General features: G+C 46.4%; 1 long non-coding RNA gene and 1 pseudogene across 1 annotated transcript; one reads left to right on the forward strand and one right to left on the reverse strand.

The window, feature by feature from the left end:
- Positions 1 to 22,603: 22,603 nt before the first annotated feature.
- Positions 22,604 to 100,815, reverse strand: LOC135057550 (uncharacterized). Its single transcript, XR_010244196.1, has 3 exons — positions 100,637 to 100,815; positions 99,523 to 99,976; positions 22,604 to 22,902 (listed from the first exon to the last, which is right to left on the reverse strand). It is a non-coding gene; the product is annotated as an uncharacterized LOC135057550 (long non-coding RNA).
- Positions 52,367 to 52,485, forward strand: LOC134896996 (5S ribosomal RNA; annotated as a pseudogene).
- Positions 100,816 to 144,179: the final 43,364 nt, after the last annotated feature.

Raw genomic sequence — 144,179 nt, forward strand, 5'->3', positions numbered from 1 at the left:
TCATCAAAACCCATTCTACTCTGTCTGTTGGACCTTCTTGGGCGGCCTGCCGTGGTGCGACCCTGGTGCTACGTGGTCCTCGGTGAACACGTTCATAAAGTTCTATGCCTTCGATACTTCCGCCTCCCAGTATGCTTCCTTTGGACGCCGAGTTCTTGTGCCCGCTACAGTGCGTCCCCTCCCATGAGGAACTGCTTTAGGACATCCCTGATGTTGTTCCCTGTGGAACCCCAGTGTACCCCGCTGCAGAAAAGGAGATTTATGGTAAGAACTTACCTTTGTTAAATCTTTCTCTAGCATCCATAACGGATACTGGGGAGACTTAGTACGATGGGGTCCAAAGGAGCTGGTGCAATGTTTGCAAATTTCTTCACTGGGTGTGCTGGCTCCTCCCCTCTATGCCCACTCCCACAGGCAGCTTAGAAAAAAAGCGCCCTCAGGAGAGGATGCACATCTCTACAACTCCAGAGTTTTCTTCAGTTTCTTGTAAACTTTTATTATTTTCGGTATGCTGATTGGGCAACAGCATACCTGCATTGTGGGAGTTGGGGGGTGTTATCGACCTTGCGAGTTGTCAGAACCGCTTCCCTGCTACAGGAGGTCCTGAGAGGTTGTTTGTTCAGCGGGGCACTGTGCCTTAGCTGTCGCAATCGCAGCACACCCCTAACAGGTGCTTGAAGGGGGTGAGTACAGACCGGGGGAACTGGTTCATGGTGTGGCTGAACATGGGTGCAGCACACGGAACCCTCCTGGGGGGGACCCGCTAGAGACCCCTGTGTAAATTTGCTAACGGTGGCTTAAACTAGCACTTGTGTGATGGTTTTTAAGCACTTTAGGAGACATTGCCAGTATAAAAAAAAAAAACTCTAGCTCCGATGCCATTGACAGGGGAGGTTGCGCGGCGCTACCTCAGAGTGGGATCAGTGGCATTTTGGCACCTTCCTCTGCTTACTGCAGCAGCAGGCACACACAGCTCCTCTTGATACTCAGAAAATGCTGGTAAACTGGTACAGGGTGTAACAAAGGGTGAAAGCCACTGTTGTACACAATCTGTGTCTTATACAGGACAAATCATTAGTCTTTCACTGTGATATAATAAGCTGACAGTCTCACTGAGGCTGTGTAGCTGGGGCATGCTGGTCTTCTCTCTCTGTATGACTCCTCTCACATACAGTAAGGGCAGGCTTGATAAGTTGTTTTTTTTTACTGTCTGTGTGTGTCATTTACTGTGAACATGGTTAAACACAAACTGTGTTATAATGGTAGGAAGCACCTGTATTCTGGAAGCAGACACCAGGTGGTTGGCGCGACCCAGAGCAGAGGTGCGGAGTCTAACACACCGGTGGGTGTTCACCAGGGAACCCCGCAAGTGGATTTGGGCTTCGCTGCCCCTGATGTGCAGGTCGCCGCCCTCTGCCTGGGTCACCTGGTATCTGCACAGGAGTCCACAAGGTATAAACAGGATAATTTACCTGGCGAAATGCAGCTGGTAAAGCAGGGGTTAATTGCAGAGTGACTGACACAGCAAGGCTAATGGCAGAGGTTTGATGAGTGCTGAACTGGGACACAGAGGGAAACTTAAAACTTGCAGGCTGAAAGTTCTGGATAGCAGAGCTGGAATTTGGCAGGATTCACAGGAGTTTGTTTGGAGTCTGGATACAGAATTGCAGGTACTGAATGGAGATGAACATGCAGAAAGGTCTGAGTGATTAGACTGTGGTTTGCAAAACTGGACGGGTGCAGGATTACTGAGGCAAGGTGCAAGACTGTCTGGAATGGTGCACAGATATCTTGAAGCAGGGATTCCAAAGCAAAAGGACACACTGGATATATAATTGCAGTAGATACAGGTCCAAGATGAACTGGGTGCAGGAATACTTGGACCAGTTACCAGGACACAGGAGACTGGGAACTTACTAAGGAGTCCAGACTAGAACCTGACTCTCTGATACTGAACTCTATCGCTGGCACAGTGGTATGTGGATACTCCCTTGTTAAAGGGAGACAGACCAATCACATGATAGTCAGGCTGAAGTTGCAGGTAAGGAGGTCCAGGTGATCAGTTGCTAGGAAACGAGAACACCAGAAGGGAGCAGACGGATCCAGGTGCTAATCAATGCAGAAAGCAGAACTGACAGATTTGCAGCCGCTGCACACATAACACTATGCAGTGTGTGCCACACCAGATTCTCTCCATTATCATCTGATTTTGGGGGTCATTCTGAGTTGATTACTCGCTAGCTAGTTTTAGCAGCCGTGCAAACGCTATGCTGTCGCCCACTGGGGAGTGTATTATAGTGTAGCAGAAGTACGAATGCATGTGCAGCCGAGCTCTGCAAAAACAGTTTGTACAGTTTCTGAGTAGCTTTCAGCGCTTGCGATCACTTCAGCATATTCGTGTCTGGCTTTGACGTCATACACCCGCCCTGCCACGCCTGCGTTTTTGCAAACACTCCCTGAAAACGGTCAGTTGACACCCAGTAACACCCCCTTTCTGTCAATCTTCTAGCGCCCGCCAGTGCAAAGAAAATCTTCGCTAGAACCTGAGCACAACCACAACGGGCTTTGTACCTGTACGTCGCGCGTGCGCATTGCGGGGCATACTCCATGCGCAGAAATGCAGTTTTCTCTGACGTCCTAGTGGATGCTGGGAACTCCGTAAGGACCATGGGGAATAGCGGCTCCGCAGGAGACTGGGCACAACTAAAGAAAGCTTTAGGACTACCTGGTGTGCACTGGCTCCTCCCTCTATGACCCTCCTCCAGACCTCTGTTAGAATCTTGTGCCCGGCTGAGCTGGATGCACACTAGGGGCTCTCCTGAGCTCCTAGAAAAAGAAAGTATATTTTAGGTTTTTTATTTTCAGTGAGATCTGCTGGCAACAGACTCACTGCTACGAGGGACTAAGGGGAGAAGAAGCGAACCTACCTGCTTGCAGCTAGCTTGGGCTTCTTAGGCTACTGGACACCATTAGCTCCAGAGGGATCGAACACAGGGCCCGACCTCGATCGTCCGGTCCCGGAGCCGCGCCGCCGTCCCCCTTACAGAGCCAGAAGCAAGAAGATGGTCCTGGAAATCGGCGGCAGAAGACTTCGGTCTTCAACAAGGTAGCGCACAGCACTGCAGCTGTGCGCCATTGCTCCTCATGCACACCTCACACTCCGGTCACTGATGGGTGCAGGGCGCTGGGGGGGGGGGGGGGGGGGCGCCCTGAGCAGCAATATTAAACACCTTGGCTGGCAAATCTACACAATATATAGTCATAGAGGCTATATATGTGTAAAATACCCCTGCCAGAGATCCATATAAAAGCGGGTTTTATGTTTGGGGAGAATAAGCAGCCAGTGTTTTGTTCCCCCATCAGATGAGTGAATGAAGTGTGTGAAGAAGCGTGGGTTCCCCCGATAAGAAACTGGTAATTTCTAAAAAGTTACTGTTGGCGTACCCTTTCCCGCCAGAGGATAGGTCACGTTGGGAGATATCTCCTAGGGTGGATAAGGCGCTCACACGTTTGTCAAAAAAGGTGGCACTGCCGTCTTAGGATACGGCCACTTTGAAGGAGCCTGCTGATAAAAAAGCAGGAGGCTATCCTGAAGTCTGTATATACACACTCAGGTACTATACTGAGACCTGCAATTGCCTCAGCATGGATAGTGCTGCTGCGGCGTGGTCTGTTACCCTGTCAGGACAGGGATACTATTTGGCTAACCATAGAGCATATTAAAGACGTCATCTTATATATGAGGGATGCACAGAGGGATATTTGCCGGCTGGCATCCAGAATTAATGCAATGTCCATTCTGCCAGGAGGGTATTAGGAACCCGGCAGTGGACAGGTGATGCTGACTTTAAAAGGCACATGGAGGTTCTGCTTTATAAGGGTGAGGAATTGTTTGGGGATGGTCTCTGGGACCTCGTATCCACAGCAACAGCTGGGAAGAAATTTTTTTACCTCAGGTTTCCTCACAGCCTAAGAAAGCACCGTATTATCAGGTACAGTCCTTTCGGCTTCAGAAAAGCAAGCGGGTCAAAGGCGCTTCCTTTCTGCACAGAGACAAGGGAAGAGGGAAAAAGCTGCACCAGACAGCCAGTTCCCAGGATCAAAAATCTTCCCCCGCTTCCTCTGAGTCCACTGCATGACGCTGGGGCTCCACAGGTGGAGCCAGGTGCGGTGGGGGGCGCGTCTCGGGAACTTCAGCGACCAGTGGGCTCGGTCACAGGTGGATCCCTGGGTTCTGCAAGTAGTATCACAGGGATACAAGCTGGAGTTCGAGGCGACTCCCCCTCGCCGTTACCTCAAATCAGCCTTGCCTGCTGCCCTCGGAGAAAGGGGAGGTAGTACTGGCGGCAATTCACAAGCTGTACTTCCAGAAGGTGATAATCAAGGTACCCCTCCTTCAACAAGGCCGGGGTTACTATTCCACAATGTTTGTGGTTCCGAAACCAGACTGTTCGGTGAGACCCATTCTAAAATTGAAGTACTTGAACACTTATATACGAAGGTTCAAGTTCAAAATGGAATCGCTCAGGGCGGTTATTGCAAGCCTGGACGAAGGGGATTACATGGTATCACTGGACATCAAGGATGCTTACCTACATGTCCCCATTTACCCTTCTCACCAGGAGTACCTCAAAATTGTGGTACAGGACTGTCATTACCAATTCCAGACGTTGCCGTTGGTCTGTCCCCGGCACCGAGGGTTTTTACCAAGGTAATGGCCGAAATGATGATACTCCTTTGGAAAAAAGGAGTTCTAATTATCCCGTACTGGACGATCTCCTTATAAAGGCGAGGTCCAGGGAGTAGTTGTTGATCGGAGTAGCACTATCTCGGGAAGTGCTACAACAGCACGGCTGGATTCTGAATATTCCAAAGTCGCAGCTGGTTCCTACGACGCGTCTACTGTTCCTGGGTATGGTTCTGGACACAGAACAGAAAAAAGTGTTTCTCCCGGAGGAGAAGGCCAAGGAGTTGTCATCTCTAGTCAGAGACCTCCTAAAACAAATACAGGTGTCGGTGCATCAATGCACGCGAGTCCTGGAAAAGATGGTAGCTTCTTACGAAGAAATTCCATTCGGCACGTTCCATGCGAGGATCTTCCAGTGGGATCTGTTGGACAAGTGGTCCGGGTCGCATCTTCAGATGCATCGGCTGATAACCCTGTCTCCAAGGGCCAGGGTGTCGCTGTTGTGGTGGCTGCAGAGTGCTCATCTTCTAGAGGGCCGCAGATTCGGCATACAGGACTGGGTCCTGGTGACCACGGATGCCAGCCTTCGAGGCTGGGGGGCAGTCACACAGGGAAGAAACTTCCAAGGACTATGGTCGAGTCAGGAGACTTCCCTACACATAAATATTCTGGAACTAAGGGCCATTTACAATGCCCTAAGCCAGGCTAGACCCTGCTTCAACCCCAGCCGGTGCTGATCCAGTCAGACAACATCACGGCGGTCGCCCATGTAAACCAACAGGGCGGCACAAGAAGCAGGATGGCGAGGGTAGAAGCCACAAGGATTTTCCGATGGGCGGAAAATCATGTGTTAGCGCTATCAGCAGTGTTCATTCCCGGAGTGGACAACTGGGAAGCAGACTTTCTCAGCAGGCACGACCTCCACCCGGGAGAGTGGGGACTTCATCCAGAAGTCTTCCAAATGATTGTACACCATTGGAAAAGGCCACAGGTGGACATGATGGCGTCCCGCCTCAACAAAAAGCTAAAAAGATATTGCGCCAGGTCAAGGGACCCTCAGGCGATAGCTGTGGACGCTCTGGTAACACCGTGGGTGTACCAGTCGGTATATGTGTTCCCTCCTCTGCCTCTCATACCCAAGGTACTGAGAATAATAAGAAGGAGAGGAGTAAGAACTATACTCGTGGTTCCGGATTGGCCGAGAAGAGCTTGGTACCCAGAACTTCAAGAAATGATCTCAGCGGACCCATGGCCTCTGCCGCTCAGACAGGACCTGCTGCAGCAGGGGCCCTGTCTGTTCCAAGACTTACCGCGGCTGCGTTTGACGGCATGGCGGTTGAACACCGGATCCTAAAGGAAAAAGGCATTCCGGAGGAAGTCATTCCTACGCTGATTAAGGCTAGGAAAGATGTGATCGCAAAACATTATAACCGCATATGACAAAAATATGTTGCTTGGTGTGAGGCCAGGAAGGCCCCAACGGAGGAATTTCAACTGGGTCGATTTCTGCACTTCCTACAGTCAGGAGTGACTATGGGCCTAAAATTGGGTTCCATTAAGGTCCAGATTTTGGCTCTGTACATTTTCTTCCGAAAAGAACTGGCTTCACTGCCTGAAGTTCAGACTTGTGTTAAGGGAGTGCTGCATATTCAGCCCCCGTTTGTGCCTCCAGTGGCACCGTTGGATCTCAACGTGGTGTTGGATTTCCTGAAGTCGCATTGGGTTGAGCCACTTAAATCCGTAGAGCTAAAATACCTCACGTGGAAAGTGGTCATGCTGTTGGCCTTGGCGTCGGCCAGGCGTGTATCAGAATTGGCGCCTTTGTCATGCAAAAGCCCTTATCTGATTTTTCATATGGATAGGGCGGAATTGAGGACTCGTTCCCAATTCCTTCCTAAGGTGGTATCAGCTTTTCATGTGAACCAACCTATTGTGGTGCCTGCGGCTACTTGGGACTTGGAGGACTCCAAGTTACTGGACGTAGTCAGGGCCCTGAAAATATATGTTTCCAGGACGGCTGGAGTCAGGAAAACTGACTCGCTATTTATCCTGTATGCACCCAACAAGCTGGGTGCTCCTGCTTCTGAACAGACTATTGCTCGCTGGATCTGTAGCACGATTCAACTTGCACATTCTGCGGCTGGACTGCCGCACCCTAAATCTATAAAAGCCCATTCCACGAGGAAAGTGGGCTCTTCTTGGGCGGCTGCCCGAGGGGTCTCGGCTTTACAACTTTGCCGAGCTGTTACTTGGTCGGGTTCAAACACTTTTGCAAGAGTCTACAAGTTTGATACCCTGGCTGAGGAGGACCTTGAGTTGCTCATTCGGTGCTGCAGAGTCATCCGCACTCTCCCGCCCGTTTGGGAGCTTTGGTATAATCCCCATGGTCCTTACGGAGTTCCCAGCATCCACTAGGACGTCAGCGAAAATAAGATTTTACTCACCGGTAAATCTATTTCTCGTAGTCCGTAGTGGATGCTGGGCGCCCATCCCAAGTGCGGATTGTCTGCAATACTTGTATATAGTTATTGCCTAACTAAAGGGTTATTGTTATGAGCCATCTGTTAGTGAGGCTCAGTTATATTTCATACTGTTAACTGGGTATAATATCACGAGTTATACGGTGTGATTGGTGTGGCTGGTATGAGTCTTACCCGGGATTCCAAATCCTTTCCTTATTGTGTCAGCTCTTCCGGGCACAGTATCCTAACTGAGGTCTGGAGGAGGGTCATAGAGGGAGGAGCCAGTGCATACCAGGTAGTCCTAAAGCTTTCTTTAGTTGTGCCCAGTCTCCTGCGGAGCCGCTATTCCCCATGGTCCTTACGGAGTTCCCAGCATCCACTACGGACTACGAGAAATAGATTTACCGGTGAGTAAAATCTTATTTTTTCACCTGATCGATGCGCTGTGAAAATCGGCAGTGAGTGATCAACTCGGAATGACCCCCTTTTATTTCATGTGAACAATGCAGCCAATCTTCACAACTCAGTGAGGGGGCTGTGGGAGAGGGTCAAGAGCCCTCCTGGCTAGGGGCTCTTAAGAATATGATGTCTAATATGTCATCACAACTCACTGCTAATGTTCAGAAAACTCAGCTACTACAACAAGCTGTCGCAGACTTAGCTGCTAGGGCAGATGTTACACAACCACCAGCCCCACCCCCTCTCTAACTCTGGACCACAAAAGTGTGGTTTACCTGCTCTAATCTGATTCAGATGAGGATCTACAGGAGGATGTGGATGACTGGGATTCCGCTTCTGCTCAGGGTACTGAACCCCTCATTCTGGCTATATGGGACATGATAAAGTTCTCTCTAAAGGACGCTGCGTCACAGCAGTCGATTTGCTTTAGAAAAAACAGGCCTAAGTTCACTTTCCCTGATTCTGCAGCGTTAGATGACCTACTCAAGTTAACCTGGAAAAATCCAGACAAAAAATACAAAGTGTCCGACAGATTTTTGCACACTTTCCCATTTGCTCCTGAAGTTAGGAAATTCTGGGAAGAATCCCCAGGAGTTAACGTATCAGTCTCTCTGCTGTCAAAAAAGGCGGTGCTGCCTGCCCCGGGCTCTTTTACCATAAAGGACCCTGGGGACAAAAAAATAGACTACACTAAAGTCTAGCTAAACAGCAGCAGGTGTATTGCAAAGGCCGATCATAGGGGGTTGCTGTATGACCCATGCCATTCACACGTGGGATTCTCAAATTCAGGATGGCCTCTCCGGGGATATGCCTCTGGTCACTATGGTGACTCTCCTGAAGCACATTCAGGACATTACACGCGTCCTGCGTGACTCCCTCAAGGAGATGGGCAATATTAATGCTAGGACTTCTGCCATGGCAATGTCGGCGCGCAGGGCCTTGTGGTTGCGTCAGTGGATAGCGGACACAGATTCCAAGCGCAGTGTGGAATACCTCCCCTTTTCTGTGGAATGGCTCTTTGGGGTTGAGTTGGATACGTGGATTTCCAAAGTCACTGCAGGGAAATCTACATTTCTCCCCTCTGGGGCCCTGCCAGCTTGGTGTTTCTCCCCAGGGCAGTCTATTCAGTCCTTTTGGGTCTAACGGATTTCAATCTAGGGCCAGAGGTGCCTCCAATGCGTCTAGAGGCACCAGAGGTAAGACGAGAAGACCTGCAAACACTGGTTCTCAGGAACAGAGCACCAGTTCTGCTTCCACTAAGTCCTCAGCATGACTGTGCCCACCCACCCCGAGAGGATCTTGAGGTGGGAGCTCGACTGCGTCACTTCAGCCACCTCTGGGAGGTTCCTACCAGGATACCTGGGTCAGGGACCTCATTTCTTAAGGCTACAAGCTGGCGTTCGACTGTGCTCCTCCCCAGTGATTTTTCAAATCAAGCTTAAAAGCTTTGGAGGATACGCAAGTTACGTTACAACAGGCCATCCAAAAGTTGGTCCAGTCCCACGTCATTGTTCCAGTACCAATACCACAAGGAAAGCGTTATTACTCCAACCTGTTTGTGGTACTGAAACCGGACGGTTCGGTAAGGCCCATTTTGAATCTAAAGTCCTTGAACCCTTACCCAAAGGTTTTTAAGTTCAAAATGGAATCCTGGAGAGCAGTGATTGCAGGCCTGGAGGATCAGGAATTCATGGTTTCCTTGGATATAAAGGACGCCTACCTTCGTATTCCAATTTGGCCACCTCATCAGGCTTATCTGAGGTTTGCCCTACTGGACGATCACTACCAGTTCCAGGCACTGCCCTTCGGCCTGTCCACAGCTCCAACGGTATTCACAAAGGTAATGGTGGAGATGATGTTCCGGGTCCAGGGGGTCAATGTTGTCCCTTACCTGGACGATCTCCTGATAAAAGCAAGATCCAGGGAGCTTTTATTGCTCCATATCGACTGCACTATCCAACTTCTGTCACACCATGGATGGAGTCTCAATTTACAGAAGTCCCACCTGGAACTAACTCAGGGTATCCGTTTGATAGATAGACAGTGTCTAGTTAGACAGTCAATAGATAGACACCATATGTTAGACAGACATTAGGTCGACAGGGTCAAAAGGTTGACATGAAAAAGGTAGACAGTACAAAAGGTCGACAGGTCAAATGGTCGACAGGGTCAAAAGGTCGACATGAAAATGGTTGACATAAAAATATAGACAAATGTTGTTTTTTTAATGTAACATGTTTTTGGACTATTTCATACTTTCTCTATCCATGTCGGCATAAAGTTGGTTATAAACCTTGTGGCGAGCGCAGCGAGCCACCGTGCTCGAAGCGTGGCGAGCACATGCCTTTCTACAAAAACTATCCACACAAACTACCGTTTTCATGTCGACCATTTTCATGTCGACCTTTTGACCTGTCGACCTTTTCCATGTCAACCTTTTGACCCTGTCGACCTTTTGACCCTGTCGACCTAATGTCTGTCTAACATATGGTGTCTATCTATTGACTGTCTAACTAGACACTATCTTTCATACCGGAACCCTAACTCTGCGGCTCCTGTTCCTGGGAATCTTACAGGATACTGTGGACCAGAAGGTGTTCCTCCCAGAGGACAAAGCGAGAGCACTTCAAGAGATGGTCCGCATGGTACTCCGACCTGCTTGAGTAGCCATCCATCTTTGCATAAGATTGTTGGGGAAGATGGTTGCCTCATATGAGGCGATCCAATATGGGAGGTTCCATGCCAGAACATTTCAATTTGTTCTCCTGAGCAAGTGGTCCAGATCACATCTACAGATGCACCGGATGATACGGCTGTCTCAGGCCAGGGTTGAAATACAAAGGAGAAAGAAATGCTCTGCGCACCAAAAATCACTTTGAATTGATTGATTAATTAAGTGCAGTCTAGCAAGGAGAATGATTGACTCAATGAAACTTGACCTTTTTTATAGTGAAAAATATTTTATAAAACAGTTAATGACACAAAACAAAGTAAATAAGACAAACAATATATATATATATATATATATATATATATATATATAGCAGTATAAAAACCGGAGGTATTTCACCTCTTGCAAGTGTAAATAGAAACACTGTATCTAACTTTTATAAACGTGTTGTTTAAACAGCATACACTGTATCTAAAATGCAGATCGGATATCTTAAGTGAAAGAGGCTCTATACAAAGAGCAACAATCGATTCTAACACTGGCGTCCCAGTGTGGAATCAAATAAAATGTCCACAGATGGCTCCACAATAAAATTATTAGAAGCAAAGCAAGTAATAATAGTTACCCTCGTGCTGATTCCTGAGATGTAATGCAGAGTCCTGTATGCATTTGCACGGGGAGAATGTAAAGATTTGTAGTTGCTGCCACAATGGTAATTAAAGGACAGACTTGTTGGAATATTTATTCTCCGTAATAATAGCCGTCAGTTGACCGTCAGATGATGACATGTAGGGAGTTTCCCAGCAAGGGACCTGATCCGTATGGCTATCGGTAACAGCATGGAACGGAAAAACCGCTGATGGCTGGCACCGCACTGGTCTCACAGCGGAGATCCGTCTATATCCAGCTTGTCGCAGCGGGATTCTGATGTAGAAGTGCTGTTAGCAGCTGGACTCCCTTTAACCTCACTGCGGAGGTATAATTACTGTAGGTCACTTGGCTTAGATGTAGACGGAACCGGAATAGCAAGACCGAGATGGTAGGAGCCCGTCTGTGGAGTAACTGATATCCACTGCACTGCACTCGTAGAAAGGGGCGTCAACGCGTTTCGTCTCCTAGCAACGGAGACTTCCTCAAGACGAGTCGTCTTGAGGAAGTCTCCGTTGCTAGGAGACGAAACGCGTTGACGCCCCTTTCTACGAGTGCAGTGCAGTGGATATCAGTTACTCCACAGACGGGCTCCTACCATCTCGGTCCTGCTATTCCGGTTCCGTCTACATCTAAGCCAAGTGACCTACAGTAATTATACCTCCGCAGTGAGGTTAAAGGGAGTCCAGCTGCTAACAGCACTTCTACATCAGAATCCCGCTGCGACAAGCTGGATATAGACGGATCTCCGCTGTGAGACCAGTGCGGTGCCAGCCATCAGCGGTTTTTCCGTTCCATGCTGTTACCGATAGCCATACGGATCAGGTCCCTTGCTGGGAAACTCCCTACATGTCATCATCTGACGGTCAACTGACGGCTATTATTACGGAGAATAAATATTCCAACAAGTCTGTCCTTTAATTACCATTGTGGCAGCAACTACAAATCTTTACATTCTCCCCGTGCAAATGCATACAGGACTCTGCATTACATCTCAGGAATCAGCACGAGGGTAACTATTATTACTTGCTTTGCTTCTAATAATTTTATTGTGGAGCCATCTGTGGACATTTTATTTGATTCCACACTGGGACGCCAGTGTTAGAATCGATTGTTGCTCTTTGTATAGAGCCTCTTTCACTTAAGATATCCGATCTGCATTTTAGATACAGTGTATGCTGTTTAAACAGCACGTTTATAAAAGTTAGATACAGTGTTTCTATTTACACTTGCAAGAGGTGAAATACCTCCGGTTTTTATACTGCTATATATATATATATGTATTGTTTGTCTTATTTACTTTGTTTTGTGCCATTAACTGTTTTATAAAATATTTTTCACTATAAAAAAGGTCAAGTTTCATTGAGTCAATCATTCTCCTTGCTAGACTGCACTTAATTAATCAATCAATCAATTCAAAGTGATTTTTGGTGCGCAGAGCATTTCTTTCTCCTTTGTATTTCAATTAGTTGTTCAGCCTAACCAGCTGTTTTTGCTCAGCAGCCCTAGAGATCACAATTTTCACTGATTACCATCTGGTAAATTACTACCATACATTATTTTAGCGCCAGATATATATACAGTTTGAGATTTATCTCTAGCTGTAGGTATATATAAGTTTTCAGGCCAGGGTTTACCTCCTGTGGTGGCTGCAGTTCTAAAATCTACTGGAAGGCCGTAGTTTTGGGTGTCGGGATTGGACCCTTCTCACGACGGATGTGAGTCTGAGAGGATGGGGAGCAGTCGCCCAACGGGCTCAGTTCCTGGGCAGGTGGTCAGCCCGCAAAGCCCTCCTTCCGATCAACATTCTGGAACTTCAGGCGATCTACAATGCTCTGCTTAAGGCTTCTCCTCTGCTAAAGGATCACGCCGCAGCAGTGGCGCACATCAATCGGCTAGGAGGGACAAAAAGCAGGGCCTGCATGCAGGAGTTTTCAAAGATACTCACTCCTCTGGGCGGAAAAAAATGCAAGAGCAATGTCGGCAATCTTCATTCTGGGAGTGGACAACTGGGAAGTGGGCTTCCTGAGTCATCACGATCTCCACCTGGGGGAGTGGGGACTCCACCATCAGGTGTTTCAGCAGATCATCATCCGGTGGGACTACCCACAAATAGACATGATGGCTTCTCGACTCAACAAAAAGCTTCATTGGTATTGCTCATGAACCAGGGACCCTCAGACGAGGGCAGTAGATGCACTGACATCGCCTTGGCCTTACCGGCTGGTCTCCCTTTTTCCTCTGATTCTGTTGCTCCCAAGGGTGCTCAAGCGAATCAGAAATCAGGGAGTCCAGGCAATTCTGATTGCTCCGGTTTGGCCTCGGAGGGCGTGGTATGCTGATCTTCTGGACATGTTCGTCGAAGACCCTTGGCCTCTACCACTAAGAAGAGATTTTCTTCAACAAGGGCCGTTCGTCTACCCGGATTTACGGCGACTTCGTTTGACAGCATGGAGGTTGGACGGAATATCCTAGCTCACAAGGGCCTTTCCAAGAAATGTATTGCTACCATGGTTCAGGCCCAGAAACCTGTGACGTCAAAACACTATCATATCTGGAGGAGATATGTCTCACACGTATCCGCTTGCAGAGTTCCACTTGGGACGTTTCTTATGTTCCCTGCAGGCTTGTGTGGATAAGGGCTCATGTCTGGGTTCCATTAAGGTCCAGATTTCAGCTCTCTTAATTTTCTTTTAGAAGAAGTTGGCAGTGTTGCCAGAAGATCAGACCTTCTTGCAAGGGGTGATCCCCATACAACCTCCTTTTGTGCCACCTATGGCACCATGGAATTTGAATGTGGTGTTGGAATTTCTTCAGTCCTCCTGGTTTGAATCTCTGACTGTAGAAAACTGTGATGTTACTGGCCCTGCCTTCTCCTAGACCTGTCTCAGAATTGGGGGCCTTATCATGTAAAAGTCCCTACTTGGTCTTTTATGAAGACAGAGCGGAGCTCAGGACTAGGCAGCAGTTCCTGCCGAAGGTTGTCTCTGTGTTCCACTTGAATCAGCCTATTGTGGTTCCATCCAGTTCTGGCACTTCAGCTCCTCCGGAGGCATTGGATGCTATGCGAGCCTTGAAGATCTATGTCAAGAGTACGGCTCGGATCAGAAAGATGGATTCCTTGTTCGTGCTCTATGATGCACAGAAAAAGGGTTGTCCTGCTTCAAAGCAGTCCATTGCTCGTTGGATTAGACTTACTATCCAACAGGCCTATGTGTCGGCAGCCTTACCTGTTCTTAAGTCTCTGAAGGCCCACTCTACAAGATTGGTGGGCTCTTCCTGGGAGCCTGCCCGTGGAGTCTCAGCCTTGCAACTAGGCCGAGTTGCTACCTTGTTTGGATAAGAACACCTTTGTGAAGTTCTAAAAGTTTGATACCCTGGCCAAAGAGAATACCCAGTTTGAACAGGCGCTGCTGCAGCAGTCTCCGCACATTCCCGCCCTTTCTGGAAGCTTTGAGACGTCCCCATCGTACTAAGTCTCCCCAATATCCCTTATGGAGGCTAGAGAAAATAGGATTTTAATTACCTATCGGTAAATCCTTTTTTTGTAGTCCATAAGGGATATTGGGCACCTGCCTCAGTGTGTTGACTTTTCGGCAGATTCTCTTTTATATGGTTACCTGTTCAGCTGTTACCAGCCGTTGCTGGTTATGGTGTGCTGGTGTATAAATCTCACCACTCGTTATGTTCCTTCTCTCATATATGTCCTTTCTACTTCGGGCACTGTTTAACTTATAACTGCCTGTGGGAGGGGGCATAGAGGGGATGAGCCAGCACACCCAGTAAAGAAATTTACAGTGCATTGGCTTCTTTGAACCCTGTCTATACACCATCGTCTTCTGTCTCCACAATATCCGTTATGGACTATGAGAAAAGGATTTACTGGTAGGTAATTAAAATCCTATTCTTTGTTATATCTTTGCAAATTCGATAAACCATTTGCCACTTAATACTGCTTCTGTGAAATGTTACCAACTACTGCACTCAATTAACACTATAAAGTTATGTACCAAGGCGTTCTGTATGGGGAAGCAGGTGCGATAACTACTGATCCAACAAAAGCTTAACTCGCTTGTGCATGATTAAGAAAACCTGACATGTTTCTGGGTACCTGTTGGTTATGGCTGAAAACTTCTGGTATAAATTAGTCTTAATTCAGCCAATGTAACTTTTTAATTGAGGATAACTTAAATCATATTGCACCAAAGAACATATCTTGACAGGTCTTATAGTCATCTATCCAGGGTACATGGTTCTATGTCATGGATAGATAATTTATTGCTAGCCAATCATCTATTGGATCAGACGAAGAGTGCTGCACTAGATGATATTGTTATTTCGGACTATGCTACAGTGCGTTAGAGCTATATGTTGACTCCCGAGTGGCCGGGGACCGCCTTTTGCGTTTTCCGGTTCACCTTTCCAACTCGGAGGACTTTAAGAAATTCCTAATGCAGTCTTGGCATAACTTTGTAGATGATAACATTGGCCCTCATTCCGAGTTGTTCGCTCGCAAGCGGATTTTAGCAGATTTGCTCATGCTAAGCCGCCGCCTACTGGGAGTGAATCTTAGCATCTTAAAATTGCGAACGATGTATTCGCAATATTGCGATTACACACCTCGTAGCAGTTTCTGAGTAGCTTCAGACTTACTCGGCATCTGCGATCAGTTCAGTGCTTGTCGTTCCTGGTTTGACGTCACAAACACACCCAGCGTTCGCCCAGACACTCCCCCGTTTCTCCGGCCACTCCTGCGTTTTTTCCGGAAACGGTAGCGTTTTTTCCCACACGCCCATAAAACGGCCTGTTTCCGCCCAGTAACACCCATTTCCTGTCAATCACATTACGATCGCCAGAACGATGAAAAAGCCGTGAGTAAAATTCCTAACTGCATAGCAAATTTACTTGGTGCAGTCGCACTGCGAACATTGCGCATGCGCATTAAGCGGAAAATCGCTGCGATGCGAAGATTTTTACTGAGCGAACAACTCGGAATGAGGGCCATTGATCACTGGGATGATGCGGTGCTATTCTGGGAGACGTCAAAGGCAGTGTTGTGAGGTCATATAATTGGTTATATAGCAAAATTGAGGAAGGAAAGTTCGAGACAGTACCATACTTTACACAATGCAATGTCCCGGAGCTTCACCATTTACAAAACCAACCCCTCTGAAGAACATTTTGAGGTGTATGTCAGGGATAAAAGTTACTTGATGCCTTTTTAACGGCTCAAGCACAACAGCGCTTGGACTATACTAAATTCATTACTATAGGTGGGGTAACAAAACTGGTAGACTCTTGGCCACACTGTCCAGACCGAGGAGACAACGCTCCTTTATAGCAGCTTTAAGAGACGACTCCCAGAACAAAACCTATACTGTGACGGACGACATATTGACGCATTTGAGTAGGTATTACACCGAACTTTATAGCCCTATATCCCCACATGAAGAGCTGCAGAGGTAGTTCTTGACTATGGTGAATTTGCCTAAGCTTAGCACTGACCAGCAAGAGGTGCTAGATGGGGATATTAGTTTACCTTTTACCTTTTGGCACAAATAGCACATAATACAGTATATAAAACTGTATATGTGCAAAAACCCCCGCCATTAACATTATAAAAAGTGGGAGAAGCCCGCCGCTGAGGGGGCGGGGCTATCTTCCTCAGCACACCAGCGCCATTTTTCTGCAGTATCCAGTACAACAAGGGTAAAAAAGAGAGGGGGGGGCACATAAATTTAGGCGCAAATTGTGTTAATAAGCAACTATTGGGAAAAATCATTCAGTATAGTGTAAATCCCTGTGTTATATAGCGCTGTGGTGTGTGCTGGCATACTCTCTCTCTGTCTCCCCAAAGGACTTTGTGGGGTCCTGTCCTCAGTCAGAGCATTCCCTGTGTGTGTGCGGTGTGTCGGTACGGCTCTGTCGACATGTTTGATGAGGAGGGCTAGGTGGAGGCGGAGCAGGAGCCGATAAGTGTGATGTCGCCCCCTACGGGGCCGACACCGGAGTGCATGGATATGTGGAAGGTATTAACCGACCGTGTCAACTCCTTACATAAAAGGTTCGATGACGTAACAGCCTTGGGACAGCCGGCATCTCAGCCCGCGCCTGCCCAGGCGTCTCAGAGGCCATCAGGGGCTCAAAAACGCCCGTTACCTCAGATGGCAGACACACATGTCGACACGGAGTCTGACTCCAGTGTAGACGAGGATGAGACAAATGTACAGTCCACAAGGGCCATTCGATGCATGATTACGGCAATGAAAAATGTGTTGCACATTTCTGACATTAACCCGGTTACCACTAAAAAGGGTATTATGTTTGGGGAGAAAAAGCAGCCAGTGACTTTTCCCCCATCTGATGAGTTAAATGAATTGTGTGAAGAAGCGTGGTGTTTCCCTGATAAGAAACTAGTGATTTCTAAGAGGTTACTGATGGCGTACCCTTTCCCGCCAACGGATAGGTTACGTTGGGAGACATCCCCTAGGGTGGACAAGGCGCTCACACGCTTATCTAAAAGGGTGGCACTGCCGTCTCAGGATACGGCCGCCCTAAAGGAGCCTGCAGATAGAAAGCAGGAGGCTATCCTGAAGTCTGTGTATACACACTCAGGTACTATACTGAGACCTGCTATTGCTTCAGCCTGGATGTGAAGTGCTGCAGATACCCTGTCAGACAACATTGATACCCTCGACAGGGATACTATTTTGCTAACCATAGAGCATATAAAGGACGTCGTCTTATATATGAGGGATGCACAGAGGGACATTTGCCGGCTGGCATCTAGAATTAATGCAATGTCCATTTCTGCCAGGAGAGTATTATGGACTCGGCAGTGGACAGGTGATGCTGATTCTAAAAGGCACATGGAGGTTTTGCCTTATAAGGGTGAGGAATTGTTTGGGGACGGTCTCTCGGACCTCGTATCCACAGCAACAGCTGGGAAGTCGACTTTTTTTACCTCAGATTCCCTCACAGCCTAAGAAAGCACCATATTATCAAGTACAGTCCTTTCGGCCTCAGAAAGGCAAGCGGGTCAGAGGCGCATCCTTTCTGCCCAGAGGCAGGGGTAGAGGGAAAAAGCTGCACCAGACAGCCAGTTCCCAGAAACAAAAATCCTCCCCTGCTTCCACTAAGTCCACCGCATGACGCTGGGGCTCCACAGGTGGAGCCAGGTGCGGTGGGGGCTTGTCTCCGGAACTTCAGCGACCAGTGGGTTCGCTCACAGCTGGATCTCTGGGTTCTACAAGTGGTATCTCAGGGATACAGGCTGGAGTTCGAGGCGACTCCCCCTCGCCGTTACCTCAAATCAGCCTTGCCAGCTGCTCCCAGGGAAAGGGAGATAGTACTGGCGGCTATTCACAAGCTGTACCTTCAGTAGGTGATAATCAAGGTTCCCCTCCTTCAACAGGGACGGGGTTACTATTCCACAATGTTTGTGGTACCGAAACCAGACGGTTCGGTGACACCCATTTTAAATTTAAAATCTTTGAACACTTATGTAAGGAAGTTCAAGTTCAAAATGGAATCGCTCAGGGCGGTTATTGCAAGCCTGGAAGAGGGGGATTTTATGGTGTCGCTGGACATCAAGGATGCTTACCTGCATGTCCCCATTTACCCACCTCACCAGGAGTACCTCAGGTTTGTGGTACAGGACTGTCATTACCAATTCCAGACGTTGCCATTTGGTCTGTCCACGGCACCGAGGGTATTTACCAAGGTAATGGCCGAAATGATGATGCTCCTTCGGAAGAAGGGAGTTATAATTATCCCGTACTTGGACGATCTCCTTATAAAGGCGAGGTCCAAGGAGCAGTTGTTAGTCAGCGTAGCACTATCTCGGGAAGTGCTGCAACAGCACGGCTGGATTCTGAATATCCCAAAGTCGCAGCTGATTCCTGCGACGCGTCTGCTGTTCTTGGGCATGATTCTGGACACAGAACAGAAGAAGGTGTTTCTCCCGGTGGAGAAGGCCCAGGAATTGTCATCTCTGGTCAGGGACCTCCTGAAACCAAAACAGGTGTCGGTGCATCACTGCACGCGAGTCCTGGGAAAGATGGTGGCTTCTTACGAAGCAATTCCCTTCGGCAGGTTCCATGCAAGGATCTTTCAGTGGGATCTGTTAGACAAGTGGTCCGGATCGCATCTTCAGATGCATCGGTTGATCACCCTGTCCCCGCGGGCCAGGGTGTCTCTGTGGTGGCTGCAGAGTGCTCATCTTCCTGAGGGCCGCAGATTCGGCATACAGGACTGGGTCCTGGTGACCACGGATGCAAGCCTCCGAGGTTGGGGGGCAGTCACTCAGGGAAGGAACTTCCGAGGACAGTGGTCAAGTCAGGAGACTTCCCTACACATAAATATTCTGGAACTAAGGGCCATTTACAACGCCCTGAGTCAAGCAGAACCCCTGCTTCAAAACCAACCGGTGCTGATTCAGTCAGACAACATCACGGCGGTCGCCCATGTAAACCGCCAGGGCGGCACAAGAAGCAGGATGGCAATGGCAGAAGCCACAAGGATTCTTCGATGGGCGGAGAATCACGTGCTAGCACTGTCAGCAGTGTTCATTCCGGGAGTGGACAACTGGGAAGCAGACTTCCTCAGCAGGCACGACCTCCACCTGGGAGAGTGGGGACTTCATCCAGAAGTCTTCACGCTGATTGTAAATCGTTGAGAACGGCCACAGGTGGACATGATGGCGTCCCGCCTCAACAAAAAGCTAAAAAGACATTGCGCCAGGTCAAGGGACCCTCAGGCGATAGCTGTGGACGCCCTAATGACACCGTGGATGTACCAGTCGGTTTATGTGTTCCCTCCTATTCCTCTCATACCCAAGGTACTGAGGATAATAAGAAAGAGAGGAGTAAGAACTATACTCATCGTTCCGGATTGGCCAAGAAGAACTTGGTACCCAGAACTACAAGAAATGATCTCAGAGGACCCATGGCCTCTGCCGCTCCGACAGGACCTGCTACAGCAGGGGCCCTGTCTGTTCCAAGACTTACCGCGGCTGCGTTTGACGGCATGGCGGTTGAATGCCGGATCCTAACGGAAAAGGGCATTCCAGATGAAGTGATTCCTACGCTGATAAAAGCTAGGAAGGATGTGACAGCAAAACATTATTACCGCATATGGCGAAAATATGTTGCTTGGTGTGAGGCCAGGAAGGCCCCAACAGAGGAATTCCAGCTGGGTCGATTTCTGCACTTCCTACAGTCAGGAGTGACTATGGGCCTAAAATTGGGATCCATAAAAGTCCAGATTTGGGCCCTGTCTATTTCCTTTCAAAAAGAACTGGCTTCACTGCCTGAAGTTCAGACGTTTGTTAAGGGAGTGCTGCATATTCAACCCCCTTTTGTGCCTCCAGTGGCACCGTGGGATCTCAACGTTGTGTTGGATTTCCTGAAATCACATTGGTTTGAGCCACTTAAGACCGTGGAGTTGAAGTATCTCACGTGGAAGGTAGTCATGCTGTTGGCCTTGGCCTCAGCTAGGCGCGTGTCACAATTGGCTGCTCTGTCATGTAAAAGCCATATCTGATTTTCCATATGGACAGGGCAGAATTGAGGACTCGTCCCCAATTTCTCCCAAAGGTGGTATCAGCATTTCATTTGAACCAACCTATTATGGTGCCTGCGGCTACTCGGGACTTGGAGGATTCCAAGTTGCTGGACGTAGTCCGGGCCCTGAAAATCTATGTTTCCAGGGCGGCTAGAGTCAGAAAAACTGACTCGCTATTTATCCTGCATGCACCCAACAAGCTGGGTGCTCCTGCTTCAAAGCAGACTATTGCTCGCTGGATCTGTAGCACGATTCAGCTTGCACATTCTGCGGCTGGACTGCCGCATCCTAAATCATTAAAAGCCCATTCCAGGAGGAAGGTGGGCTCTTCTTGGGCGGCTGCCCGAGGGGTCTCGGCTTTACAACTTTGCCGAGCTGCTACTTGGTCGGGTTCAAACACTTTTGCTAAATTCTACAAGTTTGATACCCTGGCTGAGGAGGACCTTGAGTTTGCTCATTCGGTGCTGCAGAGTCATCCGCACTCTCCCGCCCGTTTGGGAGCTTTGGTATAATCCCCATGGTCCTTACGGAGTACCCAGCATCCACTAGGACGTCAGAGAAAATAAGAATTTACTCACCGGTAATTCTATTTCTCGTAGTCCGTAGTGGATGCTGGGAGCCCATCCCAAGTGCGGATTTTCTGCAATACGTGTATATAGTTATTGCTTAACTAAAGGGTTATAGTTCTGAGCCATCTGTTACATGAGGCTCAGTTGTTATTCATACTGTTAACTGGGTATAGTTATCACAAGTTGTATGGTGTGATTGGTGTGGCTGGTATGAGTCTTACCCTGGATTCCAAATCCTTTCCTAGTAATGTCAGCTCTTCTGGGCACAGTTTCCTTAACTGAGGTCTGGAGGAGGGGCATAGAGGGAGGAGCCAGTGCACACCAGATATAGTACCTAATCTTTCTTTTAAGAGTGCCCAGTCTCCTGCGGAGCCCGTCTATTCCCCATGGTCCTTACGGAGTACCCAGCATCCACTACGGACTACGAGAAATAGAATTACCGGTGAGTAAATTCTTATTTTTTTTCATTCTCTCAAGCATTTACAACCCTGATCCCTAAACCGGACAGAGATTTATTGTCAGCAGACTCGTATAGACCCATTGCTCTCTTAAACTCTGTTTTTAAGATTTTTACGAAAATAATGGCCAATAGACTGCAGCTGATTCTCCCTGACTTACTAACGGATCATCAGTATGGTTTTGTTCGGGATCGTCAATCGGTTAAGGCCATTTGTACGGCCATAGCGGCTACAGTTGCGTCTAGGAATTCACCTCCCTCGGAAGATATGCTCTTAAGCCTTGACACACACAAGGCCTTCGACACTGTAGCATGGCAACATTTACTTACTGTGTTGGAATATAGGGGCTTCAACAACAGGTTTGTGAGCCTCATTAGGTATTTATACACTACCCCGACAACTTCTTTATTGGTTAATGGCAAACAGGGCTCCCAGATAACTATGCAGAGGGGCATGAGACAAGGCTGCCCCTTGTCGCCCCTTCTCTTTAATTTGTCCATAGACCCCCTTTTCCGCATACTTCAAGACTCAACAATTTATCAGGGTATTCCCATTGTAAAAACGGAGATAAAATTATCAGCATTCGCTGATGATGTCCTATTATATATAGGGAATCCTCGGGAGTCTCTACGGGATATTTTGGGATTGTTGGATGATTGCTTTCAGGTTGACCTTTCCAAATCCGTAGATGTATATTTAAAGACCGGGAAAAGGAGTCCAGGATGGGGAAGACAATTACCTATAAAATGGGCTAACACATATATTACATACTTGGGCATCAGACTCCCCAAATATCCCCCGGACTTATATACAGTAGACTGAATGTTAAGGTGGCGTTTGACTCCATAGCGAAAGAGCTGGAGGCTTGGAAGGGCTAATTTGATTAAAATGTGCACGTTCCCAAAACTGTTGTACAGCTTGCAGTCCCTACCTATACTACTAAGTAGATCTGACTTGTCACACATAACCAAACTGTTCAGACAATTTATATGGAAGGGCAAAAGACCACGTATTGCTATGCATAAATTACAACAACCTAAAGCTAACAGGGGAATTAACTTTCCGAACGTCCAACTTTATAACCATGCTTCTTTATTGAGATTTCTAAGAGACTGGTTAAATAATAGTGACATTTATGCTAATACACAACCGGTGGCACAATTCGTCCAGAAACCTGATATCTTTCCTTCACGGTGTAGAGGTGGAATTAGACCAAGAATTAAAAGACAACCCTCTTCTGTGGACAGTCTATCGTCTATGGCATATTCTTAGGCGAGCTAGGAATTTAGGAGGACATAAATCCTTGTTTCTAACATTCCTGGATAATGCGGAGTTCGAACATGGGGAGGCGATCTTTCCATTCACCTTGTTCAATAAAGAGGGCCTGAAAAACATACGACACATGATTGATGGGACTACTGGGAAACCATTGACGTTTGCACAGGCACGGGAGATTTACACGTTTGTTTGTGGTCTCCTGCTAGCATTTTTTCAGATGCAACACTATGCCAGCTCGGTGCTTAAAGCTCTATCGGAGGCTGATTTCATTAATGATCTAGATCAGGCATGTCCAAACTGCGGCCCTCCAGCTGTTGTGAAACTACATATCCCAGCATGCCTTGACACAGTTTTGCTGTCAGTGAATGCTAAAGCTGTGTCAGGGTATGCTGGGATGTGTAGTTTCTCAACAGCTGGAGGGCCGCAGTTTGGACATGCCTGATCTATATGCTAGTCTAATGACCCCGCCTGCCACGAAACGGGCTCTGTCCATGCATTATAGAAAACGTACCATTCTACTGGATCATTCTCAATCACAATCTGGGATGCACAAGTGGGCATTTGATTTCCCTTGGCTTACATGTGAAGTATATTGAAACAGTTTACTTCAATCTTGTTAATTTCTGCCCTCGGCACAATACCAGGAAATGTTTTACAATATAGTCCATAGGGCCTATTTTTCCCCGTATAAACAATACATGGCGGGCATGACGGATTCGGATAGATGTCTGAAATGCCATACGCCCAAATCTGATCTCCTGCATTGTTTTTGGCTATGCCTTTTGATCCGCCACTTTTGGCTCCAAGTACGGCGATATGTCATGGAACACCTGATTAATTTAATTCCTTTCACAGCAGAATGGGCAGTTTTTTGGGATAATCCAGACGGGACAGAGTTACAAAGGGATGCAAAAGGTTGCTTTTGGCAATAAGTGCGGCTGCATAAAAGGCGATTTTGCAGTCCTGGATCCTTAAATCTCCTTAACCCTACTCCTAATGAAGGGGAAATTACATCACCTATTTCAAATGCACTGGATAGAAACTACTATACAGAAAGACAAATTGGTGGGGTGATTTTTCGAGTCCTGGGAAAGTTATATTGCCACTTTCCCCATTGACTTTCAAATGGGACTAGACTGGCAATTGGTGACCCTCCCATAGTGTTTGCAAATTGTGTTGGTGGTGTCATTTGGGCCCGGCCTCCTCATAACCCCGTAACATGGAGACTAGCAGGTTTTTTTCTTTGTACTATAATTTCTAATTTATTTACAATAATATGTTATCAGCAGAACTACAATATGGAACCTTATCATACATTGTGGACCTCTCTACTTGGCACGGACGATTTTTCTGTTCAATGTACTATGTTGATTGCATGTACTTATACCTTTTCATTGCTGATACTGCTGTTATTGTATTATGAAGTGATACATTAATGAAAAAATTGTTACACTAACAAAAAAAAAAAGTTCTTGCCTAAATCAGGGGGCTCCAGAAGTCCAGGCATTGCCAAAATCGGAGGAGGAGGAGGAGGAGGATGAGGATGATGTTTGGGTGGGTGTGGCTCAAAAGATTGACAGGCAGTAGGTCCAGATTAATTTGCCTTTTGAGGAATAGTTACACATCTTGAAATGAGTTAAGGCTCTTCAAGTGTGATCAGCAGTGGGGCAGTACCTACCTGGACTCAGGAGTGTCTGGTTAATCACTGAGGGTATTCTGAATTTCCCCAATGCAAAATAATGCTGGACACTTTCCTACTTCCAGGTGAGAGGGTGCTACAAAGTCACAGCTTGATACTGCTTGTTTCATCTAGAGATGGAGCTAGTTATCACATAGTGGGCAGTACAAGGGAAAATTACAATATTGACACATGCATTGAGTTTGGCTGGAGGGATCTGCCCACACCTAACTGTTGCAGTGAAGAATCAGACTGGAAGACTGCTGTCAGGACAGGCTATGCCTTTTTCAGACAGAGCTCAATGAGCCATTGAGGAACAGAAGGCTATGTAGCTCTGTGTCCGGACTACAGATCTACATTAAAAAGGACTACAGTCAATAGGTCTACCACTAATGGTCAACAGGCAGTGTTAATGACATGATAATGGTAAACAAGTTTTTCTTTTTAAAGAGGTGTGTCCCCCCCTCCCCCCTGCACTTTACCATCCACGTGGACTACGATTGGGAATAGTAACCTCTGCCAAGTGCAGCGAGGCACCTAGCCCGAATAATGGCTAGTAAACGGGGCTTGTGACAAAACACCCATAGAACAAAAAATTTGTCTACCTCTTCTGTGTTGACCTTTTTGACCAGGTCTACTGTCTACCTATACTATGTCGACCTCCTGACCCTGTCTACCTAATGCATGTCTACCATTTGTGGTAGACCTATTGACTGTAGACCTAATCCACGTCAATGAAAGTCTGGGACTGAGCTACACTCGATTAGGAAGAAGCCAGATAGGGAGCCTTGAGTGAGTACGCTTAAGCCTGTTATGCCTTCAGGAAGCAGGACTGAGACTGCATGGTACCTGTGAGACAGAACTGGAACTTTTCATTTAAGAAACTGTTTGCAGATTAGCTTTCCAAAGCTAGTCAGAGGTGAAAACGCTAGTCAATGTTGCGTCCTAGAGGATACTGGGGTCCATTTAGTACCATGGGGTATAGATGGGTCCTTTGGGAGCCACTGGCACTTTAAGAGTTTAATAGTGTGGGCTGGCTCCTCCCTCTATGCACCTCCTACCAGACTCAGTTTAGAAAATGTGCCCAGAGGAGCCAGTCTTAGGAGTTTTTCTAGTTTTTTTTTTAAAGAGTGTTAGGTACAGGGAGGCTGCTGGCAACAGCCTCCCTGCTTCGTGGGACTTGGGAGGGGGGGGGGGGAAGGGGAGGAGTAGGAACCAACTCTAGAAGTTAATGGTTCTCAAACTCCGCTGACAGGACTCTGAGCTCCTGAGGGTGCTGGTCGCAAGCCCATGAGGCGACCGCTCACTCCCGCAGCATGGTCGCCACCCCCTAACAGAGCCAGAAGAAAGAAAAGAGTGGTGAGTACAGCGCCGGTGGCCCGGTTAGTGGGTTGCCGGCGGGAATGGCGGCACAAGGGTGGGAGCGCAGCTCTGGCAGACTGCGCTCCATACAGGCTCAGCAACATGTGTATGTAGACGCTGCTGAGGGGCATCCTGGGCCAGCAAGATAAACAACACTGGTGTATATAGCTAATGCAGAGGTTCCCAAACGCGGTCCTCAAGGCACCCCAACGGTCCTGGTTTTAAATGTATCCATGCTTGGCCACAGGTGACTTAATTAGCACCTTAGTCAATTTGATTTGACCATCTGTGCTGAGCCATGAATATACCTAAAACCTGGACTGTTGGGGTGCCTTGAGGACCGCATTTGGGAACCTCTGAGCTAATGGGCTAATCCCGCTGTTAGCACCATGAGACCTCAGACCAGTATAATCATTGTGCGGGAAGCCGTGCGGCATTACAGGGGACGGGGCTTCTCCGAGCGGATCCAGCACTCACCAGTGCCATTTTCTCCCTGCAGAACGCTGAACAGGATGCTGACAGGGAGCGCTCAACCCCACATAACTCCAGTTACTGCGGTACCAGGGTGTTATAGACGGGGGGGGGGGGGGGGGTCGGGGGGGGGAGTGTAGTTAGTACTATTTAACCTATTAAGGTTGATTAGTCAGCGCTGGGCTTTTATCATAATAACTGTCCACAGGGGCGCTGTGTGGCTGGCTCCTTATACTCTGTGACTCTCCGAAGGTACTCTGGGGGAAACTGTGTCTGACATTTTCCTGTATGTGTGTGTAAGTGTATGGCTCTGTATCATGTGCTGCAGAGTGTGTATCTTCTCCAGAGGAGTCTATTCCATGTAACTGTAGTACTGGTCGCACAGGTTTAATTTTTATTATGAGAATGACCCCAATTCATATTATTCAAAACACATTTGCGTTATTCATAACCATTTAGGGGGTGCTACCACAGGCAAAGTAAATCTGCATGAAAAAGAGAGAGAAAGGGTTCGAAATGCCCTAGAGTGGTGCACACAAAGTTTAATTAAAATATAACTTTTAATGTAATATATGGTAAAACCAGCGAATATTAAAAGGAAAAGTAAAGTAGTGTAAATAAGAAAGAAATCGTGATTAAAATTGAGAGAGCTGCGCACTAGATGTCACCCAAATGACTTCTATATTGTTCATACGGTTACAGATTAATGAAGAGTGTATCAGGAGTATGTAATTCCTGTATAGCTGTGTTTCTACTAGCTATAGAGGAACTCCTTCAATAAGTGTCTCAAAATTTTCTAATCCCTCCCAGGATTCATGAGATGAGACTATTGTGAAAACAGGACTCCAATTTTCATAGTGTGTGCTATAATAGAATGATGGTAATACTCTAATAGTTTACTGTGTTTCAGTAATAGCAGTAGTAAACTTAATCTCCCAAAGCTGTGAGCTATGTTTTCAATGTATCACAAAAGTGGTAACAGAAATCTGGTTAGACTTTAAATATATCTCAAAAGCATCTGAGTGCCCTCCTGCACTTCATAAATGTTGTTACATCCTCTAGAGAAGAACCAATAAACATATGATACATTTGTATCGCATAAAAGAGAAACAGCTGCTGTCAGTTCACAAATTGAGCTCTGGCAGCCTGATGTCTTTTGACGGTTGATACGTGATAATCTTATCTTGTTAAGTTGTAACAAAGTGAAGGGTTTGTTTATAGCTAACGTCACCGCTGACAGAAATGAATCAGCAGTCCCTAGTCACAAAGTTATTTTCTTAGCACTTTATCCCTTTATGTGGCTATATTGTTTATATTATATTTATGTGGCTTTATGTTTATAGTCACCAGACATTTACTATGTTAGATTAGATAGTATTGATTAAATGAAGAGTGTCTAGCCCATGCAAGCTGCGGGGATATGTAGAGAAAACAGTTAGAAATTCATGTTAGACTCTTTTGTGCATATTGAATTATACTGTGTGCAGCAAATGTGAAAGGTGTTCACGTAGATTGTAGTATTCAGTCCTGATATAAGCAACATCAAACACTTGATATACACGTGCATATATTGAAAATTACTGAATAAAGGACTAAATATACGTTATAACAGTGACACGGTTCACATTTATAATAATCTCTCAGCTATTATAGACCTATTGAAAGCACATGTTAATGAAACTCTTTCCTTGAACATCACAACATATGTTCAAAAACTGTGACATTATGGGCGTATAGTATATCAAGGTATCAGAATATTATTATGAAGGTTTTACTACTAGTGCACTTCTTTGAATTATTTAAATAATAAGATTTTACTCACCGGTAAATCTATTTCTCGTAGTCCGTAGTGGATGCTGGGGACTCCGTAAGGACCATGGGGATTAGCGGCTCTGCAGGAGACTGGGCACAACTAAAGAAAGCTTTGGGACTACCTGGTGTGCACTAGCTCCTCCCACTAAGACCCTCCTCCAGACCTCAGTTAGGATACTGTGCCCGGAAGAGCTGACACAATAAGGAAGGATTTTGAATCCCGGGTAAGATTCATACCAGCCACACCAATCACACCGTATAACTTGTGATACTATACCCAGTTAACAGTATGATAACAACTGAGCCTCTCAACAGATGGCTCAACAATAACCCTTTAGTTAGGCAATAACTATATACAAGTATTGCAGACAATCCGCACTTGGGATGGGCGCCCAGCATCCACTACGGACTACGAGAAATAGATTTACCGGTGAGTAAAATCTTATTTTCTCTAACGTCCTAAGTGGATGCTGGGGACTCCGTAAGGACCATGGGGATTATACCAAAGCTCCCAAACGGGCGGGAGAGTGCGGATGACTCTGCAGCACCGAATGAGCAAACTCTAGGTCCTCCTCAGCCAGGGTATCAAACTTGTAGACTCTTGCAAGAGTGTTTGAACCCGACCAAGTAACAGCTCGGCAAATTTGTAAAGCCGAGACCCCTCGGGCAGCCGCCCAAGAAGAGCCCACTTTCCTCGTGGAATGGGCTTTCACAGATTTAGGGTGCAGCAGTCCAGCCACAGAATGTGCAAGTTGAATCGTGCTACAGATCCAGCGAGCAATAGTCTGCTTAGAAGCAGGAGCACCCAGCTTGTTGGGTGCATACAGGATAAATAGCGAGTCAGTTTTCCTGACTCCAGCCGTCCTGGAAACATATACTTTTCAGGGCCCTGACTACGTCCAGAAACTTGGAATCCTCCAAGTCCCAAGTAGCCGCAGGCACCACAATAGGTTGGTTCACATGAAAAACTGCTACCACCTTAGGAAGGAATTGGGAACGAGTCCTCAATTCCGCCTTATCCATATAAAATACAGATAAGAGCTTTAGACAAAGCCGCCAATTCTGATACACGCCTGGCCGACGCCAAGGCCCACAGAATGACCACTTTCCACCTGAGGTATTGTAGCTCCACGGATTTAAGTGGCTCAACTCAATGCGACTTCAGGAAATCCAACACTACGTTGAGATCCCACGGTGCCACTGAAGGCACAAACGGGGGCTGACTATGCAGCACTCCCTTAACAAAAGTCTGAACTTCAGGCAGTGAAGCCAGTTCTATTTTGGAAGAAAATCGATAGAGCCGAAATCTGGACCTTAATGGAACCCAATTTTAGGCCCATAGTCACCTCTGACTGTAGGAAGTGCAGAAATCGACCTAGCTGAAATTCCTCCTTTGGGGCCTTACTGGCCTCACAGCATGCAACATATTTCCGCCATATGCGGTGATAATGGTGTGCGTTCACTTCTTTCCTAGCTTTAAATAGCATAGGGATAACTTCCTCCGGAATGCCTTTTTCCTTCAGGATCCGGCGTTCAACCGCCATGCCGTCAAACGCAGCCGTGGTACGTCTTGGAACAGACAGGCCCCCTGCTGCAGCAGGTCCTGTCTGAGCGGCAGACGCCATGGGTCCTCTGAGATCATTTCTTGGAGTTCTGGGTGCCAAGCTCTTCTTGGCCACCCGGAACAATGAGTATAGTTCTTACTCCTCTCCTTCTTATTATTCTCATTACCCTGGGTATGAGAGGCAGAGAAGGGAACACATACACCGACTGGTACACCCACGGTGTTACCAGAGCGTCCACAGCTATCGCCTGAGGGTCCCTTGACCTGGCGCAATATCTTTGTAGCTTTTTGTTGAGGCGGGACGCCATCCTGTCCACCTGTGGCCTTTCCCCACGGTGTACAATCATTTGGAAGACTTCTGGATGAAGTCCCCACTCTCCCGGGTGGAGGTCGTGTCTGCTGAGAAAGTCTGCTTCTCAGATGTCCACTCCGGGAATGAACACTGCTGACAGTGCTAACACATGATTTTCCGCCCATCGGAGAATCCTTGTGGCTTCTGCCATCGCCATCCTGCTTCTTGTGCCGCCCTGTCGGTTTACATGAGCGACCGCCGTGATGTTGTCTGACTGGATCAGCACCGGCCGGTGTTGAAGCAGGGTCTAGCCTGACTTAGGGCATTGTAAATGGCCCACAGTTCCAGAACATTTATGTGTAGGGAAGTCTCCTGACTTTTCCATAGGCCTTGGAAGTTTCTTCCCTGTGTGACTGCCCCCCAGCCTTGAAGGCTGGCATCCGTGGTCACCAGGACCCAGTCCTGTATGCCGAATCTGCGGCCCTCTAGAAGATGAGCACTCTGCAGTCACCACCACAGCGACACCCTGGCCCTTGGAGACAGGGTTATCCGCCGATGCATCTGAGGATGCGACCCGGACCACTTGTCCAACAGATCCCACTGGAAGATCCTTGCATGGGACTTGGCGAATGGAAATTCTTCGTAAGAAGCTACCATCTTTCCCAAGGCTCGCGTGCATTGAAGCACCGATACCTGTATTTGTATTAGGAGGTCTCCGCCTAGAGACGCCAACTCCTTGGACTTCTCCTCTGGGAGAAACCCTTTTTATCCTGTTCTGTGTCCAGAACCATACCCAGGAACAGTAGACGCGTCGTAGGAACCAGCTGCGACTTTGGAATATTCAGACTCCAGCCGTGCTGTTGTAGCACTTCCCGAGATAGTGCTACTCCGACGAACAACTGCTCCCTGGACCTCGCCTTTATAAGGAGATCGTCCAAGTACGGGATAAGTACTTCGGCCATTACCTTGGTAAATACCCTCGGTGCCGGGGACAGACCAACGGCAACGTCTGGAATTGGTAATGACAATCCTGTACCACAATTTTGAGGCACACCTGGTGAAGAGGGTAAATAGGGACATGCAGGTAAGTATCCTTGATGTCCAGTGATACCCTGAAATTTTCCAGGCTTGCAATAATCGCCCTGAGCGATTCCATTTTGAACTTGAACCTTCGTATATAAGTGTTCAAGGATTTCAATTTTAGAATGGGTCTCACCGAACCGTCTGGTTTCGGTACCACAACATTTTGGAATAGTAACCCCGGCCTTGTTGAAGGAGGGGTACCTTGATTTCACCTGCTGGAAGTACAGCTTGTGAATTGCCGCCAGTACTACCTTTCTCCGAGGGCAGCAGGCAAGGCTGATGTGAGGCAACGGCGAGGGGGAGTCGTCTCGAACTCCAGCCTGTATCCCTGTGATACTACTTGCAGAACCTAGGGATCCACCTGTGGGCAAGCCCACTGGTCCCTGCAGTTCCCGAGACGCGCCCCCACCGCACCTGTCTCCACCTGTGGAGCCCCAGCATCATGCGGTGGACTCAGAGGAAGCGAGGGAAGATATTTGATCCTAGGAACTGGCTGACTGGTGCAGCTTTTTCCTTCTTCCCTTGTCTCTGTGCAGAAAGGAAGCGCCTTTGACCCGCTTGCTTTTCTGAAGCCGAAAGGACTGTACCTGAAAATACGGTGCTTTCTTAGGCTTTTGTGAGGAAACCTGAGGTAAAAAATTTTCTTCCCAGCTGTTGCTGTGGATACGAGGTCCCAGAGACCATCCCCAAACAATTCCTCACCCTTATAAGGCAGAATCTCCATGTGCCTTTTAAATGCAGCATCACCTGTCCACTGCCGGGTTTCTAATACCCTCCTGGCAGAATGGACATTGCATTAATTCTGGATGCCAGCCGGCAAATATCCCTCTGTGCATCCTTTATATATAAGACAACGTCTTAAATATGCTCAATGTTAGCAAAATATTATCCCTGTCTTAGCGTATTAATATTATCTGACAGGGTATCAGACCACGCTGCAGCAGCACTATTTATGCTGAGGCAATTGCAGGTTTCAGTATATAACCTGAGTGTGTAAATACAGACTTCAGGATCGCCTCCTGCTTTTTATCAGCAGGTTCCTTCAAGGTGGCCGTATCCTAAGACGGCAGTGCCACCTTTTGAGAAACGTGTGAGAGCCTTATCCACCCTAAGGGATATCTCCCAACGTGACCTATCCTCTGGCGGGAAAGGGTACGCCATCAGTAACTTTTTAGAAATTACCAGTTTCTTATCGGGGGAAACCACGCTTCTTTACCCACTTCATTCATTCATCTGATGGGGGAACAAAACACTGGCTGCTTTTTCTCCCCAAAAATAAAACCCCTTTTATGTGGTACTTGGGTTCATGTCAGAAAATGCGTAACACATTTTTCATTGCCGAGATCATGTAACGGATGTTCCTAGTGGATTGTGTATATGTCTCAACCTCGTCGACACTGGAGTCAGACTCCGTGTCGACATCTGTGTCTGCCATCTGAGGTAACGGGAGTTTTTTTTGAGCCCCTGATGGCCTTTGAGACGCCTGGGCAGGCGCGGGCTGAGAAGCCGGCTGTCCCACAGCTGTTACGTCATCCAGCCTTTTATGTAAGGAGTTGACACTGTCGGTTAATACCTTCCACCTATCCATCCACTCTGGTGTCGGCCCCACAGGGGGCGACATCCCATTTATCGGCCTCTGCTCCGCCTCCACGTAACCTTCCTCATCCAACATGTCGACACAGCCGTACCGACACACCGCACACACACAGGGAATGCTCTGACTGAGGACAGGACCCCACAAAGTCCTTTGGGGAGACAGAGAGAGAGTATGCCAGCACACACCAGAGCGCTATATAATGCAGGGATTAACACTATAACTGAGTGATTTTTCCCCAAATAGCTGCTTGTATACATATATTGCGCCTAAATTTAGTGCCCCCCTCTCTTTTTAACCCTTTGAGCCTGAAAACTACAGGGGAGAGCCTGGGGAGCTGTCTTCCAGCTGCACTGTGAAGAGAAAATGGCGCCGTAATGTGTGAAATGGGAACTCGCGCCTGCCGTAGTGTGGGGATTTAATGTATCAAGGGCATTGCGGTGTGCGGCATAATATGGTGCAGGGGGCATTACTGTGTGGGGCTTAATATGGTAAAAAAAAATTTTTCCTGTGGTGGTCGTGATTTGTTGGAGCAGGGTCAAAAACTGGATTGTGAGGTAGTCTTTTCAGACGAGGCCATGCCCATTTAAATGAGGCCTCACCCATTTAGATGAGGCCACGCCCCCTTGCCGAGTGCGCGCGCAAGTTTTTTTTTCCATCTAATTGGGGGGGGGCATATTTTTTATGTCATGGGGGGGCGCATTTTTAAATCTCGCACTGGGAGCCAAATTGGCTAGAAACAGCCCTGGATTACCATCATTCTATTATAGCACACACTATGAAAATTGGAGTCCTGTTTTCACAATAGTCTCATCTCATGAATCCTGGGAGGGATTAGAACATTTTGAGACACTTATTGAAGGAGTTCCTCTATAGCTAGTAGAAAGAAACACAGCTATACAGGAATTACATACTCCTGATACACTCTTCATTAATCTGTAACCGTATGAACAATATAGAAGTCATTTGGGTGACATCTAGTGCGCAGCTCTCTCAATTTTAATCACGATTTCTGTCTTATTTACACTACTTTACTTTTCCTTTTAATATTCGCTGGTTTTCCCATATATTACATTAAAAGTTATATTTTAATTAAACTTTGTGTGCACCACTCTAGGGCATTTCGAACCCTTTCTCTCTCTTTTTCATGTCTATTCCATGTACTCAGGACTGCAATGTGCTTTCCCAGCCTTCTGAATCTGAACCCCCATGGGTGGATTCTTTAAGGTGAATAATATACCAGATGTCATCAAGGATGTCCCATAATGAGAAAAACGTAGTATTTGAGAAAATCTGTAGAGGGGTTGCAGCATTCAGCTCCCACTACTTCCTCTACTAACCACCCTACATACCCAAAGAAGCGTACCCTTGCCCAGATAATGCAAGTTGATACTGATACCGACTCTGATACAGGGGGCGGTGATGGGGATATGCAGGGGGGTGATGCATCCCTTGCTAAGCGGGTGCAGCTAATGATTGAAGCCATTAGGGATGTTTTACATATTTCTGAGAAGGTTCCTGAACAAGTAGAAGAATCTTATTTTACGGAAAATAGGAAATCGTCGCTCACCTTCCCATCTTCTAAGGAGTTAAATTCTTTATTTGAAAAATCCTGGGAAAACCCCAAGAGAAAAAATCCAGATCCCTAAAAGAATTCTCATTGCTTTCCCATTCCCTGAGGAGGATAGCAAGAAGTGGAAAAATCCATCTATAATAGACGCTTCTGTTTCTAGGTTGTCTAAAAAGGTGGTTTTACCTGTCCCTGGTTCTACCGCCCTAAAAGAGCCGGCTGACCGCAAGTTTGAGACTACGCTCAAATCACTATACACTGCTACAGGCGTGACTTTAAGGCCCACTATTGCTTGTGCGTGGATTTCTAAAGCCATAGTAAAGTGGTCAGGCACATTACTAGAGGACTTGGATACTATGGATAGGTGTGACATTGAATTGTTTTTGCGTCCATACAGGATTCTACTGGGTTCATGGTGGAGGCCATGAAGGACCTTGGCATGCTGAATGCGAGGGCTACTTCCATGGCAGTTTTACAGGTCAGGCTCTGTTTGGGGACACATTGGATGCATGGATCTCCACAGCAACTGCAGGTAAGTCAACCTTTCTCCCCTCAGAAGCACCACCGACTAGGAAATCTTATCCTACGTCTACACTGCAGTCCTTTCGGTCCGCAAAATTTTAAAAATTCAAATCCCCTTCCACCTTCTTTAGGGGTGGTCGGGGAAAATCCAGAAAATCTGCACCAACAGGTTCTCGGGAACAGAAACCAGGTTCTGCTTCCTCAAAATCTTCAGCATGACGGTGGACCTCCCAGCCTGGAGATCAGGCAGGTGGGAGCGAGACTAAAAAATTTCAGTCACATCTGGGCGTCATCATGCCTAGACCCCTAGGTGACAGACATTGTTACCCAGGGCTACGAACTGGAGTTTCAGGAAATCCCACCTCACAGATTCTTCAAGTCATTGAACCCTTACTTGAGGGAATGCAAATTCAAGATGAGTCTCTGAGAGCGGTGATCTCAGGTCTGGAAGAGGTGGAATTCCTAGTATCTCTGGATATCAAGGATGCGTACCTTCACATTCCGATCTGGTTGTCTCAACAGGCTTATCTGATTTGCGCTGCTGGATTGTCACCATCCGTTCCAGGCACTGGCTTTTGGCCTCTCCACAGCACTAAGGGTGTTCACCAAGATCATGGCATAGATGATGCTACTCCTTCGAAGGCAAGGAGTAAACATAATTCCATATCTGGACGATATGCTGAAAAAAGCATCTTCCAGGGAGAGGTTGTTGCAGAGTATTGCTCTCTCAACTCGACTACTCCAGGATCACTGGTGGATCCTGAACCTAACAAAGTCACATTTAGAGCCGACAAGGAGACTGCCCTTCCTGGGGATGATACTCGACACGGAAGTGCAGCGGGTGTTTCTGCCAGTGGAGAAAGCGTTGGTGATCCAATCAATGGTTCGGGATGTCTTGAAGCCAGCCCGCATGTCTGTTCATCAGTGCATTCGCCTTCTGGGGAAGATAGTTGCCTCCTACGAGGCTCTACAATACTGAAGATTCCATGCAAGGTTCTTCCAACTAGATCTCCTGGACAAGTGGTCAGGATCACACCTTCACATGCACCGGCGGATACGCCTATCGCAGAAAGCCAGAATTTCACTCCTCTGGTGGCTACAAACTTCTCACCTACTCGAGGGCCGCAGGTTCGGGATTCAGAATTGGATACTTCTAACCATGGATGCAAGTCTCAGAGGTTGGGGAGCGGTCACCCAAGGGGAAAACTTTCAAGGAAGGTGGTCAAGTCTGGAATACATCCTTCCGATAAACATTCTGGAACTAAGGGCCATATACAATGGCCTTCTTCAAGCGGCGCATCTTCTGCAAGCTCGGGCCATTCAGGTTCAGTCGGACAATGTAACGGCAGTGTCCTACATAAACCGACAGGGTGGAACGAAGAGCAGAGCGGCAATGTCAGAGATAACAAGAATCCTCCTCTAGGCAGAAAAGCACGCAATGGCGCTATCAGCAATCTTCATTCTGGGAGTGGACAACTGGGAAGCGGACTTCCTCAGCAGACACAATCTCCATCCAGGAGAATGGAGCCTCCACCCGGAGGTGTTCGCAGAGGTGACAAGCTGATGGGGTGTACTTCGGGTAGATATGATGGCCTATTGCCTCAACAAGAAGCTTCTGAGGTACTGTTCCAGGTTGAGAGACCAACAGGCAGTGGCGGTGGACGCACTGGTAACTCCGTGGGTGTTCAAGTCAGTGTATGTGTTCCCTCCACTTCTACTCATCCCAAGGATTCTCAAACTAATAAAAAGAACAAGAATTCAGGCGATCTTCATTGCTCTGGACTGACCAAGGAGGGCTCGGTACACGGATCTTCTGGAATTACTGGTGGAGGTTCCAAGGCCTCTTCCTCTTCGCAATGATCTTCTGCAACAGGGTCCGTTTGCCTATCAAGACTTACCGCGGCTACGTTTGACGGCATGGAGGTTGAACGCCAGATCTTAGCTTGGAAGGGCATTCCGAAAGAGTTTATTCCTACCCTGATTCAAACTAGGAAGGGAGTTACGTCTAAACATTACCATCGGATTTGGAAAAAGTATGTGTCCTGATGTGAATCCAAGAAGTTTCCTACGGTGGAATTTCAGCTGGGACGGTTTCTCCTCTTTCTGCAGGCAGGTGTGGACGTGGACCTCCACTTGGGCTCGATAAAGGTTCAGATTTCGGCCTTGTCCATTTTCTTCCAGAAACAATTGGCTGCCCTCCCTGAGGTTCAGACATTCTTGAAAGGGGTTCTGCATATCCAACCACCCTTTGTGCCTCCAAGGGCACCCTTGAATCTTAATGTGGTGCTGCAGTTCCTGCAATCGGATTGGTTCGAACCTTTGCAGGAGGTGGACATCAAGTTTCTTACGTGGAGGGCGATCACACTGTTGGCATTGGCATCTGCTAGAGGTGTGTCAAAATAGGGGGCATTTTCTTGCAAGAACCCCTACTTGATTTTCCATGAAGATAGGGCTGAGCTCAGAACGCGTCCGCAATTTCTTCCGAAGGTTGTGTCAGCTTTTCATATCAACCAACCTATTGTGGTGCCAGGGGCTACTGACTCTTCAATTACCTCAAAGTTCTTTGATGTGGTGAGGGCTTTGAAAATTTATGTGAAAAGAACTTCTCGTCACAGGAAGTCGGATGCTTTATTTGTCCTTTTATGATCCTAACAAGGTTGTGTGTCCTGCTTCTAAGCAGACGATTTCTCGCTGGATCAGGTTTACTATCCAGCATGCTTATTCGATGGCAGACTTGCCGTGTCCAAAATCTGTTAGGGCCCACTCTACTCGTAAAGTGGGTTCTTCCTGGGCGGCTGCCCGGGGTGTCTCGCCTTTACAGCTTTGCCGAGCAGCTACTTGGTCTGGGTCGAACACATTTGCCATGTTCTACAAATTCGATACTTTGGCCTCTGAGGACCTAAAGTTTGGTCAATCTGTTCTGCAGGAACCTCAGCACTCTCCCTCCCATACTGGGAGCTTTGGTACATCCCCATGGTACTAAATGGACCCCAGCATCCTCTAGGACATGAGAAAATAGGATTTTAATGACCTACCGGTAAATCCTTTTCTCGTAGTCCATGGAGGATGCTGGGCGCCCGCCCAGTGCTTCGTATTCCTGCATTGTTACTTGGTTTAGTATTGTTGTTTCAGCCGTTGCTGAATTGTTTCAAGTTGGTTAGCTTGGCTTTACTTTTTGTTATGTGTGAGCTGGTGTGAATCTCGCCACTATCTGTGTATTTCCTTCTCTCGAAGTATGTCCGCCTCCTCGGTCACAGTTTCTAGACTGAGTCTGGTAGGAGGGGCATAGAGGGAGGAGACAGCCTATTAAACTCTTAAAGTGCCAGTGGCTCCCAAAGGACCAGTCTATAACCCATGGTACTAAATGGACCCCAGCATCCTCTACAGAAAACGTGAAAAGGATTTACCGGTAGGTAATTAAAATCCTATTTTTGTTCACTTGTGGAGTTCCATTTATGCTGAAAGTGAAGAACCATTCCTTGCATTTACCTAAAAAGCTGTGTTGGATCCTGTTTGAGCACCTACACAAATTCATCCCTCTAACAAGCTAATTACCCTATATCACATTTTTTTTTGTTTGCTATGCTACTCTTGCCCAGAGTTAATTAGTATATAAATGTCCAGTGCTCTCTTTGAGCTAACTTTCATTTCAATAAAATGTGTTACTTCTTTGACAATATTGCACCATATTTGTTTTATTTTTCTCTCCATGTAAGAAAAATATATATATTGAGGCTAAACACTACAAGAGAAGTACTATTTAATTCTGTTTTTTCACTCACGATGTGGCTCCAGTGGAGATTACACACTTTCTTCTACTAGGATTCTTTTGTGCTATAAGGTACGGGAGGTGGTTGAAAGACAGTTAAAAGGTTGACACGTTTTATGATTTTTACAGCTTTTGCTTCATTTACTATCCAGGTGAGAATGCCAAATTGCTTTCTCACAAATATTTAAAATGCCCGCTCTAATATATTTTGTAAACGCCTGCACCTCTTATTACCATGTGCTATGAATGTGCGCTATATATCGCAAAACACTGCATCCCATAAGAGAAAACAATACACCCACACATTATCTGAGTTCCAAAGCTCATTGATGTATATATTTGTTATTAAAAGGATATGTATTCAATATATCACAATGAGATAAAAAACTGCAGATTTCCAAACGGATTCTTATGGCGTATCCATTCCCGCCAATGAACAGGTTACGCTGGGAATCCTCCCCTAGGATGGACAAAGCTTTAACACGCTTATCCAAGAAGATAGCCCTGCCGTCACAGGATACAGCTACCCTCAAAGATGCTGCAGATAGAAAGCAGGAGGGTACCCTGAAGTCCATTTATACACATTCAGGTACCTTACTGAGGCCGTCGATCGCGTCGGCCTGGGTGTGTAGTGCTGTAGCAGCATGGACGGACACCCTGTCTGAAGAACTTGATACCTTAGACAAGGATACTATATTATTGACCCTGGGGCATATAAAAGACGCTGTCCTATATATGAGAGATGCTCAAAGAGACATTAGTCTACTGGGTTCTAGAATAAATGCTATGTCGATTTCTGCCAGAAGGGTCCTGTGGACTCGGCAATAGACAGGTGATGCCGACTCAAAAAGGCACATGTAGGTTTTACCTTACAAGGGTGAGGAATTGTTTGGGGAGGGTCTCTCGGACCTGGTCTCCACAGCTACTGCTGGAAAGTCAAATTTTTTGCCATATGTTTCCTCACAGCCTAAGAAAGCACCATATTACAAAATGCAGTCCTTTCGATCACAGAAAAGCAAGAAAGTCCGAGGTGCGTCCTTTTTTGGCAGGGGCAGAGGAAAGAAGCTGCACATCACAGCTAGTTCCTAGGAACAGAAGTCCTCCCCGGCTTCCACAAAATCCACCGCATGACGCTGGGGCTCCACAGGCGGAGCTAGGCCCGGTGGGGGCGCGTCTCCGAAATTTCAGCCACAAGTGGGTTCACTCCAAGTTGGATCCCGGGGCAATAGATATTGTGTCTCAGGGATACAAGCTGGAATTCGAAGAGATGCCCCCTCACCGATACCTCAAATCGGCCCTGCCGGCTTCCCCCCTCGAGAGGGAAATAGTGTTAACTGCAATTCACAAATTGTATATTCAACAGGTGGTGGTCAAGGTTCCCCTCCTTCAACAAGGAAGGGGTTATTATTCGACCATGTTTGTAGTACCGAAACCGGACGGTTCGGTCAGACCCATATTGAATTTAAAATCCCTGAACATGTACCTGAAAAGGTTCCGATTCAAGATGGAATCGCTGAGAGCGGTCATCGCAAGCCTGGAAGGGGGGGATTTTATGGTGTCTCTGGACATAAAGGATGCATACCTTCATGTCCCCATTTATCCACCTCATCAGGCGTACCTCAGATTTGTGGTACATGATTGTCATTACCAATTTCAGACGTTGCCGTTTGGTCTCTCCACGGCTCCGAGAATATTTACCAAGGTAATGGCGGAAATGATGGTACTCCTGCGGAAGCAAGGGGTCACAATTATCTCATACTTCGATGATCTCCTCATAAAAGCGAGGTCAAGAGAGCAGTTGCTGAGCAGCGTAGCACGTTCTCTGGAAGTGTTACGGCAACACGGCTGGATTCTAAATATTCCAAAGTCGCAGTTGATTCCTACGACTCGTCTGCCTTTCCTGGGCATGATTCTGGACACAGACCAGAAAAGGGTTTATCTCCCGATAGAGAAAGCTCAGGAACTCATGACACTGGTCAGAAACCTATTAAAACCAAAACAGGTGTCAGTGGATCACTGCACTCGAGTCCTGGGAAAGATGGTGGCATCATACGAGGCCATTTCCCTTCGGCAGGTTCCATGCGAGGACCTTTCAAGGGGACTTACTGGACAAATGGTCCGGATCACATCTTCAGATGCATCGGTTAATCACCCTATCCCCCAGGGCCAGGGTGTCTCTCCTGTGGTGGCTGCAGAGTGCTCACCTTCTCGAGGACCGCAGATTCGGCATTCAGGACTTGGTCCTGGTGACCACGGATGCAAGCCTCCGAGGGTGGGGAGCAGTCACACAGGGAAGAAATTTCCAAGGTCTGTGGTCAAGTCAGGAGACTTGCCTCCACATCAACATCCTGGAACTAAGGGCCATATACAACGCCCTACGTCAAGCGGAGACCCTGCTTCGCGACCAACTGGTTCTGATTCAGTCAGACAACATCACCGCTGTGGCTCATGTAAACCGACAAGGCGGCACAAGGAGCAGGGTGGCGATGGCGGAAGCCACCAGAATTCTTCGCTGGGCGGAGAATCACGTAAGCGCACTGTCAGCAGTGTTCATCCCGGGAGTGGACAACTGGGAAGCAGACTTTCTCAGCAGGCACGACCTCCACTCGGGAGAGTGGGGACTTCATTAAGAAGTCTTCACGCAGATAGCAAGTCGGTGGGAACTGCCACAGGTGGACATGATGGCATCCCGCCTCAACAAAAGCTACAGAGGTATTGCGCCAGGTCAAGAGACCCTCAGGCGATAGCTGTGGATGCACTGGTGACACCGTGGGTGTTCCAGTCGGTCTATGTATTTCCTCCTCTTCCTCTCATACCCAAGGTGCTGAGAATCATAAGAAAAAGAGGAGTGAGAACAATACTCATTGTTCCGGATTGGCCGAGAAGGACTTGGTATCCAGATCTGCAAGAAATGCTCACAGAGGACCCATGGCCTCTTCCTCTAAGACAGGACTTGTTGCAACAGGGGCCCTGTCTGTTCCAAGACTTACCGCGGCTGCGTTTGACGGCATGGCGGTTGAACGCCGGATCCTAGCAGAGAAGGGCATTCCAGATGAGGTTATTCCTACGCTAATAATGGCTAGGAAGGACGTGACAGCTCAACATTATCACCGTATATGGCGAAAATATGTTGCTTGGTGTGAGGCCAGGAATGCCCCTACGGAGGAATTCCAGCTGGGCCGTTTCCTTCACTTCCTACAGTCAGGAGTGACTTTGGGCCTAAAATTGGGTTTCATTAAAGTCCAGATTTCAGCCCTATCCATTTTCTTTCAAAAAGAGCTGGCTTCTCTACCTGAAGTTCAGACGTTTGTAAAGGGAGTGCTGCATATCCAGCCCCCTTTTGTGCCTCCAGTGACACCTTGGGATCTTAACGTGGTGTTGAGTTTCCTGAAATCCCACTGGTTTGAACCACTCAAAACGGTGGAATTTAAATATCTCACGTGGAAGGTGGTCATGCTACTAGCCTTGGCTTCGGCTAGGCGTGTGTCAGAATTGGCGGCTTTGTCACATAAAAGCACGTATCTGGTTTTCCATGCGGATAGAGTAGAATTGAGGACCCGTCCACAATTCCTGCCGAAAGTGGTTTCATCTTTTCATATAAACCAACCTATTGTGGTGCCTGTGGCTACTACTGACTTGGAGGATTCCGAGTTGCTTGATGTGGTCAGGGCTTTAAAGGTTTATGTAGACAGAACGGCTAGGGTCAGGAAAACAGAGTCTTTGTTTATCCTGTATGCTTCCAACAAGCTTGGTGCTCCTGCTGCAAAGCAGACTATTGCTCGCTGGATCTGTAACACGAGTCAGCAGGCTCATTCTGCGGCTGGATTGCCGCTGCCAAAATCAGTTAAGGCCCATTCCACTAGGAAGGTGGGCTCTTCTTGGGCGGCTGCCCGAGGGGTCTCGGCATTACAGCTGTGCCGAGCGGCTACTTGGTCAGGTTCAAACACTTTTGCAAAGTTCTACAAGTTTGATACCCTGGCTGAGGAGGACCTTGTGTTTGCTCAATCGGTGCTGCAGAGTCATCCGCACTCTCCCGCCTGTTTGGGAGCTTTGGTATAATCCCCATGGTCCTTACGGAGTCCCCAGCATCCACTAGGACGTTAGAGAAAATAAGATTTTACTTACCGGTAAATCTATTTCTCGTAGTCTGTAGTGGATGCTGGGCACCCGTCCCATGTGCGGACTTCTTCTGCAATACTTGTATATAGTTATTGCTGCAATAAGGGTTATGTTATAGTTGCATCAGGGTTGAACTGATGCTCTGTTGTTGTTCATACTGTTGACTGGGTAAGTTTATCACAAGTTATACGGTGTGATTGGTGTGGCTGGTATGTATCTTGCCCTGGATTACCAAAATCCTTTCCTTGTACTGTCAGCTCTTCCGGGCACAGTTTCTCTAACTGAGGTCTGGAGGAGGGACATAGAGGGAGGAGCCAGAGCACACCAGAATCTAAATTCTTTCTTAAAGTGCCCATGTCTCCTGCGGAGCCCATCTATTCCCCATGGTCCTTATGGAGTCCCCAGCATCCACTACGGACTACGAGAAATAGATTTACCGGTAAGTAAAATCGTATTTTCCATTTATGGAACGTATGCTAGGTCTGTTTAATAATTGAACAAGGGTTATAAGTAGTGTCCTTCCTAAATAACATAAATCTTCGGCGTTCGGGGAGAGCCACTCATAAACCTTTCTTCCACATATATTAATGAGCTCTTTATCTGCAATGTGTGAACAGCCATTGTCTGATTTTCCTGATTACCTCTGAACTCCATAACTACTAGACCTTTGATTTTTCTCTGATTTTACCAAACTGATTGGCTAATCCTGGGATCCTATAAGGAAATCACTCCTTCCTCCAGAACCAGTTCCAGTACCACACTCGACTCCTCATAAAAAAACCTTGCAAAAATAGAATATCCTGAAAAAAAATGTTTGTCAGCGGGAAAGAGAGAAAAGAGAAATAGAACAAAACAACTCTTGTTCATAACAAATCAATTACAATGACTGGTTTTTCTGCAATCCTTTAGTACGCTCATGTAGTGTTCAACAGTGCCGCCTCTCAGTCTTCACGGAACAGAGTCTCTAGTGATACTTTTGCGATCTCACTCCATTTACGAGTTCCTTCCGGACTACCGACTTTCCTGCAGTGGGAATCGTGGACCCAAGTCTCTCTCTCGGCTACTTTCACTGGGATAGTGCTGTCAACAAAACTTGGTAGGGTCCTTCCCACCTGTCTATTAGGCAACCTGAGCATAAGAACAATCACACAGTCTCTTGGTTCACAATCAAGACAGTTAGTATTTGGCATACCAGCAATCAACAGTTTCAAGTTCTTTTGTCAAGTTCTCAAATGCTGGCTCATCTCAATAAGGTACTGTACTGTCACCTCATTGGTGTATTTCTGATCATTGTGCGGATCAATCATGACATGAGGTTGTCTTCCAAAAACAAATTTCGAAGAGGGTGATTCATTGAGTGAAGATCTGGGAGTGGTTCCGAAGCTACATAATACTAGTGGCAGTATCTATGATCACAATAGTACAATTTCAAGCTTTGCTCCTACTTCTAAGGGTACCATTATCTACTAGAGATGTGCACTTGAAATTTTTCGGGTTTTGTGTTTTGGTTTTGGGTTCGGTTCCGCGGCCGTGTTTTGGGTTCGACCGCGTTTTGGCAAAACCTCACCGAATTTTTTTTGTCGGATTCGGGTGTGTTTTGGATTCGGGTGTTTTTTTCAAAAAACACTAAAAAACAGCTTAAATCATAGAATTTGGGGGTCATTTTGATCCCAAAGTATTATTAACCTCAAAAACCATAATTTCCACTCATTTTCAGTCTATTCTGAATACCTCACAATATTATTTTTAGTCCTAAAATTTGCACCGAGGTCGCTGGATGACTAAGCTAAGCGACCCTAGTGGCCGACACAAACACCTGGCCCATCTAGGAGTGGCACTGCAGTGTCACGCAGGATGGCCCTTCCAAAAAACACTCCCCAAACAGCACATGACGCAAAGAAAAAAAGAGGCGCAATGAGGTAGCTGTGTGAGTAAGATAAGCGACCCTAGTGGCCGACACAAACACCTGGCCCATCTAGGAGTGGCACTGCAGTGTCACGCAAGATGGCCCTTCCAAAAAACACTCCCCAAACAGCACATGACGCAAAGAAAAAAAGAGGCGCAATGAGGTAGCTGTGTGAGTAAGATAAGCGACCCTAGTGGCCGACACAAACACCTGGCCCATCTAGGAGTGGCACTGCAGTGTCACGCAGGATGGCCCTTCCAAAAAACACTCCCCAAACAGCACATGACGCAAAGAAAAAAAGAGGCGCAATGAGGTAGCTGTGTGAGTAAGCTAAGCGACCCTAGTGGCCGACACAAACACCTGGCCCATCTAGGAGTGGCACTGCAGTGTCACGCAGGATGGCCCTTCCAAAAAACACTCCCCAAACAGCACATGACGCAAAGAAAAAAAGAGGCGCAATGAGGTAGCTGTGTGAGTAAGCTAAGCGACCCTAGTGGCCGACACAAACACCTGGCCCATCTAGGAGTGGCACTGCAGTGTCACGCAGGATGGCCCTTCCAAAAAACACTCCCCAAACAGCACATGACGCAAAGAAAAAAAGAGGCGCAATGAGGTAGCTGTGTGAGTAAGATAAGCGACCCTAGTGGCCGACACAAACACCTGGCCCATCTAGGAGTGGCACTGCACCACCCACCCTTATGTTGTATAAACAGGACATGCACACTTTAACCAACCCATCATTTCAGTGACAGGGTCTGCCACACGACTGTGACTGAAATGACGGGTTGGTTTGGACCCCCACCGAAAAAGAAGCAATTAATCTCTCCTTGCACAAACTGGCTCTACAGAGGCAAGATGTCCACCTCATCATCATCCTCCGATATATCACCGTGTACATCCCGCTCCTCACAGATTATCAATTCGTCCCCACTGGAATCCACCATCTCAGCTCCCTGTGTACTTTGTGGAGGCAATTGCTGCTGGTCAATGTCTCCACGGAGGAATTGATTATAATTCATTTTAATGAACATCATCTTCTCCACATTTTCTGGAAGTAACCTCGTACGCCGATTGCTGACAAGGTGAGCGGCGGCACTAAACACTCTTTCGGAGTACACACTTGTGGGAGGGCAACTTAGGTAGAATAAAGCCAGTTTGTGCAAGGGCCTCCAAATTGCCTCTTTTTCCTGCCAGTATAAGTACGGACTGTCTGACGTGCCTACTTGGATGCGGTCACTCATATAATCCTCCACCATTCTTTCAATGGGGAGAGAATCATATGCAGTGACAGTAGACGACATGTCCGTAATCGTTGTCAGGTCCTTCAGTCCGGACCAGATATCAGCATCAGCAGTCGCTCCAGACTGCCCTGCATCACCGCCAGCGGGTGGGCTCGGAATTCTGAGCCTTTTCCTCGCACCCCCAGTTGCGGGAGAATGTGAAGGAGGAGATGTTGACAGGTCGCGTTCCACTTGACAATTTTGTCACCAGCAGGTCTTTGAACCCCAGCAGACTTGTGTCTGCCGGAAAGAGAGATCCAAGGTAGGTTTTAAATCTAGGATCGAGCACGGTGGCCAAAATGTAGTGCTCTGATTTCAACAGATTGACCACCCGTGAATCCTTGTTAAGCGAATTAAGGGCTCCATCCACAAGTCCCACATGCCTAGCGGAATCGCTCCCTTTTAGCTCCTCCTTCAATGCCTCCAGCTTCTTCTGCAAAAGCCTGATGAGGGGAATGACCTGACTCAGGCTGGCAGTGTCTGAACTGACTTCACGTGTGGCAAGTTCAAAAGGTTGCAGAACCTTGCACAACGTTGAAATCATTCTCCACTGCGCTTGAGACAGGTACATTCCACCTCCTATATCGTGCTCAATTGTATAGGCTTGAATGGCCTTTTGCTGCTCCTCCAACCTCTGAAGCATATATAGGGTTGAATTCCACCTCGTTACCACTTCTTGCTTCAGATGATGGCAGGGCAGGTTCAGGCGTTTTTGGTGGTGCTCCAGTCTTCTGTACGTGGTGCCTGTCCTCCGAAAGTGTCCCGCAATTCTTCTGGCCACCGACAGCATCTCTTGCACGCCCCTGTCGTTTTTTAAAAAATTCTGCACCACCAAATTCAAGGTATGTGCAAAACATGGGACGTGCTGGAATTTGCCCATATTTAATGCACACACAATATTGCTGGCGTTGTCCGATGCCACAAATCCACAGGAGAGTCCAATTGGGGTAAGCCATTCCGCGATGATCTTCCTCAGTTGCCGTAAGAGGTTTTCAGCTGTGTGCGTATTCTGGAAACCGGTGATACAAAGCGTAGCCTGCCTAGGAAAGAGTTGGCGTTTGCGAGATGCTGCTACTGGTGCCGCCGCTGCTGTTCTTGCGGCGGGAGTCCATACATCTACCCAGTGGGCTGTCACAGTCATATAGTCCTGACCCTGCCCTGCTCCACTTGTCCACATGTCCGTGGTTAAGTGGACATTGGGTACAACTGCATTTTTTAGGACACTGGTGAGTCTTTTTCTGACGTCCGTGTACATTCTCGGTATCGCCTGCCTAGAGAAGTGGAACCTAGATGGTATTTGGTAATGGGGGCACACTACCTCAAGAAATTGTCTAGTTCCCTGTGACCTAACGGCGGATACCGGACGCACGTCTAACACCAACATAGTTGTCAAGGCCTCAGTTATCCGCTTTGCAACAGGATGACTGCTGTGATATTTCATCTTCCTCGCAAAGGACTGTTGGACAGTCAATTGCTTGGTGGAAGTAGTAAAAGTGGGCTTACGACTTCCCCTCTGGGATGACCATCGACTCCCAGCAGCAACAACAGCAGCGCCAGCAGCAGTAGGCGTTACACGCAAGGATGCATCGGAGGAATCCCAGGCAGGAGAGGACTCGTCAGAATTGCCAGTGACATGGCCTGCAGGACTATTGGCATTCCTGGGGAAGGAGGAAATTGACACTGAGGGAGTTGGTGGGGTTGTTTGCGTGAGCTTGGTTACAAGAGGAAGGGATTTAATGGTCAGTGGACTGCTTCAGCTGTCGCCCAAAGTTTTTGAACTTGTCACTGACTTATTATGAATGCGCTGCAGGTGACGTATAAGGGAGGATGTTCCGAGGTGGTTAACGTCCTTACCCCTACTTATTACAGCTTGACAAAGGCAACACACGGCTTGACAAATGTTGACCGCATTTCTGTTGAAATACTTCCACACCGAAGAGCTGATTTTTTTGGTATTTTCACCAGGCATGTCAACGGCCCTATTCCTCCCACAGACAACAGGTGTCTCCCCGGGTGCCTGACTTAAACAAACCACCTCACCATCAGAATCCTCCTGGTCAATTTCCTCCCCAGCGCCAGCAACACCCATATCCTCCTCATCCTGGTGTACTTCAACACTGACATCTTCAATCTGACTATCAGGAACTGGACTGCGGGTGCTCCTTCCAGCACTTGCAGGGGGCGTGCAAATGGTGGAAGGCGCATGCTCTTCACGTCCAGTGTTGGGAAGGTCAGGCATCGCAAACGACACAATTGGACTCTCCTTGTGGATTTGGGATTTCGAAGAACGCACAGTTCTTTGCGGTGCTTTTGCCAGCTTGAGTCTTTTCATTTTTCTAGCGAGAGGCTGAGTGCTTCCATCCTCATGTGAAGCTGAACCACTAGCCATGAACATAGGCCAGGGCCTCAGCCGTTCCTTGCCACTCCGTGTGGTAAATGGCATATTGGCAAGTTTACGCATCTCCGACGACAATTTTATTTTAGATTTTGGAGTCCTTTTTTTACTGATATTTGGTGTTTTGGATTTTACATGCTCTGTACTATGACATTGGGCATCGGCCTTGGCAGACGACGTTGCTGGCATTTCATCGTCTCGGCCATGACTAGTGGCAGCAGCTTCAGCACGAGGTGGAAGTGGATCTTGATCTTTCCCTAATTTTGGAACCTCAACATTTTTGTTCTCCATATTTTAATAGGCACAACTAAAAGGCACCTCAGGTAAACAATGGAGATGGATGGATACTAGTATACTTATGGATGGACCAGCGACTGCCGACACAGAGGTAGCTACAGCCGTGGACTACCGTACTGTGTCTGCTGCTAATATAGACTGGATGATAATGAGATGAAATTAATATATATATATATATATATATATATATATATATATAATATCACTAGTACTGCAGCCGGACAGGTATATATATTTATTATGTAATGACTGATGACGGACCTGCTGGACACTGTCAGCTCAGCAGCACCGCAGACTGCTACAGTAAGCTACTATAGTAGTATGTATCAAGAAGAAAGAAAAAAAAAAAAAACACGGGTAGGTGGTATACAATTATGGATGGACCAGCGACTGCCAACACAGAGGTAGCTACAGCCGTGGACTACCGTACTGTGTCTGCTGCTAATATAGACTGGATGATAATTAGATGAAATTAATATATATATATATATATATATATATAATATCACTAGTACTGCAGCCGGACAGGTATATATATTTATTATGTAATGACTGATGACGGACCTGCTGGACACTGTCAGCTCAGCAGCACCGCAGACTGCTACAGTAAGCTACTATAGTAGTATGTATCAAGAAGAAAGAAAAAAAAAAAACCACGGGAAGGTGGTATACAATTATGGATGGACCAGCGACTGCCGACACAGAGGTAGCTACAGCCGTGGACTACCGTACTGTGTCTGCTGCTAATATAGACTGGATGATAATGAGATGAAATTAATATATATATATATATATATATAATATCACTAGTACTGCAGCCGGACAGGTATATATATTTATTATGTAATGACTGATGACGGACCTGCTGGACACTGTCAGCTCAGCAGCACCGCAGACTGCTACAGTAAGCTACTATAGTAGTATGTATCAAGAAGAAAGAAAAAAAAACCCACGGGAAGGTGGTATACAATTATGGATGGACCAGCGACTGCCGACACAGAGGTAGCTACAGCCGTGGACTACCGTACTGTGTCTGCTGCTAATATAGACTGGATGATAATGAGATGAAATTAATATATATATATATATATATATATATATATCACTAGTACTGCAGCCGGACAGGTATATATATTTATTATGTAATGACTGATGACGGACCTGCTGGACACTGTCAGCTCAGCAGCACCGCAGACTGCTACAGTAAGCTACTATAGTAGTATGTATCAAGAAGAAAGAAAAAAAAAAAACCACGGGAAGGTGGTATACAATTATGGATGGACCAGCGACTGCCGACACAGAGGTTGCTACAGCCGTGGACTACCGTACTGTGTCTGCTGCTAATATAGACTGGATGATAATGAGATGAAATTAATATATATATATATATATATATATATATATATAATATCACTAGTACTGCAGCCGGACAGGTATATATATTTATTATGTAATGACTGATGATGGACCTGCTGGACACTGTCAGCTCAGCAGCACCGCAGACTGCTACAGTAAGCTACTATAGTAGTATGTATCAAGAAGAAAGAAAAAAAAAAAACACGGGAAGGTGGTATACAATTATGGATGGACCAGCGACTGCCGACACAGAGGTAGCTACAGCCGTGGACTACCGTACTGTGTCTGCTGCTAATATAGACTGGATGATAATGAGATGAAATTAATATATATATATATATATATATATATATATAATATCACTAGTACTGCAGCCGGACAGGTATATATATTTATTATGTAATGACTGATGACGGACCTGCTGGACACTGTCAGCTCAGCAGCACCGCAGACTGCTACAGTAAGCTACTATAGTAGTATGTATCAAGAAGAAAGAAAAAAAAAAACCACGGGAAGGTGGTATACAATTATGGATGGACCAGCGACTGCCGACACAGAGGTAGCTACAGCCGTGGACTACCGTACTGTGTCTGCTGCTAATATAGACTGGATGATAATGAGATGAAATTAATATATATATATATATATATATATATATATATATAATATCACTAGTACTGCAGCCGGACAGGTATATTTATTTATTATGTAATGACTGATGACGGACCTGCTGGACACTGTCAGCTCAGCAGCACCGCAGACTGCTACAGTAAGCTACTATAGTAGTATGTATCAAGAAGAAAGAAAAAAAAAAAACCACGGGAAGGTGGTATACAATTATGGATGGACCAGCGACTGCCGACACAGAGGTAGCTACAGCCGTGTACTACCGTACTGTGTCTGCTGCTAATATAGACTGGATGATAATGAGATGAAATTAATATATATATATATATATAATATCACTAGTACTGCAGCCAGACAGGTATATATATTTATTATGTAATGACTGATGACGGACCTGCTGGACACTGTCAGCTCAGCAGCACCGCAGACTGCTACAGTAAGCTACTATAGTAGTATGTATCAAGAAGAAAGAAAAAAAAAAACCACGGGTTGGTGGTATACAATTATGGATGGACCAGCGACTGCCGACACAGAGGTAGCTACAGCCGTGGACTACCGTACTGTGTCTGCTGCTAATATAGACTGGATGATAATGAGATGAAATTAATATATATATATATATATATATATATAATATCACTAGTACTGCAGCCGGACAGGTATATATATTTATTATGTAATGACTGATGACGGACCTGCTGGACACTGTCAGCTCAGCAGCACCGCAGACTGCTACAGTAAGCTACTATAGTAGTATGTATCAAGAAGAAAGAAAGAAAAAAAAACACGGGTAGGTGGTATACAATTATGGATGGACCAGCGACTGCCGACACAGAGGTAGCTACAGCCGTGGACTACCGTACTGTGTCTGCTGCTAATATAGACTGGATGATAATGAGATGAAATTAATATATATATATATAGGAATATATAGGAAAAGGTTTGAGGAGAAGAAATACCCCAAAGCGATTCTGGACAAAGCAATCAGTAAGACGAGTAATCTGGAGAGAAAAAATCTGCTGATATATAAGGATAAGACAGAGAAGAAGGAAGCGGTCTCATTCATAACGACCTACAGCAACCATGAACATGCCATCAGAACTTCATTAAGAAATCACTGGCCCATACTCCTTATGGATCCCATCCTTAAGGAAATCCTCCCGACCCAACCAGAACTCGTGTTTCGAAAATCAAGAAACCTTAAGGACATCCTTGCACCCAGCATGTTACGGGAATTACCTACTGAAAATAACCTATTTACCTTACCCAAATGTACTGGATCCTACAAATGTGGACACTGTAATATCTGCAAATATCTCAACCCTAACAGAAAAACCTTTAGCACAACAGACGGCACCCAGGAGTTCAAAATTAAACAGTTTATGAATTGCAACATTACATCGGTAATATACTTAATAGAATGCACATGCCACAAAAAATATGTGGGAAAGACAAAAAGAACTCTCAAGATCAGAATACAAGAGCACGTGAGGAGTATCAAGAATAAACTGGAAACCCACCTACTTTATAGACATTTCCTACTTGAACACAACTCAAATCCAGAAGAGATGTCCTTCAAAGCCATCGAACACGTGACCAGTGGCGATAGAGGTGGAGACTTGGCCAAGAAACTCTCCCAAAGAGAAATGTTCTGGATTTTTCAACTAAAAACTACACATCCTCTTGGCTTCAATGAAGGATACGAAATCGCACCCTTTTTGTGAAGAAGGCGTTGACAAGCAAGCAATATGGATGTGTATAGTACATTTTACTTTATTCCACTTGGCACCTTGCACCTTGTTAATTCATAAGATAGAGTGTCATATATTCCTAATAAAAACCTGTTACTGTGTGAATAAGTCATTTCGCCAATGAATACAGTCACACCGCACTGGCACACGCCCAATCTCGTCCGATCTTGGAAGCTAAGCAGTGTTGGGCCCAATCAGTACCAAGTGGGTAACCACTTGAGAAGATTGGGTACTGTATAAGGGCAGACCAGAGAACTCGTAACGGCAATATTATAAGGGAATATTGACACATGTATATTCACACTTCACAGTACTGTAATATTTATTATACCAGTTTCACCAAAGCCATATACTCCTCACTTTTATTATTATTATATATTTTTTTTTTTTTTTATATTTATTATATATATATATATTTTTATTATATATATATTTTTTTTTATACACCACCTTCACACCTCGTATCCACCATCACAGGAGTTTTCAAAAAAAGTTTACTCCAAACCCCTCCCCCTCTCACTTATTACAATCATGTATTCCCAATCACTTTGCACCAGCTCATCAATTTATTATATTTATTTACTTTAAATCTTTGGTATATATTCATGTAATATCCTACAATAAATACTCACTTTTTACCTAAAATATCCCTAAATATGCTATGTGTCTAAATGAAAGGTCCAAATAATATTTAATAGATAATACTCTCTGCATAAGTAATACTAAGGTTTATTAGCATCCAGAAAACAATAACAGCACTAAAAGTTTAGTCTGAGTATAAAACATGTCAATCGTTTTTGTCCACCACGCAATTTACATATCCATATGGATTACCCTTTTTTTAGAATTGTCTTTTTAAGCTAAGTATATATACAAATATTAACATGTGCGTTTTGTGTTTATTTTTATTTATTCTGAGCTGCTTGCGCACTCCAAATAAGAGGATGTGTCCGCTATCCAAAGGCCCCTCAAAGATGGCGACAGTAGGAGCTGAAAATATATACAAAATCACTCCAAAGATGGCCGCCGCATCACTGCAGCTTAAAACTACAAATCACCATGGAGATGATGGAAGCAGCCGTGACAAGACCTCACAGACCCGCCCAGCCGGAAGATTGGCAAAAGGATTCCCACGCCCAACCGGATGAAGGGCAAGAACTATGTAACTCTGTGGACTTTGTTTCCGGAAGCGGCGCCCGATGCGCATGCGCAGTGGGACGGAAAGGACACAGGAAGTGGGGCGGAAGTGACGCGGAATGCGTCCTTTACGAGTTTTATAATGTTATCAACATTTCTCCATGTACAGTTCTCGTTTTGCACTTTAAAAACACATTTTAACTTATTACAAGTAACAGCATCCATTCCCTATATTTGTAACAACATTTTGTGTCAGAATTTTTAATGTTAAACACTAACAGGAAGTGATGTCATAGACATCCTTCCTTAATGACCACTGGTATAAATAGAAGTGTTCGCACACTAGTCCTCCACCCCTTGATGAAGTCTGAGGACGAAACGCGTTGGGTACACCTCCACTGATCCTCCATTCTCAAAGATAAGCATCATTGTTTATTTTTTACATACTTTTATCAGTAGAAAATTGTTTTTACTGATTTTAGGTGTTCTAGGGTTCTAGCACAACTGCATTTATTTTTAGGGTACACCTCCACTGACCCTCCATTCTCAAAGATAAGCATCATTGTTTATTTTTTACACACTTTTATCAGTAGAAAATTGTTTTTACTGATTTTAGGTGTTTTAGGGTTCTAGCACAACTGCATTTACTTTCATATATAATCTTTTTTATATTTTTTTATTGCTCCTACTATCCAGCTTTTATATCCATTTTTTATCCCTGTATTTTATTCTAAATTGTATAAATAAATTTGTTATTCTTTTTTTGGGAAACCGTATCCTGCTATATTCTTCATATTTATTTTCATTTTCATTAGACACTGTAAGTCGCTGGTACCCCTATCCCCCCCTTCCACATATATATATATATATATATAATATCACTAGTACTGCAGCCGGACAGGTATATATATTTATTATGTAATGACTGATGACGGACCTGCTGGACACTGTCAGCTCAGCAGCACCGCAGACTGCTACAGTAAGCTACTATAGTAGTATGTATCAAGAAGAAAGAAAAAAAAACACGGGTAGGTGGTATACAATTATATATATATATATATTATATACAATTATATATATATATATATATATATATATATATATATATATATATTAAACTGGTGGTGATTAATTAAACTGGTGGTCAGGTCACTGGTCACACTATCAGCAACTTGCAAGTAGTACTCCTAAGCAGACAATCACAATATATACTGGTGGTCAGTGTGGTCACAATGGCAGTGTGGCACTCTGGCAGCAAAAGTGTGCACTGTACGTTAAAATATGTACTCCTGCTCTCAGACTCTAACTGCTCCCCACTGTCTCCCCCACAAGTCAGATATACAGTCACACTATCACTTCAGCAAGTAGTAGTACTCCTCCTAATGCTCCCCAAAATTACTAAAGTAAATACTGTGTCTCTCTCTACTCTAGTCTCACTCTCTTCTCTATAAACGGAGAGGACGCCAGCCACGTCCTCTCCCTATCAATCTCAATGCACGTGTGAAAATGGCGGCAACGCGCGGCTCCTTATATAGAATCCGAGTCTCGCGATAGAATCCGAGCCTCGCGAGAATCCGACAGCGGGATGATGACGTTCGGGCGCGCTCGGGTTAACCGAGCAAGGCGGGAAGATCCGAGTCGCTCGGACCCGTGTAAAAAAACATGAAGTTCGGGCGGGTTCGGATTCCGAGGAACCGAACCCGCTCATCTCTATTATCTACACACACATATCTGCGCAATTTTTCTTTGCGGTAACACAGCAGCATCCGTGGCGGCAGGAAATGCCTCTACCCAGTTTGAGAAAACATCAGTGCATACCAATAGCATGCAGAGAGTGGCAGTATGCATTGCAAGCAAAATGTGCCTCAGGGTGAAGATATGAGTGTTTTGGCAAAGCAAGGAAAGGGGTGAAGCTTGGGACCAGCAGCAGTCTCCGGGCAGAAGACACACAGAGCACCATGACCGAACCAGGTGGTGACAGGAAGGCTGTATAGTGACTCCAATGAGAGCCAGGACATTGGTTTCCGATGGTTTGCCACCATCAATGTTTTTCTTCCGATGTTAGATTTTTCAGCATTGGATGATGGCTTTCCAATTTTATCTGCCATCAAATGATGTAGATATGATGGCCATCCAGTGGCATCAGAAGGCAGGTGTGGGGGGTGCGGCCCACACCCAGGTGTCACCCTCGGAAGGGGTGACACCAAAGTGCCAGCTCTTCTGCAGTGACAGGAGGCGAGTGCTGCAGTGTGATAATCCTCTGCACAGTCTCCTGGGGGCAGCCAGCATCTTTGGCCTGGGTAAGCTGGACACGCCACCGGAGCGAAGAGGAGATCCGTGAGGCCACGCCCTGTCATATCAGGCCACACACCCTTTTCAGGCGCCCGCGGCGAGGTGAGTGGGGGGTGCAGTAATGCAGAGTGCGCACCAAGTTTCACCACACCTGGTGACGCCTCTGTGGCCATCCAATGTTAAAATACAGCTGAATTCCGCTGTTTACCATTGGGAATGGCCACGGCCCCCTCCTCCCACGATATAGGTGGCTAAGCACTGGAAAAGTGAGAGAATGGGGGAGGGGTGTATTGGAGAGAGTGAGCAAAAGGAAAATAGTTTGTAGTGGAAGAGAGTGCAATGACTGTGCATGGAGAAAATAGGATTTTAATTACCTTTTCTCGTAGTCCGTAGGGGATACTGGAAATCCATGTAGTACCATTTGGGGTATAGACGGGTCCACTAGGAGCAATGAGCACTATAGATGTTTGATTGTGTGTGCTGGCTCCCCCTCCTACCAGACTCAGTCTAGGAAACTGTGCCCGAGGAGACGGACATACTTTGAGAGAAGGAAATAGATAAGGAAAGTGGTGAGATTTTGAACCAGCACAACCTCAACAAGAGGAAAGCCATGCTAACCAAACTTGCAAACAGTGTCTGCAACAGCTGAACCAAACAACATTACTTAACCAAGTAACAGTGCAGGAAGAACGAAGCACCGGGCGGGCGCCCAGTATCCCCTACAGACTACGAGAAAAGGATTTACCGGTAGGTAATTAAAATCCTATTTTCTAGTACGTACTAGGGGATACTGGGAATCCATTTAGTACCATGGGGAAGTACCAAAGCTCCCAAACCGGGTGGGAGAGTGCTGAGGTTCCTGCAGAACTAACTGACCAAACTGAAGGTCCTCAGAGGCCAAAGTATCGAACTTGTAAAACTTAGCAAATGTGTTCAAGCCTGACCAAGTAGCTGCTCGGCAGAGCTGTAAAGCCAAGACACCCTGGGCAGACGCCCAAGAGGAACCCACCAACCTAGTAGAGTGGGCTTGAACAGATTTCAGAATCTGCAAACCTGCCATGGAATACACATGCCAGATAGTGAGCCAGGTCCAGTGCGCAATGGACTGCTTCGAAGCAGGACACCCAATTTTATTGGGATCATAAAGAAAGAACAGCGCGTCCAATTTTCTGTGACGAGCTGTTCTCCTCTTTTCTGTGACGAGCTGTTCTCTTCATATAGACCTTCAAAGCCCTTACGACATCCAAAGACTTTGAAGTAGCCAAGGCCTCCGTAACAGCCATAACCACAATAGGTTGGTTGATGTGAAACGCAGACACCACCTTAGGAAGAAATTGCTGACTGGATGTGCAGAACACCTTTCAAGAACATCTGGATCTCAGGGAGAGAAGCCAATTGTTTCTGAAAGAAAATAGACAAGGCCGAAATCTGAACCTTAATGGAGTCTAGGCGTAGGCCCACATCCACTCCTGACTGCAGAAAAAGCAGGAAATGTCCCAGATGAAATTCCACATTAGAATATTGTCTGCTCTCAAACCTAGAGACATATTTCAGGAAGTCTGCTTTCCAGTTGTCTACTCCTGGAAAGAAGATCACCGATAACGCCACTGCGTATTTTTCCACCCAGAGGAGAATTCTTGACACCTCTGATATTGCTGCTCTGCTTCTCATTCCGTCCTGTCAGTCTTTGTACATTACCTTCGTCACATTGTCCGACTGGACCAGAATGGCCTGATTCTGAAGAAGAGATGAGGCCTGCAGAAGGGCGTTGTATATAGCCCTGAGTTCCAGGATGTTTATTGGAAGGACAACCTCCAGACTTGACCATCTTCCTTGAAACAGCACCCCCTGGGTGAGTGCTCCCCAACCCCTGAGGCTTGTGTCTGTGGTTAGCAGAATCCAATTTTGAATCTCGAACCTCCGACCATCGACTAGGTGAGAAGTCTGTAGCCACCACAGGAGGGAGATCCTGGCTTTTGGTGACAGATGAATCCTTTGGTGCATGTGAAGATGCGATCCGGACCATTTGTCCAACAGATCCAGGTGGAAGGGCCTCGCATGAAACCTTTCCGTACTGAATTGCTTTATAAGAAGCCACCATTTTTCCCAGAAGGCATATGCAGAGATGCACTGAGATTTAGTTCGACTTCAAGATGGTGCGAACCATCGACTAAATTTCCATTGCCTTTTCCAAGGGAAGGAATACTTTCTGAGACCATGTGTCCAGTATCATTCCCAGGAACTGAAGCCCTTGCATTGGTTCTAGGTGAGATTTTGGCAGGTTCAGAATCCACCCATGATCCAGGAGTAGCCTGGTTGAGAGGGCAATGTTCTCCAACAGCCGTATCCTGGACGGTGCCTTTATCAGAAGATCGTCCAAATACGGAACTATGTTCACTCCCTGTCTGCTGAGCAATCTCATCCTCTCCGCCATCACTTTGGTGAACACCCTCGGTGCCGTGGAGAGACCAAATGGAAGGGCCTGAAACTGGTAATGGCAGTCCTGCAGTGCAAACCGTAGATAAGCCTGATGGGGCAGACAGATTGGAATGTAAAGGTACGCATACTTGACAGAGATGCTAGGAATTCCCACTCCTCCAGACCTGAAATTATCGCTCTCATCAACTCCATCTTGGTTTCAATGACTTGAGGTTCAGAATCGGTCTTACCGAACTGTCCGGTTTCGGTATCACAAACAAGTTGGAATAGTAGGTATGTGGACTTACCTGCAGTAGCTCGGGATATCCATTTGTGGAATTCATCTCCAAATAAGGCCTCTCCTGTGAAAGGTATGCCTTCCACTCCTTTCATGGAGTCCACGTCAGCAGTCCACTGACGTAGCCATAATCCTCTGCGTGCAGACACTACCATAGCTGCAGTGCATGCATTAAGCAAATCTATTTATTTTATGGATTCCACCATAAAATTAGAGTCTTGTATATATTGCAGGAGCAAAATAATTTTCTCTTGAGGTAAGGTGTCTAACCCCTCAAGTAAATTGCCTGACCATTTAGCAATGGCTCTTGTAATCCACCCACATGCTATAATGGGTCTCTGGGCCATCCCGGCAGCAGTATACAAAGATTTGAGTGTAGTCTCAATCTTGTGATCAGCCGTATCTTTTAGGGAGGCTGCACCAGGCACAGGTAGTACAATTTTTTGTGAGAGCATGGAGACTGATGCATTGACTATCAGTGGATTTTCCCATTTTTTCCTATCCTCAGGAGGAAAAGGAAAAGACGATAACACCCTTGACACAGGAAAAGTGGCTGAGGATTTTTTCTTAATATTAAAGTAAGATTCCTCACTCTCCTCTCTCACCTTATCAGGGATATTTATAACTGCTCTGATAGCATCTATGAGAGCCTCTACACTCTGTGAAAGAGTACCCTCCCCTACCTCTGTGTCCACCTCACCTTCCTCCATTTCTGACCCTTCATCATCAGAGTCAGAATGCAGTATATGGGCCAAGGTACGTTTTTGCGGAAAAATGGTAGAGGACTGAGACGCTTGTCTGGGTACTGAGTCCTTTTTTTATAAACTCATCCATAGACTGCCTTAAGTATTGCATCTCTTTCTCATTACTAGATAATTTTGTAGAAATGGTGTAAATCATTCCCCTAATGGAGTCAAGCCATGCTGGTTCTGCCCCACTAGCCTGGGAAGGGATACTACACTGAGTACACACTAGTGAACCCCTTGGAGAAGAGGAACACTGTGCCTTACATGAAAAAATTTTTTTGCCTGACATACTGCAGTAGTGACAGCACACACACAGGAAAAGGTTAAAAGCACAATTAACCCACAAAGAGCCCTTCCAGAGAGACACAGAGAGAGTATGGAACAGCACACGGTGCCAAAGCTTAGCCGGGTCCCAGAATAAATTAGTAATCGCCCCATCCTGCTATGACCCCCTGATACCGCTGAGGTAAACCGGAGGCTTTCCGGAGGAGTTGCGCGTCCCTGTCAATCAGCATCTGTGTCAGCTGCAGTAGGGAAAATGCAGCTGGAGAGCTGTTGGGTCCACTCATAGTGAAGCCTCACTCCTTCACTGGCGTGCGGTCTTCCCGCTCTTCTTTATATTGGCTTATATGTCTGGGTGCATAAAATGGACACAAACTCCTTTTATGGCTGTCTTGCCAATCTGGGTATTGAGTACACAACAGTGTACTTAGTCAGGAGACTCAGTCCGCCCCACGTAGAATCCGTGCGTCTCTGTAGCCTCATGCCGCCATAATGACCGGCGACCTGCTAACCAGGATGCCAGCTTAGACCTCACCACTCTCCTTTCTTCTGGCTCTGTTAGGGGTGGCGGCATGGTGTATGCATGTACACTCGCCGTGGTGGGGCTTGCGAATAGTTCCCTCAGGAGCTAGCGTCCTGTCAGCGGGGAACGGGACTATTAACCCTTACTGGGGTTGGGCCGTTTCCCCCCCCCTAAGTCCCACGAAGCAGGCAGGCTGGTGCCATCCAGTCCTGCCTGAAAATAACAAACTTAGAAAATAAATGCAGAAAACTCTTCAGGAGCTTCCAGAGACGTGACCGGCTCCTCCAGGCACATTTTCTAAACTGAGTGTGGTAGGAGCGGCATAGAGGAAGGAGCCAGCACACACACTCAAATTTCTATAGTGTCCACGGCTCCCATGGTACTAAATGGATTCCCAGTATCCCCTAGGACGTAAGAGAAAGTGATTCGAGGGGGCTTGGATTCATAAGTATTAGCGACAGTGACTGATTGTAGAAGTGGAGGTTGTGTATATTATGGAGAGTGAATATATTGAATGAGGAACGTTTACAAAGGGATATGATTTTTATTAAGGAGAAAAGTTAAAAGAATAACATAAGAATGTGTTATACATATGCAATCTTTGGAGCCTAATAATTATTAGAGATGTGCGCCGGCCCAAATCAGACAGAGTACCCCTGGACTAATACACCAGCCCCACGCCCCACAACCCAGCACTGAGATGGACATGTCCGTTCAGTACACTCTCTACAGCCGGAGTGAAAAATTGCGCAGATCACGGGACCTTTATAAAATCTCAAACCCCGTGAGAATCGGACAGCGGGATGTTGACATTTTGCCTCGTTTGGGGATCTGAGTCTGGCTGGAAACCCTGAGCTGGACTCGGATCCAGGCTCGGATCAGGACGTTCGAGTGCATCCGGTTCTCAGAGAATCGGACCCGCTCATCTCTAATAATTATTATGATTCTGATTCGTCCATAGACAAAGCAGCACATTATTTTTAAATGTTATTGGGAAATTAGATGTGTGTTGCATGTTCTTTGCAACACATATCTAATTGGGCCATACACATTTTACGTGGCCTGTTCAAATATCATAGATAATGAGTACATCCCTTTATAGGTTTGAACATGAAGTAGTGACTGGAAAACAGTTACCGTGGTCTGCTTAGTATGTAGGGATGTCATAATAAAGTTATTAAAATCCTATACAGAACTGTAAGGGTGTGTCCTATAATGAAAAGCACAGTTGCTCCAAATAAAGTGAACTCTTGGGTTGGGTTACAAATAAAATATTATATTGGCTACAGCTAACCAGTTGGAATATATGGTTAATGTCAGATATAAGATTTTAACGTTATAAAAAACATTAGAATGTTTTCATTTTGGGATGGGGATGGGGGGCCTGCCCATATTGTCAGTCTTGGGCCCCACAATTTCTGATGGCAGACCTTGTGGTATAGTAACATAGTAACATGGTATTTGAGGTTGAATAGAGGCAAATTGCCCATCGTGTTCAACCTGTTTTAAGATGTGAAGATTCTACATACTTGTTAAATAATGTTTTATGACTAGTTAGCTACTATAACTCATGTTACCCCCGGATTAACCACGTTGATATTTTAAGTATTATAACCTTGGATAGCTTTTTAATTCAGAAATGTATCCATTACTTTTTTAAATCCAATTACAGAGTCCACCATTACCACCTTCCCTGGCAGGAAATTCCACATCCTGATTGCCCTAACAGTGAAGAACCCTTTCCTCCGTTGCGTTCTGAACTTTCTCTCCTCCAGTCGCAGCGAGTGCCCACGTGTCCTAAACTGTGTTCTTTTAATAAATCATTCCTCTGATAACTCTTTGTGATGTCCCTTTACATATTTGAAGATATTAATAATATCTCCTCTTAGGCACCTCTTTTCTAGTGTATACATATTAGGCCTATTAAGTCTTTCCTTATAGTTCAGTCCTTCTAGGCCTTTAATCAATTTAGTAGCTCGCCTTTGAACACTTTCGAGTTCACTGATGTCTTTTTTATACAATGGTGCCCAAAACTGAACACAATATTCCAGGTGCGGACGTACCAATGCCTTATACAGCGGCATGATTACATCCGAGTCCCTTGTTTCTTGTCTTTTTATGCACGCTAGCACCTTACTTGCCTTCTTTACTGCATTTTGACATTGTGTACGGTTATTAAGCCTATTATCAATGAATACCCCCAAATCTTTTTCCAACTCTGTTTCCACTAGGTGTTCCCCATTTAATATGTAGGATGCAAGTTTGTTTTTATTCCCAAAATGCATAACCTTGCATTTGTCTGTATTGTACCTCATTTTCCATTTAGACGCCCAGAGTTCAAGTTTAGATAGATCATTCTGCAAGGACTCCACATCCAATTCTGAATTAATTACCTTACACAGTTTAGTATCATCTGCAAAGATTGACACTGCTTTCCAGGCCTATTTCTAGGTCATTGATAAATATGTTGAACAGTAGTGGTCCGAGTACGGACCCTTGTGGTATTCCGCTGACTACTGGGGACCAGGTTGAGGACTTCCCATTGACCACTACTCAATGTACCCTGCTATCCAACCAGCTGCTTATGTGCAAATAGTTTTTCCTAGGCCAATCTCCTTTAATTTGGTCATCAGTCTCCTGTGAGGAACTGTATCGAAGGCTTTTGCAAAATCTAGGAAGACCACATCCACTGCTTCTCCTTGATCAAGATTATTGCTCACTTCCTCGTAGAAGCTAATTAAGTTAGTCTGACATGACCTGTCCCGCACAAACCCATGCTGGTTCTTGCTAATAATCCTAGCGGACTTTAGATACTCCTGTATGACATCCCTTAGAATTCCTTCCAATATTTTCCCCACTATAGATGTTAAACTAACTGGTCTGTAGTTTCCCGGAAGATTTTTGGATCCCTTTTTAAATAATGGCACTACCTCAGCTATACGCCAATCTTTCGGTACCATGCCGGATCTAATTGAACTATTGAAAATCAAGTATAGGGGTCGTGCTAGTTGTGAACTAAGCTCCATAAGAACCCTCGGGTGAAGTCCATCAGGAACAGGTGATTTATTAATCTTAATTTTGCTTAGTCTCTCCCAGACTACAATTGTTATGCTCTACTCCCACCATCAGTTCTTCACTGGTGAATACTGATGAAAATTATTTGTTTAGTATTTCCACTTTTATTTCGTCATCATTTATCAATTCTCCTAATTCATCATTTAATGGAACTATATTCTCCTTTTTTAACCTTTTACCATTTATGAATTAAAAAAAACGTTTTAAGATTGGTTTTACTCTCTATAGCGATTTGCTTTTCATTTTCCATTTTAGCTGCTCTTTTTGCCTTTTTGCATTTCTTATTACACTCCTTGTAATACTTGAAGGACTCCTCCTTTCCATCAGATTTAAATGCTTTGAAAGCCCGCTTTTTTTTTTATCCATTTCTGCCTTAACCTTCTTGTTAAGCCACATCAGTTTGAGTTTAATACTCCTGCGTTTACTGGCCATGGGAATAAAGTTATGAATATTGCTATCCAGCAACCTTTTTAAAACATCCCAAATTTCCGAAGTGTTCTTATTATTAAACAGAACCTCCCACTCTATGTCGTTAAGTGCACATTTAAGCATATTGAAATTAGCCTTCCTAAAGTTAAAAGTTTTGGTGGAACCCCTGTAGCTATGTTTCCTGAAACTGATGTCGAATGTGATCATATAGTGATCACTGTTACCCAATGTCTCCCCAACTTTAGTGTTTGATATAATGTCCACATTATTAGTAATTACTAGATCCAGGGTAGTTTTACCCCTAGTTGGGTCCTCGACTAATTGAGACAAGCAGTGATCCCTAAACATATTTAAGAACCTGCTGCCCCTCGATTTAGCACATGAATCGTTACTCCAGTTTATATCCGGGTAATTAAAATCCCCAATGACAAGGATGTCCCCCAATCCCGCAGCCGTTTTGATTTGCTGCAATAGTTGTTCTTCCTCATGTATGCTAATATCCGGCTGTTTGTAGCACGTGTCTATGACTAGTTTTTTTGCATCAATTCCCCCACTTGAGATTTCTACCCATAGTGACTCCACATTATCGCCAGTCTCCTCATAGATAACCTCCTTTAGGTATGGATTAAGTGATGGTTTAACATAAAGACATACACCTCCTCCTCTTTGTTAGCCTTGTCCCTCCTAAAAAGAGAATACCCCTCCAAGTTAGCAACCCAGTCGTGAGAGTCGTCCCACCATGTTTCCGTAATACCTATAATGTCATACTCAGCCTTTGATGCTAACGATTCCAATTCCCCCATTTTACCTGCTAGACTTCTTGCGTTTGCCAGCATACATTTTAGTTTATCGGTTCCTTTATTTGTTTGTTTTCCTAAAGATTTCCCCTCCTGGTTAACTAGTGCATCCATAGAGTTACTGATACAGACTGTCCTTCTCGCTCCTTCTCCAACCCCACCGTACTTAGTATTGCCCACCTAACTTTTCTCTTTGGTCAACCCAATGTTCCCGTCTTAAATCACCGCCCTGACATAAGTATTTTCCCTTAAGTCCCGTACAACATTTTCTATAGTCTGTAATGATGACACATAATTGTTATTATTTAATGCTTTAGCAATACCTTTCTTAATACCCTTATTAGAACCCATGTAAATAGCCTTACCGGCTGCACTTTCCCTCCCCCTTCTCCACCCCCTTTTATCTCACTACCACCATCCCTACTATACTCACTGCATGCCCCATAGTTTCTAGCTAAACCCTCCCCACAGGCTTAAAAGCTCCTCCAACCTACTAACCATCCTTCCCCCCAGCACCGCAGCCCCTTCCTCATTCAGGAGCAATCCGTCACGAGAAAAAAGATGGCGCCTGACTGAGAAGTCCGCCCAGTGTTCCAAGAACACAAACCCCTCTTTCCTACACCAGTCTCTGAGCCACACATTTACCTCCCCAATCTCCCTCTGTCTCCCTGGGCTAGCGAGTGGCACTGGTAATATTTAGAAGAAAATTACCTTAAATGTCCTTTTTTTTAGTTTCTGGCCTAAGTCCCTATAATCTTTCTTAAGGACATCCCACCTACCGCTAACTTTGTCGTTGGTGCCAACGTGCACCAAGACCGCCGGGTCTTTCCCAGCCCCTCCCAACAATCTATCTACCCAGTCCGCGATGTGCCATACCCGAGCACCCAGGAGACAACAGACCGTATGGCGATCACGGTCCCGGTAGCAGATTGCATCTGTGATTATTACCTACAATGGGGTTATCCTACTGGAGGGGATCTTGCGATCATTTTACCTCTTCCTTATCGCCTGTGCTCCATCAATTCAAAAGTGGAACTAATATTTAGAAGCTGATGCATCATTTACATTAGAAAAAGGGCAACCAAAAATAACACATTTTCACCCACATATTGAGCCAGACATATATTTATATCTGTATGGCTGCATCTGCAGCACACGCAGCTGGTTTATACTAGGAATACATCCTTGCAGCCTAACCCTAAACCACCCCTCAGGGATGACTAACTGTAATTCCCCTCCTCGCAGCCTAAGCCTAACCCTCCCTTCCCCATAGCCTAACTCTCCCTTCCTGCAGCCTAACCACCCACCCCCCCATCCCCGCAACATAACCCTAATGCTCCTTGGTGGTGCCTAAACCTAACCCCCCCCCCATCCCCCCTGCAGCCTATCCCTTCCCGGTGGTGCCTAAACCTAAGCTTCCTCCCTGCAGCCTTACTCTCCATTCCCACAGCCTAACCCTCCCCCTCCCCTCCCCCCCGAAGCTTCCCTCATGGCTAAAATCTAGGAGACCCTGGTTTACGTTCGGGATTCAGACAGTCTGGATACCGGCATCAGGATTCCAAGCGTTGTCGGAGTTCCGGCATTGGGATTTTGGCTACGTGGATATTTCAAGTACCAGCCTCCCGACACCTGGCAACCTGACTGCATCCCCTTAAACCAGGGATGGGGAACCTTCGGACCTCCAGCTGTTGTTGAACTACACATACCAGCATGCCTTGCTACAGTTTTGCTATTTGGCCATGCTAAAACTGTTGCAGGGCATGCTGGGATGTGTAGTTCAACAGCTGGAGGGCCGAAGGTTCCCTATCCCTGCCTTAAACCAATGTTTGTCACACGCCATAGGCGGCGTTCACCGCACTTACCCCTGCGTGCCTGCTGGTCTGTGTTGCGCAGGGGCGGGAGATTCAAAGGCAGACGCCGGGCAGCGCCTCGGCGCCTGAGTATCGTCTTTTCCTCTGAAGTGGATGCCAGTGCTTCTGTCCTCGGCGGATCTCTCTGCAGCACACCCCAGTGTCTCCGGCATTTCCAGGTGTCAGTTGTTGCACAGCTACCAGCGTTCCCAGCCGCAGCTGAGTTCCACTGCGCTCCAGTCACCAGAGCTTCTTGGAGTCAGCGTGGGCTGCAGGTTAACCCTCGCTCTCAAGTTATACAAGTCCTCAGTGTCTTTAACCCTCGCTCTCAAGTTATACAAGTCCTCAGTGTCTTTAACCCTTGCCCTCAAGTTATACAAGTCCTCAGTGTCTTTAACCCTCGCTCTCAAGTTATACAAGTCCTCAGTGTCTTTAACCCTCGCTCTCAAGTTATACAAGTCCTCAGTGTCTTTAACCCTCGCTCTCAAGTTCTTCAAATCATCAGTGTCTTTAACCACCGCTCTCAAGTTCTTCAAATCATCAGTATCTTTAACCACCGCTCTCAAGTTTTTCAAATCATCAGTGTCTTTAACCACCGCTCTCAAGTTCTTCAAATCATCAGTGTCTTTAACCACCACTCTCAAGTTCTTCAAATCATCAGTGTCTTTAACCACCGCTCTCAAATTCTTCAAATTATCAGAGTCCTAACCACCGCTCTCAAGTTCTTCAAATCATCAGTGTCTTTTAACCACCGCTCTCAAGTTCTTCAGTCACCAGTATCTTTTACCATCACTCACAAGTACTTCCTGGACATTTCTCCATACGCTCCTTCTCTGTTATGTGACATTGTGTTGCTCTCTTCCTGCAATAAAGTCCTTTAATATTTTCACCAAGCTTCTCTGTCAGAGTCCTGTATGAGGAAGACCTATATCAAGCCATCCCTGTTCCGACCCAACTGTGGTTCCTCTCCTCTACCATCGGGAGAACCCCCGAGTTCACAACACCCCCAACCTAGGTCAGTGACAGTATACTCAGGCCTCATGGACCCGGGGGATCGGAGCCCAGAGGCAAGTACCATCCAGGACTTGATTTCTCTAGTACAAAGTCAGGAAGCAGTACAGGGCCAGGTGATGCATTATCTCTAGGAATTATCTGGCCGGCTGGTTCAAATTCAGACTTCTCTGGCTTCAGTAGTACCGGCCCCAGCTCCAGTACCCGCTCTAGTGGTTGTCTCTAGTAATATTCCATCCTCCTCTGGAACTAGGTCACGCCTTCAGCTCCCTACTCCTTCTCGCTATAATGGGAATCCAAAGAATTGCCGTGGTTTTCTCAATCAGTGCGAGGTACATTTTGAACTGCTTTCACATAACTTCCCTACTGATCGGTCCAAGGTGGCATACATTATTTCTTTGCTAGAGGGTTCAGCGTTGGATTGGGTGTCTCCGTTATGGGAACAATCTGATCCATTGTTTTCTAGTTACACCAATTTCATTACGTCGTTCCGGAGGATCTTTGATGAGCCTGGCAGGACGACCGCTGCCTCTGCAGACTTGCTTCGTGTCCGACAAGGCTCTCGTTCAGTGGGACAGTATGTGATTAATTTTCAGACCATAGCCTCAGAACTGCTTTGGAATAATGATGCCCTTCGGGCTGCCTTTTGGAACGGGCTCTCCGATCGTCTAAAGGACGAGTTGGTCACTAGAGATTTGCCGGATTCTTTAGAACAGTTGATCTCGCTCTGTGTAAAGGTGGATCTTCGTATGCAGGAACGAGGTGGCGAACGTAGTCGGTCAGATCGATCAAGGGTCCGATCTCTTCCGTCTAAGCAAACGATTATTCCAAGTCCTGATGAACCCATGCAGATTAATCGAACCCGGCTGTCCCCGTAGGAACGTCAGCGTCGTCGTGAGGGTAGACTCTGCCTCTACTGTGGAGCCGCGGATCACTTTCTCAACTTTTGCAAGTCTCGCCCGGGAAACGGGCAGTCCTAGCTTGTTCCGGAGGAGTCGAGCTAGGAGTTTCTTCTAAACCTTCTCCGCCAGTGGACTGTTTACTCTCCGTGTCTCTGTTCTCCGAGTCATTAGCCAAACCCGTTAAGGCTCTGCTGGACTCAGGGGCTGCAGGGAATTTTATTTCCCTTTCCTGTGCCCAGGATCTAGGTTGTCAGCTACGGTCGGTCGAACGACCTATTACGTTAACTGCTATCAATGGTACCCGAATTTCTAATGGTCTGATTTCAAGTTGTACAGTACCAATCAAACTGCAAGTGGGAGCTCTGCATCAAGAACACCTAGAGTTCCTAGTGATTCGGGAGATGCCCCACGATCTGGTTCTTGGCCTTCCTTGGCTTAAACTTCACAACCCTCACGTCGACTGGAGTTCGACACAAATAACATCTTGGAGTTCTTTTTGTCATTCAAATTGTCTCACCCCAGTCTATCCACTCCGTGTATCTTCCAAGTCGGATGAGGGGCTCATTCCGGAGGCCTATTGGGAGTTTTCTGATGTGTTCTCGGAGCAAGCGGCCGATCAGCTACCACCGCATAGACCCTGGGACTGCCCCATTGAGCTCATTCCAGGGAAAATGCCACCTCGAGGTCGCACTTATCCCTTATCATTGCCCGAGACCCAAGCTATGTCGGACTATATCAAGTCCAATTTACAGAAAGGATTCATCCGCCCCTCTACTTCTCCGGCGGGGGTGGGTTTCTTTTTTGTGAAGAAGAAGGATGGAGGGCTGAGACCATGTATTGACTATCGTGGTCTAAATGATGTCACCATTAAGAATAAGTATCCTTTGCCGCTCATTACGGAGCTTTTTGATAGAGTTCGCGGAGCCCGAGTTTTCACCAAGCTTGATTTAAGGGGAGCTTATAATTTGATACGTATCCGACAGGGAGATGAATGGAAGACGGCCTTCAATACCAGGGACGGGCATTACGAGTATCTGGTAATGCCGTTTGGCCTCAGCAACACCCCTGCCATTTTCCAGGGATTCATTAACGAAGTCTTTCGGGATATGCTATACCTAAGTGTAGTGGTATATTTGGATGACATTCTGATATTTTCTAAAAATCTCACAGAGCACAGAATACAGGTCAAATAGGTACTTCTTCGATTGCGAAAGAATCATCTTTATGGCAAGATTTCCAAATGTACTTTTGAGGTTCCTTCTGTTCCATTTCTTGGTTACATCATTTCGGACACGGAGCTTCGTATGGATCCAGAGAAACTCGCTGCCATCCGGGACTGGACTCAGCCTCTTTCCTTGAAATCGGTACAACGATTTCTGGGCATTGCAAATTACTACCGGAAATTCATAAAGGGATTCTCTACCATCATGGCACCTATTACTGCCCTAACCAAGAAGGGTTCTGACCCAAGTCATTGGTCCTCTGAAGCTGTAGCAGCGTTCGCTCAGTTAAAGGCAGCCTTTATGTCTTCTCCAGTCCTTCAACAACCAAATTTTTCAAAACCATTCTTCTTGGTGGTTGATGCTTCCTCGGTAGTCATAGGTGCCGTTCTTTCGCAGTACGCTCCAGATGGCAAGTTACATCCATGTGGTTTAAAATTCTCACAAATTCTCTCCTGCGGAACAGAATTACACCATTGGAGACAAAGAGCTTTTGGCAATAAAATCTGCCTTGGAGGAATGGAGATACCTTTTGGAAGGTGCTAAACACCTAATAACAATTTTCACTGATCATAAGAATTTGCTGTACCTCAAGACGGCCCAGTGCTTGAATACCCGTCAAGCTAGATGGGCGCTTTTCTTTACCCGGTTTTCGTTTGTTATTAAGTTCCGGACTGGGACTTTTAACACCAAAGCTGATGCATTATCCCGTTCCTTAACAGCTTCGGATGAGGAGAATTCCATTGAGAAGGCTTTGATTCTCAGTCCAGTTTCTATGTCAGCAGCTCCCACCGCTTTGGGTCCTCCTCCTGGGAGAATGTCTGTGCCAGCTAAATTTCGACCAAGGTTGTTGCAGTGGGCTCATGTTTCCAAGTTTTCCGGTCATCCGGGAGTTCAAAAGATGTGGGAGTTTCTACGAAGGTCTTACTGGTGGGACACTGTGAAGAAGGATATTCAAGATTATGTCAACTCATGTCCTCAGTGTGCTCAGCACAAAATTCCTCGTTTGCCTCCTGCGGGGTTATTGCATCCACTGTCCATTCCTCAGAGGCCTTGGACCCATATACCCATATCTCTATTGACTTTGTCACCGAATTGCCCCTCTCCAAGGGTCACAATACTGTCTGGGTAATTATCGACCGTTTCTCTAAGATGACACATTTTGTACCTTTGACTAGGTTACCCTCAGCTCCCAAGTTGGCTTCGTTATTCATCCGAGAACATTTCCGCCTGCACGGTTTACCTCAGGAAATCGTCTCTGACCGGGGGGTACAATTCACTGCAAGATTCTGGAGAGCTCTCTGTACGGCCTTACAAATAAAATTCAAGTTTTCATCCGCTTACCATCCACAAACCAATGGGCAAACTGAACGCGTCAATCAAGATTTAGAGACTTTTCTACGTGTTTATCTTTCTCCTTCGCAAGATAATTGGGTGGAACTATTGCCATGGGCCGAGTTTGCCCATAATCATCTGTACCACTCTTCGACTGGTGAGTCCCCATTTTTCATTAATTATGGGTTCCATCCTCAAGTTCCTGAATTACCCATTTGTCCTCCGGAGGAGGTTCCTGCTGCAGCTTCTACTCTTCGGCACTTCAGTCAAATTTGGAGTCGAGTTCATGCTAATCTCAAGAGAGTTTCCGGTCGCTATAAGTTCTTTGCGGATAGAAAGCGACGAGCAGCTCCCCAATACAAGGTTGGTGACAGGGTATGGCTTTCCACCCGCAACCTCCGGTTAAGGGTGCCTACTATGAAGTTCGCCCCAAAGTTTATTGGTCCTTACCCTGTGTTACAAGTCCTGAACCCGGTTGTCTGCAAATTGGGATTGCCGTCCCACCTCTGGATACCAAACTCCTTTCATGTCTCTCTCCTTCGCCCCCTTATTTTAAACCGGTTCCATTTAAAGTCCCCGAGGCCAACCTCTGCAGAGTCTGAAGCTGGAACGGACTTGGTTTTGGCCCCGAGGAGAGGAGCTGGGTCAAGGCTACTGAAGTTATGGCTCCCCGACTGGTGCGGATTTTCCATTCCAGACATCCGACAAAACCTGGAAAGTGTCCGGGGGCCACTCCTGGAGGAGGGGGTACTGTCACACGCCATAGGCGGCGTTCACCGCGCTTACCCCTGTATGTCTGCTGGTCTGTGTTGCGGCCTCCACCTTCGGTGGTCCACGGGCTCTGGCGCCTGGCTGGTGCAACTCCCCGCGGTTCCCTGGGGCAGGGGCGCCGCCATGACACCCGGCATCACGTGGGCGAAGAGCAGCTGACATCATCAGACTGTTCCACCAATGCAGCGGAGGCGGGAGATTCAAAGGCAGACGCCGGGCAGCGCCTCGGCGCCTGAGAATCGTCTTTTCCTCTGAAGTGGATGCCAGTGCTTCTGTCCTCGGCGGATCTCTTTGCAGCATACCCCAGTGTCTCCGGCATTTCCAGGTGTCAGTTGTTGCACAGCTACCAGCGTTCCCAGCCGCTGCTGGGTTCCACTGCGCTCCAGTAACCAGTGCTTCTTGGAGTCAGCGTGGGCTGCAGGTTAACCCTCGCTCTCAAGTTATACAAGTCCTCAGTGTCTTTAACCCTTGCTCTCAAGTTATACAAGTCCTCAGTGTCTTTAACCCTCGCCCTCAAGTTATACAAGTCCTCAGTGTCTTTAACCCTCGCTCTCAAGTTATACAAGTCCTCAGTGTCTTTAACCCTCGCTCTCAAGTTATACAAGTCCTCAGTGTCTTTAACCCTCGCTCTCAAGTTCTTCAAATCATCAGTGTCTTTAACCACTGCTCTCAAGTTCTTCAAATCATCAGTATCTTTAACCACCGCTCTCAAGTTCTTCAAATCATCAGTGTCTTTAACCACCGCTCTCAAGTTCTTCAAATCATCAGTGTCTTTAACCACCGCTCTCAAGTTCTTCAAATCAGTGTCTTTAACCACCGCTCTCAAGTTCTTCAAATCATCAGTGTCTTTAACCACCGCTCTCAAGTTTTTCAAATCATCAGTGTCTTTAACCACCGCTCTCAAGTTCTTCAAATCATCAGTGTCTTTTAACCACCGCTCTCAAGTTCTTCAGTCACCAGTATCTTTTACCATCACTCACAAGTACTTCCTGGACATTTCTCCATACGCTCCTTCTCTGTTATGTGACATTGTGTTGCTCTCTTCCTGCAATAAAGTCCTTTAATATTTTCACCAAGCTTCTCTGTTAGAGTCCTGTATGAGGAAGACCTATATCAAGCCATCCCTGTTCCGACCCAACTGTGGTTCCTCTCCTCTACCATCGGGAGAACCCCCGAGTTCACAACACCCCCAACCTAGGTCAGTGACAATGTTGTTGTTGCTTGCAAAAGAAGCACTCTCTATTAGGTATCAATACAACTTAAAAAAACTTCTGTGACACATATGACTCTCATGTGCCAGTGGTGCACTCGCCATTAGCCAATCACAAAGCAGAATGCAAGTGTTGTTGATCATCATCATTAACAGCCCAGCCCATAAAATGGCTTTGTCAGGAATATATGGACCATTTCCCCTGTCTGCATGCATACTTCCCAACATGACCCTCTTCGGGAGGGACAGAATGCTCTGCTTCTGGACTTTTCTCTTAATTTATGATTGCCATCACCTGTGCCGGAATACCGTTCTTATCCATTTAAACCGGGACACTAATGAATTACACACGTTCTGTGGCTGGTTGAATTCAAACCTGTATTTCACCTGGTTTTTCTCAGCCACAGAACCTGTGTAATTTATTAGTGTCCCAGTTTAAAGCGATAGTATAGTAAGCCTATGTGTATGCACAGTGACAGTAACATAGTGGGGGTAAACACAAACCTGTCTAGTGGCCCAGGAGTAATACTGTGACCAAGACCCCTCTGCATCAAAGCAAGGTAGACCCAGATGGGCATAGCCACACCCTCTCCAAAGGCCACAACCACCTCCTCCACGCTCCAGGGCACATCCAATGACTTGGACAGCAACTCTCCTCATTTTAATGTTATAGAGGGGGGGTGCTCAGAGCCGGATTAAGGTGGGTGCTCCGGGGGTAAGTACCCCGGGCCACCCTGTCTGAAAGGGCCCCCTTCCAGTGCCACCAGCCACAGATTGGATCTCAATTACCGATCTGCGGCATGGCACTCCGAGTCCCCACTGACAGCACATACAAACACAGCCACTGGTGCTGCGCTCCGCCTCCTCCTGCCTACTAAGTAATCATGGAAACCCACCTGAACATGATGTGAAGATGTGGCGCTGTGCTCACACTGAGCTTTCTCTCCTCCTGTATCCGCCGCATCCCTAGTTCATGAGGAGCGTTAGGAGGCCCAAATGCTCCTCCCAGTCCAAGGTGTAAGGTAATTTGTAACTGTGATGCTATAGGTGAGTGGGGGAGTGTGTGTGTGTGTCGGTGGGTGGAGGGGGATTGTTGTGGAATCCTTCATTACAGAATTTTGATAATTTTATTTAGGACAGTTTGATTTTCAGCATAGTATTTATGTAACATATACATGTTCTATATAAAACTTCTGCTCTGTGCTGCCACGTCGTCATGGCAACCGGGAGACAAGTGCTAGCGGAGTAACCTGAGCGTAGCTGATACTCCGGTTCGGGTCTTTTGCTGTGCAGTGGTTATAGGCTCTGTGCACGGCAGGGGATCCGGTGCTGGTTTTTGTGCTCACAGTCTGTGAGGTCTGAGTGGGGCGTGGACAGCACCTGCTATATAAACCCTCTTCTCAGGTTAGGCAGATGCTGCTGAATCTTTGTTGGTTAGTCAGTTCCTGAAAGCTAGCTAGTACTGTGTAAAATTTTGTATTTGGTTGTTGCTTACTGCAAATAGGCCTTGGGATTTGGTATTACACTCTGCCAATCCAGACCTAGCAGTAAGACTGGAGTCAGTCGTTTAACCTGCTGGGGTTCTTTTGCTACTCTGTGAACCTAGCAAGTTTGCGGCTGTATTCTCAGACTTGCCTGCCAAAATCCTTTCTCACTGTGCAAGGTGTTCAGGTGTCAGTTTAGTGGCAGTAAGCTGAACCAGTGCACTGCAAGTGAGGACTAGGATTGTGGAGACTCTCCTTGTGTCTATTATTCCATCTCTGACCAAGGAGTTTACTGCCACACCCGTTGGTAACCCTTTAGGGTTTTGCTGTTGCCCTTAGCAACAGCATTTCGGGTTCTCTACGTATTAAATCACTACCTCTTGCTTCTTTCCATCTGAGCATTCCTAATATTAGGGAGACACCCAGTTTCTTAGCCTTTGGGCTTCTCTGTTCACTTTGTGTTTATTTTGTTACCCTATCACCTTCTGTGTATGTAATGTCATATTCCCCAGTCTGTCTGTGAGTTCATTTGTTTTGCATCCCTCACCGTTCAGACACCAGTACATTCCTGCTGGCACTGGTGTGCATAACACAGAGGGAGAATATGTCGGGATTGTGCCGGTCAGGATTCCGGTGTCGTATTCCGACTGCCGGCATTCCATCCAGAGGGATCTTGACAGCATCCCATGTGTGTGTGTGCGTGCGTGCGTATATATTACCATAGGGCCCCCCTGTCTTAAGTACCATGGGCCCCCTATAGCTTTAATCCAGCTCTGGTGGTGCTGCCACCAAGGTTATAAGATATACCTCTGGTGCTGGCCATATGAGGTCACTTCTCCAATTTTTTTCAGGGCACTATTAGTTCACAATCTGCCCCTGCTTGACTTTGAAAGAAAGTGCAATGAGTGAATATATAGATGTTACAGCCAAGAATTATTAACCCTTTTGGTGTCATTGGGCTTCTCAAACAGCAGTGGAAATGTGAAATTAACTGTAATACCAAAAGCTGTATTATACATTTATTTTTATTTTTTTGTCCTGTGGGCGCCAATATGTTTTAATGTTTTCTGTGAGAGGGCAATGTGGGTGTTTTGTTCCTGTGGGGGTCAATGTGTCTTATATTTTTCTTGTGCAATCTTTTTCATCTGCGCTTACGCCTGTGTTGCAGTTCAGAGTCAACCAAGAAGTGTATTAGAAATGTGTTGAGCATTCCTGTTACAGTGGCTTAGTTAATCAGACACCAATGTAACGTAGTATGGGTGTGTTGCTGAAAGTAGTTGCATATAGAGATTTTAAATTGCTCACATTGAAGGTCATACTCAAACGGACGATGTGTACCTAGTATAGGGCTGGTGAAAATTTCAATGGTGTGACCAACAGTGGCATCTAAAGATGCACAAAGCAAGATTGCAGTGTCTGTAGGCACTGAAAGTGAGTGTCTCAGTCCTTGCACATTTGGATGCAGGGATGTACACTAGGGAACTGCATTGTAGCATCATTAGCATAAAATCACAGATGTAACAACAGCAAAAGATGCAAGGAAGGCTGCAACTGAGCACAACTCAGAAACAGTCCCTAAGAGAAGGAATCCCGTCCCCTCAAGAAACCGCACGCCCACAACAGACCTTGTCCCCATTAGGGCTGCTTCCATAAATTCCCCAGGCTGATTTTTCAGGGCTGGTTTTCCATCCCACTCCACCCCTGGTATTAGTAGTAATTTAAACACATATATATATATATATATATATATTGTAACAGGAGACTTGCTAGAATGTGCTCTGCTACAAAAATCCACCAACAACCGACTCCACGCTTGTGCAAAAACAACAAATACCTTTTATTCAGGTAGCTCAAAAACAAAGATATACATAAAACAAAGATCACTGTCTTTAGTATAAACTACCAGGGAGGTTAGGCCCTTCCTCACTCCCACTTACTTAATAAGGAACCCTCCAAGTCCCGGGATCCTGACACTAGTGCCCAGCCCTCTGGATCCCACTGTCCCTAGCAGGCCTGGACAACTAACTGCCTTCAGGAGCCCTGACTCAAGGGAGAGTCTCTGCTTTAAACCCAGCACCCAGGTGCTGGCTGATGAAGCAGCTTCTTGGGCTTAGAAGCCTATAAGACCTGGTCTGGGCCAAATGGATGGGATCCCGGTCCATCCACACTTCACATCCACCCCCAGGACCCTGTGTGTAGCTTACACGTGGCAAAGTACATCTCCTGCCACATACCCTTTCCCTCAGCTTTTCCTGGCTCAGAAAAGCGGCATGTAACATTGGCAGGGTTTCACATTTGCAAATTACTTTGGGCTGACAAATCTTTGGGTCATAACTTTGGCCCATACACCTGGGTCCCAAGTTCCTCTCCCAAGTACACGTCCAAGGCCCTTTTAACTGGCCTTGAAATCTATTTCGATTAAAGGTTGGTGGCACCAACTCCACTGTGCCACCTTCCCTTTCCCTCCACTTTGGCATAGTGGCCAAAGTGGTCGTTTTAATGGACAACTTCCTGTTGCCCGCTAAACTTCCCCTTCTCTTCACCTTTCCACCTTTAGGGATGTTTCCCTTATCAGGCTCGGATTTACTGGCTACTGAGGAAGTCGCTTCATTCTTTTCTGGGTGTTTGTGACATCGGACATTTACCAACTCTGGACTGGGGAAGGTTTTTAAGTTCACTCTGGGCCTAGTAGTCACCCCGGCCCTCACTGGCCTTGGCCTATATGGACAATTCCACCTTTTATGGCCCAGCTCTTGGCACCAGTAACACCTAATCTCTGCCCCAACTTTAATTGTTCTGAGGTCATGGTCCAACTTTGCCCCCACCCTTTCCCTCAGAGTGAGGCACTGGTCCCGAGTCTCAGAAAGTCCTTTCATTTGTTGAACTTGTAGTGCTTCCTTCAGTCTTTCCAGCTTTGGTAACATTTCCTTCATTAACGTGACTGCTTCGTCCTCCGATGTCCCATCTTTGACCCTAGTCACCGACTCCTGCCGTTCTATGACTGGCACATAACCCATTTTGAGTCTCTTGTCCAGGTCTTTTATTCGACTCCATAGTTTAGAAATCTCCATCACTGTTTCTTTTTGCTACTTAGGGCCAGCTTTTGGAACTCTCCCCTCAAGTTTTCCAGCTCTCATGTCTCATATAGAGAACTCTCCCTGGGTAGAGCAACCTCAGAAATGGGACTCTGCACCGATTCCTCTGAGACAGGTTCTTGCTCCTTACTGAGTGTGTCCTTTATGAACTGTCCCAGTTCAGCAATTGGATCTTGAGCCTCTCGTGGTGGATCATGCCGGGGTGCAACAACCCCAAGATCGAAATCTTGCACCTTATCCTCCTCATACACATGGGGATCCCCTTTAAAAGCAGGATGACTTCAGAAGTAGACTCCTGTATTGTCACTAGCTTAGCCATGACTAGCTCATGTGGGCAAGACACCTCCAAAGGTACAGTCTTTGTCTGTGATTCGTCAGAGAAAGTCTCACATGTGCACTGGATGTCTAGATCCTGGGTTTCCAAGATCTCAACAGAAGCAATCGCCAGCTCAGATTAGACTTCCTGCTCTAGGATGGGCACTTGAGTAGTCATCAAATTGCCATCAGTCAAGGTAGATTACTGGGGTTCATCATTCTGCCACAGATCCAGCAGATTAGAGGATTCTTGTTTTGGAGGTTGATGATCACTTGACATCAAGTAAACCTCTCCCAGCTCCATAACCGCTTCCTCCTCACTCCCTGTCAACTGAGAAGCAGCCGGGCATCCCACATCCTCATCTCGTGTCTCCATAAACACATCTTCTGTGAGCCCCTGTGGCTGCCACGCTCCATCTTGAACAGGTTCTACTGAACTCAGGGCTTTGTTCCACTCTTCACCCAAGCTACTATGACATTCTTTTTCCAGAGAATGAGGTGGTGCTGCTTCGGAGGAACTTCTCACTGCCGTCCTAGGGGTTAACAACAAAACACTGCCATCTGATGTGGCTCTCTTGCTGCTTGAAAAATTCCCGTGGATTTTCTGTGCGCTGCGCAATAATGGCTGCAGCTTCATCCATGCTCTGGAACAGCAATACCAACTGAATGGACATTAGTGCCTGTAAATGCTATACCTCTGAGGAAGGGCCCTCATTTCCACTTTCCAGGCAGATGGCATTACTAGTGGCATAGCAGGGAGCCTTCTGGGCCTTAGGCACTGGCTCAACTTCCCTGTTACTTCTGTCTGGAACAGGGAATCCAGTATAGCCGGGTTCCAATACAGTATGGTACCATTCTTCCGCAGCCTGCACCACTGTTGGCATAATTTCTCCCGAAGATGGCATCTCCACTTCGGCTGATAATGTCAGAGCCTTATTGGCCAGCACCAAACTCCCATATCTTATCTGGTCACAGGAGATTTCCTCTAATTGTCCTTGGCTATGTACTACAAAATTTTTCAGATCTGGGTTTAGCCTTTGCCAAGGTTTTCTGCAACTCTGACACCTGGCCTGAGAGCTTGGCAATCTCTTCTCTACTCCTTCCCAATTTGGTCAGAGAGTCAGACAAAAGAGATTCCTTCTCCTCCAGCTTTTGCGTTAAGGTGTTGACCTGCTCTTGAAGGAAATCACATTTTTCCTTAAGCTCTTCTAGCTCCTGGTCCTTTACTTGGACATTGTTTTCAAGGTCATTTATTGTGTGACACCAAAAAAAGGTTCCATGCTAAAATCTTTTCCAAGATCTGGATTACTCCCCAATAAGCTCTCCACTTCACTCTCCAGCCCCTGTGGGACTTTAATAGGGTCACTTAAGTTCCTGACCTGAGGGGTTAGAGCTGTCACCCCTTTTGTTTTTAGCATGAATTCTCTTTTTGTTACCCATTTGAAGAGACACTTCAGAATATGCTGTATATCTGAAAATCTTTATTCACCCTGTTACCTTTGAAAACTGTAAGTGATAGGGAAAATAAAAATTCCTTTTTTCTTTTTAACACAGATTAAGCTTTTAGCAAAGCACTGAAAAGTAGCATGTACGTAGTGATCACAAATGCCTCACACTGGTAGTCAGGGGCAGATTGGGAACAAAAAGCGGCCCTGGAAAAATTTGTACTAGTGGCCCCACATGGGCAGCACCAGAGGTGTAAGGTATAGCCATGGGCCATAGCAGCAGCACCCTCCCCCCAAGACTTTCCAGATAGTGGGCATGTCCAGCATCAAGGGGGAAGTTAAAAGAAAATAAAATTAAATATTATGAGCACATTATATGATAGACCTTCAGAATATAGGAAACTATATCATTCTTTAGAAAGATATATTTTCTTGCTTATTACACCAACCGTATCCCAATCACTATTCACTCAGTCTTATATGTCAGCCAAGCAGGCAGACAGAGCATACACTAGATCACAGGCTAAGTGGCAAAGTAATTTTCATATATGCAAATTATTTTGCATCTTATTCATTGTCTATAAAAAGGACCACATGTTCTCAAACAAAACAGGCCCCACGGGTGCGCCGGCCCACCGGGAATCTTCCCTGTAGACCCTATGGCCAATCCGCCTCTGCTGGTAGTGCAAATAAACAACTTCTCCCTTCAGGCTCTTAAACTAGAACTCAGGGATTGCTGGGACACATAGTGCCACAAAATTTCTCTATTTAAATAGAACAACATTTCTAAAAGGTTTAAACTTTGCTTCATTGGTCTTAATGAGCTAATTAACCGGGACACCAGACTCCCATTACCAGATTTTGCAGGCACAGCTAAAAATAAGCTTGGAAAAGAAATTCAGTCATAAATTATCAGCTGCTTGCAACCCCCTACAGCAAACCAGTACAGCCACTTTCAATGATTGGTGCAAAGCATTCAGGACAGAACAGGCCATGCATCCTGTTTACAACAAACAAAGTAGCAGCGCTATACAATTAATGGTATAATAATCATCATATAAAATCCATTGATTGTGGTGGAGATTAAGACACGTGGAGATGAATGGATTAAAGGTGAAAAAGAACAGTTATTTAATAAAAATGCATACAATGTATCAATTAAGAGAAAAATTTAGAATTAAAAAGCAAACAGAATCACCATGAAGCTGCCCCAATCATAATGTCCGTTCCTTATTTTTTGTGGACTGTAAGTAAGAATGATGGAATAAGGTAAAATCTGGGCTGATAGCACAGTCCTGATAGCAATATTACCACATTGGTTACCGCTGGAGGAAGGGGTCCCCTGGATAGCGTCCCTTTAAACGGGTAAAGTCGTTGGGATCCTGTGTCCTCACCAGATTGCGGAATCCTCAGTGCTGAGTGGCAGGCCGGTGTCACCAGTTGGCAAGGTGTTCGCCTGTTTGTCTGCAGATTCTTGTGAAAGTCCACTAAAGGTCCGGACGTAGCAAGTGCAGCTTCCAATTGATGGGGGTGATCCTGAAGAACCTGCAGCTTTCTCAAAGGTGATCTGGTCAGTGCAAGGGCTTCTGTATTTATACCCTAAAATGGCTACTGATTGGCCACACCTGTTTAATCCATTCAACTCCAACTAGTCAATCTCCTCCACAAAATATATATAAATAATATATAAAATACAATACAAGTTAGACTCTTTCATAGTGTGCAGTTTTTCCATTATTAATATGCTTAGAAAAGACATAAGTTTATTCCATCTATAAATATTACTTCCGGGTCACTATATACCTTAATGATCATGTGATTCCCTTAGCTCCGATTTTTTAATCAATTCCGGGTCACACAGTGCTGTTGCCTAGCAACCCTGATGCATGACCTTACACTCTATATAATCCCCAGGGTAGCCCCAAACAATCTTATCCACTTTGATCCAGTTAAAGGATCAACCTCAAATGTAAATGGTGCCGAGCCTCCTTCACATCGGAGAGCCGATCCCGAAACAGTGGGAACAGCGCGATCATGTCCGTGCCGAGTGTACAAACCTCCGGCACAGGACACATCACTTCCGCTCGCGGAGAAAATCCCTGGTCCGTAACCAGGCAACCGCATCAACAGCTGGTCACCTGACCTACGGACTGCATCGTCTGTACACTTCTCAGCTTAAAGTGCAGAGACCGGGATACGAAATACCCCAAGTCAAATCCTGATGACTAGTTGCATAACACGTCAGTTCTATTCTCAAAACGTGGTGTTTTCCAGAACTAAAGTTCACACGGGCACCTCCATTTTTCAGTGGCTAACGTTTATAGCAATAGTAATGACAGTGTTAAATAATTTTGTATCCTAATCATTACATAATTACTTTCAATTTAAAATCCACTCCATATGGTAATGATCTCCCACTTATATTCGATTTACACCAAAATATACATAGTTTTTTTTATGTTTATATTTCTAGATGGTCCAATGCCTTAACCTAATAACATATATCATCTCAATAAGGTCATATTCATACCTAAACAAAATCCAATTTTCCTATATCGGAATCCCTAATGTCATCCATATGCGGGTCTAGGGTCTTAATCGACCCAATATTTTGAATAGCATCAGCTCAGAGGAGTAATACACAGCCTATCAGACATTTATCCTTAGAGTCATACAGAATAATATATCTAATGCGAGAGAAGCTCACAGGACCATCTGAAAGTACATTTCAAAATCAAGAAAAGATCCTCTATATTATCATATTCAGTTCTACTGACTCGGTTAATCCATCTGGAAATATGCTGTTCATTCTAAACATCCATAGGGTCTCTTGTTTACATAGTTTTTTTGTATCTGTCACCTCCTCGTAATGTTTTAGGGATATCTTCTACACCTAGGAGTTTTAAACACGCTGGATTCCCTTGGTGACAGTCACTAAAATGTTTGGATACACTGTGGGTCTGAATTCTCTTTAGAATATTTCTGCGGTGCTCCAGGAAGCAAATTTTCAAAGTGCGGGTAGTGCGGCCTATGTATTTTTTCTTGCAACTACATGTTAATAAGTAAATCACATAAGAGGTTTCACAATTGATAAAATGTTTGATTTCATAGATTTTCTTAGGGTTATCTAGCTGAATTTTTTGAGTCTTATTCTGAATGAAGTTACAAGTAATACATCTGCTTTTCCCACAGGAATATCAGTTTCTTTTTTGTACACATCCCACAGTCCCCATTTACTATCACCTTCCTAAAATACACAAATCCCTCACTTCACCTCCTGGGCGTCCCATTATTTCGGGTATAGATTCCCTCACGTCCAACCTTTCTTTTTATGTCGATTCATTTTTGCAACCACGGGTATCGACACTTAGGTCGCACATTAAGGACACAACACATTTTCTAAATCTACTTAAGGACATCAAGTGGAGGGAGACATATGCGTTCCTTACACTTGATGTCCAAAGTCTGCACTTGAATATTCAGCACGATTTAGGTGTTCTCACTATAGCTAATAGATTATCTAGTGATGGAGATCTTACTGAGAAACATCAAATGTTTATAACTGTCAAAGTCAGAAAAATGTCTCTATGCACGTTGCCATATTTGCACCGCACACTGGTCCGCGCTGCGCATGCGTACGCTCTCCCGTGAAGGCGCATACCCGCGATAGCGTGCACTCGCAGGCGCGGTATGCGTATTTACGGTAGAGTTTATGTAGTCGTAGCGTGCGACTCATTCGTTACAAATGTTCACAATTAATGTAGTTTGTAGATCATGGTCACCTTGATAGATTCTGAAAGTCTGGTTAAAATAGAAGGTCCCTGTTTAAAGGAATCCCTCTTTGTATTGTACGAAGGGTCTGACAGGAATCATACAGCAGTGTTTGGTACCCATCGGAAGAGTATTTAATTAGTAATATTCCGGTGTTGGTTTGGAGCGTATTAATCGCTCGTGCGAATAGTTATGGACATAAGAAGTTTATGTCCATTTCTATTATCTACACATACTCAGGTATGCGGCGGGAAACCCAGTTTCCCACCCACCTGAGCTGTTGGAAATCGTCACAGCCCACCTGTATGAATCACCCTATGACCTTTTGTTATGATGCAGGGCCGAATTCCTTCGGCCAATGGACAATGGGATTGTAGGACCAGGAGATTGCATTGTGTGTGGGGCATAAATAGGCAGGCCGACCACATCCAGCTCTCACTCTCTCATCAACGGTTATCTGCTGATAGCCGGGAGCTGGATATCGAGGCGCAGGCGATCATACCCTTTGTGCGTAAGTTTCTCTCCGTAATCATTGTCTTTCTGTGAGCCAATTTCTCTCATCTCTCTCTCTCTCTCTCTCTCTCTCTCTCTGTTCTGTTCTCTCATATCTCCCCTAGACTAGGCTAGTATTGTATTGTATTAGATAGTATTGTATTGTATTGTATTTAGGTCAGTGTAGTATTGTCTTTTTGTATTTATTGTTTAGTTCTGTGGTTAGGAAGTCTCTGTTATATTGTAGTGTATCATTTGTACTGTTATCCCCTTTTTCAAATATATTAGATATAATACAGTTAATAGGCTTTGGAACCTAAACCAGTATCTGTGTATTTCCTATAGTGTTAAGTGTTCACTTGAGCGTCGGTGACGCTCAAGCAGCTTTGTAGTTAGTCAGGTTACACAAGGTTGCACTTACACCCTGTACTCACATTAAGGTATTCTGTGTATTTCATTTGTATAAGGTTTAAACATAAAGGTATAGTGCTGTGAGCGTCTGCATCGCTGGTGACCTCCTCGTGGTCTCGAGCGTACGCTACGCTACAGCGAATCATTACTCTAGTCATAACCAATAACGTGTCCTGTGATCACTGGGCCGTGAGCGAACGTGACGCTTGAGCGTCTCGCTTACTGCTGAGCGATCGTTACGCAAATAGCGTACCATTACGGTACTTCTTAAGTAAACAGCGTACAGTGTTCTTAGACTTCATAAAGGGTTGTTTATACGACAAAGGAATTTAGCATTGTCAATTGGGGACTCGTCCTATCCTTCTCACATCTGCACTAGGTAGATCAGCAGACATTATCCCCCCAGCAAAGGGTGGGAGGTTGTCTCCCAGTGCTGACGGGATAAGCGTCTGCTTCGCTTAGATAAAGAGTGCTGAAGGAATCCGGGAACCGGAAGTAAGAACAAAACGCTTGTGTCTTTTAAAACTGTTTTATTTCTCTTCTGTCTTGCGTATACACGCACGCATACATATATCTGCATTTTCTGTTTCATTTTCGTATATCACTATTCCTGTTTGCCAAATTTTATAGTTGATAGAAAGTGCTAAAAGAGATTTGCTGTTATTTCATAGTAAAGGTAATAGTTAAAGTAGAACAACACACGATTTGTCTAGGAGACAAGGCAGTCAGTGTGGATTGCGGTAGATGATCAGGGATCATTTACATTGATAAAAATAGAAATTGTGTTACGGTGGATCTTTACATTGCGTACACGTGTCTATAACAAAGACTAGCGTACGCAATCCAAAAGGCAGACGCACGCAGCGTACATTACGCAACGTAGCGTCCGGTTACGCCCACGTAGCTCAAGTCACGAAAAGTTGAATTAGCGCAAAGCGATAATTAGCGCAAAGGCGATAAGTAACGCACAGCGGTAGATAACGCGAAGCGGTAAATAACGCAAATCTATTTTTGGAAAAAAATCTGAAATTTAGTTTAACAGATCCTGCTCCTAATTGGTAACACTGCTGGCCTGAAGAAAAATTTCTGCGCAGAAATAGATATAGAAACAAAGTGTACATGTGTTGAGTGAGTGTGGTTTTGTATACATAAGTTTATACAACTTTAAGGTGGAACCAAAAGGAAAGCCGGGTACTCGTCAAGGGACATACGTGTAAGTGACATATACGGTGGCTAGGGAGGCATCCCTGGTTAAATAATATTTGAGCATTAGAGTATAGCGGACCATAAGGTAACAAGACCAGGAGGTCATAAGGTAAACAAGACCAGGAGGTCATAAGGAACAAGACCAGGAGGTCACAAAATAGACAAAGAGGTCCGCTATAAAAGTCCAGTGGCACAACGCCTGGGGTGTTGGTGCAGAACCCATATAGGCCATAAGCTCTTGCTGAAGGAATCGCGGCCGGAAACATCGATTCCATTGATCTTTCAGTACATGACAAGTAGTGCTTGTGTACTGAACGATTGGACCGCACGTAATTGTGTGCAGTAGTTAGTAATCTGACCTAATACCATTAGAGTAAAGTGGTCACAAACGCTATTTGTACACTCTGACGTGATTTGTGTCATTTTTTATTTTTAAAGGGAAGTTCGCTGGTCACTCGGGAACTATCCAACAACCGATACTTGCTGGGGACTGGTAGGTCCAGCACGCCCCAGTAAATAAAGGTTCACAGGGGCCCTGGGTTGGGTACCGCAGCTCTGGTTACAGTTATTGCAGTACTGGCCAACGTGGGCGAGAAGTAAGTGGGGTACTTGGTAAACCACCACCGCCGGCCTGCCCAGGACATCTTGGTTTGTTTGTAAGGGTTCGCTGAAAACCTTGAGATAAAGATCCAAGGAGGAATAAGCAACACCTGCAGATTATGGGGGCCATTTGTTCAGGTAGGGGGCGATCAACCTCGGTTCGGGTTGATTCAGGGAACCGGCCAGTCGGGTCGGCACGATACATCATGTGTGAAAAATATGGAAATCACGCTGAAGTTTTATGTGATGAATGGGAGAGAATGACTGTACAAGACAGGGACAAATTCCCAAGAATAGGTAGCTTCAGTCCAGAAGTGTTACAAAATTTAAGGAGGAGGATATGTCTCATTGACCCAACAAAGAGACAAAGTAAACATTATGATTATTTGCAGTTAGGGCAACAGGAAGGTGAATTACAAAGAGATTCAATTGACTTTTCTGAGAGGAGAGATAATGGCATCGGGGGAGGAGTTGATTGCGGAGAGAAAAGCACAAGGTTGAACAATAAAAACGCTCTTAGCAACTGTAGTATAAAGTATAAGAACAAGTGTAATAAATGTAACAATGATTATTGTAATACTGTTGAATGTACAACTATTAACCTATGCAAGTTGCATCCCATGTCAAACTTCCCCCAGGAATACACTCATGAAAGTGAGGCCAGAACAATGTCAGCACCTCTTCCGAAAGCCATCCTACAAGACACCCAGGTGGACGCGACCAAATTGGTAAAGGCAATAATCGAACCCCCTAACGGAGGGTCAGGTGAGGTCGTGTCCACAGGTACGTACAATGTTTCATATCACGCACAAACAGATGTACCCCAAAATGTAAGACCAACACCAGATGATGTAACTGAGCTCGATCTGGCCAGGGTGATCTCAGTCCCCAATGGGAAGACTGACGATCAGGGAATCATTCCCGTCAAGGACAGTGCAATGCGCTGTCTCTGGTCCCGGACCGAATTGAGATCAATTATGTCTGAATTTCCTGATCCTAGGAAAAATCTAGCCAAATGTCAAAGGTTTATTAAAGAACTAGGAAACGCCACAGAACCCACCAACAAAGAATGGCGGACAGTGCTGAGGGCATGTTTGCCCTCCAGGGTTGACCCTGAAAAATTCATTGCTGATTGTAAATTAAACACGGAGGTACCTTGTATGGAGGAACACAATCAGGAATGTATTAGGCAGATTAACCGACAGTTAGGAATATATTTCCCAGCTGCTGTCAAGTGGAATGACATTTTCTCCATAAGGCAAAACGAAAGGGAAAATGTTTCTAATTATTTCAATCGAGCACTGCAAGTAATGGCTAGAAACACTGGGATCGCAGACATCAAGACAAATGCACAACATAAAGGAATAGCGGTTAAGGTATTGATGAATGGTTTAAAAGATGAATTAAAAACAAGGGTACAGACCACCAACCCAAACTGGAGAGATATCTCGGTGACCGCACTAAGAGAGGCCGTCATCAATCAGGATCAGAATATCACCAGATACAGAGAGTCTCAAAGAGATAAGTTAATGGCAGCAAATATACAGGCTCAAACCACAAGACCACCCCAACAAAAGCCCCACACCCCTGCGAAAAATCCAGATATGGTAGTCTGTTACCATTGTCATAAAAAGGGACATATTGCCAGAGATTGTAGATCAAGAGAAAGACAACACCATAATCACAAAATCCAAGGAATCAGGGAAGTACAGGGGAAACGATTGATGATGATGAGCATCCGAGCGTTTGAGGAGGCATCAAATCAACCAAAACCTCAGGTCATTGACACATGGAGGAAGCCCAGGATTTGTTATCATTGTAGAAGAGAAGGGCATTATGCCAACAACTGTAATAACCCACATAAAGTTAGACCCCCTAGACCAAGAAATGAGCAAAATTACAACACACACCATTATAATCAAGAATCACATAGGCAGGAAAGGTGATCATACGACTGATGGTAAGCCTGAGGTAACGGTTAATAAAGTGGGAGGTCATTCACTGAAGACACAGGAATGACCAGGTTAAACGTTGTAAATGTATTTGTGAAAAAATGTTTTTTTTTCTCTCTCTCTCTATCCCCAACTCTGACGATTATTGGTAAGAATTCGAACATTGCATATTCGCTTGGTCCTTGCAGAAGTCTACCAAACCCCAGCATGACCTATCCACCACAATGTATTCTGGCCAGATACAGACAGTGGAATAATGCAAGTGCTGGTGGGGAGGGACTGCTCAAGGAGACCATTAGACACATAGACATGACAGCCTAATAGTCTGACAATGTTTTCTTAATGTTGACAATGTTTAAAAATGCTTTGTTTCTCTTTTCTTATTGGTGGTTATTGTCGAGTTATGTAATGTATATATGCACATGAATTGTTCTCTATCTCTTTTGTTTTTTTGTTGTCTCTCTCTTCCCACTCATGTTTCCATGGTTTAAAGATGGTATGTCACCCCTCAGTTGGACCAATGGTAATGCCAGATTTTTGCTCCTTACAGAAAGATCGTCGGTTGGGAAGGAACATTGCATCACCAGAATGTTCGTTTGGAAGACTGAGAGACAGCACCTTTGAGAGGATAGCAGAACAAGAAGAACAACAAGACGAGAGAACTTATTATCGTAACAAGTTCTCTCCCCCTCAAACTGTTTTCTTATACCCCCTTTACAAATTTCTTCTTTTCTCCTCCTGTAAGATGGACTTGCCCCAAGAGACTGTGATATGGATTTTTCCGTTAACCATGATGTTGACCAGAGCAGTCTGTTTCGGTGAGAGTACCATTGAGGTCGAGAAAGGATCCAGAAAGGTCCTGATGACTGAGACGGAGGTGTAAATTTCCAATAGCAACCCAATCACCAAGCAAAGGCGAGTACCGGGCACGATCTAACAACCATGTTATCTGTAAACATTTTCTTTGAAGGATTGTTAGTTCAAAAAGAAAACTGTATCTGTAGGCTCGGTAACAATAATGCCAATCCAGTTTTAATAACCATATGGACCAGCATCCATTGAGTGACCATCACTCCTTAGTGGGTAACGTGTTAAACCAAACAGATTGTTGGGTATGCTCTCAAGTACCTCAGGGTCACAGCAAATCAGGGCTAGTACCATTTCCTTTAACGGTAGGGGAGGTACTTGAGCTAAAGGGTGGGAGACCGGTGGACAGGAGGTTTAACATCTCCAGCCCTCCTAGTTTGAAGCTCCACCAATACCATGTGGATAGGTCCCTCCTATGTTTCAACATCTCCAATCCCAGAAAACCGGGAAATTGGGAAGTGCCGTGGAGCAACCTTACCATGACCTTTTCACACAGAGCAGATAGAATGCCTGCAGATACAGAGCTCGTACGCCATATAGCCAGTAGAGGAAAATCTTTTCGGTATCGATATACCTTAGGAAATAGGATTACTAGAGTTGGAGAGGTATCACCAGGATACTGTGCACATATCGTACAAACTGATACGTGCATTAAGCAGATGGAAGAATTAGGGTCAGGAGATTTCACCTGGAAGGTTTGTAACATGGTCATGTCCTTCTCCGTCCCTTATGTTCTCCCCGATGATGCATATTTCATATGCGGGAGAAAGGCGTACAAGTGGCTTGCCCCAAACTCTGAAGGATTGTGTTATATTGGAAAAGTATTGCCTGAAGTGATGGCTGTTACACATGACAAAATGAAGGACATACACCGTGGTGCCCAAGCTCCTTATACTCACACTCATTACGAGCACCGAGTTAAAAGACAACTGTCAGAAAGGTTAGAGCATCCGGCCTCTGATCTTATCCATGAATCCACCGGGATTCAGGTTCTGGTAGCGTTAGATTTCACTCGCACCGCTCGAGGTGTGATGAATTATAGATACATTTCCGCACTCGCCAATTTGTTAGATAATATCACTGAAATGTATGATGACACGTTTAGATACACTGGAAGAGAACTTCAAGTTTACAAAACAGAACTAGTTCAGCATAGGATGGTTCTTAATTATCTTACAGCAGTAACAGGCGGATATTGTGTTACATTGGCAACACAGTACGGCATAAAGTGTTGCACGTATATCACAAATAGCACCGAGGACCCGGTAGAGGTCATAGACCAAAAGATGGACGATATTCTCCAATTGAAGTGGGAATTTCGTCGAAAACACAATCTCACCCTTGCTGCTGTAGGTAATGAGCTGACTGGTTGGGTGTCATGGTTGAACCCGCGAAATTGGTTCTCCGGTTTGGGAGACTGGGCTCAAGGAGTCATAATGGATGTTGGAAAGTTTCTACTATGTATCTTGGGTGTCGTTATATCGATTGGATTGATATTTAGATGCGGGCAGGCTTTAATGAGGTGCAAACAAAGTACAAAAGTGATGAGCTTGAGGAGTGAGGAAACCGTAATTAACCTGGATTTGATTTATGACCCAATGATAGAAACCAGAATGTGATGAAAATGCGATTATACGGTCCGTTTCTTTCACCTGTTTTTCTGCTTTTCTCCCAGATACAAAGACCCCCTTGGACGAGGAAGCTGACGAGACGAGATGTATACAGACAACGGATTGACCAAAGAAGAAGATTTGACAACTTTAAATATGGACACTTGATGAACTTTGCCATGGATCCCCAGTTTCCCTAGTATTTTTAAACTCACGCTAGCCCAACATTTTTGTAAATCTGATGGCACTGACAAAGCTTGTTGCTCATGCCTAAGGAGCAAAACAGCGCAAAGAAGACGACTCTCAACAGATACCGAACACAACTTCAACAACAGATGTACATTTCCCTGACATAGAATATCATTGCATTTTTCGTAAGTGTTCTTTATCTTCATCTCTACAACCCTCAGGTAACGACACACATAGACGATAGGGAATACAGGCACAGATATTAGCAACCACATACCTCCCCCATTCATGTATCATCAACTAAAATGTGCATCCCCATTTTGTTACAACCACAGCCGAAATGAGCTCGGTAGAGTTTGACAGCCCATCCACAGACCTGTACCACAGGATAAGAAGGAATTCAAATGTATACTTCGCAATACCTCGAAGCTTGATTTACCACACGTACGGCACGATGATACATGACCCTCCAAACATGGACTCATACACACATGCTTCTGCTTTCTCACTAGGTCATACCCTCTTCACACCTACTCCACTCTTCTCCCCTACCCAACCATGGAAATTAATTAACCCCTGACTTACATTTTTCTCCTTAAATATTTTAGAAGGTGGCAGTTATTATTGACTGCCAAAGGGTGGACTGTCAAAGTCAGAAAAATGTCTCTATGCACGTTGCCATATTTGCACCGCACACTGGTCCGCGCTGCGCATGCGTACGCTCTCCCATGAAGGCGCATACCCGCGATAGCGTGCACTCGCAGGCGCGGTATGCGTATTTACGGTAGAGTTTATGTAGTCGTAGCGTGCGACTCATTCGTTACAAATGTTCACAATTAATGTAGTTTGTAGATCATGGTCACCTTGATAGATTCTGAAAGTCTGGTTAAAATAGAAGGTCCCTGTTTAAAGGAATCCCTCTTTGTATTGTACGAAGGGTCTGACAGGAATCATACAGCAGTGTTTGGTACCCATCGGAAGAGTATTTAATTAGTAATATTCCGGTGTTGGTTTGGAGCGTATTAATCGCTCGTGCGAATAGTTATGGACATAAGAAGTTTATGTCCATTTCTATTATCTACACATACTCAGGTATGCGGCGGGAAACCCAGTTTCCCACCCACCTGAGCTGTTGGAAATCGTCACAGCCCACCTGTATGAATCACCCTATGACCTTTTGTTATGATGCAGGGCCGAATTCCTTCGGCCAATGGACAATGGGATTGTAGGACCAGGAGATTGCATTGTGTGTGGGGCATAAATAGGCAGGCCGACCACATCCAGCTCTCACTCTCTCATCAACGGTTATCTGCTGATAGCCGGGAGCTGGATATCGAGGCGCAGGCGATCATACCCTTTGTGCGTAAGTTTCTCTCCGTAATCATTGTCTTTCTGTGAGCCAATTTCTCTCATCTCTCTCTCTCTCTCTCTCTCTCTCTCTCTGTTCTGTTCTCTCATATCTCCCCTAGACTAGGCTAGTATTGTATTGTATTAGATAGTATTGTATTGTATTGCATTTAGGTCAGTGTAGTATTGTCTTTTTGTATTTATTGTTTAGTTCTGTGGTTAGGAAGTCTCTGTTATATTGTAGTGTATCATTTGTACTGTTATCCCCTTTTTCAAATATATTAGATATAATACAGTTAATAGGCTTTGGAACCTAAACCAGTATCTGTGTATTTCCTATAGTGTTAAGTGTTCACTTGAGCGTCGGTGACGCTCAAGCAGCTTTGTAGTTAGTCAGGTTACACAAGGTTGCACTTACACCCTGTACTCACATTAAGGTATTCTGTGTATTTCATTTGTATAAGGTTTAAACATAAAGGTATAGTGCTGTGAGCGTCTGCATCGCTGGTGACCTCCTCGTGGTCTCGAGCGTACGCTACGCTACAGCGAATCATTACTCTAGTCATAACCAATAACGTGTCCTGTGATCACTGGGCCGTGAGCGAACGTGACGCTTGAGCGTCTCGCTTACTGCTGAGCGATCGTTACGCAAATAGCGTACCATTACGGTACTTCTTAAGTAAACAGCGTACAGTGTTCTTAGACTTCATAAAGGGTTGTTTATACGACAAAGGAATTTAGCATTGTCATAACAGACTCCATCTCATTTATTTTACAACACAACTACTTTTTATTTTTGGACACTTTTTATTTACAGGTGATGGGGACGGCCATGGGAACCAGGATTGCGCCGAGCTATGCCAACCACTACATGGGTGAGGTCGAGGACCGACTCGTGTGTGTGTGTGGGGGGCGCAGCTTTGGCGCGAACCTGGTTCTCTATGGCCGTTATATAGATGACCTTTTTATTATTTGGGATGGGGATAGTACTTCTGCACAAGTTTTTGTTGATCATCTAAATTCCAACATGTATAATTTGGCCTTCACTCACACTTTTCATGCACAATCTATTTAATTTGTTGATATCTCCCTGGAGATAATAGAATCAAAAATTTGTACTGCAAACTTCTTAAAGGAGGTTGGTACTGATGCATATTTACATTTCCAAAGTGCACATCATATGCCCTGGAAAAGAAGCATCCCCAAAAGTCAGTTCTTACGGATCCGAAGGAACTGTTCGGAACAAAGCTCGTTCGAAAAACAAGCTAAACAAATGTATGATTCTTTTGTTACAAGAGGCTATCCCGAACTACTCCTTAATAATGCATTAGATGAAGTCAGAAAATTGGATAGAAGCCAACTCTTAGGTCCCAGTAAAAGAGATAGGAAAATCAACTTCAATCAAGAAGAGGTAGCATTTATTTCTACCTTTAATAATTGTCATTCTGAAATTAAAAATATTGTCACCAGAAATTTTAATATTCTTAAACAGGATACCTTCCTCTCCCCCTTTTTGCCACAAGATCCACGGTTCATCTTCAAGAAGAACCAATCCCTGAAGAACCTCCTAGCACCGAGCCACCTGAGACCAACCGCATTCTCTGATCACAGAGATGCGGAAGATGTCAGCTGGCTGAAAAAACTGAAGGGTTGCTATAAATGTGGGAAAAGCAGATGTATTACTTGTAACTTCATTCAGAATAAGACTCAAAAAATTCAGCTAGATGACCCTGAGAAAATCTATGTAATCAAACATTTTATCAATTGTGAAACCTCTTATGTGATTTACTTATTAACGTGTAGTTGCAAGAAAAAATACATAGGCCGCACTACCCACACTTTGAAAATTCGCTTCCTGGAGCACCGCAGAAATATTCTAAAGAGAATTCAGACCCACAGTGTATCCAAACATTTTAGTGACTGTCACCAAGGGAATCCAGCGTGTTTAAAACTCCTAGGTGTAGAAGATATCCCTAAAACATTACGAGGAGGTGACAGATACAAAAAAACTATGTAAACAGGAGACCCTATGGATGTTTAGAATGAACAGCATATTTCCAGATGGATTAAACGAGTCAGTAGAACTGAATATGATAATATAGAGGATCTTTTCTTGATTTTGAAATGTACTTTCAGATGGTCCTGTGAGCTTCTCTCGCATTAGATATATTATTCTGTATGACTCTAAGGATAAATGTCTGATAGGCTGTGTATTACTCCTCTGAGCTGATGCTATTCAAAATATTGGGTCGATTAAGACCCTAGACCCGCATATGGATGACATTAGGGATTCCGATATAGGAAAATTGTATTTTGTTTAGGTATGAATATGACCTTATTGAGATGATATATGTTATTAGGTTAAGACATTGGACCATCTAGAAATATAAACATAAAAAACTATGTATATTTTGGTGTAAATCGAATATAAGTGGGAGATCATTACCATATGGAGTGGATTTTAAATTGAAAGTAATTATGTAATGATTAGGATACAAAATTATTTAACACTGTCATTACTATTGCTATAAACGTTAGCTACTGAAAAATGGAGGTGCCCGTGTGAACTTTAGTTCTGGAAAACACCACGTTTTGAGAATAGAACTGACGTGTTACGCAACTAGTCATCAGGATTTGACTTGGGGTATTTCGTATCCCGGTCTCTGCACTTTAAGCTGAGAAGTGTACAGACGATACAGTCCGTAGGTCAGGTGACCAGCTGTTGATGCGGTTGCCTGGTTACGGACCAGGGATTTTCTCCGCGAGCGGAAGTGATGTGTCCTGTGCCGGAGGTTTGTACACTCGGCACGGACATGATCGCGCTGTTCCCACCGTTTCGGGATCGGCTCTCCGATGTGAAGGAGGCTCGGCACCATTGACATTTGAGGTTGATCCTTTAACTGGATCAAAGTGGATAAGATTGTTAGGGGCTACCCTGGGGATTATATAGAGTGTAAGGTCATGCATCAGGGTTGCTAGGCAACAGCACTGTGTGACCCGGAATTGATTAAAAAATCGGAGCTAAGGGAATCACATGATCATTAAGGTATATAGTGACCCGGAAGTAATATTTATAGATGGAATAAACTTATGTCTTTTCTAAGCATATTAATAATGGAAAAACTGCACACTATGAAAGAGTCTAACTTGTATTGTATTTTATATATTATTTATATATATTTTGTGGAGGAGATTGACTAGTTGGAGTTGAATGGATTAAACAGGTGTGGCCAATCAGTAGCCATTTTAGGGTATAAATACAGAAGCCCTTGCACTGACCAGATCACCTTTGAGAAAGCTGCAGGTTCTGCAGCGAAACGCGCCAGGTGTTTTAATCAGGATCACCCCCATCAATTGGAAGCTGCACTTGCTACGTCCGGACCTTTAGTGGACTTTCACAAGAATCTGCAGACAAACAGGCGAACACCTTGCCAACTGGTGACACCGGCCTGCCACTCAGCACTGAGGATTCCGCAATCTGGTGAGGACACAGGATCCCAACGACTTTACCCGTTTAAAGGGACGCTATCCAGGGGACCCCTTCCTCCAGCGGTAACCAATGTGGTAATATTGCTATCAGGACTGTGCTATCAGCCCAGATTTTACCTTATTCCATCATTCTTACTTACAGTCCACAAAAAATAAGGAACGGACATTATGATTGGGGCAGCTTCATGGTGATTCTGTTTGCTTTTTAATTCTAAATTTTTCTCTTAATTGATACATTGTATGCATTTTTATTAAATAACTGTTCTTTTTCACCTTTAATCCATTCATCTCCACGTGTCTTAATCTCCACCACAATCAATGGATTTTATATGATGATTATTATACCATTAATTGTATAGCGCTGCTACTTTGTTTGTTGTTTATTGTCTCTAGTGCTTACAGGATTGACTAGACCTGTTTTATAGCAGCTGCTACAATTAGAACACCAGACACCAGCCCACCTTGCGCCTGATTTTAACCTTGGTTAAAATCTTTCATGCATCCTGTTTAACCTCTTTGCTGCCAATGCAAACCTTTGCACCAAACACATTCAGTTTAAACAAAACATATCCCGTCCCCTCAAGAAACCCCACTCCCACAACAAACCCCACTCCCACAACAGATCCCATTAGGGCTACTTCCATAAATTTCCCAGGTTGATTTTTCAGGGCTGGTTTTCCATCCCACTCCGCCCCTGGTATTAGTAGTAATTTAAATACTGTATATAGTGTAACAGGAGACTTGTTAGAATGTGCTCTGCTACAAAAATCCACCAACGACCGACTCCAGGCTTGTGCTAAAAAAAAAACCCCCCAGTATCTTTTATTCAGGTAGCTCAAAAACAAAGATATACATAAAACAAAGATCACTGTCTTTAGTATAAACTACCAGGGAGGTTAGGCCCTGCCTCACTCCCTCTTACTTAATAAGGAACCTTCCAAGTCGCGGCATCCTGACTCTAGTGCCCAGCCCTCCGGATCCCACTGTCCCTAGCAGGCCTATCACCTGGACAACTAACTGCCTTCAGGAGCCCTTACTCAAGGGAGAGACTCTGCTTTAAACCCAGCACCCAGGTGCTGGCTGATGAAGCAGCTTCTTGGGCTAAGAAGCCTATAAGACCTGGTTTGGGCCAAATGGATGGGAACCCGGTCCATCCACACTTCCCATCCACCCCCAGGACCCAGCTTACAGGTGGCAAATTAGTTCTCCTGGCACAATATATATATATACACACACACACACACACACACACACACACACACACACACACACACACACACACACACACACACACACACATATATATATATATATATATATACACTGCTCAAAAAAATAAAGGGACCACTTAAACAACACAATGTAACTCCAAGTCAATCACACTTCTGTGAAATCAAACTGTCCACTTAGGAAGCAACACTGATTGACAATCAATTTCACATGCTGTTGTGCAAATGGAATAGACAACAGGTGGAAATTATAGGCAATTAGCAAGACACCCCCGATAAAGGAGTTGTTCTGCAGGTGGTGACCACAGACCACTTCTCAGCTCCTATGATTTCTGGCTGATGTTTTGGTCACTTTTGAAAGCTGGCGGTGCTTTCACTCTAGTGGTAGCATGAGACGGAGTCTACAACCCACACAAGTGGCTCAGGTAGTGCAGCTCATCCAGGATGGCACATCAATTTGAGCTGTGGCAAGAAGGTTTGCTGTGTCTGTCAGCGTAGTGTCCAGAGCATGGAGGCGCTACCAGGAGACAGGCCAGTACATCAGGAGACATGGAGGAGGCCGTAGAAGGGCAACAACCCAGCAGCAGGACCACTACCTCCGCCTTTGTGCAAGGAGGAACAGGAGGAGCACTGCCAGAGCCCTGCAAAATGACCTCCTGCAAGCCACAAATGTGCATGTGTCTACTCAAACGATCAGAAACAGACTCCATGAGGCTGGTCTGAGGGCCCGATGCCCACATGTGGGGGTTGTGCTTACAGCCCAACACCGTGCAGGATGTTTGGCATTTGCCAGAGAACACCAAGATTGGCAAATTCGCCACTGGCGCCCTATGCTCTTCACAGATGAAAGCAGGTTCTCACTGAGCACATGTGACAGACGTGAGTCTGGAGACGCCAAGGAGAACATTCTGCTGCCTGCAACATCCTCCAGCATGACTGGTTTGGCAGTGGGTCAGTAATGGTGTGGGGTGGCATTTATTTGGGGGGCCGCACAGCCCTCCATGTGCTCGCTAGAGGTAGCCTGACTGCCATTAGGTACCGAGATGAGATCCTCAGACCCCTTGTGAGACCATATGCTGGTGCGGTTGGCCCTGGGTTCCTCCTAATGCAAGACAATGCTAGACCTCATGTGGCTGGAATGTGTCAGCAGTTCCTGCAAGACGAAGGCATTGATGCTATGGACTGGCCCGCCCGTTCCCCAGACCTGAATCCAATTGAGCACATCTGGGACATCATGTCTCGCTCCATCCACCAACGCCACGTTGCACCACAGACTGTCCAGGAGTTGGCGGATGCTTTAGTCCAGGTCTGGGAGGAGATCCCTCAGGAGACCATCCACCACCTCATCAGGAGCAAGCCCAGGCATTGTAGGGAGGTCATACAGGCACGTGGAGGCCACACACACTACTGAGCCTCATTTTGACTTGTTTTAAGGACATTACATCAAAGTTGGATCAGCCTGTAGTGTTTTTCCACTTTAATTTTGAGTGTGACTTAAAATCCAGACCTCCATGGGTTAATAAATTTGATTTCCATTAATAATTTTTGTGTGATTTTGTTGTCAGCACATTTAACTATGTAAAGAACAAAGTATTTAATAAGAATATTTCATTCATTCAGATCTAGGATGTGTTATTTTAGTGTTCCCTTTATTTTTTTGAGCAGTGTGTGTGTGTGTGTGTGTGTGTGTGTGTGTGTGTGTGTGTGTATATATATATATATATATATATATACATATTTTTTTTTGTAATATAGGGGTTACATACTATGCAGCACTTTACAGATATTATTTTGTCATTGAGCAGCATGGTGACATTGTGATTTACATTACCATCTCACAGCACTAATGTCATGAGTTTAGTTCCTGACCAGGGCTTATCTGAGTGAAGTTTATAAGCATAACATTGACCCCAGTTTGTATAAATATTACATATAGTAACATAGGGGCAGATGTATTAACCTGAAGAAGGCATAAGGAAGTGATAAACCAGTGATAAATGCAAGGTGATAAACACACCAGCCAATCAGCTCCCATATGTAAATTAATAGTTAGGAGCTGATTGGCTGATGCATTATCACCTTGCACTTAACACTGCTTTATCACTGGTTTATCACTTCCTTATGCCTTCTCCAGGTTAATACATCTACCCCATAGTAACATAGTTTCTGAGGTTGAAAAAAGGTAATTTGTCCATTGAGTTCAACCTGTTTGTCATCTCCTACACTAATAGTTTTAGGACTAATTTTAACTGTGGTAAATGTTTAGCTGTTATGTCTATTACTCTTATATTTTTTTATATCACTATAGTTATTATTATTATTATTATCCTTTATTTATATGGCACCACAAGGCATAGTGCATTATTTACCCACCATAGCCCTGAATATCCTTATCCATTAGGAATTGATCTAGCCCATTCTTAAAAGTAATGACCGAGTCCGCCATTACTACTCTCTCAGGCAGGGAATTCCAAATACGTATTGTCCTTACTGTGAAGAAACCTTTCCGTCTCTGTATGCAAAATCTCCTCTCCTCTAACCTAAGCGGGTGTCCTCGTGTCCTTTGTGATGATCTTACCAAAAACAAATGCTCCACTAGCTCTGTGTATTATCCCCTTATATATTTGTAAATGTTAATCACGTCCCCTCTTAATCTCCTTTTTTCCCAGTGTAAACATGCCTAGCCTAGCAAGCCTTTCTTTGTATTCGAGCATCTCCATTCTCTTAATCAATTTGGTCACGCATCTCTGAACCCTTTCTAGTTCCAGGATTTTTTTTTGTAGTATGGTGCCCATAATTGTGCACAGATGTGGCCTCACTAGTGATTTATATAATGGGAGTATAACACTCTCATCCCTTGCATGAATTCCTCGTTTTATGCATGCTAATACCTTGTTTGCCTTATTTGCTGCATTCCTACTTTGGGTACTACTCAGAGGCGTAACTAGGGCTTTTGGAGCCCAGGGCAAGATCAATAATGGCGCCCCCCCAAAAAATAAAAACACTACAAAAGGAAAGAAAGTGCGCATGCCACCGGTGTCACTGTATATAAAGATGTTAGGGTGTGTACGTATAGATGTAGTTGCAGTGGTCAAAGTGCAATTTTTGAAGGCGGAATGAACATGTGAAGGTTGGCTCCAGGGAAAAGGTGGCATGGTCACTCAAAAGGGGGCGTATCCTTCAGTGTAGTAGGACCCCTTATACTATCTAGTACTGGTGCCCCTTTCACATTATAGCACACGGTATGAGCCAAAATTCACATTATAGCACACAGAATGAGCAGAAATTCACATTATACCACACAGAATGAGCAGAAATTCACATTATACCACACAGAATGAGCCGAAATTCACATTATAGCACACGGTATGAGCCGAAATTCACATTATACCACACAGAATGAGCCGGAATTCACATTATAGCACACGGTATGAGCCGAAATTCACATTATAGAGTGAGGGTGTGGTGTGGGGAGCCTACCTCCTTAATTGACTAATTGCAGAGTTTAGCAGCGGAAGGGTTGCAGCGGTTTCTCACCCCAAGCTGCGGCGCTTCTGCCACCTCAGACACTCCACATCTTCGGCGCCACCCGGGATGCAGAACACCGCACCGGGAATGCACCCTTTTCAGTGTGGTCTGCTGCGCTCCGAAGGGGGATCTTCTCTCCTGCTGCAGGATCCCGATGTGCACCGTCCTCCCCGCTGTTCCGAGCCATCTTCTTTAAGCCAGCCGGGGTCTTCGGCGGGTCCTTGCTCCGGTAAGTGGGTGTCCTCCGTGATGCCGGTGCTCCCGTCGCTGGTCAGTCTCCTGCCTTGCTGCAGGGTCCCGGTCCACTGAAGGTTGGATGTCCTTGTCGCTTCTGCGGCGTCTTCTCCACTCAGCGCAGATGGCTCTGGTCGCTCTGGTGACAGGCACAGGTGTGGGCAGCTCCTCCCTGGCGAACACAATCACGTTACATCACACAGTGGCGAACACAATCATGTTACGTCACACAGTGGTGCCCACATTCACGTTACGCCACACGGTGGTGCCCACAATCATGTTATGTCACACAGCCAGCCCTCACGGTCACTTCTGCCCTCACTGCAGCTCTCCTTTCCAGTGTCCAAGTTCCGGACCCACCCAAATAACCTTCAATGCCTCCCTATCTAATATCACCTCTCTGCTCCTAGATGCCGCCAGCACCGCGAGATAACAGCATCTGGGGCGGGGGGGGGGGGGGGCAGCAGGAGAGCAGCTACGCCGTCCAACAGCACCAGGGAGACCACAGCGCGGAGACAAGAAGCTACAGCGCCCGGCGGCCATTCTATATTACATGCTGACAAGGTTGCCGGGCGCTGCAGCTTGTCGGCTGCATGCTGGTTTCCCTTGTGCGGCGCAGCCCTGTGCGACATATGTGGGTCAGCGGATGCGCCTACAGCGCAGATGCGCTGTGGGTAATGCACCGTTGGCCCACACGTAGTTATGGCACTGGACACCACTGCAGGAGTAGATGATAGATAGAGAGATAGATAGATAGATAGATAGATAGATATAAAACTCAGAGCCTAAAACTAAAATTTAGTTAGTAACAAAATAAAATAAGAGTGAATACAGCCTGTCTTCCTTATGCTTCACAGTCTCTCTGAGCGAACACAGGAATCCCGCCTCCTTCTTCCCTGCAGCCTACTGGCTGCAAACAGTTTAACTTGACTGACAGCTGGTCAGTTTGCTCAGCTCAGGCGGTTCGGTTCGGGCAGTGGTCACGCAGGGTAGGGGGAGAGACTATGCGGGATGCAGTCACGGGGGGGGGGGGGGGGGGGAAGAGAAGAATCACGGGTGGCTGGGAGGCTGAATGCAGTTTAACTGTCCAGTTAAGACAGTTGACAGCTGGTCACTTTGCTTAGCGGGGGATGGGGAGGGAGGGCGGTTATGATGAAGGGTAGTGGGGAGGGTAAGACTATGCATGCGGGAGGTAAATGCGGAGGGGGGGGAGCTGTATATACGAGTATGCAGTTGTGGCATAGAGCAGGAAATTCTGGGATCTATCGTGGGTTGGAGGGGAGGAGAGAGGTGCTCGGGGAGGGGTGCTCCATATAACAAGAGGCAGCTTACGTTAACCGCGTAGAACTCATGAAGCATTAATCTGCAATGTGCGGCGCAGCCCTCTAGTGGCGCCGGCCCTGCTGGGAGGAGACACTGGCGGCGGGGACGGGTCTGGCGGTGGCCACGGCATATAATGAATCAATGTGACTCATTGTAATGCCGGCGACTGTGGGCTGAGGGGCTGCACTGCCGTACGTTCCGCCACTGTTAGGGGCATACCCTTACTGCCCGGCGCCGTGACCCTGCATTTTTTGACTGTCGCATGGGGCGAGCAGGCTGTGTAGGTGCCCATGGCGCCCCCCTCTGCTAGGGATGCCACGGCACCTAGGGCACGTGCCATGCTCGCCCCATGCTAGTTACGCCTCTGGTACTACTGCTATTTATTTTTTTTATCTATGTGAACACCTAAATCTTTTTCCAGTACAGAATCCCCTAGTTTCTCCCCATTTAGTATGTAGGTAGTATTTTTGTTCTTGCTACCAAAGTGCATTACCTTACACTTGTCTGTATTGAACCTCATTCTCCATTTTGCTGCCCATGCTTCTAGTTTAAATAAGTCTTTCTGAAGAGACTCAGCATCCCCCTCCGAATTTATAACCTTACACAGTTTGGTATTGTCTGCAAAAATTGACACCATGCTCTCTAGACCTACCTCTAGATCATTTATGAAAATGTTGACCAAGAGTGGTTCAAGGGGGTCATTGAGACCTGATTGCATGCTAGATTTTTTCGCTGCACTGCGATCAGGTCAGATCTGTGCATGCATATGCACAACAATGTGCAGGTGAGTCATACAGGTGCAAAGCGGATCGTTGCTGTGCGATGGATTTTACGATCGCAAGGAGATTGACAGGAAGAGGGCGTTTGTGGGTGTTTATTGACCATTTTCTGGGAGTGTTTGGAAAAATGCAGGCGTGTTCAAGCGTTTGCAGGGCGGGTGTCTGACGTCAATTCCGGGACCTGACCGGCTGAAGTGATCGCAGCGGCTAAGTAAGTTCTGGGCAACTCAGAAACTGCACAAATCTTTTTTGTAGTGCTCGGCTGCACATGCGTTTGCACACTTGCAAAGCAAAAATACACTCCCCTATAGGCGGCAACTATCTGATCGCAGCGCTGCAAAAAATAGCTAGCGAGTGATCAGGTCTGAATTAGGCCCCAAGTACAGACCCTTGTGGCACACCACTTGGTACGTCAGTCCATTTTGAAAAAGTTCAATTTACCACCACTTGCTGCTCCCTATTATCCAACCAATTTCTAACCCAAGTGCATATTATACTTACTAGCCCCAGTTCTCTTAATTTATAGATTAGTCTCATGTGTGGTACTGTGTCTAAAGCTTTAGCAAAGTCTAAAAAGATTATTTCCACCTCTTTACCCTGATCTAGGTTCACACTAACTGTTTCATAAAAGCCTATTAAATGACTTTGACATGATCTATCCTTCACAAATCCATGTTGGTTCCTATTGATAACGTTATTGGCATCAAGGAACTTCTGTATTCTATCCCTTTAAAATACTTACTTACTGGTCTATAATTACCTGGTTCAGATTTACTTCCCTTTTTAAATATCGGCACTACTTTCGCTATATGCAAGTCTTTGGGAACCATGCCTGATGTAAGTGAGTCATTGAATAAAAAAAGCTGCTAGTTCGGAGTGTAGCTAGTCAGAACCCTTGGGTGAATTCCGTTGGGACCAGGCGATTTATTAATCTTCATTTTTTTAATCGGTTACAGACTACTTCCTCACTTAAATAAACATTTAGCAGTGGGACATTATCATTGTGAGGTTATGCGTTAATCCCTCCATCTGATCCTCTCTTGTGAATACAGATGAGAAAAACTTGTTTCATTTTTCCGCTATGTCATTATCGTCTTTGATTATGACACCCAATTTACCTTTTTAAGGGCCTATACTCTCCTTCTTTAATCATTTGCTTTTCCGTTTCTATTTTAGACACTTTGATTTCTTTCTTTGCATATTTTGTTACAATCCTTATATTTCAGGAATGACTCTGCATTTCCATCCAATTTATACTTTTTGAATGCTTGCCTCTTTTTAGCCGGGTGTGTACACACGGTGAGATCCTTGCTATGCCCGATTTTCACTTGCGATTTCCCTTGAACACCCTGGAGCCCAGATAGCACAGATTTTGACTAACTTTTCTTGAGATATGGACTATGTGTGCTTACGATTTTGGCTTATGTGAGATGTCATTGACATGTGAGATGAACTAGATAGTACACCGATCTAGCAAGGATTGACTTGCCTGCACAGTCTATCTTTTCTTGCGATGCCGACCTGGCGGGACCGCGCATCGGGATCGAATCTGGATCGCAAGGGGACTTTCACCTTGCGATCTGCACTAACTTTTCTTGCGATTTTGACTATATAGTCAAAATCGAAAGAAAATATCTCACCGTGTGTACACACCCTTAGTTCCTTAATCTTTTTGTTAAGCTACATTGATTTGGAATTATTACTCCTTCGTTTGCTGCCCAAAGGAATCAACATAAGTGTATAACTAGTGAGCAACGTTTTTAATACCTCCCATTTTTCTGTAGTATTCTTACCTAGAAACAAAATTTCCCAGTCAATGTCACTTAAAGCTTCCCTCATCATGTCAAAGTTGGCTTTGCTAAAGTTTAGTCCTAGTTGAGCCTACAGTATGTAGGGCTGCTTGTTAAAACTGATATTGAAAGTGACCATATTGTAGTCGCTGTTTCCCATGGGCTCCTCTACTATAATATTTTATATATTTACTCCATTGTTTGTCAATACCAGGTCTAAGATTGCAATGTACCTAGTTGGTTTCTCAATTAGTTGGAGTAAGTAGTGATCATTTAGTGTGTTTAAAAACCTATTACCCCTAGCAGTATCACATGAAACATTTGTCCAGGGGGGGATTGGGATGGAAAACCAGCCCGGGAAATTTAGGGAAGCAGCCGTAATGGGGGCGGGGTCTGGTGAGGGGGTGGGTTCTGTCAAGATGGGTGAGATCACTCCTCACAGGTCCTGATTCTGAGTTGGACGCAGTTGCGTCTTTCCTTACATCTTTTGCTGCAGTTGCGTCTGTGACTTTATGTTAATGCCCAGTGCCAGATTAAGATACGCATGGGCTTGGAGCTGAAATTTATGAAGGTTCTATTTTGTGTTGTCACCAGAGGTGTGACCAGTGATGTGGTAATGTAGCTCTCTCACTGCCACCTTTATCTATACTATTACCCCCTCCAAAGCTGTTTCATTGACCCCTCCCTGCATATCTCCATAATTGCCCCCTCCATAGCTCTCTCATTGCTAGATCCCTCCATTCTGTATCTCAGTGCCCACGACAGTTTACACTGTCCCATCACAGCTCTTTCTGCTCCCCTTCTCAATTCACTGCCTCCTCACTGCTTATGGTGTCCCATCACACCTCACCTCGTAGCTCACTCCCCCACAACCACTGCTAACACTTCTCACCTTACTACTCCACCTGCAGCTCACACTGCCCTAGAATATCTAAAGATCCGTGTAAGTGACAAGAAGACACATCTCATTAGGACGTGCTTAGCTTATTGCTATGCACAAATAGTGATGTGCACCGGACATTTTTCGGGTTTTGTGTTTTAGTTTTGGATTCGGTTCTGTTGCTGTGTTTTGGATTCGGACGCGTTTTGGCAAAACCTCACCGAAATTTTTTTGTCGGATTCGGGTGTGTTTTGGATTCGGGTGTTTTTTTCAAAAAACCCTAAAAAACCGCTTAAATCATAGAATTTGGGGGTCATTTTGATCCCATAGTATTATTAACCTCAATAACCATAATTTCCACTCATTTCCAGTCTATTCTGAACACCTCACACCTCACAATATTATTTTTAGTCCTAAAATTTGCACCGAGGTCGCTGGATGGCTAAGCTAAGCGACACAAGTGGCCGACACAAACACCTGGGGGCCCATCTAGGAGTGGCACTGCAGTGTCAGGCAGGATGGCACTTCAAAAAAATAGTCCCCAAACAGCACATGATGCAAAGAAAAAAAGAGGCACACCAAGGTCGCTGTGTGACTAAGCTAAGCGACACAAGTGACCGACACAAACACTTGGCCCATCTAGGAGTGGCACTGCAGTGTCAGGCAGGATGGCACTTCAAAAAAATAGTCCCCAAACAGCACATGATGCAAAGAAAAAAAGAGGCGCAATGAGGTAGCTGTGTGACTAAGCTAAGCGACACAAGTGGCCGACACAAACACCTGGCCCATCTAGGAGTGGCACTGCAGTGTCAGGCAAGATGGCACTTCAAAAAAATAGTCCCCAAACAGCACATGATGCAAAGAAAAAAAGAGGCGCAATGAGGTAGCTGTGTGACTAAGCTAAGCGACCCAAGTGGCCGACACAAACACCTGGCCCATCTAGGAGTGGCACTGCAGTGTCAGACAGGATGGCACTTCAAAAAAATTGTCCCCAAACAGCACATGATGCAAAGAAAAAAAGAGGCGCACCAAGGTCGCTGTGTGACTAAGCTAAGCGACACAAGTGGCCGACACAAACACCTGGCCCATCTAGGAGTGGCACTGCAGTGTCAGGCAGGATGGCACTTCAAAAAAATAGTCCCCAAACAGCACATGATGCAAAGAAAAAAAGAGGAGCACCAAGGTCGCTGTGTGACTAAGCGAAGCGACACAAGTGGCCGACACAAACACCAGGCCCATCTAGGAGTGGCACTGCAGTGTCAGGCAGGATGGCACTTCAAAAAAATAGTCCCCAAACAGCACATGATGCAAAGAAAAAAAGAGGCGCAATGAGGTAGCTGTGTGACTAAGTTAAGCGACCCAAGTGGCCAACACAAACACCTGGCCCATCTAGGAGTGGCACTGCAGTGTCAGGCAGGATGGCACTTCAAAAAAATTGTCCCCAAACAGCACATGATGCAAAGAAAAATGAAAGAACAAAGAGGTGCAAGATGGAATTGTCCTTGGGCCCTCCCACCCTTATGTTGTATAAACAGGACATGCACACTTTAACGAACCCATAATTTCAGTGACAGGGTCTACCACACGACTGTGACTGAAATGACTGGTTGGTTTGGGCCCCCACCAAAAAAAGAAGCAATCAATCTCTCCTTGCACAAACTGGCTCTACAGAGGCAAGATGTCCACCTCATCATCATCATCCGATTCCTCACCCCTTTCACTGTGTACATCCCCCTCCTCACAGATTATTAATTCGTCCCCACTGAAATCCACCATCTCAGGTCCCCGTGTACTTTCTGGAGGCAATTGCTGCTGGTGAATGTCTCCACGGAGGAATTGATTATAATTCATTTTAATGAACATCATCTTCTCCACATTTTCTGGAAGTAACCTTGTACGCCGATTGCTGACAAGGTGAGCGGCTGCACTAAACACTCTTTCGGAGTACACACTGGAGGGAGGGCAACTTAGGTAGAATAAAGCCAGTTTGTGCAAGGGCTTCCAAATTGCCTCTTTTTCCTGCCAGTATACGTACGGACTGTCTGACGTGCCTACTTGGATGCGGTCACTCATATAATCGTCCACCATTCTTTCAATGGTGAGAGAATCATATGCAGTGACAGTAGACGACATGTCAGTAATCGTTGGCAGGTCCTTAAGTCCGGACCAGATGTCAGCACTCGCTCCAGACTGCCCTGCATCACCGCCAGCGGGTGGGCTTGGAATTCTTAGCCTTTTCCTCGCACCCCCAGTTGCGGGAGAATGTGAAGGAGGAGATGTTGACGGGTCACGTTCCGCTTGACTTGACAATTTTCTCACCAGCAGGTCTTTGAACCTCTGCAGACTTGTGTCTGCCGGAAAGAGAGATACAACGTAGGTTTTAAATCTAGGATCGAGCACGGTGCCCAAAATGTAGTGCTCTGATTGACAGATTGACCACCCGTGAATCCTGGTTAAGCGAATTAAGGGCTCCATCCACAAGTCCCACATGCCTAGCAGAATCGCTCTGTTTTAGCTCCTCCTTCAATGTCTCCAGCTTCTTCTGCAAAAGCCTGATGAGGGGAATGACCTGACTCAGGCTGGCAGTGTCTGAACTGACGTCACGTGTGGCAAGTTCAAAGGGTTGCAGAACCTTGCACAACGTTGAAATCATTCTCCACTGCGCTTCAGTCAGGTGCATTCCTCCTCCTTTGCCTATATCGTGGGCAGATGTATAGGCTTGAATGGCCTTTTGCTGCTCCTCCATCCTCTGAAGCATATAGAGGGTTGAATTCCACCTCGTTACCACCTCTTGCTTCAGATGATGGCAGGGCAGGTTCAGGAATGTTTGGTGGTGCTCCAGTCTTCGGCACGCGGTGGCTGAATGCCGAAAGTGACCCGCAATTCTTCGGGCCACCGACAGCATCTCTTGCATACCCCTGTTGTTTTTTAAATAATTCTGCACCACCAAATTCAATGTATGTGCAAAACATGGGACGTGCTGGAATTTGCCCAGATGTAATGCACGCACAATATTGCTGGCGTTGTCCGATGTCACAAATCCCCAGGAGAGTCCAATTGGGGTAAGCCATTCTGCGATGATCTTCCTCAGTTTCCTTAAAAGGTTGTCAGTTGTGTGCCTCTTCTGGAAAGCGGTGATACAAAGCGTAGCCTGCCTAGGAACAAGTTGGCGTTTGCGAGATGCTGCTACTGGTGCCGCCGCTGCTGTTCTTGCTGCGGGAGGCAATACATCTACCCAGTGGGCTGTCACAGTCATATAGTCCTGAGTCTGCCCTGCTCCACTTGTCCACATGTCCGTGGTTAAGTGGACATTGGGTACAACTGCATTTTTTAGGACACTGGTGACTCTTTTTCTGAGGTCTGTGTACATTTTCGGTATCGCCTGCCTAGAGAAATGGAACCTAGATGGTATTTGGTACCGGGGACACAGTACCTCAATCAAGTCTCTAGTTGCCTCTGAATTAACGATGGATACCGGAACCACGTTTCTCACCGCCCAGGCTGCCAAGGCCTGAGTTATCTGCTTTGCAGCAGGATGACTGCTGTGATATTTCATCTTCCTCGCAAAGGACTGTTGGACAGTCAATTGCTTACTGGAAGTAGTACAAGTGGTCTTCCGACTTCCCCTCTGGGATGACGATCGACTCCCAGCAGCAACAACAGCTGCGCCAGCAGCAGTAGGCGTTAGACTCAAGGAGGAATCCCAGGCAGGAGAGGACTCGTCAGACATGGCCTGCAGGACTATTGGCTTTCCTGGGTAAGGATGAAATTGACACTGAGGGAGTTGGTGGTGTGGTTTGCAGGAGCTTGGTTACAAGAGGAAGGGATTTAGTGGTCAGTGGACTGCTTCCGCTGTCATCCAAAGTTTTTTAACTTGTCACTGACTTATGATGAATGCGCTGCAGGTGACGTATAAGGGAGGATGTTCCGAGGTGGTTAACGTCCTTACCCCTACTTATTACAGCTTGACAAAGGCAACACACGGCTTGACACCTGTTGTCCGCATTTGTGTTGAAATAATTCCACACCGAAGAGCTGATTTTTTTTGTATTTTGACCAGGCATGTCAATGGCCATATTCGTCCCACGGACAACAGGTGTCTCCCCGGGTGCCTGACTTAAACAAACCACCTCACCATCAGAATCCTCCTTGTCAATTTCCTCCCCAGCGCCAGCAACACCCATATCCTCATCCTGGTGTACTTCAACAGTGACATCTTCAATTTGACTATCAGGAACTGGACTGCGGGTGCTCCTTCCAGCACTTGCAGGGGGCATGCAAATGGTGGAAGGCGCAAGCTCTTCCCGTCCAGTGTTGGGAAGGTCAGGCATCGCAACCGACACAATTGGACTCTCCTTGGGGATTTGTGATTTAGAAGAACGCACAGTTCTTTGCTGTGCTTTTGCCAGCTTAAGTCTTTTCATTTTTCTAGCGAGAGGATGAGTGCTTCCATCCTCATGTGAATCTGAACCACTATCCATGAACATAGGCCAGGGCCTCAGCCGTTCCTTGCTACTCCGTGTCGTAAATGGCATATTGGCAAGTTTACGCTTCTCATCAGACGCTTTCAATTTTGATTTTTGGGTAATTTTACTGAACTTTTGTTTTTTGGATTTTACATGCTCTCTACTATAACATTGGGCATCGGCCTTGGCAGACGACGTTGATGGCATTTCATCATCTCGGCCATGACTAGTGGCAGCAGCTTCAGCATGAGGTGAAAGTGGATCTTGATCTTTCCCTATTTTAACCTCCACATTTTTGTTCTCCATTTTTTAATGTGTGGAATTATATGCCAGTATCAATAGCAATGACCTACTACTATATATACTGCGCACAACTGAAATGCACCACAGGTATAGAATGTAGATGGATAGTATACTTGATGACACAGAGGTAGGTACAGCAGTGGCCTTCCGTACCGTACTGCTATATATACTGGTGGTCACTGTGTCAGCAAACTGCACAACTTAAATGCACCACAGGTATAGAATGTAGATGGATAGTATACTTGACGACACAGAGGTAGGTACAGCAGTGGCCTTCCGTACCGTACTGCTATATATACTGGTGGTCACTGTCAGCAAACTGCAAAACTAAAATGCACCACAGGTATAGAATCTAGATGGATAGTATACTTGACGACACAGAGGTAGGTACAGCAGTGGCCTTCCGTACCGTACTGCTATATATACTGGTGGTCACTGTGTCAGCAAACTGCACAACTGAAATGCACCACAGGTATAGAATGTAGATGGATAGTATACTTGACGACACAGAGGTAGGTACAGCATTGGCCTTCCGTACCGTACTGCTATATATACTGGTGGTCACTGTGTCAGCAAACTGCACAACTAAAATGCACCACAGGTATAGAATGTAGATGGATAGTATACTTTACGACACAGAGGTAGGTACAGCAGTGGCCTTCAGTACCGTACTGCTATATATACTGGTGGTCACTGTCAGCAAACTGCAAAACTAAAATGCACCACAAGTATAGAATCTAGATGGATAGTATACTTGACGACACAGAGGTAGGTACAGCAGTGGCCTTCCGTACCGTACTGCTATATTTACTGGTGGTCACTGTCAGCAAACTGCAAAACTAAAATGCACCACAGGTATAGAATCTAGATGGATAGTATACTTGACGACACAGAGGTAGGTACAGCAGTGGCCTTCCGTACCGTACTGCTATATATACTGGTGGTCACTGTCAGCAAACTGCAAAACTAAAATGCACCACAGGTATAGAATGTAGATGGATAGTATACTTGATGACACAGAGGTAGGTACAGCAGTGGCCTTCCGTACTGTACTGCTATATATACTGGTGGTCACTGTGTCAGCAAACTGCACAACTGAAATGCACCACAAGTATAGAATATAGATGGATAGTAAACTTGACGACACAGAGGTAGGTACAGCAGTGGCCTTCCGTACCATACTGCTATATATACTGGTGGTCACTGTCAGCAAACTGCAAAACTAAAATGCACCACAGGTATAGAATGTAGATGGATAGTATACTTGATGACACAGAGGTAGGTACAGCAGTGGCCTTCCGTACCGTACTGCTATATATACTGGTGGTCACTGTGTCAGCAAACTGCACAACTGAAATGCACCACAGGTATAGAATGTAGATGGATAGTATACTTGACGACACAGAGGTAGGTACAGCAGTGGCCTTCCGTACCGTACTGCTATATATACTGGTGGTCACTGTCAGCAAACTGCAAAACTAAAATGCACCACAAGTATAGAATCTAGATGGATAGTATACTTGACGACACAGAGGTAGGTACAGCAGTGGCCTTCCGTACCGTACTGCTATATTTACTGGTGGTCACTGTCAGCAAACTGCAAAACTAAAATGCACCACAGGTATAGAATCTAGATGGATAGTATACTTGATGACACAGAGGTAGGTACAGCAGTGGCCTTCCGTACTGTACTGCTATATATACTGGTGGTCACTGTGTCAGCAAACTGCAAAACTAAAATGCACCACAAGTATAGAATCTAGATGGATAGTATACTTGACGACACAGAGGTAGGTACAGCAGTGGCCTTCCGTACCGTACTGCTATATATACTGGTGGTCACTGTCAGCAAACTGCAAAACTAAAATGCACCACAGGTATAGAATGTAGATGGATAGTATACTTGATGACACAGAGGTAGGTACAGCAGTGGCCTTCCGTACTGTACTGCTATATATACTGGTGGTCACTGTGTCAGCAAACTGCAAAACTAAAATGCACCACAAGTATAGAATCTAGATGGATAGTATACTTGACGACACAGAGGTAGGTACAGCAGTGGCCTTCCGTACCGTACTGCTATATATACTGGTGGTCACTGTCAGCAAACTGCAAAACTAAAATGCACCACAGGTATAGAATGTAGATGGATAGTATACTTGATGACACAGAGGTAGGTACAGCAGTGGCCTTCCGTACCGTACTGCTATATATACTGGTGGTCACTGTGTCAGCAAACTGCACAACTGAAATGCACCACAGGTATAGAATCTAGATGGATAGTATACTTGATGACACAGAGGTAGGTACAGCAGTGGCCTTCCGTACAGTACTGCTATATATACTGGTGGTCACTGTCAGCAAACTGCAAAACTAAAATGCACCACAGGTATAGAATCTAGATGGATAGTATACTTGACGACACAGAGGTTGGTACAGCAGTGGCCTACTGTACCGTAATGCTATATATTATATACTGGTGGTCAGCAAACTGTGCAAAACTGAAATGCACCACAGGTATAGATGGATAGTATACTTGACGACACAGAGGTAGGTACAGCAGTGGCCTACTGTACCGTACTCCTATATATTATATACTGGTGGTCAGCAAAATTATGCACTGTACTACTATATACTACACAATGCAGCACAGATATGGAGTGTTTTTCAGGCAGACAACGTATACTGGTGGTCACTAGTCAGCAAAACTCTGCACTGTACTCCTCCTATATAATATACTGCTGGTCCCCAGTCCCCACAATAAAGCAGTGTGAGCACAGATATATGCAGCACACTGAGCACAGATAAGGAGCGTTTTTTTCAGGCAGAGAACAGATCAAACTGGAGGTCACTGATCAGCAAAACTCTGCACTGTACTCCTCCTATATTAATATAAAGCTGCTCCCCAGTCCCCACAATGATATAAGCAAGCACAAATATTTGCATCAACTCAACAATGAATAAACGGAGAGGACGCCAGCCACGTCCTCTCACTAACATTTCCAATGCACGAGTGAAAATGGCGGTGACGCGCGGCTGCTTATATAGAATACGAATCTCGCGAGAATCCGACAGCAGGATGACGTTCGGGCGCGCTCGGGTTAACCGAGCCATACGGGAGAATCCGAGTATGCCTCGGACCCGTGTAAAATGGGTGAAGTTCGGGGGGGTTCGGTTTCCGAGGAACCGAACCCGCTCATCACTAATGCACATGCTTACAGCACACACCTCATCCTCTGGTCTCTAGACTCCGGTGACAGATTTATATGTATGGGGAGTGCTCCATCTATCACTATATGTATGGGCTCACTGTGCAGATAAGTGTTCGAGTCACCGCGGAGACAGTGGGCCAGAGAGGAGGATATGTGCAATTAATGAAAGTTAAAACGTAGAGCATGTATCACGGGTTAATTTCGAGGAGCCTGGGGTCTCCTCTATCCTGACCCAGTGCTGACAGCCAGTAAAGCTACAGGGATTCCTCCGATGCCTGTGCCATCCCTGGGAGGGGGTAGGAAGGAGCCATCTGGGTCTCTTCTACCTGCCTGGCAAGTTTCTTCCATATCGCCCCGATCATGTCCAGTTCTGGGAGGCTGAGCTGGAGGTGCTCCATGTCCAGACCAGATCACTGCCAGCAGTTGGAGCAGCAGCACCAATAATGCTCCTCCATACTTTGGGACTACACCAGCACTTCCAGGAGCAACAGCAGCGTCATCAGGGACGCAACTGCTCCCAGCTGTCTGTCATGGGGGTCGGAGGGAGCAGTGGGAATGCAGGAGTTGTAGTCTAATTTGCGGTTGAGTGGGGATGACACACACACATACACAGGAGCCCACATGCAAGTCACACACACACACACACACACACACACGCAAGTCTCACACACACACACACACACACACACACACACACACGCAAGTCTCACACACACACAAGTTCACATGCAAGTCACACACACACACACACACACACACACACACACACACACACACACACACACACACACACACGCAGGAGCTTACATGGAAGTCACACACGCACCACACATGAAAGCCACACAAACAGGAGTTCACATGCAAATCACACGCAGACATAGAAACTTGAGATGTGCGGTGGGCACTTTTCGTGTTTTGGTTCTGGTTCCATGCTCATGTTTTGGATCTGGATTGGTTTTGCCAAAATCACCCTTTCGTGTTTTGGTTTTGAATCTGGATGATTTTTGAAATAATCACAAAAACAGCTAAAATCACAGAATTTGGGGGTAATTTAGATCCTACGGTATTATTAACCTGAATAACATTCATTTCCACTCATTTCCAGTCTATTCTGAACACCTCACAATATTGTTTTTAGGCTAAAAGGTTGCACCGAAGTGGCTGTATGGCTAACCTAAGCGACACAAGTGTGCGGCACAAACACCTGGCCCATCTAGGAGTGGCACTGCAGTTGCAGACAGGATGGCACTTAAAATAAGAATTTACTTACCGATAATTCTATTTCTCGGAGTCCGTAGTGGATGCTGGGGTTCCTGAAAGGACCATGGGGAATAGCGGCTCCGCAGGAGACAGGGCACAAAAGTAAAGCTTTTACAGGTCAGGTGGTGTGTACTGGCTCCTCCCCCTATGACCCTCCTCCAGACTCCAGTTAGGTACTGTGCCCGGACGAGCGTACACAATAAGGGAGGATTTTGAATCCCGGGTAAGACTCATACCAGCCACACCAATCACACCGTACAACTTGTGATCTAAACCCAGTTAACAGTATGATAACAGAGGAGCCTCTGAAAGATGGCTTCCTAAACAATAACCCGAATTAGTTAACAATAACTATGTACAAGTATTGCAGATAATCCGCACTTGGGATGGGCGCCCAGCATCCACTACGGACTCCGAGAAATAGAATTATCGGTAAGTAAATTCTTATTTTCTCTATCGTCCTAAGTGGATGCTGGGGTTCCTGAAAGGACCATGGGGATTATACCAAAGCTCCCAAACGGGCGGGAGAGTGCGGATGACTCTGCAGCACCGAATGAGAGAACTCCAGGTCCTCCTTTGCCAGGGTATCAAATTTGCAAAAATTTACAAACGTGTTCTCCCCTGACCACGTAGCTGCTCGGCAGAGTTGTAATGCCGAGACCCCTCGGGCAGCCGCCCAAGATGAGCCCACCTTCCTTGCGGAATGGGCCTTAACAGATTTAGGCTGTGGCAGGCCTGCCACAGAATGTACAAGTTGAATTTTGTTACAAATCCAACGAGCAATCGACTGCTTAGAAGCAGGTGCACCCAACTTGTTGGGTGCATACAGTATAAACAGCGAGTCAGATTTTCTGACTCCAGCCGTCCTTTAAATGTATATTTTTAAGGCTCTGACAACGTCCAACAACTTGGAGTCCTTCAAGTCGTCTGTAGCCGCAGGCACTACAATAGGCTGGTTCAGGTGAAACGCTGATACCACCTTAGGGAGAAAATGCGGACGCGTCCGCAGCTCTGCCCTATGTCGAATGGAAAATTAAATAAGTGCTTTTATAAAACAAAGCCGCCAGTTCAGATACTCTCCCGGCCGAAGCCAGGGCCAGTAACATAGTCACTTTCCATGTGAGATATTTCAAATCCACATTCTTTAGTGGTTCAAACCAATTGGATTTGAGGAAATCTAAAACTACATTTAGATCCCACGGTGCCACCTTAGGCACCACAGGAGGCTGTATATGCAGTACTCCTTTGATAAAAATCTGGACCTCAGGGACCGAGGCCAATTCTTTTTGGAAGAATATTGATAGGGCCGAAATTTGAACCTTAATAGATCCCAATTTGAGACCCAAAGACAATCCTGATTGCAGGAAATGTAGGAAAACGACCCAGTTGAAATTCCTCCATCGGAGCACTCCGCTGCTCGCACCACGCAACATATTTTCGCCCAATACGGCGATAATGCTTCGCGGTGACTTCCTACCTTGCCTTTATCAAGGTAGGAATGACTTCTTCTGGAATGCCTTTTCCTTTTAGGATCTGGCATTCAAACGCCATGCCGTCAAACGCAGCCGCGGTAAGTCTTGAAATAGACAAGGACCCTGCTGAAGCAGGTCCCTTCTCAGAAGTAGAGGCCACGGATCGTCCGTGACCATCTCTTGAAGTTCCGGGTACCAAGTCCTTCTTGGCCAATCCGGAGCCACTAGTCTTACTCCTCTTTGCCGTATAATCCTCAATACCTTTGGTATGAGAGGCAGAGGAGGAAACACATATACCGACTGGTACACCCAAGGTGTTACCAGCGCGTCCACAGCTATTGCCTGCGGATCTCTTGACCTGGCGCAATACCTGTCCAGTGTTTTGTTGAGGCGAGACGCCATCATGTCCACCATTGGTTTTACCCAACGGTTTAATAGCATGTGGAAAACTTCTGGATGAAGTCCCCACTCTCCCGGGTGAAGGTCGTGTCTGCTGAGGAAGTCTGCTTCCCAGTTGTCCACGCCCGGGATGAATACTGCTGACAGTGCTATCACGTGATTCTCCGCCCAGCGAAGGATCCTGGCAGCTTCTGCCATTGCCCTCCTGCTTCTTGTGCCGCCCTGTCTGTTTACATGGGCGACTGCCGTGATGTTGTCCGACTGGATCAACACCGGTCTTCCTTGAAGCAGAGGTTCCGCCTGGCTTAGAGCATTGTAGATTGCTCTTAGTTCCAGAATGCTTATGTGAAGAGACTTTTTCAGGCTCGACCACACTCCCTGGAAATTTTTTCCCTGTGTGACTGCTCCCCAGCCTCTCAGGCTGGCATCCGTGGTCACCAGGATCCAATCCTGCATGCCGAATCTGCGGCCCTCCAATAGATGAGCCTCCTGCAACCACCACAGAAGGGATACCCTTGTCCTCGGCGACAGGGTTATCCGCAGGTGCATCTGAAGATGCGACCCTGACCATTTGTCCAGCAGCTCCCTTTGCATGGAATCTGCCGAAAGGGATTGCTTCGTAAGAAGCTACCATTTTTTCCCAGGACTCTTGTGCATTGATGTACAGACACCTTTCCTGGTTTTAGGAGGTTCCTGACCAGGTCAGATAACTCCTTGGCTTTTTCTTCGGGAAGAAAAACCTTTTTCTGAACTGTGTCCAGAATCATCCCCAGGAACAGCAGACGAGTTGTCGGCATTAATTGGGATTTTGGAATATTCAGAATCCATCCGTGCTGCTTTAGCACCTCTTGAGATAGTGCTAAACCCATCTCTAGCTGTTCTCTGGACCTTGCCCTTATTAGGAGATCGTCCAAGTATGGGATAATTAATACGCCTTTTCTTCGAAGAAGAAATATTATCTCGGCCATTACCTTTGTAAAGACCCGAGGTGCCGTGGACAAACCAAACGGCAGCGTCTGAAACTGATAGTGACAGTTTTGTACAACGAACCTGAGGTACCCCTGGTGTGAGGGGTAATTGGAACGTGGAGATACGCATCCTTGATGTCCAAGGATACCATAAAGTCCCCTTCTTCCAGGTTCGCTATCACTGCTCTGAGTGACTCCATCTTGAACTTGAACTTCTTTATGTACAGGTTCAAGGACTTCAGATTTAGAATAGGCCTTACCGAGCCATCCGGCTTCGGTACCACAAAAAGAGTGGAATAATACCCCTTCCCTTGTTGTAGAAGAGGTACCTTGACTATCACCTGCTGAGAATACAGCTTGTGAATGGCTTCCAAAACCGTCTCCCTTTCTGAGGGGGACGTTGGTAAAGCAGACTTCAGGAAACGGCAAGGTGGCTCTGTCTCTAATTTCAACCTGTACCCCTGAGATATTATCTGCAGGATCCAGGGATTTACCTGCGAGTGAGCCCACTGCGCGCTGTAATTCTTGAGACGACCGCCTACCGCCCCCGAGTCCGCTTGCGAAGCCCCAGCGTCATGCTGAGGCTTTTGTAGAAGCCGGGGAGGGCTTCTGTTCCTGGGAAGGAGCTGCCTGTTGCTGTCTCTTCCCTCGTCCTCTGCCTCGTGGCAGATATGAATAGCCCTTTGCTCTCTTATTTTTAAAGGAACGAAAGGGCTGCGGTTGAAAGGTCGGTGCCTTTTTCTGTTGGAGAGTGACTTGAGGTAGAAAGGTGGATTTCCCGGCCGTAGCCGTGGCCACCAAATCCGATAGACCGACCCCAAATAACTCCTCTACGCATCGCCTGTCCACTGTCGTGTCCATAAAGCTCTTCTGGCCGAAATGGACATAGCACTTACCCGTGATGCCAGTGTGTAGATATCTCTCTGTGCATCACGCATATAAAGAAATGCATCCTTTATTTGTTCTAACGACAGTAAAATATTGTCCCTGTCCAGGGTATCAATATTTTCGATCAGGGACTCTGACCAAACTACCCCAGCACTGCACATCCAGGCAGTCGCAATAGCTGGTCGTAGTATAACACCTGCATGTGTGTATATACCTTTTTGGATATTTTCCATCCTCCTATCTGATGGATCTTTAAGTGCGGCCGTCTCAGGAGAGGGTAACGCCACTTGTTTTGATAAGCGTGTTAGCGCTTTGTCCACCCTAGGAGGTGTTTCCCAGCGCTCCCTAACCTCTGGCGGGAAAGGGTATAAAGCCAATAACTTCTTTGAAATTAGCAGTTTTTTATCGGGGCACCCCACGCTTCATCACACACGTCATTTAATTCTTCTGATTCGGTAAAAACTACTGGTAGTTTTTTCACACCCCACATAATACCCTGTTTAGTGGTACCTGTAGTATCAGCTAAATGTAACATCTCCTTTATTGCCAAAATCATATAACGTGTGGCCCTACTGGAAAATACGGTTGATTCGTCACCTTCACCACCGGAATCAGTGCCTGTGTCTGGGTCTGTGTCGACCGACTGAGGCAAGGGGCGTTTTACAGCCCCTGACGGTGTTTGAGGCGCCTGGACAGGCACTAATTGAGTGTCCGGCCGCCTCATGTCGGCAAACGACTGCTTAAGCGAGTTGACGCTATCCCGTAATTCCACAAATAAAGGCATCCATTCTGGTGTCGACCCCCTAGGAGGTGACATCCTCATATTTGGCAATTGCTCCGCCTCCACACCAATAACGTCCTCATACATGTCGACACACACGTACCGACACACAGCAGACACACAGGGAATGCTCTATACGAAGACAGGACCCACTAGCCCTTTGGGGAGACAGAGGGAGAGTCTGCCAGCACACACCAAAAAGCGCTATATATGACAGGGATAGCCTTATGATTAAGTGCTCCCTTATAGCTGCTTTTATATTAATATATATAGCCATTTATTTTGCCCCCCCTCTCTGTTATACCCTGTTTCTGTAGTGCAGTGCAGGGGAGAGACCTGGGAGCCTTCCTGACCAGCGGAGCTGTGACAGAAAATGGCGCCGTGTGCTGAGGAGATAGGCCCCGCCCCTTTTCCGGCGGGCTCGTCTCCCGCTATTTAGTACATTTAGGCAGGGGTAAATATCTCCATATAGCCTCTGGGGCTATATGTGAGGTATTTTTAGCCTTTTTAAAGGTTTTCATTTGCCTCCCAGGGCGCCCCCCCCCCAGCGCCCTGCACCCTCAGTGACTGCCGTGTGAAGTGTGCTGAGAGGAAAATGGCGCACAGCTGCAGTGCTGTGCGCTACCTTAAGAAGACTGCAGGAGTCTTCAGCCGCCGATTCTGGACCTCTTCTTGCTTCAGCATCTGTGAGGGGGCCGGCGGCGTGGCTCCGGTGACCATCCAGGCTGTACCTGTGATCGTCCCTCTGGAGCTTCATGTCCAGTAGCCAAGAAGCCAATCCATCCTGCACGCAGGTGAGTTCACTTCTTCTCCCCTCTGTCCCTCGTTGCAGTGATCCTGTTGCCAGCAGGAATCACTGTAAAATAAAAAACCTAAGCTAAACTCTCTAAGCAGCTCTTTATGAGAGCCACCTAGAATTGCACCCTTCTCGGCCGGGCACAAAAATCTAACTGGAGTCTGGAGGAGGGTCATAGGGGGAGGAGCCAGTACACACCACCTGACCTGTAAAAGCTTTACTTTTGTGCCCTGTCTCCTGCGGAGCCGCTATTCCCCATGGTCCTTTCAGGAACCCCAGCATCCACTTAGGACGATAGAGAAAAAAACTTGGCCCCAAACAGCACAACATGCAAAGAAGAAAAAGAGGTGCAATAAGGTAGCTGTATGACTAAGCTAAGCGACACAAGTGTGCGGCACAAACAACACGGGATGTGCTGGAATTTGGCCAGATGTAATACACGCACAATATTGGTGGCACAGGAGAGCGCACCCCTAAACCACACACACACACACACACACACACACACACGGCAAAACCTGTAAAATGAATTTGGATAATAATAATAACCATTTCTCTGACGTCCTAGTGGATGCTGGGGACTCCGTAAGGACCATGGGGATATAGCGGCTCCGCAGGAGACAGGGCACAATAATAAAAGCTTTAGGATCAGGTGGTGTGCACTGGCTCCTCCCCCTATGACCCTCCTCCAAGCCTCAGTTAGATTTTTGTGCCCGGCCGAGAAGGGTGCAATCTAGGTGGCTCTCCTGAGCTGCTTAGAATAAAAGTTTAAGTTAGGTTTTTTTCTTTCAGTGAGACCTGCTGGCAACAGGCTCACTGCTACGAGGGACTTAGGGGAGAGAAGTAAACTCACCTGCGTGCAGGATGGATTTGCTTCTTAGGCTACTGGACACCATTAGCTCCAGAGGGAGTCGGAACACAGGTCTCACCCTGGGGTTCGTCCCGGAGCCGTGCCGCCGACCCCCCTTGCAGATGCCGAAGTTGAAGAGGTCCAGAGATCCAGAAACAGGCGGCAGAAGACTTTCAGTCTTCATAAGGTAGCGCACAGCACTGCAGCTGTGCGCCATTGTTGTCAGCACACTTCACCAACAGTCACCAACTGTCACTGAGGGTGCAGGGCGCTGGGGGGGGCGCCCTGGGCAGCAATGTATAATACCTTTTTATGGCTAAAATACATCACATATAGCCCTTGAGGCTATATGGATGTATTTAACCCCTGCCAGATCTCACAAACTCCGGGAGAAGAGCCCGCCGAAAAGGGGGCGGGGCCTATTCTCCTCAGCACTCGGCGCCATTTTCCTGCTCAGCTCTGCTGTGAGGAAGGCTCCCAGGCTCTCCCCTGCACTGCACTACAGAAACAGGGTTAAAACAGAGAGGGGGGGCACTTATTTGGCGATATGATTACATATAAAAATGCTATAAGGGAAAACACTTGTATAAGGGGTTGTCCCTGTATAATTATAGCGTTTTGGTGTGAATAAACAAACGTATTTTCCTTTAGGGCCACACGTTTCATGTTAAGGGCAATGAAGGAGGTGTTACATATTTCTGATACTACAAGTACCACAAATAAGGGTATTATGTAGGGTGTGAATAAACTACTTGTAGTTTTTCCTGAATCAGATAAATTAAATGAAGTGTGTGATGATACGTGGGTTTCCTCCGATAGAAAATTATTGGCGGTATACCTTTTCCCGCCAGAAGTTAGGGCGAGTTGGGAAACACACCTCACACGCTTATAAAAACAAGGGGCGTTACCGTCTCCAGATACGGCAGCCCTCAAGGAGCCAGCTGATAGGAAGCTGAAAAATATCCTAAAAGTATATACACACATACTGGTGTTATACTACGACCAGCAATCGCCTCAGCCTGGATGTGCAGCGCTGAGGGGGCTTGGTCGGATTTCACCGAGCCTCTGGGGCTATATGGATGTATTTAACCCCTGCTGGGTTGTCAGAAAAACGGGAGAAGAAGCCCGCCGAAAAGGGGGCGGGGCCTATTCTCCTCAGCACACAGCGCCATTTTCCTACACAGCTCCGCTGCTAGGAAGGCTCCCAGGCTCTCCCCTGCACTGCACTACAGAAACAGGGTTAAAACAGAGAGGGGGGGCACTTATTTGGCGATATTATTATATATTAAGATGCTATAAGGGAAAACACTTATATAAGGTTGTCCCTGTATAATTATAGCGTTTTGGTGTGTGCTGGCAAACTCTCCCTCTGTCTCCCCAAAGGGCTAGTGGGGTCCTGTCCTCTATCAGAGCATTCCCTATGTGTGTGCTGTGTGTCGGTACGTGTGTGTCGACATGTATGAGGATGATGTTGGTGAGGAGGCGGAGCAATTGCCTGTAATGCTGATGTCACTCTCTAGGGAGTCGACACCGGAATGGATGGCTTATTTAGGGAATTACGTGAGAATGTCAACACGCTGCAAGGTCGGTTGACGACATGAGACGGCCGGCAAACCAATTAGTACCTGTCCAGGCGTCTCAAACACCGTCAGGGGCTTTAAAACGCCCATTTACCTCAGTCGGTCGACACAGACACAGACACGGACACTGACTCCAGTGTCGACGGTGAAGAAACAAACGTATTTTCCATTAGGGCCACACGTTACATGTTAAGGGCAATGAAGGAGGTGTTACATATTTCTGATACTACAAGTACCACAAAAAAGGGTATTATGTGGGGTGTGAAAAAACTACCTGTAGTTTTTCCTGAATCAGATAAATTAAATGAAGTGTGTGATGATGCGTGGGTTTCCCCCGATAGAAAATTATTGGCGTTATACCCTTTCCCGCCAGAAGTTAGGGCGCGTTGGGAAACACCCCTTAGGGTGGATAAGGCGCTCACACGCTTATCAAAACAAGTGGCGTTACCGTCTCCAGATACGGCCGCCCTCAAGGAGCCAGCTGATAGGAGGCTGGAAAATATCCTAAAAAGTATATACACACATACTGGTGTTATACTGCGACCAGCGATCGCCTCAGCCTGGATGTGCAGCGCTGGGGTGGCTTGGTCGGATTCCCTGACTGAAAATATTGATACCCTTGACAGGGACAGTATTTTATTGACTATAGAGCATTTAAAGGATGCATTTCTATATATGCGAGATGCACAGAGGGATATTTGCACTCTGGCATCAAGAGTAAGTGCGATGTCCATATCTGCCAGAAGATGTTTATGGACACGACAGTGGTCAGGTGATGCAGATTCCAAACGGCACATGGAAGTATTGCCGTATAAAGAAAAAGACACCGTCTTTTCAGCCTCAGTCCTTTCGTCCCCATAAGGGCAAGCGGGCAAAAGGCCAGTCATATCTGCCCAGGGATAGAGGAAAGGGAAGAAGACTGCAGCAGGCAGCCCCTTCCCAGGAACAGAAGCCCTCCACCGCTTCTGCCAAGTCCTCAGCATGACGCTGGGGCCGTACAAGCGGACTCAGGTGCGGTGGGGGGTCGTCTCAAGAGTTTCAGCGCGCAGTGGGCTCACTCGCAAGTGGACCCCTGGATCCTACAAGTAGTATCCCAGGGGTACAGTTTGGAAATTCGAGACGTCTCCCCCTCGCAGGTTCCTGAAGTCTGCTTTACCAACGTCTCCCTCCGACAGGGAGGCAGTATTGGAAACAATTCACAAGATGTATTCCCAGCAGGTGATAATCAAAGTACCCCTCCTACAACAAGGAAAGGGGTATTATTCCACACTATATTGTGGTACTGAAGCCAGACGGCTCGGTGAGACCTATTCTAAATCTGAAATCTTTGAACACTTACATACAAAGGTTCAAATCAAGATGGAGTCACTCAGAGCAGTGATAGAGAACCAGGAAGAAGGGGACTATATGGTGTCCCTGGACATCAAGGATGCTTACCTCCATGTCCCAATTGGCCCTTCTCACCAAGGGTACCTCAGGTTCGTGGTACAGAACTGTCACTATCAGTTTCAGACGCTGCCGTTTGGATGGTCCACGGCACCCCGGGTCTTTACCAAGGTAATGGCCGAAATGATGATCCTTCTTCAAAGAAAAGGCGTCTTATTTATCCCTTACTTGGACGATCTCCTGATAAGGGCAAGGTCCAGAGAACAGTTGGAGGTCGGAGTAGCACTATCTCAAGTAGTTCTACGACAGCACGGGTGGATTCTAAATATTCCAAAATCGCAGCTGTTTCCGACGACACATCTGCTGTTCCTAGGGATGATTCTGGACACAGTCCAGAAAAAGGTGTTTCTCCCGGAGGAGAAAGCCAGGGAGTTATCCGAGCTAGTCAGAAACCTCCTAAAACCAGGCCAAGTGTCAGTGCATCAATGCACAAGAGTCCTGGGAAAAATGGTGGCTTCTTACGAATCGATTCCATTCGGCAGATTTCACGCAAGAATTTTTCAGTGGGATCTGCTGGACGAATGGTCCGGATCGCATCTTCAGATGCATCAGCGGATAATCCTGTCTCCAAGGACAAGGGTGTCTCTTCTGTGGTGGCTGCAGAGTGCTCATCTACTAGAGGGCAGCACAGTCGGCATTCAGGACTGGGTTCTGGTGACCACGGATGCCAGCCTGAGAGGCTGGGGAGCAGTCACACAGGGAAGAAATTTCCAAGGAGTGTGGTCAAGTCTGGAGACTTCTCTCCACATAAATATACTGGAGCTAAGGGCAATTTACAATGCTCTGAGCCTAGGAAGACCTCTGCTTCAAAGTCAACCGGTGCTGATCCAGTCGGACAACATCACGGCAGTCGCCCACGTAAACAGACAGGGCGGCACAAGAAGCAGGAGGGCAATGGCAGCAAGGATTCTTCGCTGGGCGAAAAATCATGTGATAACACTGTCAGCGGTGTTCATTCCGGGAGTGGACAACTGGGAAGCAGACTTCCTCAGCAGGAACGACCTCCACCCGGGAGAGTGGGGACTTCATCTGGAAGTCTTCCACATGATTGTGAACCGTTGGGAAAGACCAAAGGTGGACATGATGGCGTCCAGTCTGAACAAAAAACTGGACAGGTATTGCGCCAGGTCAAGAGACCCTCAGGCAATAGCTGGGACGCTCTGGTAACACCGTGGGTGTACCAGTCGGTGTATGTGTTCCCTCCTCTGCCTCTCATACCAAGGTACTGAGAATTATAAGACGGAGAGGAGTAAGAACTATACTCGTGGCTCCGGATTGGCCAAGAAGGACTTGGTACCCGGAACTTCAAGAGATACTAAGAAGGGACTTGCTTCAGCAAGGATCATGTCTGTTCCAAGACTTACCGCGGCAGCGTTTGACGGCATGGCGGTTGAACGCCGGATCCTAAGGGAAAAAGGCATTCCGGAAGAGGTCATCCCTACCCTGGTCAGAGCCAGGAAGGAGGTGACCGCACAACATTATCACCGCATTTGGCGAAAATATGTTGCATGGTGTGAGGCCAGGAAGGCCCCCACGGAGGAATTTCAACTCGGTCGATTCCTGCATTTCCTACAAACAGGAGTGTCTATGGGCCTCAAATTGGGGTCCATTAAGGTTCAAATTTCGGCCCTGTCGATTTTCTTCCAGAAAGAATTGGCTTCAGTTCCTGAAGTCCAGAAGTTTGTCAAGGGAGTACTGCATATACAACCCCCTTTTGTGCCTCCAGTGGCACTGTGGGATCTCAACGTAGTTCTGGGATTCCTCAAATCACATTGGTTTAAACCGCTCAAATCTGTGGATTTGAAATATCTCACATGGAAAAAGTGACCATGCTGTTGGCCCTGGCCTCGGCCAGGCGAGTGTCAGAATTGGCGGCTTTGTCTCACAAAAGCCCATATCTGATTGTCCATTCGGACAGGGCAGAGCTGCGGACTCGTCCCCAGTTTCTCCCTAAGGTGGTGTCAGCGTTTCACCTGAACCAGCTTATTGTGGTACCTGCGGCTACTAGGGACTTGGAGGACTCCAAGTTGCTAGATGTTGTCAGGGCCCTGAAAATATAGGTTTCCAGGACGGCTGGAGTCAGGAAAACTTACTTGCTGTTATCCTGTATGCACCCAACAAACTGGGTGCTCTTGCTTCTAAGCAGACGATTGCTAGTTGGATGTGTAGTACAATTCAGCTTGCACATTCTGTGGCAGGCCTGCCACAGCCAAAATATGTAAATGCCCATTCCACAAGGAAGGTGGGCTCATCTTGGGCGGCTGCCCGAGGGGTCTCGGCTTTACAACTTTGCCGAGCTGCTACTTGGTCAGGGGCAAACACGTTTGAAAAATTCTACAAATTTGATACCCTGGCTGAGGAGGACCTGGAGTTCTCTCATTCGGTGCTGCAGAGTCATCCGCACTCTCCCGCCCGTTTGGGAGCTTTGGTATAATCCCCATGGTCCTGACGGAGTACCCAGCATCCACTTAGGACGTCAGAGAAAATAAGAATTTACTTACCGATAATTCTATTTCTCGTAGTCTGTAGTGGATGCTGGGCGCCCATCCCAAGTGCGGATTGTCTGCAATACTTGTACATAGTTATTGTTACAAAAATCGGGTTATTATTGTTGTGAGCCATCTTTTCAGAGGCTCCGCTGTTATCATGCTGTTAACTGGGTTCAGATCACAGGTTGTACAGTGTGATTGGTGTGGCTGGTATGAGCCTTACCCGGGATTCAAAATCCTTCCTTATTGTGTACGCTCGTCCGGGCACAGTATCCTAACTGAGGCTTGGAGGAGGGTCATAGGGGGAGGAGCCAGTGCACACCACCTGATCCTAAAGCTTTTACTTTTGTGCCCTGTCTCCTGCGGAGCCGCTATTCCCCATGGTCCTGACGGAGTCCCCAGCATCCACTACGGACTACGAGAAATAGAATTATCGGTAAGTAAATTCTTATTTTTAATGATGCTTACAGCTTAAGAAAACCCCAAATCCAAAATCTCAGAAAATTAGAATATTACATTAAATCAATAAAAAAAAAGGATTTAAAATACAGAAATGTTGGCCCTCTGAAAAGTATACTCATGCTATGTACTCTGTACTTCGTTTGGGCCCCTTTTGCATGAATTACTGCCTCAATGCAGCGTGGCATGGTTTCTATCAGCCTGTGGCACTGTTGAGGTGTTATGGAAGACCAGAATGGCTTCAATAGCGGCCTTCAGCTCTTCTGCATTGTTCGGTCTCATGTTTCTAATCTTTCTCTTGGCAATGCCCCATAGATTCTCTATGGTGTTCAGGTCAGGTGAATTTGCTGGCCAATCCAGCACAGTAATTCCACGGTCATTGAAACAGGTTTGGGTACTTTTGGCAGTGTGGGCAGGTGCCAAGTTCTGCTGGAAAAAAAGTCAGCATCTCCATAAAGCTTGTCTGCTGAAGGAAGCATGAAGTGCTCTAAAATGTCCTGGTAGACGGCTGCATTGACTTTGCACTTAATAAAGCACAGCGTTCCAACACCAGCACATGACATGGCTCTCCAAATCAACACAGTTGGAAACCAAGGTCCCAGAGTATGGAGGAAGAATGGAGAGGAACACAATCCAAGATGCCTGAAGGCCAGTGTGAAGTTTCCACAGTCTGTGTTGAGATACAGAAGGACAGAAAGGAAGAAAAAAAACACACAAAACAAATAGTCACTTATACAATAATGTAGGTAGGCTAATCCTTATCTGTGATTAGACTATCCTCGCACCATCCTTGGGGCACTCTCCTGCGGCACTGCCTCTCCCAGTGTCCGGACAGCTACTTGACCTCCCACAGCGCTGGTCTTCTCCTTTGGTGTCCAACTCCCCGGTAGCAGCTTTGTACAACTTCCAGGTGATTCGTTCTTGCAGCACAACTCCTGTGGCTCAGCAACATCCTCACTCAGACACACACACTTCTGTGGTCAGCGGTTTCCCTCCTACCACAGACTTTCTCACACCCTTTCTCATGAGGATCAGTGGCTCCCCAGCTCACATACAGTATATATACTATTGCTGATCTTGCTGTTCAGTGGTCCCCCACAGACACACCTGGAGCAGCAGCGCTTTTTCCTGCTGCCTGCTCCTCTCTGCGGTTCCCCCGTGCACTGACACTCATTACAGCAGTAGTAGCACTCAAACTCCGCTCAGTGGCTCTCCCTCGCCCCTCGCAAACAATCACCCACAGAGAGTAGTAATGGCAGACTCAGTCAATACTTTTAAAAATGGACTAGATAAATTCCTAATGGATAAGGGTATACAGGGTTATGGTGGGTAGATCACGCACTAGGAAGGAAAAAAAAGGGAATATACATAATGGCTGACTTTCACAATAGATGAAATTAGTCGTAAAAATAATACAGTGTAGGAGTCCACAAATAGGATGAATTCGATGGACAATTTGTCTTTTTTCAACCTCAGAATCTATGTTACTGTGTTGCTATGTTACCACACCTGCTCTCTGCGGCTTTCCCCCACACTGACACCCTTACAGCAGCAGCAGCAGCAGCAGTGGATCTCACTTCAATCAGAGCCTCCCACACGCAATCACACTCAGACAATCAGACACTTACACATGTTCTCCCCTGCTGTCCGCTCCCACTCCGTCCCATGTTCACGCTGACTGTCCTGGTGACTTCCGGTATGGCTTCCGGTCTTCCCCTCGATCAGCTCCTCAGCGATGAGATCGGCATATTAGGGAATTTAAACTGTAAGTTCCCATGAGTTAGGAACCAATATGAATGACTAACATTCCCTGGTGGTGTTATAATAATAATAATAATAATAATAATGAACATGTCCCTGATTCAGTGAGGCTCACAAACTATATTTACTACAAAATAAGTTTTCAAATCCAATCTTCAAGTACCACCAGCAGGTCATCTTTTCAGGATTTCTTTAATCATGCTTAAGTCAGTAATTTTCGCACCTGTTTCCACACACATAAATATTGCAAGCAGGGGTGTAGCGAGGGTGGCTCCGGTGGAGCGCGAGCTCTGGGTGGCGAAAAGTTAGAGGGCGCGCTGCTCTGCAGTGTGGCATAACGTGTATAAGGGGGTACTACTCTGTAGTGCAGTGATTTTCAACCTTTTTTTACTCGCGCCACACCGAACAACATTTTAAAATTGCCAAGGCACACCATCAGTTCCTCACAGAAAAAAACACATTGGCCTACACAGAAAAAACAATCACATTGCTCCCCACATAAATCCTATTGCTCCCCACATGAATTATTCACATTGTTCCCCCCATAAATCCATAAATTCTATTCTCCCACATAAATCCTTTTGAAATCCTATTGTTCCCCACAGGAGAAATAACATACCAAATATTAGCCCCTACCGGTCAGCTGTCCTCCTCCCTGTCCTCAGTGTCAGGGGTTGTTCATAGTGGAGTGCTGCGAATACTGAGCAGCGGGCAGGTGTGGATGTGGGTGGGCAAGGAAAGCTGTGTCTGCAGGCGGGAACTGGAAGATGTGTATGCAGGCGGGTGGGCTGGCTGGGTGGTGAGACGCGGCGGCTGTGACCTATGATATCACATTGTTTTCAAGGCATAAGTCATGGCCGCAGCACGACTGATCCTCTAAGAAGAGCCTGGGCCAACAGTTCACTCTGACGGTGCAGGAAGCTGCTCTGGCTCCGCGGCACACCTTGCAACTGGTCGCGGCACACTATTGTGCCACGGCACACTGGTTGAAAAAGCCTGCTGTAGTGTATTGTGAATAACGGACACTACACTGCGGAGTAATGTGAATTGGTACTATTCTGTGGCCATGCACTTTCCCAATGAAGCCATGCCCCTATACTGTTGTTGCAAGCCTTTGTCACACACTGACCCTATTTAAAACATTGGGGAAACCCAAAGGAAACTTTTGCTCTGAGCTCCACAAGGTCTAGAACTGGACCCAGGTGCTGACTGGCAACTTTAGCCTGGGGGGCAGACTCAAACAAGTGGCACAGCTTTTCACAGAGAATGCAATGGAATAATGGCCCTGGAACACTAAATTGCACTGGCACGGGGGTGGAGGGTCAGATGGCAACTTGCCCAGCCAGCTTCTGACTGGCCCTGTCACCAATTTAGGATTTTTAAATATTCTTTCTTTTAAATGTAACATACAACCACATGTTGGCTAGGCCCCCAATTCATTACAGGGGATGGGGAGCCAAAACATTCCCTTGCTCTGGGCACCATGGCGCCTAGCTACACCTCTGATTGCAAGCACTACCTGCTGAGGTTACTTGAAGTCAGGATTTTGAAAATCCCTGCCCTATCATCATTCCTTACTGTGTTATCATTCTTTGGGCCAGATGTAATGCTGCCCGAGCTCGGCGGCTGTGCGGGATGCTGACCGAACTTGGACGTTTTTTTAAGGGGCAAACAAGACATGGTTTTTGCCCGCACGGCCGTCGGACTCGGGCAGCTTTACATCCCCCTCTCTGTCTGCATTCTTTCCCACTGCAGTAAACTGATTTTAATTGATAAAAAAGCTTTCCAGTCACACTCGGAGAAACCATCAGCGTAGCAGGTGTGACATTCAAATATTTGCACCTGTCATGTAAACAACAGGACATGATTGATTACAGCTACTGATGCATAATACATGGCTGTAAGTGTTCGCACACACTGGTATTTGCAATGTGTTTTTTTTGTATTGTGTCTGTAGCTGGCCAAAAGATTATCTAACTAGCCAACTTCTTCACTGGTTGGAACAAAACTCTGGTAATGCATGGGAGCAAATGGCAAGGGATGTAGTTATGTGACCGGCAGTCACAATACCGACCCCTACATCCTGCACTCTCGAAATCCCGACAGTCGGTATGCCGACTAACAGGGACTATTCCCACTTGTGGGCTATGGGCTTTGATGCGCTCAACTGTATAGCTGTCCCGCGGGTGGGGGGGGACAGTTGGGAGAACCAGTGATCACCGCTGCTCTGCTTTACAAAGCAGCCGGTGATCACAGAATAGATGTCGTGCGCATACGCACGGCATCTGAATTGTGCAGGGAGGTAGGAAGGGGCCCCCAAAACAACAAAAAATCGTAGTGCAATGCCCTGCCCCTTCTCCTGAGGCCCCACCCATTTTTGTGAGGCCATGCCCCCTGTCTGGCCGCACCTTTGGCGCGGCATGTCTCGCACTAAATATTACAAAAGTTGGGAGGTATGGAACATTACTGCACTGCATCATCCCATCTGATGTGCAGCACGTCAGATGGGGCAATGTGATGAATGATGTGTGTAAAGTAGATACTCAGATTAAGAGCAGAAAACAAAAATAAAGTTAAAACCGTGTTGCACTGCAGGTTGTGCAGATTTAAAATGTGCAGCCATCATACCTACGTACTCTCCTGGATCCTGTAGGAGACACCCGGTTTTCTGCATAGTCCCTCACAGCCCCGGTAGAGTGGGCACCCTCCACCACATTCTGCCCACTTCATAGTGAAGTGGGCAGAATGTAGAAATAAATACAGCAAAAAATGGTCCTGGATTAGGGGGTGGGGCCAAATGACATGATTAACCCGGCCAAGCCCCGTTGCTGCTCATTTGCTTCTCCTCTTTGGTCATCTCATAGAGAGGAATTCAATAATAACATTTTCACATTGCTATACTGGGTCGCACCCAGGACTTGTGTATGGGTCCTTCCCAGGTGTGACCCATTTGCGACCCCTTTCAGACTGGCGGCACCAAGCCAGCAAATTGCAGGGTTGGTGACTTGTGTGGAGGCGCCCCTGGAGATCAGATCATCTCCAAGTGCCGCCTGTCCCTCTAACACCTCCTCTGTCTATACTGCAAACGGGTCCTGGGCTGCATCGACCCAGCAACCTGTTCGCACTGCATCTGACCCAGGAATAACCCAGTTTATTTTCAGGTTGAAATACTGGGTCAGGTGACTGGGGAATTTGGGTATTACCCCTTTCACATCGACCTATGTCGACCCGGCAATATACAGGGTTATTTGTACAGTGTGAAAAGGGTATAAGGTAGGTAAGTATTGCAGAGATTTATAGTTAGGAACAGTGGGGCAGATGTATTAACCTGGAGAAGGCATAAGGAAGTTATAAACCGGTGATAAGCGCACCAGCCAATCAGCTCCAATATGTAAATTGACAGAAGCTGATTGGCTGGTGCGTTTATCACCTTATCACTGGTTTATCACTTCCTTATGGCATCTCCAGGCTTAATACATCTGCCCCAGTGTGTCTTAACTTAAAGCTAGGTATACACTATACAATTATTAGGCCGATTTGCCAATAATTGGAAGAACGGACAAAGTTATTGTATAGTGTGTACCAGAGGCGGAACTACCGCCAGTGCAACCAGTGCGTTGCACTGGGGCCCGCCACTGTCCTGGGGCCCAAAGCATGTAATGAGTCAAACTGACTCATTACATGCCGCTGTGTGCTGCGGGCAACCGCACACAGCCGCCCACAGGACACAGGAGAGGAGCGTAGCGCAGCGGTCACGGGGGGAAGGAGAAGGACGGAGGTGGAGGAGGGAGCCACAGCAGCGCTTTTCTACTGGTTGAGCCGCTGCTGCTGCTGTCCCTCTGCTTCACTATAGGCTGTCTTCCGAGAACAGCCTATAGTGAAGCAGAGGGACAGCAGCAGCAGCGCCTCCACCAATAACACAGCGCTGCTGCGGCTCCCTCCTCCACCTCCCTCCTCCTCCTCTCCTGCCCTGGAATCGTGATCTGCCAGAAGCTGCACCGAGGAGCCTGAGCCAGCGTAGAGGGTAAGTATAATTCTTTCTTTCTTTCTTTCTTTCTTTCTTTCTTTCTTTCTTTCTTTCTTTCTTTCTTTCTTTCTTTCTTTCTTTCTTTCTTTCCATGTGCAAAAAGGGGGGCTGTCTGCCGCAATGTGTAAAAAGGAGGAATCTGCCTGACGTGATGTGTAAAAAGGGGGAATCTGCCTGACGTGATGTGTAAAAAGGGGGAATCTTTGCTGCAATGTGTAAAAAGGGGGAATCTGCCTGCCACAATGTGTAAAAAGGGGGAATCTGCCTGACGTAATGTGTAAAAAGGGGGAATCTGCCTGACGTGATGTGTAAAAAGGGGGAATATGTCTGTCGTAATGTGTAAAAAGGGGACGCTGTCTGCCGCAATGTGTAAAAAGGGGGAATCTGCCTGCCGTAATGTGTAAAAAGGGGGACACTGTCTGCCGTAATGTGTAACAAGGGCACGCTGTCTGCCATAATGTGTAAAAAGGGCACGCTGTCTGCCGTTATGTGTAAAAAGTGTACGCTGTCTGACGCTATGTGTAACAAGGGCACGCTGTCTGCCGTTATGTGTAAAAAGTGTACGCTGTCTGCCGTTATGTGTAAAAAGTGTACGCTGTCTGTCGCTATGTGTAAAAAGGGGACGCTGTCTGCCACTATGTGTAAAAAGTGTACACTGTCTGCCGCTATGTGTAACAAGGGGACGCTGTCTGCCGTTATGTGTAAAAAGGGCACGCTGTCTGCCGTTATGTGTAAAAAGGGCATGCTGTCTGCCGTTATGTGTAAAAAGGGGGACGCTGTCTGCCGTTATGTGTAAAAAGGGCACGCTGTCTGCTGTAATGTGTAAAAAGAGGAATCTGTCCGCCGTAAGGTTTAAAAGGGTCTCTACCTCGTGTAGTGATGCTACTGTGCGGCGTAATTTGAAGAATGGAGACTACTGTGCACCGCTTTATGAATTGGTATTATTTTGTGGCCACACCCCTTCCCCACGAAGCCACGCCACTATGTATTTTTGCGCGCGCCTACGGCGTGCACTGCCCCTGTTTTGCATGCAGGGGTGGGGCTCCGATGCCGTTTCTTGCACACAGTTCTAAAATGTCTAGTTACGGCACTGTTGCTAGGTATCCATTTCTCTGGCCTTGAGCAGGTCCCCCTCACCAGATCCTCTCCAGGGGTGAGGGGGTGGACTTGGATGGGATGGGGGGGGCAAGCATTTTGTCGCACCTGGGCCCACCGCTCGCTAGTTCCGCCACTGGTGTGTACGAACGATTGTGTTGTCGTTTAGCTGATAATTAGGGAAAATCTTGCCCCCACACACGAACAATCGATTTTCCGGTCTATCGTCTCAAACCAAAAATCTCCAGATATTGAGCAGTGTGTGTGCGTTCTCAAAAATCTGCCCATATTTCAGATGTTTTCCTCTCACTACATCATCCAACTTGTGAACGAACATACTGTATGCAAATGCAGTGTGATGTGGCAGAAAATTGGTAACTTTAAAAATAAAATCTTTTAGAGTGTAGCTCAGCTATTGGTGCCCACAATTTCCCAAAAAATTGTGCGATGGTCGGGCCAACCAAAATAAATCTGACAGTGTGTACCTAGCTTAACCCTAAATTTCGTTGTACAAACTATGCAGCCCAGTATTAATATGCTTCATGCTGAATCAGCCAATATTTTCCCTGAATGCAAATTGCTCCCATTTTGCTCTTATGCCTAACTCTTAAAAAGACACTATGGGGGTCATTCAGACCCAATGGCACGCTGCCTTTTTTTGCAGCCGTGCGATCAGGTCTGAACAGCGCATGCGTGCAGTCTGCAATGCACAGGCTTTTCGCTAGCCGGCGACGGATTCTATGAAAAAAGCAATCGCAGCGGCGATCGCAAGAAGATTGACAGGAAGAAGACATTTTGTGGGCGGCAACTCACCATTTTCAGGGAGTGTCCAGGAAAACGCTGGCGTGCCCGGCCATTTCCAGGGAGGGTTCCTGACGTCAGCTCCATCCAGGCTCATCGCAGCGGCTGAGTAAGTCCTGAGCTGTGCAGAGACTGCACAAACTTTAGTTTGTGCAGCTCTCTGCACAAGCGTTCGTACCTCTGCACAGTGTTTACCCCCTCCCCCTGTAGGCAGCGACTACTGATCGCTGCAGTGCAAAAAATAGCTTGTGTGCGATCAGGTCTGAATCACTCCCAATGGGCGGTATTCAAATGATATATCACGTCCAATCTCCTTTCTAAATTGATCCCCGTTATCACACATATCGCACCCCAGTGGCGTGCGGTGAGGTCAGTGGCTGGTGAGGCACTGCAGCCATAATGTCCGCCGAATCCTGCCGATGACCCCTACCACCGCCGAGCCAATGCCCGCTACTGCCTCTGAGCCGGTACCCGCTGCCACCGCCAAAGGCTTACAAACTCGCCCACAATCAACTGACTCAGCCCTCCGCCACTAATTTCTATCTCAGTCCGATGCCGCCAATGCCCGCTGCCTGCTCATCATACTTGTAGTGTAGTGTACTTGTAGTGTAGTGTACATTTTTATAGTGTACATTTTTATAGAAAAAATAAATAAAATTAGTGTTTGGGACTGGGAAGGGAGTGGGAGGAGATGAATGCAATTTTGTTGTCCAGGGCTTCCATTAACTTAATGGAGAAATGTCTGAATGGGTTAAAAAAAAAATGCGTGGGGTCCCCCCTCCTAATTATAACCAGCCTCGGGCTCTTTGACAGGGGTTCCCCGTATTTAGACAACCAGCACCGGGCTCTAAGTCCGGTCCTGGTTCCAAAAATACGGGGGACAAAAGATGTAGGGGTCCCCCGTATTTTTAAAACCAGCACCGGGCTCCACTAGCCAGGGACATAATGCCACAGCCGGGGGACACATTTATGTAGGTCCCTGAGGCCGTGGCATTACCCCCCAACTAGTCACCTCTGGCCGGGGTTCCCTGGAGGAGTGGGGACCCCTTAAATCAAGGGGTCCCCCCCTCCAGGCACCCAAGGGCCAGGGGTGAAGCCAGAGGCTGTCCCCAGCACCCCTGGGCGGTGGGTGCCAGGCTGATAGCCATGTGTGTAAAAAAAGAATATTGTTTTTTGTTGTGGAACTACAAGGCCCAGCAAGCCTCCCCCGCTTGCTGGTACTTGGAGAACCTCAAGTACCAGCAGGCGGGGAAATAACGGACTCGCTAGTACCTGTAGTTCTACAAAAAAAAAAATACCCAAATAAAAACACAAACACACACACCGTGACAGTAAAATTTTATTAATACACACTTACACATACTTACCTATATCCCACGCCGGTCACGTCCACTTGTCCAGTAGAATCCAACAGGGCCGATACCTGTAAAAATGAGAGAGATTACTTACCTACATCCCACGCCGGTCACGTCCACTTGTCCAGTAGAATCCAAAGGGGTACCTGTGACAATGAACATTATGCTTACATATGATCCACAGGAGGGGGGGGGGGGGGGGAGAGAGAGAGAGAGAGAGGAGAAGAGAAGAAAAATAAAAAAAAACACGAACACACACAACACACAGAACTAACCTGCTGCTGCTGGAGCCGGCGGAGGAGGACAGCCGCACAGGCCGCTGCTGGCTGTCAGGTGATCGGGAGCCGGGAGGACGGAGCCAGAGGGAGAGGACGGGGGGGTTGAGAGCTGCACACTCCTCAGGACCGCCGCCGCCGCTGGCAAGGTGAGCGGGAGCCGGAGCAGGAGGACGGGAAGGGGGGAAGCCGCAGACACACTGGCCACCGCTACTCCCGCCTATCATTCACGCTGGGACCCGCCGCCTGCAGCGCCGCATGTGGGTGATTGGACAAGCGGATCCAGCCCTGGATCCGCTGTCCAATCACAGGTGCCTCGCTGACATGGGGGTGGTGTCCCTGTCAGCGAGGCACTTGGAACAGTGCCGCTTTCCCCATGTGTTTTCATGGGCTTTTACAGCCCAGTGCTAGGCTCCGCCCCCCGCACTGTTCCATTCCCATTATCCACTGGAGGCACCTGCTGTCAGTGCCTCCCAAACTGCTTTAAAGCAGTAAAATGAGTAGGATTCAATAAAGATACTTATGACACAGAATATGTGTCATAAGTATCTTCTTTTTATTATTTTAATAATTAATCACAGTGCCTCCCCTGACTGCACGTCCCTGCCGCACCCATAGTAATCAAGTTTAGCTGCATAGAGGTTTGGGTGCATCGCTACCCCAGGGGCAGTGAGCTGAAATGATGATACCACGCCTGCCAGAAGAAACAGAATGGTAGTGGAGGGGGGTGAAAATAATGGCAATACCGCCCTATGAATCCATTTTAAATGTTTGTGTGCAATCTGCCTAAACACTTCTTTACTGCATCTCATTATTTGCAATGCCTTTCCATTGAGGTGAATGCAAATGTTTGTGCTGATGTTACAAAAAGTATTTTTTTATGAAATTATTTTAAAAACCCCTTTGTGGAGCAAAGCAAGTGAAAACACAGACATATACAGACACCTTTGGCACAAGTTCTATTTTTACATGTGCTTAATGTGCGTCTTGTATGCAGAATTTTAACCCCAACAAGTCTGTAAGTAAACCAGAGCTAACATTTCTGTTATGCATAGGAGTCCAGTTTTAATTTTAAATGGCTATTCTGATAACTATAGAGGACACAACTCTGACTAAAGTCCAGAGTGGATCACTAGAGAGTATTGCTTATTCACTATATAAGCTTGTTAGGATCAGTTTTTGTATAGTAATTAGTGTAAAAGGCACATCCTGCTACAATGCAGCAGCTTACTAGTGAGTCAGTGTGGAAGTCACACAACACATACAGTATCAGGCAGTGACGTGCGGTGAGGTCACTGGTTGGGGAGGCACTGACAGCTAACAAGCCCCCCCCCCCCGAAAGAAAAAAAAAAGTCCCCCAACACATCAGGAAAACCAGCACTAGGCAGAACCAGCCAGGGGGAGTAATGCCATAGCAGGGGAGACACTCAGTATGGGGTCCCCCTGACATACCATTAATCTGCCCCCCAGCCAGTCAGCCCAGGGTTGGAATTCCTCGGAAAGTGGGAACCCCAAAAAATAAAAATGGGGTCCCCCCTCCCGAGCAATAACCAGCACTGGGCTGATAGCCCAGTGCTATGCCCCGCACCCCTTGTGGCGGTGGGTGCGGGGTTCATTGTGTGTTAATATTGTTCTTTACAGGTGGCCTACAGGTCCCAGCAAGCCTGCCCCAGCATGCTGGCACTTGGAGAACCACAAGTGCCAGCATGCCCGGACATAAAGGGCCTGCTGGCATCTGTAGTCCACCTGCAAAGAATAGTAATATTGTTCTTTACAGGTAGCCTACAGGTCCCAGCAAGCCTGCCCCAGCATGCTGGCACTTGGAGAACCACAAGTGCCAGCATGCCTGGACATAAAGGGCCCGCTGGCACCTGTAGTCCACCTGTAAAGAAAATATTAAAATAAAACTCCACACGTCTTGAAAAGAAGCTTTATTAATCTGGGTCTTCACCTGGGGGCGGCGGCCTTTAAGATCTTTTGCGTGGCCGCCGCCTTCCCAGGGCTTCCGGCGTCTTCACCTGGGGGGCGCCACCCCCCCAGGGCTTCCAGTGTCTTCACCTGGTGGGCGGCGGCCGCTAAGCTCTTTTGCATAGCCGCCGCCCAGCCAGGACTTCCGGCCGTCTTCTTTCTTCAGGAGCTCTTCACTGCTCCTCCTCCGCCGTCGGACTGACTCTCCTCCGCCTCGCGCTGACTTATATAAGTCAGTCGGGGGGTGGGGCGATGACGCGGCGAGCCGTGAGTGGCTCGCGGCGGCCATCTTGAATTTCAAAAATGACGCTGAGGCGCCATTTTTGAAACTGGAACCGCTCCGCTGCCAAACTCTGCAGGATCAAGGTAATTTTCCACCGCCGCAACCCGCCGCCTGCTCCACCGCCGCCCGCACCACCGCCGCATCCCGCCGCCCGCACCATCGCTGCATCCAGCCGCCCGCACCTCCTCCGCCAGCGTCGCCCACACAGTGATTGACAGCGGATCCAGTGACGGATCCGCTGGCCAATCACTGTGGCCTCACTGACAGGGACGTGCTTTCATAGGTTGAAAGCACGTCCCTGTATGAAAGCGGCACCTCTAATGGTGCCGCTTTCCCATATATTTTCAATGGGCTTTTACAGCCCATGGCTAGTCCCCGCCCGTGCCCACCCCCCGCTCCCCATACTTTCCCCAGTGACAATGGGAGGCACCACGATCGGTGCCTCCCAAACACATAAAGAGAGGAGCAATGTAAAGAATAATATTAAGAAGATACATATGACACAGAATATGTGTCATATGCATCTTCTTTGTATTATCTTAATCATTAATGACAGGGGAGGCACTGCCTCCCCTGCCTCCCCTGACTGCACGTCCCTGGTATCAGGTGTAACATGATCTGTCACTCACCTTTGGATACCCCTGTGGATGAGCACGCCCATGGGAGTGGAGTCTCAGGGACTAATCCTACCGCACTGCCTATAAAGAGAAAAGGTTCATTGGCCCTGGTTTGTTCCCAGTCCAGTGGAAATATTAATTTCAGATAAAATTCCATTGCTGCTGCTGCTGTCCTGTCTGTACCACACCAGCAAAAGTAAGATGCCATTTGTGACCAATGACAGGAAGGAGCAGGGTTTCTACTTGCTTGCTAGTAGTGTGTTCTCTCTAGGCTGTGTGTTGTGTGTTTGTCTAAAGGTTTCCCATAGACTATATCTAGATATATAGATAGATGTGTCCACATACATCTTTGCTATAGCTTATCATGTATGGCACGGTTTTGCATGCCATAGACTCAGAGATTTAGCCATGCCTTATGATTTTTCTTAATTTGCCTCTTTAATATGTTATTTTATACATATTTGTGATACCCTGAAACTGCAGCCCAAATCAACTGTGGCACTACAGGTGCCAGCATGACTTTAATAAAAGTAAAATGTTTGCTGGAGTTGCATAGCACTGTGCCAGCAGCCTACGGCTTGCAGCACAGAAGGAGTTAACAGCACAGCTCATAGCTATACAGATGTCTGCAAAATGCAAAGGGCATGACTCACTCATTTGCAGACTCAGAGCGGGAAACTGAGAGCGGGAAACACAGAGCGGGAAATCCCAGATAGAATGTGTACCTGGGAATGCAGGGTTATAAAAAGGTTGTCCTGCAGCAGCCTAGGAGGAGGACAGTCAGTGAGGAGAGTGAGCAGACAGTGAGGTGGATTTAGCCAGAAAGATGTAGCCCCAGTGAGGGCTCCCCACATGTTTAGGTGGGGAGTGATGCCAGCCACAGCAAAGCACTTGATGACAGAGGGAGACATCGCAGTGTGAGAGCAGCAGTATGCAGAATCCAGCGAAAGGGTGATGCCAGGAGAAAAGTGTGCTAATGGTGTGAGTCTCAAGAGGTATCTGGGTGAAGTGGTCGGAAGCCACGCGGCGTGAGTAAGCGCCCCCATGGAAAAGTATCTCGAGAGGTATCTGGGTGAAGTGGGCGGAAAGCCACGCGGCGTGAGTAAGCGCCCCCAAGGAAAAGAATCCTCGCTAAGTAAGAGAGAGAGAGAGACGGTCACCTGATGTGTAGCACTACTGGTCACAGAATGCCCTGGTACGTAATGCTGTTTGCCATGTATATGCCGCTGCGACTAAGCGATGCGCTGGAGGAGGTGCCCTGATGTGTGATCCACTGTAACTTATGCTTTGTGCTGGAGGAGTGTTCACAAGTTATCCCTGCAATCTCCCTGTTTGATGTTTGAATAAACTTTATGCTGTTTATCTGAGATGGGCTGGCGCCCAATTCTTTATGCGCTGCACCGACACCTGTAGTCCACACCCACAATGTACTTGTAGTTAAAGACCTGATTCTTCAGGGGACCCTCTGGTAACTGTGCCTGAACCCATGACCAGCCGGGGCAAGGTAAGGGTGATGTACTATACACAGTGACTGCCGATCTTGCATACCTAATACTAGTGGGCTACCACATTTGGCGTCACGAACAGGATACGAGCAAACATGGTTACCAACGTGGGGCTCTAAGGGCAATATTTGTGGAGGTGGAACTTGTGTAACAGGACATCGGGACTATGCAGTGCACCCGGTCGGAGCAACACCCTTGGGGGCACTGTGTTTGACCATTTCTGAGTGTCCGAAAGAGCCAAGGAACGCAAGGGGAATGTGGTCCCCTATATCTATTTTCCTAAAGTTGGAGAAACTTGTTTAATGGGAGGGGCCCACGAGAGCCACCTGTCTCTTTTGACCCAGACGTGGGGGGAGACAAGGGCAGGCGAGGGCAGGTTCTCTGTGTTTGGCGCAATTGCCACAAGATGTCTGGAACATTTTACTATCACATGTGACTCTGGACTGTAACTCGTTTGAAAACCGCAACAGAATATGTGATTTGTATGTAATGTGATGTTTGACATGCCATGTTTTCCTGAATATGTGATTGTTGTTTTTTTTGTCACATGTACTGTCATTATATGTTATGTTGAAAACTGCTGTGGCATGAGGACACGCAAGATTTCAGCAGGGGTGCATGTGATACCCTGAAACTGCAGCCCAAATCAACTGTGGCACTACAGGTGCCAGCATGACTTTAATAAAAGTAAAATGTTTGCTGGAGTTGCATAGCACTGTGCCAGCAGCCTACGGCTTGCAGCACAGAAGGAGTTAACAGCACAGCTCATAGCTATACAGATTAGTCTGCAAAATGCAAAGGGCATGACTCACTCATTTGCAGACTCAGAGCGGGAAACTGAGAGTGGGAAACACAGAGCGGGAAATCCCAGATAGAATGTGTACCTGGGAATGCAGGGTTATAAAAAGGTTGTCCTGCAGCAGCCTAGGAGGAGGACAGTCAGTGAGGAGAGTGAGCAGACAGTGAGGTGGATTTAGCCAGAAAGATGTAGCCCCAGTGAGGGCTCCCCACATGTTTAGGTGGGGAGTGATGCCAGCCACAGCAAAGCACTTGATGACAGAGGGAGACATCGCAGTGTGAGAGCAGGAGTATGCAGAATCCAGCGAAAGGGTGATGCCAGGAGAAAAGTGTGCTAATGGTGTGAGTCTCAAGAGGTATCTGGGTGAAGTGGTCGGAAGCCACGCGGCGTGAGTAAGCGCCCCCATGGAAAAGTATCTCGAGAGGTATCTGGGTGAAGTGGGCGGAAAGCCACGCGGCGTGAGTAAGCGCCCCCAAGGAAAAGAATCCTCGCTAAGTAAGAGAGAGAGAGAGAAGGTCACCTGATGTGTAGCACTACTGGTCACAGAATGCCCTGGTACGTAATGCTGTTTGCCATGTATATGCCGCTGCGACTAAGCGATGCGCTGGAGGAGGTGCCCTGATGTGTGATCCACTGTAACTTATGCTTTGTGCTGGAGGAGTGTTCACAAGTTATCCCTGCAATCTCCCTGTTTGATGTTTGAATAAACTTTATGCTGTTTATCTGAGATGGGCTGGCGCCCAATTCTTTATGCGCTGCACCGACACCTGTAGTCCACACCCACAATGTACTTGTAGTTAAAGACCTGATTCTTCAGGGGACCCTTTGGTAACTGTGCCTGAACCCATGACCAGCCGGGGCAAGGTAAGGGTGATGTACTATACACAGTGACTGTAGATCTTGCATACCTAATACTAGTGGGCTACCACATATTCTATAATGGAAAAATTTTTTTTTAAATCCATCCATTCGCTACTTGTAAAAAACAGCTTAGCTGTGTTTTGCATGTTGTGCCAAATTTAGCGAAATAGCAAAGATGTAAGTGGACACATCTGGTATAGTATGTATGTATGTATGTATGTCATACTTGCCTACTTTTGAAAACTAGTTTCAGGGAGATTGTAGGTGTAAGCAGAAGCTTCGTGTCATGCTCGACCCAAAGGGTGTGTCTAACTCCACCTATGGGTGTCTATTGCCATAATGGGGCATGTCTTTCATTGTTAGGCGCTCTCTCCAGTGACTATATGGCATATCGCCCAACTTTTGTCCCTCTGAAAGAGTGATGCAAAAGGGGTGTAGCTTATTAAAAGGGGCGTGACTTCATGGGAGGGCCCACAAACGTGATCCACACCCCGTTTTCGTCACTGAGGGGGCATGCCCAGCGCTCTGTGAGCTGCTGGCATGGCCCCTCTCCTATCTCCAGTGAATAGACGCTGTGTGACGGGGACGAGCGCCCAGCCAAAGGCTGTAGTCATCCCTAGTACAGTGAAGCCGGGGAGTGCACAAAGTAGTAGGACCAGGAACGGCACGCCAGCCGATAGCCTCCGACTAGGACGCCCGTCCGTACCATCAATTGGAACTGGACCTGCCTCTCCAAAGCAGGAGAGCTATTCATTCGGTAAGTGTATCCAAGTTTCAACTTTCATATAGTGACTGTAATAAGAACTCTTCCAGCGGGAGGAGCTAAAATCAAGACTATTATCCCAATGATTGGGGCATATCAATATTGCTATCCTATGGAATTGTTTGGAACGGTCATTTAAAATTTAATATTTTAGTCACAGGAGACTGCAGAATTATCCCAACGCATATTGTGGAGAATAGTATTGGTGTGGATACATTCAGTTTAAATAATTGCAACATAGTATGCTGATATTGCAAGTGTAACCCCCCCCCGTACAGCTGAAATTGTTACTTGCAGTGCTTTTGTTGGGCCTAATTCTGAGTTGATCGCAGCAGCAATTTTGTTAGCAGCTGGGCAAAACCATGGAGGTCATTCCGAGTTGTTCGCTCGCAAGGCGATTTTAGCAGAGTTGCTCACGCTAAGCCGCCGCCTACTGGGAGTGAATCTTAGCATCTTAAAATTGCGAATGACGTATTCGCAATTTTGCGATTACAAACTTCTTAGCAGTTTCAGAGTAGCTTCAGACTTACTCGGCATCTGCGATCAGTTCAGTGCTTGTCGTTCCTGGTTTGACGTCACAAACACACCCAGCGTTCGCCCAGACACTCCCCCGTTTCTCCAGCCACTCCTGCGTTTTTTCCGGAAACGGTAGCGTTTTTTCCCACACGCCCATAAAACGGCCTGTTTCCGCCCAGAAACACCCATTTCCTGTCAATCACACTACGGTCGCCTGAGCGAAGAAAAAGCCGTGAGTAAAAATCCTAACTTCATAGCAAATTTACTTGGCGCAGTCGCAGTGCGGACATTGCGCATGCGCACTAAGCGGAAAATCGCTGCAATGCGATGAAATTTACCGAGCGAACAACTCGGAATGAGGGCCCATGTGCACTGCAGGAGGGGCAAATATAACATGTGCAGAGAGAGTTAGATTTGGGAGGGGTGTATTCATACTGAAATCTAAATTGCAGTGTAAAAATAAACAGCCAGTATTTACCCTGCACAGAAACAAAATAACCCACCCAAATCTAACTCTCTCTGCAAATGTGCACTGCAGGAGGGGCAGATATAACATGGTTTTGCCCAATTGCTAACAAACTTGCTGCTGCGATCAACTCAGAATTACCCCCATTGTCTTGTATGATCTCTGAAAGACAGTGTTAAGTAAAAGAAATATTGAGTATATGTGGTTTTCAAATGTGATTTTATGGTTGATCTTAATTGTTTAATAAATACTCTTTGTTATTGGACAGCGCTTTCATAATTTATTCACTATCCCTATAACGCTTACCCTATGCCTATAACGCTGACCCTATGCCTATAACGCTGACCCTGTACCTATAACGCTGACACTATTCTATACTATAATGCTGACACTATCCTTATAAAGCTGACACTATCCTTATAAAGCTGACACTATCCCTATAAAGCTGACACTATCCCTATAAAGCTGACACCATGCCTATAACACTGACCCTGTACCTATAACGCTGACCCTATTCTATACTATAACGCTGACCCTATCCCTGTAAGGGTGTAGTACGGGTGACCGCCGGTCTCCTGACCGCCGGTCACCTTACCGACGCCGGGATCCCGGCAGCATACCGACGCCGGGATCCCGGCGGGGAGGGGCGAGTGCAGCAAGCCCCTTGCGGGCTCGCTGCGCTCGCCACGCTGCGGGCTCGGTGGCGACCAGCGGTCGCCACGGGTTCTATTCCCACTCTATGGGTGTCGTGGACACCCACGAGTGGAAATAGTCCCTGTTGGTCGGCATGCCGACCATCGGGATAGTGAGCCGTCGGGCTCACGGAGGAGGTCATGTGACTGTCGGTCAGCCGACCGGCGGTCACATGACTACCACCCCCCTGTAACGCTGACCCTATCCCTGTAATGCTGACCCTATCCCTATAACACTGTGCAGAGAGAGTTAGGCCCTACACATTGGCCGATTTTTTTAAAGATATGAACGATCTCGTTCATAAATGAACGAGAACTCGTTCATATCTTTCAGTGTGGAGGCTCCAGCGATGAACGATGCGCGGCCCCGCGCTCGTTCATCGCTGGTCCCCCGTCGGCTGTGCATGCAGGCCAATATGGACGATCTCGTCCATATTTGCCTGCACTTCA

Source organism: Pseudophryne corroboree, chromosome 3 (assembly GCF_028390025.1).
Source record: "Pseudophryne corroboree isolate aPseCor3 chromosome 3, aPseCor3.hap2, whole genome shotgun sequence".
Lineage (NCBI taxonomy): Eukaryota > Metazoa > Chordata > Amphibia > Anura > Myobatrachidae > Pseudophryne > Pseudophryne corroboree.